This window comes from Melanostigma gelatinosum (assembly GCF_949748355.1).
Source record: "Melanostigma gelatinosum genome assembly, chromosome: 22".
NCBI lineage: Eukaryota > Metazoa > Chordata > Actinopteri > Perciformes > Zoarcidae > Melanostigma > Melanostigma gelatinosum.
The window spans coordinates 2,981,927-3,094,456 of NC_136655.1; the positions used below are offsets into that span (position 1 = coordinate 2,981,927).

Sequence of the window (112,530 nt, forward strand, 5' to 3'; positions counted from 1 at the left end):
CACTTACGAGCGTACTTGGGGTTAGTCACGTTTATTTACGCTGGTGTTTAAACGGGGTTGGTTGGCTGAGCAGATGTGCTTTTACAGCGACACCCTGTTAAATAAACAGAACAACAAAACAAGACCGAGAACAAACGGAACCATAAAAGAAAAGCAGTTACAGGAATGAGGAGGTTACAGATTATTCCACCACACCAGTGTACTCGCGGTAACATCTTTTTTTACTCAACTCTTTTTCAACCAAATAATCCCGAAAAAGCTTTTCTTTCCAGAGCTTTCAAGTCTTTTCGATTATTTCTTAAACTATTTTCAGGTCCAGAATCACTTTTTGGTTTGAGGTTGTTATTGTTTTATGCAACTATTTGTTATTTAATTAAGCTGATACAAAACCTGAATCTTTTTCTTTCTTATCTTTATTCTCAGAAATGTAAAAACGTCTTTCCATTTAACAAAGAATACAAAGTTCTCAAATGTTGGATTTCGTCGCAAAAGCGGACTTTTGCCGAAATTAAATCGTCTAAAACTGCCAAAAATATTTGATTAAAATGAGTAACTAATTGATTTATATCAAAGAAGCCGAACTTCTCAGCCTGAATAAAACAGATGAATCTTACTAGAAATCTGATGCCGGCTTTTGATAAAGACACTTCATTTGGCATCAAAGTGCATTGAGGTTTGATCTCCAAGCATCAGTGGTTTAAGTAAATCCATCCTGCTTTGAGGTTTGATGGACGTAAAACAATCCTCGATTTCAAATGAAAAAAGCTAAATGATGATCATTTTGTATGCATGTATTTTTCTTCGTTCCCCTGACATAAAATAACAGGTTTGAGTATTTCTAACATCTCCCTCACACAACAACACGCTCATCTTTTTAGGAGCGCTCTCGGAGCAAAATTGCTAAAAGAAAATGAAAGGATGGCGGTGGATGTGACAGGCTCCGGTTCATCAAACAAAGTGAAATGGAAAAAGAAAACCCGTCAGCGGCAACGTGAAAACTCTACCGACGAGACGCCGGCGCCGTTAGGACGGCGTTGTGTTTGCGGAACGGCTTCTGGTGGCAAAATAGAAGAAATCGCCCTTCAGCGCGGCTGTTTCGTGTCGCTACATAATTGGCGGTAATGCCGCGTTAAGTCATGCGTGCGGCACGTGGCCCTCTTTGTTGATTCATCTACACCGTTCGCTGTGTGACATTAGCCGACGGAAATTCATAAAGGCGGTGATTCACATTCAGAGTGTATTCGGCGGTGAGATGTGTCGTGCCCCACCAGCTCTCCGTGGTGCAGCTGAATTCATTTAATAGCTTTCTCTCTCTCACACACACACACACACACAAACTCTCACACTTTGTATTGAGTCACTCTGAAAAAGCTGCTACCTTATACTGTTGCTTGGCAACCTCATCATCAAACGTCCGCTTTGCATGATTCCTGCCGTGTTGTTTGTGGATTTTCAGAACAAGTCCTGACAGCGGAGGAGTAAACAGACATTTGTGGTATTAAAAGAGAAGCCTGAACCAGAGCAGACGGGCTCTTTGTGTTTCATATTCAGCTTGATGTGAGGTTTCAGACAACACTGACTGGAGATCAGGTGTCATGTCGTCTGACTGATCGGTCAAAAGCTCGTCTTTGTCTTCGTCAGAAGGAACGGGCCGTCGCTGACATGCAGCTCGGCTGATATTTGCCATTTCGGACAACTTGACATCAGCGATTCTGTGCAGCACACTTTGACACAGCGCACCGTGCAGCCGACGTCTTTTAACATTCAGCGTTTGTCGGCAGATAAACAACAAGAAAGTCCAAAATGACGCGAATGTTTGGCTTCCAGAAACACAGTCTTTAGTCTTTGGCATCATATGAACATATTAAAACAGTAATGAGCGTAATAGTTCACTCTGCATCTTGGAAACAGCAGCTTGTAACACATCTAAAGTGGAAACTTTCCCCCCTCTCGTGTTTCCAAATGGTATTCCCATTGCTAGAAAAACAAATGCACTGTAATTCGTGGATATTCCATGAAAGCAAATCGTATGTAATCCACATAATCATTAACCAGGAAGTGTAAAAACTGCAAAAAAGTCAAGCTGGGCAAGCGGTACGGGACTACGTTGATTTTTTTGTCACGTGACTTGCGTACTTAAGTAACGCCGCTTAGCTATTTTAACCCAAACCACGATCTTTTCAAAAACATAACGAAGTAGTTTTGTTGCCGAAACCTGACCAAGTTATTTCCCGTGAAGACGTAATTTCATCTTGAAAAGACCGCATGCATGCAACGAGCTGAAACCGACACGTGTCGCTGGACTTCCGTAGAAAAACACGAACAAATGAGCAATAACTTTTCGCAAGACAACATCTGAACCGTTGCATGAGGATATGTTGCACAAAGAACATCCATTTTCCTCAGAGACCAACAAATACCGAACACACTGGGATTTTCCACCGGCTACTCTTCCGGGGATAGTGACGGAAAAAACGTCGGCAACTGGGGATAGCTACCGATAGCTACCGGGAAAAACAAAAGCGCTATCCTCTTCCTGTTTGGGTTAAACACAACACAGCACAGTCAAAATGTAAACACATATAAACAATATAGTAATAAATATTCAGTGTATAAGAAGCAATATTGACACCAGTGCAAAATAAAAGTGCGATAAATTTAGCAAATGAATTCAACTGAAATGGAAAGAGAAAATACAACATGAGAAAGAAAGCAAGAGTAATGATATGAAGTGTATCAGAGGTAAAACCGACAGCGTTGTGTTCCTGCACATTTATCAGAGTTACTGATTCCTAATGGAGATTTATTGTGAAATTCTATAGAATCTAAAATAGAGAAACCACTAAATCATGAAGCCGAACGTCAAGGCCGTTCAGCAGAGACCAAGAATGCAATGACCAGAATGCAAAGCAGTCGGAGGGCATGTTGTGGTATGTATGACACAGTTAACTGGAAAAATACTTCTCCTTCCTCCTACGGACCGAACCCACAGCACAGTGGAACAAACTCCGTCTGTCTGTGGGCTAGCAGAGGGACTCTGGGTAATGTAGGAAATCAGTACAATTGAGTCCACCGTTAAAAAAGTCTCTTTAAATACAGTTATTCGATGCTTTCACAGTATCCCGCATCGGCTCAGCGACGAGCTTCAAGGGCTCTGCTGTGGGTGAGTCTGAGAGGAAAGAAAGAGGAAGGGTGGGAGGAGGAGGAGGAGGAGGAGGAGGAGGAGGAGGGGTGAGGGGGAGGAGGAGGAGGAGGAGGGAGAGCGAGGGAGGTCTGGTGGTTGGAAAGGAGAACGATACAGAAAGTGTTGAGACGTCAGTTTGTGGATTCATGTTGTCCTTTTGTCAAAAATGACATCTATTATTATATTATTCCATGAGACTCATGACTCACGTCTGATGTTTTTAATACTTTAAAGGAACATTTTGTGACTGAATGTGCCCGTAAAGAACAGTGTTTTACAAAGTTTTTGTCTTTTTGCTGTCAACATATTTATTGAAAATTCATTTATTTAACTATTTTATTTATTCTGAATGTAAAGCTGCTAACTGAGGCTCAGTCAATTAGTCCACTCATGGGTCGTTTTATTTAGTCGGCTAATATTTCTTCAGTCAAATATTATTCATAATTCATAATTAGTCATTAACATCAACAAATAAAAATAAAGCAACACTTTGGGTCTTGAGCTCTCATCTCCTGGTTACAGGTCCGGTGTTTGTGTGACTCACCCCACCTCTCTCTCACACTTTATACTACGTCACTTCTTCAAAACGCTAAACTTCTTGATGAATCGACAGTATCGCACGAGTGTTAGTCGACTGCAAACTCCTTTGGTCGAGGACAGCCCTACTGCCAACGTGCACTCATGCAAAATGTCGTGTATTTGACTTCTCTGTCAAACGGAGAGCTCTGAAAGTCAATAATCCGATCGATACAGCAGCTGACAAAACAATGTAAACTCGACGTCGAGTGTTGGAGTCTGTGTGATATGCCCAGACGCTCCAGAGCAAGAGAACAAGCGTGCCTTGAGGCCAGGATTACACTTTCTCTTGGTTTTACGGGGCGTTTTCAGCTCAAAGACTTTGCTTGTTGCGGAGCTTTCGTCTTTAAAGGTCTTTAAAGCCCCTTCAGACCTTTGATGCTATTAACCTGACAGTAATTTAACATGCTGGTGTAACGTTTGAGGGATGTAACAATCAGACTTTTTGAATCCTGACACAGAGTATGGATCTGATACCGGTGTTTAATTAAGAAATGTTATGCGTTAAGGTAAAAGTCGCTCATGTCCGGATGACTACGAGCCGTCGTTCTACCGGGTAGATGAAGCTTTCTGCCTCTGAAGAAGGTTGAGAGGACTCCTGAGTGGGCGGGGGGGTGAACCCTGAGCTGCGATTGTTTTCTTGGCTGCTGTTTCGTGAGGAGTGAACTGTCGGGCTCGATACGCCTCGATACAATCGAATACAACGCAGGAGCAAACGCAAAACATTCATCTCCTTTATTGCCAAGGACTGCAACAACAACCAGAATGAAACATGCCACGGTTATCCCTGAAGAGTCGAACATTTAAATATCACGTTGTGTTCACCTCTTATCTGCTCAAACGCAACATTAGATCCACTGAAATGTAACAATCTGTCAAACTGAGCAATCGCAGTGACATGACGTCATGAAAACATTATTTTATCAATCAGCAAAACTAAAATACACAATCGTCATGACATCACCTCATCAGTCCACTCAGGAAGTTAAAGATCGGATCAATGATGACAAAAGAAATAACAGGGTGTAAAACGTGAAAACACAATGAAATTGGTATCAATCGACAACAATTTACACTAAAAACACTTTGTGAGACAGGACACAGCTGGATGAAGGTAATTTCAGAGGGTGTGTGTGTGTGTGTGTGTGTGTGTGTGTGTGTGTGTGTGTGTGTGTGTGTGTGTGTGCGTGTGCAGGTATGAGTGAATGTGGGGGAAGGCGAGGTGTATGGTTAACCACAGACTGAGCTCTCTGTCTCTTTCACACACACACACTCACAAACCAACCAATCACTTGCACTGTAGGCTTGAAATCTAGGTCACAGTAACACACACACACACACACGGTGTTAAAGGCTCGAGAGAGAGAGAGAGAGAGAGAGAGAGAGAGAGAGAGAGAGAGAGAGAGAGACAGAGAGAGAGAGGCAGACAGAGAGAGAGAGAGAGAGAGACAGAGAGAGAGAGAGAGAGAGAGAGAGAGAGAGAGAGAGGCAGACAGAGAGAGAGAGAGAGAGACAGAGAGAGAGAGAGAGAGAGAGAGAGAGATTTCATCAGTGTTTCGGGGCTCGCAGCCTCTCACAAGTTGTTCTTTTTTTTGCGAGATGTTGCACAATGTTCTTTTCTGTCGTCTACACAGCGACTCGATGCCTTTCAGCACAAGTCGCTGTGTGAACTTGTGTCAGTCAGCTGTGGGTTGGACGGGTGAGCAGAGACAAGTTGCTCGTGTACGGATGTTCAGGACACACGTCTCTATGGTGATGACTGGTGTTGTACCTTTCATTTGTACCGACCGGGTCAAGAAGTGTCGCTTAATTTCTCTCAAGAATGTTTCGAACATGTTTCGATACTTGAAATGAAACAAACATGTGCTGCAGAAACAATAGTCATGGAAACAGAACTGCTTCTGGCAGCGAGTACAAATATAGAACAACTGTGCAAATAAGGGATGATATAACTTGAATGCATCCATAAACTATAAATAATTCATAATGTGCTTGTTTAGTGGCTGTGGGCTTTAAGTTGACACATGCCCGGGTGGCTTTGATTCGTTTTGCTGTTATGTGCATTTTTTATTTGGGCATTAAAAAACCTGAGAAAGAACAAAAAAAGCACAAATATTGCACAGAAAAAAAAAAGCTTTCACGCTTCCTTGAGGTGTGAAAGTTGTATGAGAGTAGTATTTATTGTAGAACGTACTGTCGGAGGAAGAAGAGCCGTGCTGTAGGGGGGTTATCGTGTTCCATTACTTGTGTAATCTTGTCACATACTCTTCAATATAACTGATGAAATGAGCTTCATAACCCCTGTGTGATGACAATACACAGTCCTAGTGTAAGTGTTCACCTTTGGGAACAGTATATATGTACACATACATGTATATAAGCTTTCAGCTTTGAACTGCATGTGGAAAATGATGCCCAACATATCGAGAATATGTCCCTTTGATGGACAGGTGCGGTGATTTTCAAAACTTAAAGCCATCAAACGTTCGGAAGCTAAATATGTAAAATAATCACGATATTGACTCGTGATACGTTAACCGAGCCCAACACAGATGTCAGCTGTTGTTTTGTGCTCTTGTGTGTTTAAACTTTCTGCTGTAAGTCAGTAAAGGTGAATGGTGCGTGATGTCCATATACAGTTACGTGTTGGACTCTGTCTCCACCGTCTCTCTCCACACAACATGTCATTAAAAGCAGCATCGACACGTTAGAGTTCAGAGAGGCAGCTCAGATACGAAGCCCCTCGTCTCTTCCACTGAGGAACAAGCAGTAAAACTGTCCGTTTCACAGCACAGTAAGAGCAAGCTGCATAATTCAGGAGCTGCAATGGAAATCTTCCCCATGTGATCCTCCACATTTGGCCTGTATCCACAGGAAGATAAAAACAAAGACTTTTATTTCTAAAAAGGGTCCAAAGTAACGCTCCCAAAGTGCATCACCAGCAGCAGCGTTTTTAGACTTTGACTGATTTTCACCCCTGCAGTCCAAACTTCTCCACACTTCCGACCCTCTGGGAATAATCCGTCTGTATTGCTCATGAATTGCACAGAGAGATGCATGTATCCCCTGCATCAACAGATCGCAATCTGGCATCCAGCAAGGCATGTCTCATAAATGATGCGCCGCCTGAGCTTTTGATAAGCTAATAGACGTCTGAGTGTGATTCAGAGGAGAAGAGACGCGATTCACTATTGATTAATGTTTAGCGGCAGACTGAACGGTGGCCTATCTGGAACATCACACCTCTGTTTATACCACGGAGCACTTTCCTCTCTATTGTTCATTATTCATTACTCATCTGGACGGCCTGTGGGACTCCCTCCCATCTGCTTCAGCTCCATTTCCATACGGCCGGATCGGCCGAGCGAGCCGTACATCTGATATGTGGAGAGAGAGAGAGAGAGAGAGAGAGAGAGAGAGAGAGAGAGAGAGAGAGACAGAGAGAGAGAGCGAGAGAGAGAGAGAGAGAGAGAGAGCGAGACAGAGAGAGAGACAGAGAGAGAGAGAGAGAGAGAGAGACAGAGCCAGAGAGAGAGAGAGAGAGAGAGAGCGCGAGAGAGAGACAGAGACAGAGAGAGACAGAGAGAGACAGAGAGAGACAGAGAGAGACAGCGACAGAGAGAGAGAGAGAGAGAGAGACAGCGCGAGAGAGAGAGAGAGACAGAGCGAGAGACACAGAGAGCGAGAGAGAGAGAGCGAGAGAGAGAGAGAGAGAGAGAGAGAGACAGAGAGTATAAATCCATCTCTCTTCTGCTCCCTTCATCTCTCTTTCAAAAGGTAATGCATTCATTGATGTTATCATTGGGGGAATTGATGAAATGATAAAAACTGGAAATAAATTGCTGCTTTGAGCAGAGACAGCAGAGGACTGGGACACAACAGGACCGGTGTGGGAAGAAGGAAGTGTGTTTCGAGTGGGCGGCAGGGGGGGGGGGGGCAATTTTGAAAGAAAAATAAATGTATAATTAGGAGTTGGCCGAGCAGTCTGCCTACGTGGAAAAGTCACACTGAATGATCTGACACAGGAAATGCTAAAAAAAGACACACACAAGTTCTTTTCTCACTTTGCAATTTCAATGTTTTTGCACCTCCAGCTCAGCTTCTTCACGCAGAAGCAAAGTGAAGGTAAAAAGACACGAAGTGGAACAATGGAACTACTTTTAGGAACTGTAATATTTAATATATTCATGCAAAAAAAAACAATAGAAAACCAGTAATTGGGTTTCAGTGCGCCTGCAGAGTTTGATACTTCTGCTGAATTAACTGGATTTGCACCAGAGCTTCTCAACATGGAGCAGCTGGAGACTAGATAGAGCTGGAACGTCAGCGCTTGATATGATTTGTGATAGAAAACAGATTAAATTTCCTCCCTCCGTGTAAAGTAAAGATATTCTTAGATCCACATGAGGACTTGACAGCTTCCTGAGAGAACAGTTGTGTTTTAAATGGGAGCGCTGGAAAACAGCAGGAAAATGCATTCAATGCTGATTTAGAACACGAGACCCTGAACGCCACAGAAACCCTGAAAGATGTTCTTTGAAAATATGGATTGTAATAACGCGAGCTGGCTCGCCGTCTCCTTAAGGACTCGTTCCCTTTGCTCGGCGAGCACGCCTCAAGTGTGAGGATTGTAAATGTGCTGGAGATCAACAGCCAATCAGCTCTCTCTAAAAGACATCGGAAAACGCAAAACTGTCTGTATTTGTTGCATCAGTGCAGGTGGAGGAATGATTGTTTTTTTTAAAGATACATCAAATCTCACCTGGAGCCCTAAAAACACTGACACTGGATCTGCACACGTGGGTGAAATTGCATTGACATTTCGAACAGGAAGTGACTCCAGGTTACATCTTTTCCTTCGCCCTCCGGTGTCATATTGATCTGTGTGGTTCATGCGGTGTGTCATCAATCAAAGTGTCTCGTATCCGTCATATCAGGAGACGTTGACCGACCCGAACCACAGTTTTAATCAGAGACTGAATTGATCCCAGATGTTGTTATCAGCCTCATCGGAATCCGACGACCCGTAATTAACGACACTTTAACATTTTAATGCTTTTTCATGCTGAATAACTTATTTTAAAGAAACTTCTGAGCACATCGCTGGTTGTTGGACTCTTTGCGGAGAAACTCAGTTTTACAGATCGATGAGTCTAATTAAAGGATCACATGTTCCTCTGCAGGTTGAACAAAACCTCTAAAACAGTATTTCGATAATGTTTTAAACCCATTGAGTCATGAAGCTAAAAGCTACTTCTTTAGAATCAACAACAGATATATTTTATGAGTTTATCCGACTGTGAAAATATAAATCTGCAAAGTAAGCAAAAAAACTACAGCAGGCACATAAATTGTAGTGGAGTAAAAAGTATTTGTGCAGTATATTCCCCTCCATACTTGAGCAAAGTGCAGTACTTCAAGCAATAAATACTTATCGTTAACGTTCACCGTTGGAGTTTGACCCGATCGTCCCACGGTCAGTGAGTGGATTATCACCAACAATAATCTCGTGTGTGTGTGTGTGTGTGTGTGTGTGTGTGTGTGTGTGTGTGTGTGTGTGTGTGTGTGTGTTCAGGCCTTAGGGGCAGGGCTGTCAGTAATGTGAGACCCGGCCCGTGTTGATGGTCGGGGGGGTTGGTCTCTGGAGGGTCGATGAGACTCCTCTTCCTCACTGCGTCAGGGAAATGTAAAACCCTCTCTGGAGTCACAGACGACACGCTGGCACGAATAACAAACGACCGCGAGACGCTTCTGGCCGATCCGAAGCTTTCAATATTAGATATCGGAGCGTCAGCGTCATCGAAGTTCAACTTTCTGTCTGAACGAAACTGAAAGTCTTTTGCCTGACTCAGCACAAATTGAAAATGTGCATCAAAACAAGTGGATGGAAACTCACATCTGCTCACATTACTGGTTTGATCTGACCAACAGTCCAAAACCCCGAAAATATTCAAACCACAATTAGATTAAAAAAAAGATGCAAATCTTCAGAAAGCTGGAACTACAAGATGTCGGCCATTGTTCTCCAATAAAAGAGCTGATGAATCTGACAATCGCCCAATTGTTTCGACTGACAGAACTTTATATTATGAGCCTCTACTATTGGACTACACATATAATCAGAGGTGCTACAATATATACACCTTACAGAAGTACTATATCTATGAATGTGATGATTTAAATACTTTATTACCTTAAAATATGAATAATATATCAAATGAAAGCAGAAAAGCTACATTTACTTTAGTTGTTCACATAAAAATCAACTGAGACTGTTGACAATCCAGATCATAGTAAATATACTGTATTTATGACGTATTGTGCATGATGAGTACTTTCGTTACTTTGTGATAATACTTGTGTAGTTTGTGTTTTACTTGAGTAGAGGACCTGAGTACTTCAAGAAGAGTTATTTATGTATCTCAAACACTTCATTCTTTCTTATTTCTCCGGTTTCCACTCGGTGACGACCGCCCAGATGTTGAACAGAAGACAATCATCACACTCTATTTGTGTGCACATGTGTGTGTTTCTCTGCTCATGAACTGGCCTGTTTGTTTTTGTCACCTGACAAGATTCTAATTAAAAACTCACCCTGCGCCTGAATTACATTTCGACACTTTGTCGTATTTAAATGTTGCGGTTATCTTTCTGCTCTCAAATAAGCCGACTCATTTCCTGTTGTGTCTCCGCTCCGTATCGTCAACTGCTGCACAGGCGTGTCACAGTTTAGGAATGCATCACCTCTGTGCATGCAAAGGTGTGTGTGTGTGTGTGTGTGTGTGTGTGTGTGTGTGTGTGTGTTTAACTGTAAAAACACTGAGTGGTGGGTTTATAGTAATCCATGTGCTGGTATGCAATATGAATGTGCAGAGAAGACGGGGGGGGGGGGGTCGTGTGTGTAAAAAGATGGAGGAGGAGTGTGTGTGTGTGTGTGTGGGGGGGGGGGGCAGCAGCTGGTTGGCTGCTGGGCTGGTTTCCATGGCAACGTGTGCAAAAAAAAACAAAGAGCGGAGCCTCCGTCCCTCAGTCCTGTATCGATGCTCTGTGCAAAAGAATAACGTTTCACAATTACATGCGCAGCACTCTTCTTTGTCTCTTACTAATCCGTCTCATAACTCAAAAACTGATTTTAAAATAAATAAATAAACTAACCGGCATTGTAGATATTAAAATATGGGTTTTAATAATAGATGCAGACTCCCGTCGTCGGTCTAAATGTGCGAGAATAAGATCTCGACTGAATTGATATTCTCCACAGGACTGATGTTCTTGCTGCTCATATTCAGCGAGAGGATTCATTTGGTGCAACGCACGGGGAAACCCACCAGCAGGCAGAAGGCCTCCTGCGGTTCTGCTCACAAACGTATCGTTCAGTAGGTTTGAAACACCACCGACGTCACAGAGGAAGTGACATCAACCCTCAGACCAAGTACCTCCGCCTGCAAAGACAGAGTTTGACTGTTTGCGTTGAAATATCTGATTGTATTATTCAGACGAAGGCCCCGTCTACATGTTCAGATATATGTTGAACTAAACAAAGACATGCGTAGGAAACTCTTTCCCCGTCTTCTCAGAGTCTTCCTTGGCAGGATTCTGTTCCTGGAAAGTCACGAGATCGTCTGAATATTTCGTACAACAAGCGATTAATAAACCTTTTCTTTGGCTTTCATCGTCTTGTGAAGTGACTCTGAGCAGCAGCTCCACCTCGTATGAGTCGACTTTTGTTTTCAACCATAGCAACAGATGTAACATTTGTACAAATAAAGACATAATTAGCCGATGCTTTACGAGTTAACACCGCCAAAAGGAAAATAAGCTCACTGAGCACGCTCAGACTCTTCTTCTCTGGTGATTGAGTTACGGTTGACGTTGATTTAACGCCACCTACAGGCCCGGCTAGCCTGTAGAGCCTTAATGACCCCTTAACAGGTCCTGCTTTAAGAAACTCTGCTGCACAGACCAGCTTTGTTAAAAAAACAAAACACGGACCCAATCTGTTAAAACATCATCAAAGTTGAAATAAATGTACAATGTGATGTTTGCAGTTTAATTGAATCAGGAGTGAGCCTTGGTAACGGTGAGAAACAGTGTGTGGGAGTGAATTATTCATCTAATTGTCAATGTACTCAGTGGAAGATGCAACACTGAAAAGATTAGTGTTCTGAGGTTTTGGATGTTTTCCAACATTACATCCGTTTTGCAGGCTGGTTGGCGTTCTGTGTGGTTAACTGATGGCACACTGAACATGCTGAAGAGAATAAAGGTTTAAAGGTTGAGCCGGCGTTGTGGAGCCTTGAGCTGCCTCATGCGCTGCATGCAGCAGGTTGCTGTTGGCAGGAAACCTGATGGATTGCTTCACATTGCAGAAGAGAGAAGAAAAAGGGAGCCGCCGATCTCTGCAAACTAAAGAAAACACCTGCAGATATTTTTGGAAAGCATCACTATTAAAAAATAACAAGACAGGAGGAGAAAACCAACCGGCTTCATGGAAAATGTGGCACAGAACATTACTAATAGGGTTTCTGGGAAGTCGTTCCTTTCCTGCATTGACTGTTTTGCAGTAGCTGCACACAGTTCCAGGGAAATGAAACGCTGCCAGCGCATCGATTTTTCTCCAGCACTTCTTCATATTGTGCAGCTGCAACACATTCGCTGCCAACGTCATTCACAGGGTTACTCCAATAATCCGGCATATGGCTGAAACCACCAGCAAAAAGAAATTATTTACGATATCTATTCAAAATAATTGAAATCCCAAAAGAAGTTTTCTTTCAGCTCATAGTTGAGGTTGAAATTCAAAGCAGTTTCAAAACATCTCGTACACGACGGGCGCCGAGCCAAGAATAATATTTGGCTCTTGAAGGAACTTCTGTTCTGTTTCGCACAGAGAAACAGAACTCCATGAAACACTGCTGTGTCCACTGCTGGAGTACAGAACAGGACAGGAGAGGACAGACCAGGGGGATGCTGCAAGAGTAGAGGATAAGACATTAGAGAGCAGTGGAGGACAATAAATACGAGTACGTCAGTTCATTAGAGGACAGCAGAGGACAGTGAAATACAAAAAAAAGGACAGGTTAGTAAAGTCCAGTAGAAGACAGGAAAGGACAGTACAGGACATCATAGTAAAGTATAAGACATAAGAGGACAGTGGAGGACATTAAATGAAGTATAAAGAGGACAGTTCATTCAGTAAAGTCCAGTAGAAGACAGGCTAGGACAGTACAGGACATCATAGTAAAGTATAAGACATAAGAGGACAGTGGAGGACATTACATGAAGTATAAAGAGGACAGTTCATTCAGTAAAGTCCAGTAGAAGACAGGAAAGGACAGTACAGGACATCATAGTAAAGTATAAGACATAAGAGGACATTACATGACAGTTCAGTACAGTACAAGACAGTAAATGAAGAGTAAAAGAGAGTAAAAGACTGTGTGAAGTGAAGTAAAGATGGTACAAGGCATGATAGTTAAAGATAGTAAAGGACAGTAAAGACAGAAAAAACAATCTAACAGGACCAACATGGCCGTCTGCTGTTTTGCTGACTGTTTATATTGAGAGCATCATACTTCTTCTTCTGGGGTTTTAACTGTAACTGTCATCATGACGGATTCTTTCTGTCTTTTATGTGCAGAAGTGAAACAAGTACACTCACTTTAAAAACCCGTCAACGTGCTCAACACGTCACAGGAAGTATGATCTCACCAACACCGTACACACACACACACACACACACACACACACACACACACACACACACACACACACACACACACACACACACACACACACACACACACACACACACACACACACACACACACACACACACACTTCCTTTCACTGCTGTAAAATATCGAAATCGAGTTCCATTACTGAGTGAATGACATGATGGATGTGACGTCCAGGCACAAATTTAAAAGAGTATACGGGCGAACGTGATTGGCAGCCGAGCATCTGCTGCGTTATCTGCACTTAAGAGCAGCTAATCTCCTGGTTTCTGATTGGCTGAGGAGGCCGACGGCTCTCTCTGCCTCTGAACAGGACGGATGGATGAATAAACAGATAGATGGAGGGATGTACGGATGAACGGGCCTCTAATGATGCCCAACATAACCGTCGCAGATTGGTGACAAGTCATATTGTAAACATAAGTTTAATAAATGTTACTTTAATTCTGAGCAATGTTTTAATCTGGAACATTTGAACTATTATTCGATTTTCCTCCTGGCTTTCCTAAAAGTCATAACATGAACACTGGCACCTCCTGGTGGAAGGAAGTACTAAATATTACATCTATTATGTATTGAACATTACTTTAAAACTGTAGAGAATTCATGTTTCTAAGACATTCAACTCTAAAATATTTTTCTTTTTTATATTAGAGAAAACTGCCGGAGCAGCTGAGATTATTTCACCTGTTTTTCATTTGTTTTTCTAATTTAAATTCACTTGTTTCAAGTATTTTTTTTAATTAGGTCTAATTTTTTTGCTACCAGTGCAAAAACCTGTCTTGTTTTGTTGTTGTTCAAATATGCAAAAACTAATTTTATTGTTTCTCTTGATTAAAAACAAGCTTTGAAGACTAAATACAAGACTAAAACACATTTTTCAACATGGTTTTCCACATGTTTTGTAGGTATAATGATATAATAATATAAGAGACAGGGTTAGACATGCATAACATTATGCAAAGTAATATAACAGCAGTGCATTAATAAAAATACCTTGTTGAAGCTTAAAATGTGTCATTTCAGTTGAATATATACTTTAATCGATGAATCAAAAATATGTTTTCTGGAGAGAAAAAATGTGTATTTCCCCTCAAAATGGAGTTTTAGAAGAAAAAGATGAGATGTCATGTATGATTCAGCAAGGAACTACTTTCCACTGAAGTTCATCTTCAAATGTCACGTTCACAGACACCAAAACTACCATATGACTCAGCATGCAAAAGCAGAAAAGAATCAATGTTATCACTGGCGGTTGTTTTATTTGTAGAATGAAACTACTTCACAAGACAGACTAACGTCTTGTTGTTCTTACTATTTAAAATAGTACGAACCTACTTTGTGTTGCTTATGTGCACGTTGAACTAAGATCTGCACTTTAAAACACTTTAGCTCTGATTTCCCTTCATCTAAGCTCACTGAATGAGTCCTATAAATCCTACTTATTTGTTGTTTCATGAAGCAGTTTCACTTTACACGTTAGTGCTCAGTGATGCGTTCAATGTCTCCTCGGTTATTGCAGAAGCTGAGTTCAATATGTTCAAAAAACATTGAAACTGAAGTCTTTTAGAAAAATAAATGACACTGAGCTGTAGCACAAGCAGGGATTAGGTATAGAAAATGTGAAATAAGCATCTGAGTACCTATAATATTTTTAGTTATTGTGGATTTTCTGAATATTCTTTACTGTTTTATTACTTATTTAATAATACTTGTTTTGATCTTGTTGTTTTACTATGTCTCTTGTTTGCACTATACTGTATGCTGCTGTAATCCTGTAAATATTCCCACTGCGGGACTAATAAAGATCTTATTTTATCTTAAATATATCTACGTCTACATCTAACAGCAAACACAAACTTAAAGCTCTGCACCTCCTTAAACATGTCCCATCTAATGTTAGCTCATGATGCCCTGGTAAAACATCCCCCTTCCTTTGTTATTTCTCCTTATTCAACACCCTTTTGACCATTTGTTTGAGATAGTCCTCAATATTCCAACCGTCTTTGAAGGCCTCATGGTATCACGGTTAAATGCTCTGTCTCTGCGTCCTCCGGTCTGTCTGCAGAGTGTCCGGATGGAGAGCAGCTTCTGTCGGCCAACACGAAACCTTCACTGCTCTCTCACAGGTTAGTGCGACTTTAACTCATTTAAACTGAGCTATTGTTTAATAAAGCATGCATTTGATACCTTTGATACTGAATTAAGGACATAAAAACAACATAAACGGCTGCACGTGTCTTTGACATTTAGTGGTTTGTAGTGCTCGATATCGTTTTGTTCTATATTGTCTCTTTGTTGAGTTGATTGTTATGTTCTGCAGTATCGCTGAGAGATGACATATTCACTTCCTAATAATTAAGTAAAAGTAAATTAAAATACTCTATTACAAGGTCCTGCAATCAAAATATTACCTGAAGTATGGAGGTATTATCAGCTATGTCCTTATTAAAAAGTAAAAGTACTCGTTGTGCAACAGAGTGACTCCTAAACTCTGCAAAGTAACTACAGCTGTCAAATAAATGTAGTGGAGTAAAATACAGTTAAATACAGTGATGCACAAGTGCAGGTGTCATACCATGAAGTACACCAAAACTGTGCAAAAGTACAGTCAATCTAATTAGTTACATTACAGTTTTGCGAGTAAACGTAATCCAGCATCATTTAAACTACTTTATATACATTCTGGATGTTAAATCAATCAGAATGCATAACATGTTATAACCAGATTAGACGTGTGTGTGCGTGTGTGTGTGTGTGCGTGTGTGTGTGTGTGTAAAAGACTCTGCAAAGTAACTTGTAACGACTGTCAAATACTGTAAATGTAGAAAGAAAGTGTCATATCTGTACTTTAAGTTACATTCCCACACTGCAAATCAAACAGCACATCAGCATCTTTAAGGCATTTCATAAAAACAATGAGATCAGAACACATTTGTGTCTTGTGAAGGAGAAAATACTTTAATCCGATTCAGTCTCCGTACTCTCGTTAAATGGCCTCTTTTCACGGTACGAACGTGGCCTAAATTTGAACTAATTTTAAGACAGTTCATTAACGAGAGGCTGTCGAGGGCCACGTCCTCTGTGTGTGTGTGTGTGTGTGTGTGTGTGTGTGTGTGTGTGTGTGTGTGTGTGTGCGTGCTACGGTCTATCTTTGAACGAGAGACCACTTCAGGGACACTCGGGGCGTCTGGGCTCCCGTCACAGTGGCAGCTACAGTCAAAGGCTTCTGTCACAGACATGGACCTCCTGTCAACAAACACCCTCCTCCTCCTCCTCCTCTTCTTCAAAAAGCTTTGGTGCACACACACACACACACACACACAGCTTTGACGGTACAGAGCGGTCAGGTGTGAGGCTCGTTTTGACTCATGAAAGCTTTGTTGAAAGGTCTCCCGGTGTACTTGACCTTCCTTGTACCTCCACCCGTGTGTTTGAGGATTGCGGTGGCATGTTGAGCACCCATGGGTGGGTTCTGCATTAAAAAGCGAATCCACCTCCCACATAAAAAACTCAGGACGTGATAAAAGTCTTGTTTATTCCCTCTGAAAGAGATCAACAGTCAGCAGACTGTTCAGAATCAAATAAAGACCAGCTCGCTGGAATGAAACGTTCTCATTCATTAAAAAGCCTTTGTTGACGTCCTGGCGTGTGGAAAAGCCCATTAGACTCCACCAGCAGCCGACTCACAGCGGAAGGATCAGAAGCTTGTTTTTTAACAATAACCTCCGTGTTGGCCCCGTCGAAAGCCTCTTACACTTAAAGTCCGGCTACTTCATGAGGAAGAAAGAGGGCACAGATGGTGTAATCCTATTAGCACGTCACCACATCGCAGGGTTTGGTCGCTTTCATATTGTGTTACATCTAATTATGTGAGCTTTGTACTTCGCACTACATGTGCCCGGAAACCTCAACGGTCCAGTTTTAAAACAAGTGTGTTCGACAATGCAGCGGAGGTTTTCTGCAACAGTGTTCAGAGCTCGAAGAGCATCGTATTTATAGTTCCACTTCTTTCTGAAGATGAGATCTTTATTGATCCCGCACCCGCGACAAAGAAAGAGGAGGAGTCAGAGAAGCAAAGGAAAAGACAAGAAACAAGTAAAATACAAATAAAACAACATGCACCACACCTTTTGATCATTAATAAATGTGCATGAAGGATAATTCCACCCATATTACACACATGGTGTGTGACATTGTACTAGAAAATATACAAATATATATATATATATATATATATATATAATCCATAAAAATAATCCATACTAAATATTTAGTAAGCCCTTTTTTTTATTCTGCAGCTTCACTTGTATTCACTTAGTTGCGTTACTAGCGGGACACTTGTATATTTATATTATATATTTATAAATGAAACATCACAACAGAGCAGCTCAGGCTTTACTGAGAGACTTCTGATTGATATGAGATTATGTATCGATGTTCTTTTACACGTTAGTCACCTTAAAGTAAGATGAAGGTTTGAGGTCTAAGTTTAGTGTTTCTAATCGCGCCTCAGCCTCAGTCTATAGATTCTATGACGAACCTGAAAGTACAATCTGTCACCATAAACCACCAGTCGATTGAAAACGACAGGTCTTTTAACACAGGAAGCAACTTTCAATACGAATAAATCAAAGTTAATAATGTTTTATGATGCTGATAAAAGTGTGTTTGCATCAGTAATGTTGTAAAAACAGCCTAAATACAGATAGGGACTGTAAATCAAGTGATATTAAATATATTACAATAATCAGGAGCGATAAGGGAGTCTTTTCCATCAGGTCCATATTTTACTTTACATATTTAACTACCGACTTTTATTCAGTTTGTCAAAATGCCTCAACTTTTGAAACGTTCAGCTCCTCTGCCCACCTTCTCAGAACGTAGCTCTCTGTTGCTTCTGGATGGAGTGTTTGCTGCAGCCCCACCGACGGAGACAGGAAGTGTGGTCACGTCGTCACAACTCGAAAAGCTCCGGAAGTCAAACTCCTGTTACCTCCTGTTCACCAATGCAGCGCTGAACAACAGGTTCAAACGGCACAGGAGGCTGCAGCGCTGCACATTTCAAATGTTTGAATGTGTGTTGGTGGGAGGGGCGTGTGTGTGTGTGTTTATGTCGGTTAGATTTTATAAGCAAAAACAAAGTATTATAATTGAAACCATCCCTGAAAAACTGGCCCGAAAACAGATAAAACACGTGTGCAGCTGTGTCTCAGTTTCACGCTTCATGATTTCATTACAAGTATCTCGGAAGAAAATGACTGAAAGAAAAATAAAACTGCCTGATTGATCAGAAATGAAAGAGATTCTTCAATAGTAGGAACGAAAAGTGAGAAAGCTGCTCTGACAAACACTCATAAAACAAACAAAAAGTTGGATACTTCAGCCAGTCGCCTTCTGTTGCTGTGTTATGTCTGTAGAACATAAAATCAGCAACTACTTCATCTATATATTAACATTTAACTTCTTGTCACGTGTGAATATTTGCTGGTTTTCTTTGTCGTCTGTGTTATTTAATTGGATACTTTGGAGAAACTTTTTTTTTGGACTTCGGTCTCAATTTCCCAAACAATTGAACAAGGCGGGGACACATGTCATCTGGATACCTGCCAACATGTAGCATGAACCTCGTAGGATCAGTATTTACAGGATTTACAGGATTTACAGGACCTGAAGTACGGAACTATGACAGAACTTGAGCTTAAAAGCCCAAATAGGTGTCTCTTAGAGGTTACGCTTATCCACACAGCCAATCAGACCAATCAGCAAGATTAGAGACGCAAATAAGTACATTTGTTCACCACTGGATTTACTTCCACTTTCTGGAAACAAAAACAAAGATGAATCCGCCGACTGTGCTTCTTACGCCTCTCTGTCTACTGACTCAGGGTCAGTGAGGTTTACAGGAAAGAAGGCGCCTCGCCTCCGACCATCACGACAGCAAGTATTGCAGACTCGGGCGCATGCAGTCGCATATTCCTGAACTGCGTTTAGTGTTTCAGCTCTATTAATAGTCACCTCGCAGCCTCCCTCTCCACCACACACACACACACACACACACACACACACACACACACACACACACACACACACACACACACACACACACACACACACACACACACACACACACACACACACACACACACACACACACACACACACACACACACACACACACACACACACACACACACACACAGCTCTCCGACCGGCCTCAAATATCACATCGACCGTCACCAAGTGGAAGACTTTGCCATCAAAGCTGGTGCAGGAGAGGCAACGCGAGCGGTTGCTGTAGTTATATTGGCGGCTGATCTCACAAAGAGATTGTATTTATTAGAGATTATCTTTTTATTTTCATAAAGGTGCTCGAAAAGGTTTCTGCCACCACGTGTGACAGCTGCTGTTTACAAGTCCTGAAGGTATGGGGGGCGGGGGGGGGGGGGGGGTTTGAAACAAGGCTCCTCAAACACTGTGGACGAGACTTGTCTCCGTGTGGGGAGACGTTCGGTTGCTGATTTAGTTCAGATCGCTGAGCGGACTCAGTTTTTGAGGGGAAACTCGCTCAGAGCTTGTGGTTACGGTGTCACGGGTGATGAAACATCTCGCTCTCTCTTTGTCTCTTCCTCTCACAGGTTGTTTAAATCGTCGAGGCCGTGAAACAGCAAACCCTCCTCCTCCTCCTCCTCCTCCTCCTCCTCCTCCTCCTCCTCCCCACCAGACTCTTCTGTCAGTCGGCGTGTGCTGAAGTGGAGGAACGGTGGGCGACACCGAATCTGAGAACTCTCCTCACTTGAGAAGACGCCGTCTTTCCTGGAGGGGTTTTTTGTGGGTATTTGAAAACCTGCAGCCATGTCTCCTTTCCTGCGGATCGGGTTCTCCAAGTTTGAGATGGATCCCGGTCTGGCCTACCTCGAAGAGGTGCTGAACCCGTACTGTGCCGTCTACATGAAGGAGGCCATCGACACAGGTTGGTGGCTGCTCGGGTTCATTTGTGTTAATTAATATAATGTTTACAATATTTACGTGATGCAAACGGGACAAATATCCGTAGTTTCCAAGATAACATCTTCAAATGTCTTCATTCGAGAAGCTGGAACCGAAGAACATTCAGCGGTTTCTGCTTGACAACTGCCTTAAAGGATAAATGATGCCACCAGTCAGACCAATATCTCAGCATGCGTTGACCTTTCATTGATAATCAGTCGTGGTCTAATCAGCGTTGTTTGATTCTAATGTGCTGATAGCTGATTCATAGTAGAATGATCAACACAGCAGCACTGTAGCTGTCTAGAGTTTTTAAATCCGTCACGAAGGCTTCACAAAGGCAAGCGACCGACTGAGCGTGCCGGGGTTTAAGAATTTGCCAATCAACGTCAGGGGCGGGACTAAACACCGTCGTCAAGCTGTGCGCCAAAAAACAAGCGGCTACGCATCGGAGTCGACTTAAAATGCCGTTAGATTCACGACACGTTGGTGTCTGGTGACGAACACACAGAAGTCGGTTCCAGTGGAGTCCATGGGCTCGTTTCCATTCACACATTTTAAAGTGTCGCATTGGAGAAGCTGAATGGAAACGACAAAAGTCGATAAAACGTCCTTAGTTGTGCAGTTGTGCAGTATGAACAAAATAATAAAACTGAGGAAAATCACTGGCAAAGAAAAATGCTCTTTGGCTGCAACCCTAACTTCTTCATCCTGACAAACCAACACATTCGGTTAACGTGTATGATTTTAGAACCGACATGTACACATATTCCATGCATGCCTTTCAAAGATTGACAACACAACATTAATTCCATCCGGCTCATGGAAGCTTCAACGTTCGTCCCCGTGAGCGCCATGTGTTCACCGGCTCTTTCTCAGAAATATACTAATTCCTCTGCCACACAGCAAAACCATGCATTACATGTGCAGCAGAGCAACAACGGTGGCTGCTTGGAATAAACATAGAAATGTAGAAGTAGCATCTTTCATTTTAGAATCAGCTATTTTGACTTTAATATACTGCCCGTCACACAGTTTTAGTACCTGTAGCTGGAAAGTGCATTTATCGGTATAAAGATCTGAGGTTTAGGATGGCAGGCTCCCTGTAGTCGGACCTGTTTAAGAACTCAACATTATCCTTCATTTTGTAAGATCTTCATTGCTACTGTTGATTCACAACTTTGGGAAACTTCCCAGCGTGACCACAGACTCCGAGCCGATGTCTTTGTTCTGCGTCTGGCTATCTTTACCCGCCGGTGAATATGAGTGCAGCAGCGTGGCGCTAAAAGCAGAGCGAGTGAGAGGAAAGAGGAGGGCTCTGATGCGTCTTTTCCTCTGTGAAACCACACGATGGTCCTGCAGAGAGAGGCCCCGTGCACTTCATTCTTACACTGCACTGACGACAACGTCTCGTAGTTTCATTTCACTTTTCACCTGTTTTTCATGCTTGGAAACACTGGAGACTTACAGGAGATGACACTACTCACAGTAACGCAGCTCATGTGTTTACATTGAAACTGCCACGGTATCTATTTCTGAACATGAGCAATATTTACCTGGAAAATTACAAACAACACTCGACTTTCCCATAACCGTACATCACATGAAATGAGCTTCATTGGTTTCACTTTATTTGTGTTTTTAACGGAGCTGTGGCCGCCATTTTTGTAGCTTCTTCTTGGAAGCATGCGTACAATCGGTGCCCTACGATTCTATAGGAGGGTGACGCAGCCTTATGACTCATACGTGATGATTATACTGATTATTATTTCTGTACATTGCTTTTGAGGAAAATCCTTCGAATCCTGCCTTTAAAGTACAGAAAGTAAAAGTATGTATTAAGCAGAATGGCCCATTTCAGATTCAGCTATATGAAATATAACTGCTGGGGATTACTTCATGGCCTGCTGGGTAGCTCAACCTATAATAATGTATCAGAATATGACTTGATTCATATTTTTTTACTATTTGTTCAAACACATTTCACATGTCGGCCAAACGGTGGAATTACGGATTGGATTGATGCCTCCTCCCCATCGACTTACATCAGGAAGGAGACGTTTGTAAATAAGCAGATCATTTAGTTTGACACAAATCAACTTCCCAGTACGGAACACCGGAACAGTCCTGATTGAAACCACCCTGCTCCTTAATTAAGGGATGCCTTTTCATGCAAATGCATCCCTCTGTAGCTGCTCTTATATTTCCACAAGCTTGTTCACAAACTCTTTCCTTGAAGAATATTGCTGGCAATATTTCATATGTTTCTATTTGTCAACAAAGTCCCATAAAAAGACAGAAAACCAATCATGTGTCAGTCTGTCTCTCAATACTTTCTGACTATTGGTTCGTACCGAAGACGTACACCATTTAAAAATGGCTCACAAATATAAAGTTTGATTTTAATAAAAGGGTTAGATTTCCTAAAAAAGCTTCGTCACTGTAGTTTTTATCAAACGTTACTCAAACAGAAGGAAATAGTGCATTTACTGGGGACTAGTTTCAGCGGCGGATTAATCCACATTTGGTGCTGGAGTGAGCAGAGAGGCTCATTAATGTGTTTGTAATGCATGGCACAGAGGAAGAAGAACACTTGTTCCTGGATACATTCATTGTTGGTCTCTTTTGGTTTGATGACAGTAAGAAAAACGTGCCGAGACGTTTTGAGTGAACGTATCTGAATGAAACAAAAAATGTGCCGTTTGTCTGTAGTTACGTGAGTAACTGATATTTCCTTCTTTTGTTTGCCGAACATGAAATCCCCCCCCCCCCCCCCCCCCCTCCTCCGTGGTAATGGAAAAACTCGTTGGACAGCTTGCTGCCGGAGTCAAACAGTGGGCCATTCTTAGTAAACTTCCACATTTAGATTGTAATGAGGCAAACCTGCACGCTGAGTCAAGCTGCTCGAGCTGCAAACGCTGCCAGGAGACTTTCTGTCGATTTTGAGTTTAGTGCGGATTCAGCGGATCAGGAGGAGCTCCAGCTGTGCTGTGTTGGAACACCTGAGCTGGAACTCCTGTGAACGACTGTGAAGTTATCACATCTTCAACATAAGAAAAACACATTTTAATGAAATAGATTTCAGCTGTAAATGACAGCTCTGGACTGTGACTCACTATACGCTTTTCCCCAGACTGGAAGACGCTACTTAAAGTGAAGTAAAAAGTGCATGTGTTGGGGACTATTTGCAGTGCATGTACACATTTTGTACATGCAATTGTACAATTGTGTCAGTTTTTCCATGAAGAAGATTTCATCAACTTCCTTCCTCATTTTTATAGACATACGGTATGTTAAAAATAGTATTTTCTTTTATTTGCTTTTTGTTGTTTTTTCCCCAGAAACGGGCCAAGTGCACAAGCAGAAGAAGCCCACCATGTACCCGCCGTGGAACACCACGTTCGATGCCCACGTGCACCGCGGGCGCATCATGCACGTGATGGTGAAGGACCGGACGGCCGAGCTGAAGTCAGAGTCCACGGTGGCTCTGGACTCGCTGGCAACGCGATGCAAGAAGGAGAACGGAAAGCTGGAGATCTGGGTGAGTGCAGCGGGACGCTTGTGTTGGTGTTGGTGCTGACGGACCAAAAACAAACGTCATAAGAGTAATTATCAGACCTTCAACACGTATGCTTTTAACGTATTTCTTGGATGACACTGCACGAAGTGTGTGAGCATTTGTAAACGGATGTTTTGATCTAGTTTAGCTCATATTCAACACGGTAATTGAGATACAAATGGTTGTTTTGGGGTGAAATATTCCTTTAAAATAGTAAAGAAACGTTGTCCTCAGGGCTTAAGACTCACCATTCGACCATTGTTCCCTCCAGTCTCAGTCTCGACCCTCATTTCTTGTCATCTCTCTATCGTGCACCATCTAATAAGGAAAACAATGCCCCAAATTTGGAGGTGCAGGGCCCCCAGACCCCCTACAGAGGTTGAGTTTCGGGTCCTAAAGTGCTGCTTGTGTTTCTGTTTCTCTTCATGTCAGCTGGAGCTGAAGCCACAGGGACGCCTGCTGATGGAGGCCAAATACTATCTGGAGAAAAGTGGTGAGTGCTTCAAAGCTTCATACCTCCAGCTGCTGCCCTTTGCCATCACTGAGAACAACTGCAGTCTTGCACAGCCGTACACATCTCAACAGAAAGTCTGCTGTAGAGGAAAAGACGCTCGTTTGTATTTCTTTAAACCAATCACAACCTTCTTGGGCGGCGCTAAGCTAAAGATGTAGGAACGCGAGATACGCGGCCAATGGCGGACTTGTATCAAAAGTCGACATCATGAATCAGACGGTGATAACTACGACACACTGCAGCACAAAGGCCTTTGATATTGTCTGTATAGTCCTTCAAAACTCTCGTGTGTTTAAATGAGCTTTAATCCCCTCAGACTAATTATATTTTCTCAAACTATAAACAAGAACGTGGAGTCTCTGCGGGTCCTCGTGTGTGTGTGTGTGTGTGTGTGTGTGTGTGTGTGAGATCCCTTTCCTGACATTAACACCATACCAAGGCCTAAGAAGTCACTCCAAACTAAAAGGAGGAAGCTGTCTCACGTTTCTATTTATAGAGCCAGTAAATAGGAAATCGTTGCTCAGAACAACAGGTGGCACAGCGGCCGGCACACTGCGGCATTCAATCTGTACAGAACACATAATACATCGGATATTGTATGTTCATGTGGGCAGCCAAATATTCACCCACTGCGTTATGATTCAGCAGCCGGCAGACGCCTTTCTAAATAGATATTAAGCTTTTTTACTTTCTATTTCTGGGATCAATCAACCCAGTAATGTTGAAGTCTTTCATATAAAATAATAATAATATAATAATATTAATTAATAAATAATAAATGACAGAATCTGGGAAAAATTAAATCAATAATTATGAGAATCAGCTTTATTGGACGCGTAGGACAACAAATCTACACAAAGATAAACAAAGTAAAACATAGAACTATTATGTGCACAGTAGGACAATCTAAAAGGGTTGAAAAGACATTTCTCATTTCATCTCCGCTTCATGTCATGTCACATGACACAAGGCAAGTTCTTTTATGTTAAACTGCAAAAATAAGATCACAAACGTGGCTTCACCAGAGAAGACTGACTCATACTTGAGAGGTGGTTTAGACAAAGTGAAACTCTGACGTAGGAATCGAAACCAAGGTGTGAAACGTCTTTGTCGCTGAGCTCGTCTTTTCTTCTCTAACTAAAAGCTGCACGATGTGTTTCAGACGCTGCGGGTCAGAGCGAAGGAGACCAAGAGTCCGAACCAGAGAGGGAGGGTCTGTTCGCCCTCCATCAGCGGCGAGGTGCCATCAAACAGGCCAAAGTCCACGTTGTCAAATGCCACGAGTTCAGCGCCACGTTCTTCCCTCAACCGACCTTCTGCTCCGTCTGCAAAGAGTTCGTCTGGTGCGCAGCGAACTCAGACATCAACGACACAAACGGTCCTTTTCTGCATCCTCACATTAGTAATTTTAACCTGTTTCTATTCACCACAGGGGTCTGAACAAGCAGGGCTACCAGTGCAGAGGTGAGTGCGACGTTGTGTTTCCACTGACTGATGTCTTCTGTACCCGTCTGCCTCCTCGTGTCTGACTCGGTCACCTTTGTGTCTTCTAGAGTGCAACGCAGCGATTCACAAAAAATGCATCGACAAAGTCATCGCTAAGTGCACGGGTTCAGCCATCAACAGCAAAGAAACAATGGTGAGTTCCTCACAGACACGGGGTGTTCCACAGAAATGCCCTGATGCGTCATTGCTGTTGGATGTGTACGAGGTTTGTAAACTCGTGGTTATAAACGCTTACTAATCAGGTAGTAAGGGATCGCGGCACCAGACTTCTTGTCTCGTCTCGTTTGCTGCTTTCATCTTCTCACTTCCTCGTCGGCCACATCGTGCCGGCTGAGTTCACGTGCATGAAACCAACAGAGAATACAAAGCCTCATGTCCGTAGTACGCAGAATAGAAAAGGACAAACCTGCCACCCACTGTTTGGATACAGGAAGTGTTTCTGCTGCTGCTTTTGGCTTCGTCTGTGTCCGAGATGAATCTGTCTGATGTGATGTTTGTGCTGTAGATCCACAAGGAGCGCTTCAAGATCGACATGCCCCACAGGTTTAAGGTCCACAACTACAAAAGTCCCACGTTCTGTGAACACTGCGGGACTCTGCTGTGGGGGCTCGCCAAGCAGGGGCTCAAATGTGAGGGTGAGAGGCGGGAGTTTTATGATTGATGTGGTTTTCATGCATCTTGTGTTGAGAAAGTGGTTCTGTGAGGATTGGCCCGACGCCTCGTACACACCTAGTGCGTTGTGTTAACTGATGACACTAGATATACTAATATTAATTACACGTACAGTATGTCACAGTTGTAAGGCAAACCGTAAATGTGCCGGTGATCTACTCATATTACACCAAATCACAAATTTGCCTCACAGGTCTCTACAATGTGTCCGGAACACGACAGCTTCTATCGTTAGAGAAAATGCAACACGAGAAAGAATCTGTCAAAACTGTCAAACGCATCTCAACGTCCGCTGTTAAAAGCAGCGCACGCATGAGAACATGTGGCGGTACAATCGCTGACATGTCCGCCGGAACGATAACGCTGAGTTTCCTGTGCAGAATGCAGCATGAACGTCCATCACAAATGCCAGAAGAAAGTAGCCAACCTCTGCGGGGTCAACCAGAAGCTGATGGCTGAAGCTCTGGCCATCATCGAGAGCAAACAGCAGGTCGGACAAATAAATCCTCTGTTCTTTGATATTTAATATTGCTTTTTGCACCGAAATTTCGGCTTTTGAACGGTTAACGAGATAAACTTCAGTCCTACCTTTTTGCCTTCAGGCCAGAAGCACCAGAGACACGGACACTGAGATCATCGGTCGAGAAGGTCCAGTAGGCGTCGGCCAGCAGGGAGTGGTCCGAGCGCCGTCCGGGTCAGTCGCGGCTGCAACAGCAACACCTGCAAACAAAGGTACACACACGCTGAACTCTCTGTCGTCACTTCTTGAGAGTTTGTTTCTGTATTTATATTAATTTGTTTACCTGCAGAGCCGCAGGGCGTTTCATGGGACGGGCCGGCTGACGGGTCGATCCCCGAGGCGCTGACGGTCGAGGAGCCTCTGTACGCCGTTCCCAAGAAGGATCACCATCCCAAGTTCACCGTCGATGACTTCGTCCTGCACAAGCTGCTCGGGAAGGGCAGCTTCGGCAAGGTACAGGAGAAGAGCTGAGGAAGAAAAGCACAAAAAAGCAGAGAAAATGAAAGATCATTTCACCATTCTTTATGGGAGTTCTTACAGCTATGTCACGTTTTCATAGACAGCATATTGAGGTCGAGACTTGTTCCATTCGTTCGTCATGAAGCTTTCACGCAGCACATTATGACTCGTGCAGTCAACACTTCTTTCTGACGCCAGTTTCCACAGAAAACCACAAGTTGCTTGTTGCTTTGATGTCAGTTGTGGCAAATCGTCATGCGTCACGAGAAGTGGGTGGCAACTGTCGAGCCGCAGCAACATTTCACATGTTCTTGCCGTGTTTCCAGGTGTTTTTGGCCGAGCTGAAGAAGAGCGGGCAGTTTTACGCGGTGAAGGCTCTGAAGAAGGACGTGGTGCTGATGGACGACGACGTGGAGTGCACCATGGTGGAGAGGAGGGTCCTCTCGTTGGCCTGGGAGAACCCTTTCCTCACGCACCTTCACTGCACCTTCCAGACCAAGGTGAGAACCACGGACGCTCTGTGGACCAGGACCTCCTCAGCAGGCCCTGACCCCTCTGCTTTGTGTGCAGGAGAACCTGTTCTTCGTGATGGAGTACCTGAATGGAGGCGATCTCATGTTCCACATCCAGTACTGCCACAAGTTTGACGTGCACAGAACCACGTATGTATCCCGTGACATAGTTAACGTGTTGAATATGTTTCTGCAGTGTCCGAAGGTCACTTTTTGTTGAGGAAAAGATCATCGTTGGGGTTAAAATAACTAGAGTTGCCGTTACCGTAACCATCTGAAACATTTGTTTACAGAAGTGTATGTTTGTTGTTTCTTTCTGCAGCTTCTATGCAGCTGAAATCATCTGTGGGCTCCAGTTCCTGCACTCTAAAGGAATCATTTACAGGTAGAGTCTCAGTGTCAGCCAGAAACTAAACAAAAGCAAAGAGACAGGCCAGACGGAGAGCCGCTCCTGCTGACCTCCTCGTGTTCCTCTGTAGGGATCTGAAGCTGGACAACGTGCTGCTGGACTCCGAGGGTCACATAAAGATAGCAGACTTCGGCATGTGTAAGGAGAACATGCAGGAGGAGTCACGGACCTCCACCTTCTGTGGGACGCCCGACTACATCGCTCCCGAGGTGACAACACACACACACACACACACCTTTATATTCATCCACGAATAGAGATTCATCTTTCAGTTATCAGCTTTAGAGGCATCACGGAAATATACTCATGTGATCCAAACGTTTCCAATAACTCCAGAGCGTTGTTCAAAAGTCACATTTATTCAAACAAATTCACAACATGTTTTTTTATCTCATGAAATATTCTGTTTCAGTCTGGACTTTTTCAACAGCACCAGCACCATAAATACCATTTCCATTAAAAAGCTTGATCTCCGTCCCCTTTACACGACAGACACTCGATGTTTGACGGTATGTTTTAACTGCATCAGATCCTGCTGGGGCAGAAGTACAACAGCTCGGTGGACTGGTGGTCGTTCGGGGTGCTGCTGTACGAGATGCTGATCGGTCAGTCTCCGTTCCACGGCAGCGACGAAGAGCAGCTGTTCCAGTCCATACGGACGGACAACCCCGCGTATCCCCGCTGGCTCACCAAAGACGCCAAGGACATTCTGATTAAGGTGAGACGCTCAGTGGCATCGAGGGAACCAAACTAATTCATCTCTAGAAGCAGAAAGTAGAAAATAAAATGTGACATAGCCTCTTGGCAAACTCTGGCATACTTCAAGCAACGTTTGCTAATGTGCGCTGAAAAATAACCTGATAATAAACTGAAAATAAGAGAAAAACTGAGCTCAAAAGTACAAGTTAACCTTTTTACGACTACAAACTGTAACTTAAGCCATCAAGGAAACACACAACACTTTAACTTCATTAGCAGAAGAAGAAAAAGTACTCGGGCACCGTTGATTTCTGGGAAATGTAGTACAGAAACACACACACCAATGAATATTTAAATATGTTGTTAAAATAAAAATAACTCCGCTGTGCGTCTGTGCTGCAGTTGTTTGTGAGGGAGCCCGAGGAGCGACTGGGAGTGAAGGGAAACATCCGACAGCACAACTTCTTCAGCAGCACCGACTGGACCGCCCTGGAACAACGGAAGGTGGCGCCGCCCTTCAGGCCAACTTTAGTAAGTACACTGTACACAGCTGGTGCACAGCGTGGTCTCACGTTTTCACCCACCGGAGGGCCGGATCTTTTTTATGCTAGCTGCAGATGTTAAAGAGTAGAACCCAATGTCAGCTTCGAGCCACGAGTAGATTCAGCATCTTAACAGGTACATTTAACAATTACTTCAGTCCTTTTGGGAGCAAAAATGCAAAAGAAATGTGTCTTGATCCAGCTTCTCAAATGCCTCTCTTTGTCTTGTGCGATAATAAACTGAGTTTTGGACAGCGGGTCGGATAAAACAACACATCACCTTTGATTTATGGGTTATTATGAAACTATTTTTGGACATTTTACAGACCAAAACGATTGATAGAGACAATAACTGGCTGGTGAATCAATGTAAAAAGTACTTGTTGGTAGTATTGCTACATTCTTTGATGGCTGATGATGAACATGTTTAATTGAATTCATGGTATTACATCAATTCATGGAGGAAAATAAAAGACATTCATCTGTGTGTCATAACAGATTAGGAGACTTAATAGCAGACCACCTCAAGGTGTCACTCAGACAGAAACCAGGACATTCTGATGCAGCATTTCAAAATAAAAGCCCTTCAAAATCTCATTCATGAGCTAACTTCAAATGGTGCATAGTCACAAAATAATTTCACTTCAGGTTGAATCATTATTGTACTTGTATTGGCAGACGTCGCCCAGTGACTGCAGCAACTTCGACAAAGAGTTCATCAACGAGAAGCCTCGGCTGTCGTGTGCCGACCGGACGCTCATCAACAGCGTTGACCAGACGATGTTCAGTAACTTCTCCTTCGTGAACCCGGGGATGACTCGCGTCGCAGCGCGCTGACCGCCGGACCGACAACCTACTACCTTACGGAACGACGCAAGTCACAACCAGCACTCACTGGAACCGGAAGAAATAAGACTTTTGACCGTGAATGTCACAAACCGTATCCGTCAACATGATGAGAACCACTACATTAGGGTTTAAGGCACACAGACACACACACACACACAACTGTGATGGGATCTCTCACTCTCAATTATTTTAAATTTAAATAAACCAAAAACATTTCTGCAAATCAACAATACACCGTGAGTCCATTTTAAGGACTCACATAAAATGTGTTGAACACACATTAGAATAGAATTCCATCTTAAAGTATTTAACCCCTTGAACTTGCCTCTGTAATTATCAGGGTGTTTATCAAGAGAACATGAACTTACTGTGCCTCGTAATACTTTATTAAGTTCATTTCTTCAAGTAAAGAAACCAGATTACATCTATTGTTACCTATTCCACAGCGTAAAAAGTATTTTCAGCCCTTTGTCGTGTAAATAAATGTAATTATGTTGATGTTTTATTGTTCTCTTCTTGTGAATCATGTACAATAAAATATGGGTTTTTTTAGACTGCTGTGTTTCTGATTGAAACAAACTAAAAGGTTAAAGTTCATCACATTTATTAACACAAAAATCCTTTAAATCCATAAAGCAGAACTGCTTAATAATTTGCAACTTTGCCCACAATGCATGCCAAATTTTTCTTAACACCTTGACATGTGCAATGAAGTACATTATTTTGTTGTTAAAATCTGTATCCTCCCCTGAAATATAACGTTAGTACATCTACCACAGAGTATGGCAGTTCCAAAGGACACGGACACATTTCGTTGCTGCACCTTATTCCGTTGCTTTGCTGTCTCACCGTCAGCGGCTCCGGTTCAGTCGGAGTAGAAACGAGTCCCGGTCAGCGGCGTGGAAGTCCCGCTGAGCCGAAACACACCGACAGCTCTGCAGAGTAAACTACGAGCCATGTTTGTTTATACTCGTCGCTTCGCCGTCCCACACTCACTTCCGGGTTGAAGACGACGTCACAAGCACGTAAGCGCGACGGAAGATGAAACCAGGAAGTCAAAAATTCAAACATTTCTATGCAAATACATTGCTTTTCTTTCTCCACTTCATGTCTCGTTCATCACACAACGACTAGTTTGTAATATATAAAATCTTGATTTGTAAAGTAACTAAAGCTGTCAGATAAATGTAGTGAATTATTGGAGTGAAATCCAAAATCCCCTCTCGGATTTGACTCCATTTGTCTGTGTTGTTGACATATGTGTTGATATGTCAACAACCAGAAGTTTCAACCCGGCTTCATCCAAAGTTCAGATTTGTGTTCTGCCAACTAGCACATATTTATTAAGATAATACCTCGTTGCAAAACCATTAATCAGGGATGTGCTGAAGTTCACATCATGGAGAATAAAACAATAACGATAATGATTATTATAGTTTTGCAGTGGTTTACACTTTACTTAAAATAATAACTTTAAAGAGAAAAAGTGACATTACCTGATGTGTTTATCATGTTTTTGCGAATTATCTTATTATTATAATAATAAAGTGTTACGATTTGGAAGACATAAGGAGTTTGGTTACTTTTGTTATGGAAAGTAATGTTTTAGCCATGATGCTGTTACTCAGAGAAGAAAGAAAGAAGAAGTGCGTCAGGACATCAAACTTCTTCAGATTGGGAGGATTTTGGGGATGAACACAGTTTTTATTATTCTTCATTTACAGAAATTCTTAGGTATCTCTTGTTTCTTAATACTTGGCATTGAAACAACTGGATGGCTATCGTGTTATCTTAAAGGAAAAAAAAGGTGCTTCATCTTGTTGCCACATAAATGAGTCCAGAAGGAAGCAGGCCTGTTCATGGTTCAGTCCAGGGAGAAGGATTTTCTCAAGGTTCAAACTATTGAAGGGACACCGACATCCAACACAAATGCAATGTAACTTCTTAACGTCTATAAAACATGGTTCACATCTGATGTATCTTTATTGTTAGCATGTATCCATTATGGTCACTGTAAAGGGCTTAGGGTCCTATGTTCCTTAGCTATACAGTAACAATGCGGTTTAAACAAACAAAACATGAGGTTTCACACTTAAGAGCCAACTAGTCTGTGATGGCTTGAGATTTTCAGGAGGACCCTTCATCAAGTGAACCACAATCTTCACATGTCAACATCAATGCACACTGAACTTTACGTTTCTACAACTTTCAATCTCCTTCAAATAAGTCGTGGGTTATTTTCTTGATACGCGGGAGGCAACACGGTGCAGTTATAGAATGATTTTCTTCATATCACGTAACGACTGTGTGTTTCTAGCTTCAGTTCGGGAGCGCAGAGGTCTTCACCGGCTGCCGGTGGCGCCTGCTGCGCTACTCTGGTTGAGGTTGCGGCTGAGCTGAGGGAAGTGTACTGTGGGTGTTCTGGACGTCGGACCGTAGAGGCCGAGATTTCTGGCTGCCGCCGATTTCCTGGGCTGCTTTACGCTAGGGAACGGGGAAAAGACCGGCTGTTTGGGAGAGACGGTGGACGACAAGGCCGGGGTCGACGGGGAGGAGGACAAATGGGACCTGGACGAGGAGGCGATAGAGGAAAGTGAGGGGGAGGACGTCTTGTAAAAGGTGGCGGACGCGTGAGGAGTGAGAGAGGAGAAGTCGTGAGCTGAAGGGGAGGACGTGAGGCAGGATGTGGAGTTGGGCGTCGGGGTGGAGGAAGGTGTTGGCGAGGACGAGCCGGACGGGCCGAGAGAAGCCGGCGTAGGGACCGGAGACGGGGACGGACTCAGGGTGGAGGGAGTGGAGTTGAAGGAGTGGTGAGGTGGAGGTAAAGCGATGGAGGGAAAGTGTCTGTCAGTTGCAGTGCTTCTTTCTGAACCTGAGGAATCAGACTCTTTGTGTCTGTTTGAGGACGGCGGAGGAGGGAGAAAGAGAGGGACTTGGGGTGCAGGTTTAGACTCCGGTTGTGTATCTGGGTTTGCGTTGTTAGGGGAGGTTAGATTTGACACGTCCTCTAGATCCAGAGCGTGCAGTTGCACCACCACCTCTGCAACTTCTGTTGTCTCATCTGCCACCTGTGGAGCCTCTTCACTCACTGACCCGTCACCAGAGGAAACAGGAGATAGAGACACCAAGGAGTCACTCCCTTCTTTCTGCTCCTCATCATCCCTCTCCTCTTCACCCTCAAATCCTCCTTCCTCCTCCTCATCATCATCATCCCCTTCCCTTTCCTCTGACTCTCCAAACCCCAGCTGTGCTCGGGCCCTGGCTATATTCCTTCGATGAACCCGGACATGAGCTCGCCACGGCGACCCGGCGCCTCCTCCCGAGCTCCCTGGAGATCCAGTGCTGTTGGAGAGCAGCGAGCCACAGCGCTGGCTGGCCGGGGAGCCCCGACTCTGGGACAGGGACGCAGGTCTGGACCCCGGTAGTGTGGATGTGCTAGTGGATGTGGGTTTGGAGCCCCGGGGATCTGCGAGTGGCCTCCGGCCCAGAAGGAGGTGGTTGATTACGGAGCTTGAAGGGTTGAGTTGGGAGGGCAAGACACGAGTGGCGGGACATTTGTCTAAAGGAGAGGTGACAGAAAAAGAATCACATGAAAACAGGCAGAAAACAGTTGTTTCATGATCACTGAATTTCATATTCGAGTGTGTGCAGATGTTTGAATCTGAAAGGGAAAAAAAACATCTCGCCGCAACACTGTTATACAATGTTCACAAGAGGAGAGGAGCAACAAATAGCAGGAAGTAGAGGTTGTTAATTAAATGTTAGTGATAGAAATTCGGCCAGAAACTGCAGCATACAGCTGAAAACAAATGAATAATTTTGCAAAAATCAAGCATAATTGGAGACATCTGTCACTTATGAAGACATCCTCAGCGTTTTGTTAAATGGAATATTATCTGTTAAAGCCAATAACTAGCTTTAGAGGATTATAGGTGCTTTAAAAAGCACACAGCGTGTTGACATTATTATGTCATATAATCATATTAATATCCCGTAACGTGTGAACAACTGTAAGTTTCTGGCATTTAAATTGAAGTTATAAAATAATTGATTCATGCATCTGATGGACTTGTTTTTTGTAAAGTAGTGACAGGTGTCTCCAAATAAATATATCTAGAATATACCAGCTGCAAATAGAACAAAACCATCACCAGTTGACCTGCTGCCATCCTCCTTATACCAGTCAATTACTTTGATTAATTAAGGAATGAATCATTAAAGACGCTCAAATCAGCCCCAGAACACCCAGTTTTCAGAGGACCCTTGTGGTCCGACAGCAGTACCGTCGGTGTGCTGGTCGGTACCGTCGCTGTGTTTGTTGCGATGGTCCTGGAGAACCCCTGGAGTAGTGGCCACTTCAGGTCCAGGTCCTACGAGTCACACATCATCGTCAGAAACAGAGAACTTTCTGCTGCGTGTCCGTCGACACAGAGAGCCTCGTCGGTGTCTGCTTTGTTTTAGCAAAGACTTAAAGTAAAAAGCTTATTTTGTTCTGAAATAAGAAATGTGTAATAATGAGCAATAAATCACTTTACCACCTGCAAAGAAGAAATGTAGTTAATACATTGATGCATCATTTATATATGTGGTGAAACGTTGTTAAAGTTACTACGAGGAACTTTCATTTTGTGTTGGTTCTGGCGGTCCCTGTGGACGAAAGCTGTAGTGTTTCTGAGCACCAGAGTCTCTTTAGAAAAGCTCTCATGTTACTGCAGCAGGGTCTGACAGTCTGCCCCTCTCAGTCCTGGTTCTGGTTCTCCCATGCCTCACTTCCCTCCAGCGGGTCCAGCAATACGTCCTGGGTCTCCAGCAGCGTGGTGTTGGCTCCCAGAGAGGAAAAGCTCTGCTCCTGGGGGAGGAGGAGGAGGAGGAGGAGGAGGAGGAGGAGGAGGAGGAGGAGGAGAGGCGGCTGCTGCCGGAAGCTGAGCTCTTCTCCTCCCTCCGAAGCTCGGACTGCAGGTCCAAGGCTGCAGGAGAATCCGGATCTGGGTCTGTCCACGGATCAGGACTAGACTGGTTCAGAACCAGGTAAAAGTTCCTCATAGTAACTTTAAAATGTAAAATTAAAAACCGTCCATAAGCCGCCCCACTGTGAGAACTGTTCTCTACTGATATTAATGTGAAAACAGAAAGAAGAAACGTCAGTTAAAGTGAAGTTGTGATTGTTTTGACTCTTCTTCCCACCTGTGCGTATGTAGAGTTGCATAGCCTGTTGCTGCTGCCTCCTTTTGATGCGCGTATATTGCTTCTTCAGGGCGTAGATGTCGGTGCTCATCCTCTCCATCATCATGCTGTTGATTGCTGCTTGATGCTCCGCCCTGGCACCTCCTCCTCCTCCTCCTCCTCCAGCTCCCACCGCTCCTGGACTCAGCTCTGCGATGTTCCCCTGCTCTCCTCGCTGGTCTGGAGGAAGAGAGATAGAAGAAACACTGCTGTCATGTTCTTTATCCCAACATTAAACTCTTCATTCCTTATTTTACTTGATTTATTTCATGACCGGGATTTTGGCTTTCAGAGAATCAAAGATTAGAGTCGAGGGCTTTGGTTCAAAAAGGAAAAGACGCAAATCAAACTAAATCCAATGCTCTTTTTAGTTCCCTTTAAGCTCCTTTTCTTACTTATTTGCTCCCCCAGTTTCTCTTTCATCCCATTTAATCAAGATCAGCTGTGACACAAAGCTAAGCACCACATATAGTGGTTAGTTGGGCTCCGTTTGACATTTACTTCACTGAATTTCTGTTAGTTTTCTCTTTAGCTCTACTGGAAAAGGTCAGACGTTATTTCTTTCATCACCTTTTGCGGCAGCTTTTCCTCCTTTTGTGTTGCAACGACTGAATCCAACCCAGCTGGTTTAGTTTGTTTACTGTAATTATACTGTGGTGATGATTTGTTAATAATCAAATGCTACACTTAGCTCTTAAGAATGAGCCATATCTCCACTTCAAACCAGGTCACAACAGTACTTAGATCTACTTATGAGGTTAAATTAAACACTTATTTCTGTCTGAAGTCGTTTCTAAATCTCTCTGGAGATTGACGAGTACTGCTTCAGATCTTAACCAATGTTTTTAACTAAATCCCTCCAGCTGTTTGACTGTTTTTTCCTTCTTTGGAAGAGGAGGAAGCTGGGATTTGTCAAATCGAAAAACAAATCGAGGGCAGAAAATGGAGGATTTGGGGCGGTTTGTCTTGAGCCACTTGGCTGCCATTGAAATCCTGTGCAGCACTTCGTGGGGTCGCACTGACCTTTGAGATGTTTGTGGTACCTCTGCAGCTCCGGGGCCAGTAGGCCACCCAGGGGACCCAGGCAGCCGAGCGCCGTCACCACAGAGTCCTCATCGTCCATGTCGGCGTCGTCATCGCTCTCCCAGCTGCCCAGAGCGCCACTAGAACAAGATAACATCATCACCACTAAAGCATGTTCACATACACATGTAAACTGAGGGGATCTAAAACTACACGATACTAAAACTATCCCTAACTATACATTCAATGTTTCTGAACTTCAAAACATTTTCCTCATGTTTTGTAAACTGCATGAACTACACATTTGAATTACCTCCTACAGTTAACAGGAACGTGCAACATGTCAACCGTCTCTTACTAAATATTCATGATGTATAAAGAACACATTGCCCCATAGTGCCACCAGCTGTCAGAAGCTCCACAGGGTACGTTTAACGGCAGTAAGCTGCTGAAATCACATTAATATACTGTGTTTATTTATCAAGATCTATCAGAAGAGTACAAACCTTCCACTGGATTTGTCTGAGGTAGGGAACGGAGTGATGTTGTAGGTGTACTTCTCTCTCAGCTCAGCCAGTTGAGGGAAAGGAAACACTGCCATGGCGTAAACCTCCTGCAATGTGAGGTGAAGATGCAAGTTTAAAAACATCAGAGGTTTAACAGGCGTGAGCGGTTTAGTTCATCCCGTACCTGCATGAGTTCAGGAGGATCGATGAGGTTGTGCTCCAGCATCTCCTGAGTGAGACAACCCATCGTGCTGTAGAAGTCGTCCGCTGTGTGACAGTACTCGATCCTCCTGGACGGAGACGAGGAAGACGAGCAGCGTTTTAGAAGATGGGAGGATGGAGACAGGAGGAAGAGATGCAAAAATCAGAGAAGAGCATTGATAAGTTCCGGAGTCAACGGTTCTGAGTGGATATTTTTAGTGTCTGAAGGTTCAATTTTCTAAATGTTTGAGCATGAAAATAATACAATTTAAAGCTGATTAACCGCACATTTGGATACACAAAAGTTAATCCCCCACAGAAGTCAAATCACAGTTTGTGTGATGGTCCACTCACTCTCCCAGTCTCTCCCAGATGGCGAGGGCGACCCGAAACAGCACCTCTGAACCCTCGAAGAAAACAGAGTCCCAGATCTTCAGCACGGTGGGCGCCGGCAGGCAGGTGGCGAACATGGTGAGGAACCACTGCATGGTGAACACGTTGGTCAACGGAGGCTCGTAGCTGCCTGAGAGAACACAGACGTCTGTTATTTGTGGTATTAGTTGAGTTATTTGAACACAGTTTGCCTTCATGCATTAATGTGCAAATGATTTATAGACCATGATATTTCTTTCCCACTATAATTTAGCAGTTAAAGCAGCATCAGGCAGCTCTGCTCTCTGATATTTGTAACCAGGCAACATTCCTGTAAACACAAACACAGGTTTGTACCTCCGGCCTCTCTGTTGGCAGCTTTCTGAAGGTGGTGGAGATGCTGGCACACTCTGGGCAGCTTCAGACGCAGCAGGTCTCTGAACACCGCCATGTCCACTGAGAGAAGGAGACAGGTTTCAACAGGAAGTTGATGAGAGATTAAACAGAGCTCAAAACTGCAGGTACTGGGGATGTTTCATTACGTCATTTTTGTTTAGTTTAGTCTGTTGTGTTTACCTGACAATGCTCGCAGGTTGTTGGCAAAATAACTCTCGGGCAGCACTTTGTCAATCAGATAAATCATCACCTGCATATAGAAAAGGAAAAAGTTGAATAGTTGTTGAAAAGGTCAGTCTTTTTCATGCAGCTTAACTTTAACTTCACATTCTACAAATCTGCATTCATCTTCTGTAAGCTGATACTGTTGCTGTGTATTTGTACCTTGAGTGCATCGCTCTCATGTCCCTCTGTAACTTCCAGAATGAGCGCAGCCAGTACGTTGAATCCCTGGCAGTAGCCCACACTTTTATTCCAGCGGGCGTAGGCCAGCAGCACCCTCTTCAGCACCACCCTGTCCTGCTCCCCCTCCTGGCCACTGTAAGAACTGCAGCCCGTCCTGTGCAGGTCCTGGACATCAGAAGGATAAGATACGAACTTTATTAATCCTGAAGGGAATTCTTGAGCCAGAATTCAACAGAAGAACAGCAAAAAAACTAGAATAAACATATGAACAATAAAATATCAATTATATCAGTGTTCAGTATGGATTATTGTATTATAAATCTCTGCATGTACTGGATAAATTAAAGGACAAAGAATGATCGTTTCTTGCATTTAGGAGAGAGACGGTGACGATAAGCAGATAATCAGACAATCAGACTTTTCCCTGTTGATGGAAAACTCTGTTGAACCTCTGAGTCACTGAACAGAAAAGAGCTTCAGTGTTTCCATGATGCAGTCACCTCGTTCTCTGACTCACAGTCAGAAGTAAACATCCCCTACCGGACACTACTCTTCCTCTCATTAGTAGGATGTGCTCGCTCGCACGCACGCACGCACAGTCGTCAAATGTGCAGATGAAGACTGAGATTCGGGTGAGAGTACAGATTCCTACATGTGGACCTATCTATAAAGAATAGTGGATGTATAATGCTAAACTTCAGAAAGATTCTGTGCCGATTGACGGCCTAATTAATGTTCCAGAGGGTTGTTTTCATGCTGACATGACTATAATTCTTCATGAAAACATTGGTACCTTCTCAGGTGAAAGTTATTAAACTGTACACATATTCAATATCATGCATCTGGTTACCTTGACTATTTGGATGCCGAGGGAGTCATCGTCCGGGTTGCTGCGCTCGTTGAAGGCGAAGCGAAGCGTCTTGTCCCAGTCGATGGAGATACTGTGGAGGTACTGGTCTGCTAGCGTTAGCCAAACCTGCACAAAGACAACAGATGCAGCAGGAACCACATTAATACTAAAATAATATCAACAGCTGAACCAAAGAAATGGTTCAAATATCAGGAAGACAGAGAGAGACACAGGGAAAGAAAGAGCGACAGAGAGAAAGAAAGAGAGACAGACAGAGAGACAGACAGAGAGAAAGAAAGAGATTTTTTATATTTAGTTTACGTTACATACTCTCTTCCTCCATTCCTTCGGTATCCCAGTTGGGAGTCTAGCCACCGCTTTAAGGGCGTCGTACCACTGTGGGGAAGAAACACCGTTTTAGTCACATTTTAAATTAACCTGCACACACGTCTGCACTGCAATATTCTATCTTTAAGAGGAAAAGTCAGCATCATCACATTCATCCACACACAACATTAGACCAACAGCTAAAAGCAGTAAAGAAACAAATGAAAGCATGTTTACTTCTCACCTGCTGGAATCCATTCTTCCCCAGCGATGGTTCGATGGTGAACTTCAGCCTCGTGTCAACTCCTACAAACAAACAAGAGACACCCGGTCAGACTGGTCTGGAACCAGATCTGGGTGACTACCATTGAACCAGACAACGTCCTAAAGTTTCTGTGCGGAATAGGAAATATTTCTTATTCATGATCTACGTATATGTTGCATGTAAACATCCTTTAGAGCTAAAATACAAAATAATGAAATCTATGACTCAAAGTTAATTTAAACCGTCTCAAACCTAAATACAACAGCATTCATCTTTATAATTTAAATTGAATTCCTCCTTTTGTTGAAGATGCTAAACATCATTTATTACATCCTGCAGACTCGTGCATAACATGTCGGTAAACTGACATCTGCAACAAATCTAAATCTGAAACAAGGGGTCCAAACAGTGGAAGCTCTGAGTGTTACCGCAATATACCGCCAACCTTTTGTTTTTAACGGTATTATGAGACAAAACGAGGGATTTAAGGCCGTCGTGTTAAATGATTCGACGTTTGAACGGACTCTGGAGCTCTGAGACGCGTCACGGGAGAGTCGCTGTCCATTTCCGCGTGGTGCTGAAATCCTCGTTTCAATCTCCGTCAAATCTCTTTGCACGAACACACACACAGACTTCTTCTTCAGAGAGATATTTAACACAGCAGGATGAACCCTGCAAACAGAAATTAAACTTTGATCTGAAGTTAAGAGGGGAAGGTCCTGACATGTTGCCGCTCTGAGCCAACAGCGGCCATTTCTCTCCCTCCACCTCTTCTCTCTGGACGATCGATCCGTCTCTCAAACGGAAGCCGATCGCACCACAAGTACCAACAATATCGTTTCCACTCCAATAGAAACCCCTCACAAGAAGACAACATGTGTTTTTAACCTGCTCGGTCCTCCTCTGTCGTTATTTCCTGCGCCATTCTGTGCGAACGTCGCTTTATTCTGCGGAGCTTTGGGAGAGGATTAACACGGAAAACCCTCCTATCCTCTGTCACAGATTACACAAAACGTGTACTCACAGAGGCTAGAAACATTAGTGAGGTCCAGAGGCTGCAGTCCGGCATAACAGGTGAGAGTTTAATCTCTCCAGAGGAGAAGTTAATTGAAATTAAACCAGGAGAATGGGGGAGGTAGGAAGGGAGGATGCAGGAAAGGTGAGGAAGTAAGGGGAGAAAGAATGAGGTGATAGAAGGAATGGATGCGAGGGAAGGAAAGAAGGGTCGAATTAATTAATCTAATCTTCAGTCTTTGGGTAGAAACAAGAGAAAACAACGTTAGAAACTATAAAAAATGGGTTAGTCTTAAGCACCTTAAATATCACAAAGCATTAAATATGCAACTTGCCCTCCATTCCCAGAGTCGTTGTCTTTATTTATTTATGGCTTTCACGTCCTCAAAAAGCTCTATCGGGCACTTTGCATGAGTTTGCATCAAAACAAGAAAAGGTGAGCCACCAGACTCAAACAGCCCTGTCTGATGAGTCTATATTTATTTAAATAACATATCGAAAGCGTTCACATTCAGGCAGATGTAGACATCTGGGTGTTTCTGCTGGCGTCATATCTGGTGTTCATCCACAAAGAAGAGAAGTGTGAAACCCGATATCTCACTAATTTGGTCATGTGATGCATTAAAGTATGAAACCAAACCTCATGCTCTCATGATCTGGAGCTCATTTCTTAAATCAATGAGCTCAACAGACGGCTTAGATATAACATCGTGATATCTTCGTTCTCAGGTATTGTTTAAACCCCACAATGCAGTGCTTTCCCCCAGAGACCCATCCTATAAGCGTTACCTGGCTCTAAGGTGCAGAGCAGCCGCGGCGCGCTCCTGGAGATCCCGTTCCGTTTCTTCAAGACGTTGCTGATGATGTTACCGACCCCTCCCGAGCCCTGCTGCCGCTGCTTCGCGCCCGCCCTCGGCCTCCTGCCGGCGGCGGTGAGCCGCTCCTGTCTCATTGGGAATCGAGCCGTGCGACCCGATCAATCATAGTCTTCTCCCGCGTTAATAATCCATCTTCACGCCTCACTTGTCGATACGCATAGCCCCGGTATACGCAGCTGTTCAATGAAACCGATTCCAATCTCTTCCGGTGATCGCGTGTCTGTGCGCTTCCTCTTTTTTTAAATGAAATCAGCGGAGCAGCAAACGTCCAGGAAGCCTCGCGCAAGCGACTCAAAAACATCTACATCAAATATGAGTTATAGAAAAATGCCACAAATAGCAGGAGGACATCCGGTTTGTACAGCCTGTGCTCGGTATACAGTGCTGCTGATGTGCACCTCCTCATCCTGCTCCGGGTGTTTTTTGCGTCACCAGGAGGAGGTGCAAGGATGGAGAGGCCCGTGGGGAGGAGATAAGAGAGGGATGAGGTAATGGTGGAGGAGAGAGGGGATGAGGAAAGAGACCAGCTAAAAATGTAACTACATCAACATGTGTTGAATACATTTTTACTTTTGTTTGGGTAAAAAGCTATCTGAAAATTGAAACTTGGGCCACGGGAACTTGTGAGTTATTTTATCAAATCAGCAAACTAAACTCACCCTCCAAGATTTAGGAGAGATTGATTGATTGATTGATTGATTGATTGATTGATACATTCATACATTCATACATTCATACATTCATACATTCATACAGTATACTTTATATTTACAATATATGTTGTTGTACCTTGCACAGCCTCATGGCACAATACAATTCTGTACATTTTTGGTCATTACCTTACTCTGATGACTTGCACTGAATGGAATCAGCCAGGGTTGCATCGCTGCTGGTAGCCGCCTCAATCAGACTTCAGATAATCATAAGTCATGGTGGAACGGTGTTTGGACTTAATATTCATTATGTGGGAAAAGGCTGACTCACATAAATAAGTAGAGCCGAATAATGCAGTCGCACATAATGCATTGAATTGTTAAAGCTCTAAAAGGTAATATTCTTCATATAAACATATAACATGAATCAAACAAGTACTTTGTATTAAAAGGTTAGTTAGGATGTATTGAAGTGGGGCTTCATGAGGTACTTGTACACAGTTTGGAGAAGTAGACATGAGTACCAGCGTGGGAGCAAAGCACTGCTGTGGATAGATAAACCTATTCTAGACACACAAATCAATATCAGTGTACGCTATATTTACAATATTTTCACCGCTTTACTTTGCCATCAGACAACCCTTTCTGACAAGGAACTAAAGCCTGATTATTTATTTATTTATTTATATATATATATATATATATATATATATATATGAAATATTGCCACAGCCTGGCCATGATCCCACATATAAATGCCTCATCACAATAAACCCATTTGTGATTTTATATTCTACCTCGTTGTGAACCGTCATACTGCTTGTTAACAGAAAAAGAAAACACACATTAGACCTAAATTCCTTTAATTGTGTTTAACTTTGTTGAATCGTTGCTCTTTTTTCTTCGTATCTGGAAAGAGCTCAATAACAATCAACCACAAAAACTTAAACGCTACAAGCACCTGTAAAGACAATCATTATGTAGACTTTGCCTTATTGTTATTTTCCCATACTTCCAACTTGTACTGTCAGGATATTTAATATTAAAGATCACTCATCTCTGACATAACAGGTGAATTGGAACTATTTTACAGGCTGTTTTGGAGCAGAAGGGCCGGGAGATGGAGATATGAAAATGAACATATGATTCCTGCGTAGTCACGTGCTTTGACTCGACTGTATGTCACTCTATTATGTAAATGTGTGGACTATTTTCATACAACATGTGATACGACAGCTTGGACTACGTCGTGCACAAACCTGCAGATCTATAATATCTTGCAAATGCATTCACCCTCGAAGTTAAAGCCTTTTAAATGTTCATAAACCTCTTTTTAAAATCAATTTCACCAACACAGACGCGTGCTGCGATACCATCTACCGGTGTTTTTAGGACTAAAGTGTGTTCTTACGTCGTTTCTGAGAGACAGCCTGAAGGCAGGCCGTGATGATGTCATAGTTCTTCTGCAGTTTGTGGCACAGTCGGTCCCGTCTCCTCAGCTGGCGAAGCAGCTTGGTCGACTGAAGGCCCGTTCGATATTTCACCTCCTGGATGATCGAGTGCAGCTCCTCCGGGGCTAAGAAAAGAAAAGACACAAACACATAAGTATAAATGATGAAATGAGTGTCTGACACACGTTGGAAATCTTAAAACTGAATAATAAATAAGAGGTCTTCTAAATAAAGCTACTTAATATAGTTTGAAATAACATGTGATGTCTGCACTCCGCTATTAGATCATAATATAATTTGTCTGTTTTCCAGGCTGCAGGCAAAGATGAAATGACAGAAACCAGAACACCGCCCCACATAAACACACACTCCCTCCCCTCCACATTAATGAGACTAAATGTAAGAAAATCAGATTGTCAGGTGAAGGTGACACAGATCTGTGGTTAATCAGTAGGGTCACTGGAGTATCAAGTAAAAATACCAAATATTTGCTCATTAAAACTTCCCAAAAAGTTAAGATTTGCTTCTTTTCTTCATTTAACATTACATCTTTGAAGATAAATGAGAAGATGAACGTTGAACAGACCAAAACGTAGTAAATTAATAAATATTCCAGCTACTTTTTCAACATTATTACATAATAAAAACCTTCAAAACACTGTTCAATAAATAAAAACATTTATTATTTAATTTAGATATAACCTCTGTGCTTATTACTTCATATAGAAAAATAAATAAAACTCTGCCCAAACAATCACTTTGCATGGGTCAATTACCGAAGAAAAAAGCTATAGTTGCATTTTTACGTCAATAATGACGATCTTTTTGTCTACATTACCACCTTCCTTGGAGGTTGCCTTTTCATATAACAATGCCCAGGAGGTGGCAGGGTCTGCCTCAAGCACCAAACACTTCCAACATCCCACTGCAGACAAAGCCCCCACATTCAATCCCTGACTAAACACATTAGACTTATGTTTTAGCTGCTCTGTGAGGCCTTATCAGACTGTTTCCTCTTCCTGAGTGGCAGCCCTCTGCAGTGTTTAACTTGACCGAGCCCTCGTGTGTGTGTGTGTGTGTGTGTGTGTGTGTGTGTGTGTGCGCGTGCGTGTGTGTGTGTGTGGAGGGCAAACACTGAGCTCACGGCCCTGGCTGTGTTTACTGTAAGACTGTGGCAGCGTGGCATTCACAGCGGCATGCCTTTCAAGACTCCCGAGGAAACACCGTACAGCACACATCGAGTGAGTAGTAAACAAGCTGTCAACACACCTCACCGGCCTCTGTGTCGGAGTGCGTTTGTGGATGTGAAGCTGTCCATGCTGGGAGGATACCTGTGAACAGTGTGTCCAGAAACCAGGAAGTTTGGCTTCTCAGACACACAATCAAAACATACCTACAGTAGTACCACTATACTAGGGGATGTGTTATGGTTTCAGAATGATGAAGACAATTAGATATAAAACAGGACATGGGCTTTACAGGATGCAAACTACAGGATTTGTAGGCATTCTTTTACCTCAACAAGCTGAAGAAATAGTGCATATGGCAGCTGCAAATATGGAAAAAGGACCCATAGGTTTGGGTAAAGCTAACCCCCGATCAATCCTAAAAAAGATGGGTAAACATATGAATTGAAGAGTAATACTTTACAAATAATCCATGCAAAAATGTAGTTGACCAGTGAGTTAACAGAGTTTGGGTGTTTACTCATTTGAAGATCTAGATGTTTGCATGTTATACAGATTGTATTGTATGTGATTTAACCTAATATGAATAGAATTATTTTAAAAGACTCAAACAGGACATGTCGACGCCCCTGAACACAAAAACCTTGCCCCGCCCACACCTCTCACCTTTCTGGCCCAGGTAGTTCACCTGATGCCTCCTGGTGTGCTTCTCTTGGAGCTCCTGGAGGAAGCTGGACCCGGAGTTACTGCGGCCCAGAAAGGCATCGGATCCGGACGCCTCGGTGGAGCTGTCCCAGCTGTCCAGATTCCTCCGACCGCCTCCACTATAGGTCTCATAAAGCTCCACCAACAGACAGTCCACGATGGAGGAGGACCTCAGAGATTTGACTCCATCTCCCCGGGACTCGGAGTCACTGTCACCGGCCGTGCTGGTCCAGTGAGAGGCAGGCGATGCTCCGTGATCGGTGGCGGGGCTCGTCCACTGGTGAAAGCCGGATAACTCATCCTGGGGGGAGGCGACAGAGTTGACAAAAATACCGCTCTCTTCCTCGGAGTACACGCCAGCGTCGCATATATCAACTTCCAAAAGTTCGCTCCCGTTTAATTTCACCTCAGACGCCATTTTTGTTAACGGTTAATTAGCCAGTTGTAATTTTTCCAGACAACACCGCAGAAGTTGGAAAGTTTTCCTTTGAGGTGTCTCGAGGAGGATAGAGTTACTGGAGCACTCCATTCCTCACCTCAGAAAAGGTAGAAACCCGTTTGACAGCTTTTAGTTTCCTTCCTGAACGTTCCGGACGCGAGTTCCCTGCCACCCCCCTCCGCGATTAAACAATGGGCCAGCCCACTGGCTAAATTTCTCAACGGCTGCCAAACTTTCTTCAGGTCGCGCGACAGGTGCTTGTGGCTCGACCAATCACGGAGGAGACAAAAGTTTAACGCCCAATCAGCTTCCTTGTTCTAGCACTACGCCAGCAGGTCGTTTTGTACGTGTGCAACAGCAACTTTTAACATAATTGAATGTGGAAAATAACATAAATATGACAATGGACTCGCACTTTTAGGCTCCCAGCAGATTGTATTTGACATTTACACGTTGTCTTGTTCATGTATTTCTGCTCTGATCGCCAGTTAAATGTGCTATTTTAGTATTGGTGGTTGTTTAACACGTAAAAAAAAAATATTTTTGTGCTGAAATGGTGGTATTGCAGAAATCATACAAATATTAATGTTTTAATCTTACTATATGACTTTCAAAACCCCAAAATGCAAGTATGACACAATAAAATTGCAGTATTTCAAAAGTTATCTGTTTCTTTGAATGTATTATGTTAATAAGTGATATATATGTACATGCATATGTATATGTATGTATGTATATATATGTATGTATGTATGTGTGTGTGTGTGTGTGTGTGTGTATATATATATATATATATATATATATATATATATATATATATTCTCTGATTTCTAGGTCTTGCTGAAAAGATTTTGATCTATGTTTTATTATTACTTTTGAAAATATGGACAATTCTCTGATATTTACCAAGGCATATTCTTTATGAAAGCTCAATTTGAATTTAATTCGTGGGGTATTTACTTTGGTTTTTACATTTACAAATATATATATATAAATAAGATGCATTCTATACATCTGCAACACGCTAATATCGACCTTTTAAAGCATCACAATAAAAGGTGTTTTATAGCACAAATAGCGAGTGGTGGAACATAACTAAGTACATTTATTCAAGTACTTTACAATTTTCACATACTTGTACCTAACTTGAATATTTCCATTTTATGTTATACGTCTACTCCACTACATTTTGGAAGCATATATTGTACCTTTTACTTGACTACATTCATTTGACAGCTTCAGTGACTTTGCTAAATTAATTATATTAATACAACAAATACATCAACAAATAAATCATGATGTATTATTGTAGATTATGCAACCCAGCAGTGTATAAAATAATTAACTTCACCATTAACAGCTGTAATGTTGTATTACACATTGATGTTTCACTAATAATGTACAACATCGCAGAATAACAACATATACGAGTCTGAAATTACAACTTTTGGTACTGTCAGTATATTTGAATTCTAATACATTTCAGCTTTTACTTCAGTAAAATAAATATCAAATACATAAATAAAATAATAATCAAACACCGTCAATGTTTTTTTCCTCATGTCAAATCTTTAATGTGAAGATGTCGGCCATATTATCTGCACAGAGAAATGTTTTTGTTGCTGCATTCCTTATGATGCAAATTCTGAAAATTGACTTGAATTATCCTTAAATCCTTAAATATAATATTAAATTTGACACAAAGGTGTTACTACTTTTACTTATTATAAACTAGAGCAATGCAGAACTAGAACATACAACAAACAGCATGGAGAAGTTAAAAACAGATCCTAACAGAAGAAAAACAGTTTTTTTTACTCATTAGTCATGCTGGAGGGGGCGTCAGGTCTTTAAAACAGCTGATTAGGGCTTCCGTAGCCAAGAAGCACGTGACCTGGAAACAAGGAAGTGTTGTCTCAAACAGAAACAGGGCCGAGTCTGTCCTGTTTTTTCTTCCTCTCCGCAGAGGACTCAACGTGTGACGCTCTTATAAGAAGCGGAGCTGAAGTAGGAGACGGACAGCTTCAATAGCGTGGCACTCGTTTATTTTAAAATGGGTTCAAATCGCTCGTTTCCGACGATTTTATTGCATTGTCTCCTAATCTGCGTCACTTTGTGGAGCAACCTGAGCAGCGGAGTGTTCGCTAAATCAACCCGGAGACCAAACATCGTTTTGATCCTCACCGACGACCTGGACATCGCCATCGGGGGTCTGGTAAATAAATCCCATTCTGCTCTTAATGTTAATGCATGTGTTGTTTTTAGTAGCAGCGAGTCGTCACTTTGCAGCTCAATTGTAGTGATGCCATTAAAAATGTGTGATTTAATTGATGTAAAATTGACCGTTTTGGTTCCAGTCTTGATTAAGCCGACTGCTCACATTCCTGCTGGTTGGACACATCATTTCAACATTTCCCTGAGTCAGCAGCTTTATCACTTGCTTTAATCTGCTCTCCACACTTGTAAACATTGTTTAATGAGCTGTTACGGATGATGAGTATTGTAAAATATATTATACATATTCATGTTTAAAATATTTAAAAATCAGTTTTTACAGAACCATGTTGCTTATTTTAGCCTCTTATTCCTGTCTGTTTCGCATCTATTGTTTTTCATTGTGATGTTATCAATTCCTGTTTGTACTCTTATACAAACCTTTTTAATTGCTGCCCAACTTAACACACACACACACACACACACCATGTTAGGTAGTGATGCGTTGGTCTTGAAGAGCTGCAGCCTCGTCGCATCTTAATTTAACGACTGTAAGAAACAAAATCAGAGACGGTTTATTGCCAAATACGTTCCACATAGAAGGGATTTGGCTTGGTGACAAATGTAAATTGTAAAAGACGTCAAATAGAAAAATATGAACATTTACAATAAAATACAGAGTACATTAAAACAAGTGTGTTATGAAAGTGTGTAAAAGGGAGCTTGTTGCTTAATTTGAGTGTTTGAGTGCAATGGAGGCCAATAAATTACTTCTTATCACAATTTATCTTTTCCTTCCAGACTCCACTCACCAAGACGAAAAAACTGATTGGTGACGCAGGGATATCGTTCACAAACGCAGTAAGTATCATCATCATCATGTCTCCTCATGAAATGGATGAAAGAAACCCAACACAGACGTGTTTTTCATCCGCCGTCTTCCTGCCTCTAGTTCGTCGCCAGCCCGCTGTGCTGCCCGAGTCGAGCCAGCATCCTGACGGGGAAATACCCCCACAACCACCACGTCATCAACAACACGCTGGAGGGGAACTGCAGCAGCAAAGCCTGGCAGAAGAGCGAGGAGGCCCACACCTTCCCCGCTCTGCTGAGGACCTACACCGGCTACCAGACCTTCTTCGCTGGGAAGTATCTGAACCAGGTAACGGACGATGGGATTGTACAAACCGAAACATGCGTCTTCTGTTTGGAACATTTCCTTCTACTCAGTATCTGAAGTGTAAAATCATTTCCTTTGCACATCAAAGCAGATTGACTTCCTGTTGCTCATTAACTAATAGTTGTCCATTAATAACATTAAACAAACAAAAGAAGAGCTGCTCTGTGCAGCATTCTTTGGAACACCTGCAATAGAAAATTGCCTCTCAGGTGACGGTCAACAGTTAGTCACAAGATCTTCTGTCATGTGTTTTTTTTTTTAAGTCATGGTAAAGTCCAACTGGCAAAGTTGCATCGACCCTTCGTGATCATCAGATGGTCGAATGGGGAACCGGGACAAACTCTTCATCTAAATAGCAAACGGATGACGCTTAACCCCGTTTTCTAACTTCCCCTCTCTCCTTGTATCTCAGAGTTTCTTAACTCTTCCACTTGTGACCCTCTCGTCACAGGTCAGCACACACAGCCAGCTTTAGTCCGGACTGACAACAGAATGAAGAAAGAGTTTGTGGGGCAGATGTAAACACAAAATCCAGGAAGAAGGTGCATTTGAGGGCAGATTTAAACAGTTGGATGTTGGACAATCTGTTATCTGTCAAACAATACAAGTCATATCAACCGTGAAAGTCCAAGTGGCTTCTCTTTGTTCTGCCTTGGAGGGGAAAGAGTGAAAGGGGCGGGGTTATATACTGTTGGGGGCGTAGTCTAATCAGGTGTGGTGGGGCGGAGACTTGTGATCAACGATCAGCTTGATAGGCGGCGCTTCATTTCCCTCCTGACTTTTCATAAAGCACAGACAAAGTAGTGAAATAAACCACTAAATGTGTATTTTGGATGATTTATTTCTGCTCGTCTAAAAGAAGATGCGTTATGGAAACAAAACGGCCCAAAATCTGACAATAGAGCAGTGCATGAACGCTGTTATTGGCTGTAGTGTCCCTTTAACAGAGCTGCTAACATGGCTGTCAGAGTTTTCTATCTTTAATTTGGTTATACATCGTTTCTACCGTTTATCTGTCTCTTGTGTTTTTGTGCTGCTGTAACAGTCTGTCATTAAACTAACACACATTGTGTGTTTCAGTATGGGCACTCAGAGGCTGGTGGAGTGGAGCATGTTCCTCCAGGCTGGAGCTACTGGGTCGGACTGGTAAGACTCAAACGTTTAAAAAAATCTTTTAGCCACGAATTCATCATCTTTGGGTCAGAATTAAGGCCTCTTCGGCTTTTATTTCACCTTTTCTGGTATTAAAATGCTGTTAATACTATTTAAAAAGCAGTATTTAACTCCCTGCATGTTCATTTACATTGTTTCATCGTAGAACATCTCTGTGGGAAGTTCAACAGAGCGTCAAACTGAGTGCAGTCCATGCGGTCATGTGACTGGAAGCTCTGCAGAAGCAGTCAGACTAACAAACCGATCAAATTACAGCTTCTTTACTCTTCTAACCGGTTTACTGGAGTCATGAAACGGAGGTCACGCCCGTAATCCAACTGCAGAGCAGACAAGTTTATCTTCACCGTTACTAAACAAACACCGATGTAAGAAGAACTCGTGACCTGAAGGCTTATCTCACGCACAGTGTTTCACAAACGTGCTTTGTGTTTTCCAGGAGAAGAACTCTAAATACTACAACTACACTCTGTCAGTGAACGGGAAGGCCGAGGATCATGGAGCAGACTACAGCAAAGACTACCTGACAGACGTCCTGGTGAGCAAATCAAACGCCTCACATTTTATATTGCGTCCTATAACAGCTGGTGACTTCAGGTATCGTATGTTCAAATCTTGCAATTTTTGTCTGTTAAGAATTAAATTTCTGGGGGTTGGGAGTTAAAGAGTAAAGTTTAATATACATGAAATAAACTGCTTTTTAAAGCAACTTTTAATATTGGAAGTTCGTTTTTAAGCTTCTGTAGTAACGTTTCTGCTCTCTCTCTCAGGCCAACAGGTCTCTGGACTTCCTCCAGTATAAATCCAACTACCAGCCGTTCTTCATGATGGTTTCCATTCCGGCCCCCCACTCGCCCTGGACTGCAGCCCCTCAGTACCAGAACAGCTTCAACACCACCAAGGCTCCCAGAGACCCCAACTTCAACGTCCACGGGAAGGTAAGGGGACTCCTCTTCCTTTCACTGAAAATATGTAAAAGTTGACCACCGATCGATTGAATGCATCTTTTCTTTCCTGTCGTCTCTCTTCAGGACAAACACTGGTTGATCAGACAAGCTAAAACCCCGATGACCAACTCGTCTGTTCATGTTCTGGACGATGCTTTCAGGAAGCGGTGAGTTTTCTTCTCTCTCTTTCTCCATTTGATTCATCATCACCCTCTTCCTGTCGTCTTTCCTCTCTGTTCTCTTCCTGCGTTCTTAAAAGGGCACCTTCGGTATTTCACTTCATTATTTATCAGCTGTGTCTGCTTGATTTCACTCGGTTTGGTTTCACTGCAGGCTTGTTGTTGCTCGTCTTGGCCTCTAGGTGGCGAACTCTGCTGTCGGTGGACGACCTGGTGGAGAAAATAGTGAAGAGTTTAGAGGTCAGAGCTGAACTGGACAACACGTACATCTTCTTCACCTCCGACAACGGCTACCACACAGGTGTGTGACCGCACAATGAAGCCAATTTCAGATACTTTGTATACTAATATTAGTATCGTACAGCATCAAATTATATATTTTATATCTTTCTATTTAACTAGTATCTGTGTCTCATAAATATAGATGAGAGAAAACTACAATATTTGCCTCTGACGTAGAGCTGAAATACTGTTGAGATTGTACTTGAGTATTTGTATTTGTTACACTGCTGGGTGTTTTTGCTCCAGTTTATTAAAACCTCGTCAACCGATTAAGTTTGGGGGAAAGTTAGAAACAAAGGATCCAGAGATTTGTAGGATTTCTGAACACTCAGATTTTATTAAATTTAAAACGTGTTTCTTTCTGCCGCCGTCTCTTCCAGGTCAGTTCTCTCTCCCTCTGGATAAGCGGCAGCTCTACGAGTTTGACATCAGAGTTCCTCTCATGGTCAGAGGACCAAACATCAAGCCCAACCAGACCAGCCAGGTACACACACACACACACACCTGAGCATGTTTGTGTAGTTCTGCCTCAGCCTGCAGCGCTTGTTGAACTAAACGCATTAAATTCATCTTGTTGTCAGATGCTGGTGGCGAACGTCGACCTCGGTCCGACCATCCTGGACATCGCCGGATACAACGTCAACAAGACGCAGATGGACGGCATGTCCTTCCTGCCCGTTATGGTGAGGTCACTCAATTAGATGAATGTAACGTTTAGGGCGATCTATTGGCAGCTAGATAACACCGATCGTCCTGTTATTATCTAACCACGACACCAGTTGAAGCTCAGCGTTTTTGTCGTTACGATGTCTGTGCGTCACCAGGAGGGGAAGATGAACAGCAGCAGCTGGAGGACGGACATCCTGGTGGAGTATGAAGGGGAAGGAAGCAACGTGTCCAACCCGGCTTGTCCTCTGCTGGGGCCGGGAGTCTCGGTACGAGATTTAACGTTTAATATTCTCCGCAGCAGGTAAAGAAGCAGCTTCATGTATATTCTCTCTTCCGTCTCTAGGAGTGTTTCCCCGACTGTGTGTGCGAGGACTCGTACAACAACACGTACGCCTGTGTGCGAACAGTCGCCCCCTCTGCCAACCTGCAGTACTGCGAGTTCGACGATAATGAGGTTTGTTTTTCTTCCTTCGAAATACGTAACGTTTCCGCATTAAAACGACTAGATTTATGTTTTACATTTTGTAGAGTTGTGTAGTAATCATCCACATTTTTAAACCTGGAGAAACTTGTTGTGGTCGTCGACAAGAAGTTGTCATAAATCAAGTTAAGACATATTTTACAATTCACTTTTGAGTCGTTAACTATATATTTTAACCGGATTTAGGATTTTAGTCATTGGACGTCCGGATCTTAAGATATCAGAAAAACAAGCTGTGGCAGTGAAGTTAACGATGAACACACATTACATTGAGTGCATTTAAAGCCACTAGTGTGTAAATATTATACTTTGGCGCCACCTGGTGGTCAAATGCATCCCTGCTTTCGTGCCTTAAGTTGTGAAGTTTGACGGTAATGTTGTTTGGGGACGTTTGCCTGCTGTAGGTGTTTGTAGAAGTCTACAACGTGACCGCTGACCCCTTCCAGCTGACCAACATCGCTAAGACCATCGACCAGGAAGTCCTGGAGAAGATGAACCACCGGCTGATGATGCTGCAGTCCTGCTCCGGACAGTCGTGTCGGACGCCCGGCGTGTACGATTCGAGGTCTGGATCGTTTCACGGAGTACTAGAAAAATAAAAATATTTATTTATACATTATTAAATACATTTTATTACCTTTTCTATAAATTCATGTCAAATCTCTCTTCTTGGACGTCCAAAGTACTTTAAAAACACAGAATATTGACTCCTCTGTCCTGTTTCCTCAGGTATAAATTTGACCCTCGACAGATGTTTCCGAACCACGGCTGGCGCCTCAGCCGACAGAAGACGAAGTAAGACGAGCAGATGAAGGACGGAGGGAGGAAGAGGAGGGCTGTGTTGTGTTTTTGTATTCGGGCCTTTCTTGCTGTTGCTGCCTTGTTTTCAGGCCTCCTGAGCCGAGTCTCTTCGTAGATGGATTGAGTAAAAAAAGGGACCAGGTGGGACTGGAGGCCTCTCTGGGTGCCGGACCCACTTTTAAAGCTTCCAGATCGGGCTGCTGTTTCGTGAGTTTGTCAGTAGACGTGCAGGGAAATTATGCAGGATGGATTCACACCCGCAAAGCCATTCGTTCCTATTTTCCTGTGAGCGTTGTGTCTGATCGGTCAATTTAAAATCCTGCAAACAAGTGTTTCTCTCTCTGTTCAGAACTTCATATCAATGATCCAATCAGTGGCCACTTCACGGAAGGGTCTTCATGTTTTAGTCTAAATGTTACTCAGCGTGCCTGGTGGACATTTGTTTTCTACATTCAGATGGTCCTCGAGAATTTCAATCTTAATCGAAGAGAAACTTGTTCATCTCAACATTTACTGGGTCACCTGGACAGTTTCTACAGATTCATATTGTCAACCAGGTAGTGTTTCTTCAAATCAAAGAGAAAATATCAAATCATTTTTCCATCACAAGTTACCAATTTTGCACAAAGTGAAAAGCCTAAAAGAAATTTTTTAAAGTTCGTAAATTTACAAAAAATGCTTTTCAAAACACGACAATTTGCTTGTTTTTCTTCAATTAGCAGCAATTTTTTGTAGCATTTTTACTAAATAAATCAAAATTAGGAATGAATTACTTTAATTAAAGGTCGTGATGTCCTGCTTCTGATGCGGGTAATAAATAAATATCTGTCAGCGTGATCAGACTGTAAAATGCACATTTGTAGAGTGATAAAGAACTAAACACGACGACTCTAAAAAAGGAAAAGTTTTTCAGATTAGAAACGGGAGAACCTTAATCGAGCAGCAAGAAGTATTTTAGTAAAAAGCAACTAAAATCTCCGGTCAATCAATAAATCAGATTTAATGGCTCATGTGTGACATTTTAAAAATCTCCCACTTTGTTTCCAGCGTCAGACAAACATTTACATTATTTCAGTGATTTGTCATCTTGTGTTAAAGCACCGGTTTCTTTCTCAAAACTCAACGAATCGTCACTGTTTGTCTTTCCTGAAGCGTTTGTTGGTCCAGAGATGAACTTCCTCATCAGCAGGAGGAAGCCGTCATTTTAGAAAAATATAATGTTTTGCCAAAAAGTCCTTTTTCACATGATCTGTGTTTCAGTCGGCAGTTTTAGATCAGTTCTGTTATAGTTTCTACCACAAATTCTTATTTTGCTTTGAGTTGGATGTGAGAACTTTAAGGCCAAATAACAATTACAAATCTATATTTGATGTATTTTTAAATGTGACCTTTAAGGAAACCACTTGTTTTCTTTGGATCATGTTTATTTTTGCCATAAACATTTATACTGTTTCGTCAACCCTTCTGTCGCTGGTATTTCTCATTTAAAAAGGTCAATATATGAGATTATTATTTTGTGGAGATGCATTCATTAACATCCAACCAAAGATCTGATGACTGAAGTATGAAACGACCGTCTCATCTGCCCGACGTTTGTTGTAAAAGACTGAGTCTTTATTTTTGATTGTGAATTATTTTCTCACTGACGAGCAAAGCAGACAAACTACTGAGTCGACGGTTTAATGGTTATTCTTGTATTAATATATTCATACGGCTCCTCTCCTCGTCTGCTCTGATTCCCGACTGAACTGAATTAATGTGACAACACGGAGATTTCCTCTCGTTTCAATTCACTGATGCACTTTTCAATCTGTCACGACCGTTTCATTTTGGAACCTTTAGTTTTAATAAATGGTTTTCTAGGATAGTTTTCTGTGATTATGTATTTTTGTGTTTTTTTGTGCAAATAAAGAGATTCTCAAAAATAACAGAAGCTGTCCCTCATTTTCTAAGTTGTTTTTGTTGTCTCATTTAAACGGTTTATTTAAAGTTTTTAATTAGCTGCAGAACTTTACGCCTTCGTGATCTTCTTACCTTTATATCTCACCTGTTGGGGACAAGTGTTGGTTTTTTACATACCTGTTTTCACACAAACTCTTCTCCGCTTTAGGAAACAAAGCATCTCCTGATGAACCTGAAATCAAATGCACAGTTTAAGATAAGTTTTGGCACAAAAAGTCATATCGGATGTAAAATGTCAGAAAATAGTTAAAAGAATATCTTCAGATGTCAAAGATAAGAGTCTCACTTATTTCTCATTTTAAAATCTAACAGTCAAATATGGTATTAATACAACACAACCACATTTGTTTTCCAGACAGCTGCGTGTTCTGAGGGTAACTGACACCTGAACCGGTGGTTTAGTTGTTTAAATAAATCATAAGAAGCAGTTTCATATTTAGTTTTAAATAATTGAAGTGTCAAACTTACATAGTTGAGTTTTGCAGTCTGCGTCTCTTCTTCCTGCTGCAGCACGCGGCTGAAGGAGCGAGAATACACCGGAGTATACACGGGAGCATCCGGTGTATGCCTTCAGAATAAAAGCACGGAAGCACACGTTTCCGGTCCATACTTTATGAAAGGCTGACCTTTCCGACCTTTACGTCCAGTGTACTCAGTTTTAAATGTTAGCGCTATGAAACAATGTGGGAAACTCACTTTCATGGATATTTTTACATTAGTGGTGCATATTCATATTCTTGGGGCTTTAAGGGAAGTTTTGTTTTGTCAGATTATATTATGTCCTCAAAAATTGGTACCTTTATTTCCCTCATAACCTCTTCTGAAAATGTGAAAGAATGCAAAACATAAGACGAGACAGTGTGGGCTTTTAATACTGTCAACTAGACTTTTTAGCCACGGTCTTTATGGTTTACGGTCTTTATGCAACAAAATCTGATTTATTTTTGAAATATTGGCATTTGTACAGTTTGTCTGTGGATCCAGTAAATATTTTAGATGTGAAGTCTTGGTTGATTTTGGAAATACAGGCCAGTGACTAACAATTATTTTTATTATCCTTTAATGTGATTGTTTTTTAGTGTGGGAAAATGTCCATCTTAATTAAAGTTGATGTCTTCAAATATGTTGTTTTTTTGTTTGAACCCAAAAGATATTCAATTTAAAATTATATCAAATAAAGAAAAGTAGCAAATTCTCAGACAAGACGCTAAAATAAACTGATTCTTTTGTCATTTTTGCTTAAAAAGGACCTTGTTAAGCCACGTAATCATCAAAATAGTTTCCGATTAATTTTCTTTCCACTGAAATTAAAAGACAATTCTTTCAGCTCTCGTCAAGCATATTAACATAATCCCATTTACAATATCTTCATTCAACTACAACAACAAGAAGAGAATAAAACACATCCATGAAACACACTCGTTTTGCTTTGATTCCACCTTTAATAGAGGCCGTCCGCCTTGTGTGAAGGAAAGGCCACATTTGGTAACGATTCAGAGAGAAAACCACAAGACAGAAATAAAAGCTTCCTCCAGCTAGCTGTTGAGAACTGAAACACGCGAGGGAACTTTAAAAAGGCACCGCTGAGGTCCGAGCTCTCAGACCCGAGCTCTTCAACCAGATCCTGCACTAAAATATGGCTTCCATTGACTTTACTCTACGGCGGACATATTGGTGAATTCATAAAAGAGGATTCTTCGTCATGAATCACAGACGATCAATTCGGATTTTGCAGCTCAGATCTGAAATTTAAACCTTTTTTTTTGTGTAAAACTTTGTGTTTCTGAACTCAGATGCTCGAAGAACTCATGTGAATACAAACCTGATCTCTTCTCTGTATAGTTAACACAAATCAGCATAATCGGAACAAAAAATGGTGTCTTAAATGGCAGAAGAGCTAAACACAGATCTTTGGCATTTAACGTTACAGTTTCTGGATATTCAAACACAGATCACACAAAACAGAAGATCTTAAGAGCCCGAAAGCTGCTCATAGAATCGAAGCAGATATGTCTGTTAACTAAGGAGCCGTTGAGAAAAACAGTCTCACCACCAAGGTCCCTTTAGTGACTGCTCTGGAGCTTTTTGTCCTTAAAAGTGACCCGATGAAGATCATGTAATATGGTCAAAAGCTCCAGACGTAACTCCTGCAATTTAGTGGCTGCAGAGGAATTAATAATTATATAATTCCCGCTGTCCTTTTCGTCCACATAATGCTGCTGGACATGATTTGGTAAATATTTAAGGGTGCATGAAAATAGTTTTGTTTCATCTCATCAAGTTTTGGGGCACCCTTGAGACTCCGTAATATCAGACATAAGTAAAAATAAATATTGTTATCTATGTGATGTGTGCACTGAAAGCTCTGGAAAGAAATCAAGTAAGTATACCTTGAGGATTTACTATTATAAAACCAGCAAATACTCACATTTGATTGGCTGAAACCCGAGAATTTCTGCCTACAAAATGTCCAGAAAAAGCCCATAATGACTCCTCAGAGTCAACAACATATTAAAACTGCTTGTTTTGTGTGAACAACAGGAACAAACTCAACTATATTCAGTTTGTCAACAAACACAACAAAGAAAAGCAGCAAATCCTCACATTTGCTTAAAAAATTATCAAAATAGATGCAGAACATTTGCCTGTTGATTGATTCCGCTCGATGTTTGAGCTCCAGACAAAACTTAATGTATAAAATAAATTAGAGAAAAACAAAACACTAAAACTGTTCTTTTCCCCCAGAGCTTTCAGCCACATTTCATGGCCTTCATCAGCCATTACACTTTGCGCCGATGGTTTAGTTGTTCTCACATGAACGGAGTAAGTCTGGCAAACGTCTTGAAAACAAACTTCAATATTGTGATTGAACCTCTGACTACAAACCAGGTACATCGACTGTTCGTTCATCAGCGCTGCCGGCACAAAAGCTTTTCATTACACATAAAATGATCAACAAGCCGGATTCATATCACCAGCAGATCCGACCGCATTTCAAATCTGTTCTTTTTAATCATTTTCACTCCAAAGAAAGTGTTTCCAAACGCCGTCCGACCCCCATTGTGATCTACGGTGACGCTCGCTTTAAAGCAGCCCAGTAGTTTGTACAGTGAGCATGTATTTATACAACAGGAACACATGCGAGATTCACAGTCTACAGCTAAATCATACGGAAGCTCGTTGAGACAAAATAAAATGAGCTTAAAATCCATTTGTTAAAAAAATAAAAACACAACATTATGAGTGGAGCTTAACGAGATCTTTCAAAATAAGATAATCGAGTATTAGATGTTAAGATAGAGTACAGGGTGTGATGCCGGCAGGAGATCAACAACAACAAAAAAATGAATTAAGAAAACCCGTCTTCCCTGAATTCGAAGTTAAAGTGTCCAAAATGAATTGATACGACTCGTCTGGTGTTTTAACAGCTAAAGTTGTTTATCAGATACACAAACAACAACATGGCTTTAAGGCTCATTCACTGTTTGCATGCAGACTTTCGTATCATTTTAAATTATATTATAGGGAAGCAAAAAAAGGCCAAAATAGTTTGAGCTTTACAAGCGACTGAATACCTAATTCATGTGAATTATTTGAACTATTCAGTCGTTTAATTCAGGTTTAATTCATTCTTGGCAGCTCAAATGTTTAAGTTTCATTCAGTGGTTATTATTGCACTTCCATAAAGTTGAATTACTTGAGAGGGACGGATTTAAAAAGCATGCGCTGACTTTTAGTCCGTGGTACAGGTCATCTACATTTCCCATAATGCAACTCTTCCATTAGACCCTCTCTGCCTCCTAAATGCCCCAAAATGTGAACTCCAGAGTCACAGAATTAAACAATATTATATTTACAAGTATTTCTCCTCACGGCGAGTAAAACTGAAGTCATTTATAAATCTGGTGGAGTTCATCTTTAAATGTCACAATTAGACATTCGGCTGCTTGTAAGATTCAAATCCTTTTGACCATTTCTTTATTTGCTTCCACAGCGTTACGAAACGAGGGTTCAAACCCCTTTAAATAAAACTATCAACTATGTTTTCCCTCCAGTGGGAAAAAGGCCTCCAATATATCTTTTGCTCCAGGCAACACCACGAAAATATCTTTGGTTATAAGAAAAAATAATAATAGTTTGACACAGAAATGAGAGAACAGTTGCAGTGTGTGTCCACTAGGTGGCGGTGTTGTACTTTCATGCATTTTACATCTTTTTTTTTTATTGACTTTTGATCAGTTTTAAAAATCGGATTTGCAGTTTGTCAAAGTGATCGTCTTTGTTTTATCTTGTTCGTCTGTTTCCTCAAATATCTGGATTTCTGCTCATTCAAAAAGCAGAAAAAACTGAATTCTTCTACAAAACTATATTGAAAACGAGCCTCTTTGGTCTCTAAGCCACAAACGATAAGTTGCATTTACGAAAGACAACATTGCATACACTGCACAAAAACCACCTTAACTTTTGCACCTTCTTCTGCACTTGCGGCTGCATAACTTTATATCTGACGTCTTTCTATCCGTTACTTTAAACTACCATCCTTTCCTTCCTTCCTCGTTTCCTTCTTTAATATTTCCCTCTTTTATCCACCGTAAAAAAGCTGAAACCCGGACTGACAAGGAGGTCAAGGCTGCGCGTTTTAACTCGAGATAAGAGCACAAAAACACAGGCGTTACTTAAAATGAATGTCTGCAGACAGACAGACAGGCAGGCGGACGAACGGCTGCAGCCTTTTCTCCCTCCCTTGTTCTCTGCAGCTATCAGCGCTTACAGACCTCCTGTTCGATCAGCTGTGGACTACAGGAGCTTTCATTGACGCAGAAGCAGTTAGTCACGGTGACTTGTGGTTTGAATCCCGTCATTGTCTTTGCCAAGTCTTCTGTATTTCGTCCTTCCTTCTTCCGGTGAACGTCTCTCTTCTACTTCCTCTAAGCTGCTCGGTCAACTTCCAGGAAACCAGTTTGAATCTCACGCCTCCCTCCTCCGACCGCACGATGTCAAAGGTCAGGAGTCAGTTCATCCTCGCTCGTCTCCACAAACTATCTTTACAACCACAAACCTAACTTCTTCCTGTGCTCACAAGCTTCGACTGTCACTCTTAGTCTTTCAGTAGAAACCTTTTCTTTCTGATGTTTTCAGTCACATTAAACTCTTTTTATTTCTCTGGACCTTCGTCAACCACATTCAGTTTCGTCCTCTTTACGTTCCGTGTATTCGCTCAATGTTTTGGTTTATGTAGCTGCAGCTATGAGATGTTTTTAGCTCGATGCTAATGTTGTGTATTTACCTCTAGTAGCAGTCTGGATGAACTATTCTCCATCTCTGTGTCAACAACCACATTGGTGCTCTGCCTCTGTACAAAAAAAACTAAAATGAGACTCTTTTTGTTTTTGTTTCAACAAAACAAACCAATAAAAAGCTTCACCCATATAAATTAAAATATGTACAAACCTTTAAAACAAACAAATTAAATAAACCTCTCACTCAACATATGGCCTCGAGTCTTTCACAAGTTTAAAAGGATAAAAAGAGGAATTCGATAAATTATGTGACAGCAGGACAGAGTGAGAGAAGAAGAGGGGGGTGCAGAGAGGATGGGTTTGGCACAATGAAGTGAATCTTTGGTGAGAGCAGGCAGCACTTTGAAGTCTTTAATCCAGGCTGATTCAAACTCCAGCGTCCACATTTTGTCTTTAGTCGCTTGTCAGTTTCTCCTTTATATCATCCCTTTCTTCCAGGCGCTGGATCCTCTCTTCTCACTCCGCAGTCGCATCCTTCTCTCCGGCAAAATATACACTATTTTTGTCCTCTGAGGAGGTAAAAAACAAAAGAAAAAGAATCACCTCCTCCGTCCCTGTAGGGGGCAGTGTTCCTGTCTCATGGAGGTTAATCCTCTAAGAGGGTCCTCGGACCTCCCTCAGCGCCTCCTCCAGTCTCTGGCGATACGCATCGTAGCGCCTGTGCATCGCCTCCCGCTGCTCGTCCTCCTCCTTGTCGAGGATCCGCAGGAAGTTACGCAGCTCGGGGATGGAGAACGCGTCCCACTGAAACCAGGAGCAAAGAAAGCTTATCGATAAGCAACATTTTAGTTTGTTTTCTCCTGTGGATGCTGCGTGATTGTTGAGTAGGAGTGATATATAAGAAGGCAATGAGACGAAGAGGATGTTTATTTTAGGAAAGATGAACAGAGGATTCTTGCAGAAATGAGCTTCCATAAAAAGGAGTCGGGGAGAAGAAAAGGGAGGAAGAAAAGGAGGCAGAACAAGACTTTAAGTCATGGAAAGAGAAGAGGAGAAGGATGAAGAAAAGGAAGGAAGAGGAGGAGGGAAAGTGAATAACAGGAATACATATTTCACTGTGTAAGAAGACAGAGAGGAGGGAGGTGAAGAGTTACCATGACTTCTCCAATCTGCTGTTCTCTCAGCACGAAGCTCAGCGTGTCGCCGTCGGGTCCCGCCACCAGACGAAGAAACAGCGGCTGCTCGCCATCCGCCAGCTTACACACATACACTGCAGGAGACACACACACACACACACACACACACACACAGATTCATTTAGGCGGTATGTGCAGTTCTTTAAGCCACATGCATGCAGGCACCACTGCGGTCGCTGCAGTTGCATTTGGTGTGTGTGTGTGTGTGTGTGTGTGTGTGTGTGTGTGTGTGTGTGTGTGTGTGGCAGAAGATGAAAGGATGGGCGCGGCACATTAACGACCACAGTAATTTAGAAAAACCGAGAGAGACTGAAGCAGCGTCACAGCAGACAGACCAACAAACACGGGACTTTTAAGGCCGATACCGATACTGATAGTTGTAAATAAAATGTAAATTAGATCAAATAAATGTGATTAAATCAGTTAAATTTGTTAATGAGAGTTGTGATCACGATATGAACGTCTTCCAAGTCTGACGATGTCAATGTATCAAAGTTTCTTTGAATAACCATCAAATAATAATCTGCTTTCTTGCTGAAAGTAAGATAAGATTGATAGCACTCTCATATCTAGCTAAAGCTAGAAGCCTGTTTAGCTTAGCTTAGCATAAACACTGTAAACAGGGGGAACAGCTAGCCAGCTCAACTGCTTATATTAAATAGAAGCTTCACCCCACTATTGTCTGGGAGGTTTATGTATGAAGCTCAGTCTGCACACATCTGTTGTCAGACGTCTTTTATGAGTAGAGTCTCCAGCAACGAGCTAAACAACAGACCAGGAGGCAAAACGTTTCACAGACTTCAAACGATGTAAACAACTATTTAATAACGTTACATGGTCTTGTTTTATAGGATGAGACCCATGAACTCCATCTTTTTCCTTTCTGTGAGACGCTAAAGATCATATTTGAAATCAAGCAACAGCTGCTGATTCATGAAGAGTGTGTGTGTGTCTGTGTGTGTGTGTGTGTGTGTGTGTGTGTGTGTGTGTGTGTGTGTGTGTGTGTGTGTGTGTGTGTGTGTTTATATATATACATGTGAGGGTATTCCTGGTGAGCTGTTGATAGTGGGGAGAGCCCACAGCATCCAGCAACATTAGGGCGAGGCATTCAGAAACACACACACACACACACACACACACACACACACACACACACACACACACAACACTATGTCAGTGCCGAAGCATCTGACACCAAGCTTGCTTGGCATTAGTGGCATGAAACACACTGTCTCCAGCCCTGTCGCTTTCACTGTCTCACACACACACACTCCCACACACACACACACACACTCCCACACACACACACACACACACACACACACACACACACGGCTCCTGTCTTACCCTGCTCCTCCCTGCGATAGCGTTTGAACAAGGCGTATTTGGCCGGGTTGTCTGCGACTGTGAACTTGTTCAGCAGGGCGACGATCACCTGAACACACACATACACACACACACACACACACACACAATAAGTCAAAAACAAAACACTAATGGCACTAATGTGAACTTAGTTAGCTGACGGTTAAACTTTGTTATTTGGCGAAACGTACAGGATTACTACTGTACTTTTTCCCCCCCGACATTGAAACGCTACTTTCTGCCAAAGTTATTGTTAGTTCACGTTACCGATTTCTCATTTGTGCTTTTGTTTGTGCTCCTCTGACTGTTTTGAATCATTATCTAATGACACAATCCTTGTTTACGTTTAATAAACAATATTTTAAGTTATTTCTTCCTCTAGGTTTAACAAAATAAACTTGAAATTGAGTTTTTTGGGTCTGTAAACGACCTGCATACTAATGTACATTGAGCAATAATTTAGAGCTGTGATTAAACATCAAGATAATAACGACGTCAGTTTATTTCAGCGCTGTAACTGGATGCCTTACGTATGGTTTCTATCGTTTAAATGCCGTTCTTTGCCTTAAATAAAGCCGTGTGTGTTGTGTTTGAAAGGGACTAAATATACCTTAAACCATAGTTATGTTAAATTATTTTATTTCTAATTAACAGACACCTGGCAGCCAATCCGCAACTAAATATTCTGAGTCTGATGAACTCAATCAGTTTAAGTTAATCAACATGTCACAAAACATCAGCCGGCGTCTGAAATCAACCCGTCTGTCATCAGACCCGAATCAGGTTGTGCTGACTGGCTCTGTGTGTGTGTGTGTGTGTGTGTGTGTGTGTGTGTGTGTGTGTGTGTGTGTGTGTGTGTGAGCCACCTGTTTGACTGTGTTATTGGAGCTGATGTGGAGGGTGTTGGTGACTCCTCTGGGCAGATAGAAGGCCTCCTCCACCCGGCCTCCACCGGCTCCTCTCTGACCCCCCCGCACCGTCACCGGCCTCCTCAGATCCATCTGGACCTGGATGAAACCAGTATACACACCAGTAGGATTCTGGGAGAGAGAGAGAATAGAGAGGCAGAGAGATAATTTCATTTATTTACTTGCCAATGAGTTCCTTGATCAATAGTTTACTCTTTTTGTTTAATATACGGATAGAAAACGGTGAGATATTCCGGTTATAAACTCCTTAGTTCTGTACGTTGAAGTTTTAAAACGACTCAAACATGACAAAGAGAAGCAAACGGAGGACGTTTTACTTGAATAATTCATCATAAAAATGGCAAAAACATCAGTAAAATCAGAGTCAAGGACGTGCTACATGGTCTCTCCCAGAGGAGACAGTTCACCCAGTGCATCCTGCAGGACAGATGGCCCCAGACGGGGCAAGAGCATCTTAATCTCATTACTCCATATGTGTGTGTGTGTGTGTGTGTGTGTGTGTGTGTGTGTGTGTGTGGGTGCGTGCGTGCGTGCGTGCGTGTGTGTGTGTGTGTAGGTCATGAGCCGGCAAACGAGATCAGAAGCAAAAAAAACACACAAGCTGAAACTAGATAAGGTGACAAAGACTTCAATGACAAAGAAAGGTAAAGACTGAATGTCTGAGAGCTTCACGTCGAGATATTATCGACTCCAACAGGTGTTGAGGAACCGGTTTCAGACTCATAACTTACTTTTTCTTTCTCTTTTTTGACCAACAACCTGCTGATTCAGGATTATTTTTACGACGCCGGCTGGTTTAAGGTTGAAATATCTTCTTCTCTCGTTTTGTACTTCAGTTCAAATTAAGAAAACACTTCTTAGTGTACTATCAATGTCCTCCAGCAGAGACCGGCCCACCGTGGACAGACCCAGATCCTCCAGCAGAGACCGGTCCACCGTGGACAGACCCAGATCCTCCAGCAGAGACCGGTCCACCGTGGACAGACCCAGATCCTCCAGCAGAGACCGGTCCACCGTGGACAGACCCAGATCCTCCAGCAGAGACCGGTCCACCGTGGACAGACCCAGATCCTCCAGCAGAGACCGGTCCACCGTGGACAGACCCAGATCCTCCAACAGAGACCGGTCCACCGTGGACAGACCCAGATCCTCCAGCAGAGACCGGTCCACCGTGGACAGACCCAGACCCTCCAACAGAGACCGGTCCACCGTGGACAGACCCAGATCCTCCAGCAGAGACCGGTCCACCGTGGACAGACCCAGATCCTCCAACAGACACCGGTCCACCGTGGACAGACCCAGATCCTCCAGCAGAGACCGGTCCACCGTGGACAGACCCAGATCCTCCAGCAGAGACCGGTCCACCGTGGACAGACCCAGATCCTCCAGTAGAGACAGGTCCACCGTGGACAGACCCAGATCCTCCAGCAGAGACCGGTCCACCGTGGACAGACCCAGATCCTCCAGCAGAGACCGGTCCACCGTGGACAGACCCAGATCCTCCAGCAGAGACCGGTCCACCGTGGACAGACCTCTCTCATCTCTACTGGATGTAACAGAGCCTTATAGTGCGTCATGGTTGCGAGTACAGTTTCAGACACCTTTCATGCTGCCAAGGGAAACAGTGTGGGGGAGAACAATAGCAGGAATAACATCACGCCACTCTGATGCGAGCGCTGAGGAATGCTGGGAGGTGGAGGACGGCAGCGTGGATGTTGAAACATCAGCGCACCGTTCCTAAAAAGCCTGCAGGACTCTGCATGTTCGCTCATCACTGCTCTTATTCATATCCATCTTTTTTAATGTAGCAAAAGAACAGACTTATTTTAAAGGAGATTCAGCATTATAAGTACTTTTGATACTTTATGTACATTTAGCTGAAAATACTTTATACTGTGGTTCTAGTTCAGTAAAGTATCCGAATACTTCTTCCACCACTGAGTATTAAGTCTTTTTTACAATTAAAACACCAGTATGATTGAACATTAGTCACGATGTTGTGTGACGTCGGCTTCGGCACTTTGGTAAATGTCATACATGATCCAGTTTAGAGAAAAGAGTTCATTGTGCAACGGTTTCTTTAAAGGAGAAACAAGCTCCAAGCTCAGATACATAAAACTCACTGACTCAGCCAGTGTGTGTGTGTGTGTGTGTGTGTGTGTGTGTGTGTGTGTGTGTGCGTGTGTGTGTGTGCGCGCTCCACTCACCAGTGTCATTTTGAGGTGGTCTTTAGTCAGCATGTTGTACTGCTCGATCCTCTGCCTGATGTCCTCCCTGCTGAACTCGGTCCGCAGCGCTCTCTCCTTCTCCACATCCTGACGAAGAGAAACGTGACACGATAAGTCGACCGAGATCACTGAAACACCGCGGTCCCGGTTCAGACAATGGCAGCGCGACACGACGAGTGCACCACTTCAGTTCTTCCGCACCAGTTTGTACAGATTGTAAAGTTCATGTACGACAATTAGAGTGAAGCAGGGCGTCCTGTTCCTCTTCTCCACAACACACACACTGAAGCTGGTCTCAGCAGAGATGTGTTCACAGGTTTCATGGCAATAAGTCATTCGGCATGAAAAAAAAAAGCATGGAAATGACCAAAACTACCGATTAATCGACTAATACACAAAGAAAGTGAGGCCGTATGAAAATATATCAGGGAATATAAAATAAAATACTGTGGTAGCCAGGTTCATTTTCCCGGACTAAAAGTGACACTTTGTGACGTTTATATTTCCTCCTTTTCCCCAAAAACTCCCCAGAGGTTGAGACTCTCGCTGCTGGAGGGCCGGTGTCCCCTTCAGACAAAACATGGAAACCTGCTGCAGGAAACTCAACAACGCAAGTCGGCTGCACAAGAGGCTTCACTGTATGCGACTGGGTTCATGATGGACTAACATCTGTACGCTACGGAGACAAACCTCTGCACGGGAGCTTCAACAACCAGAAATAAGGAGGCAGGATATTATGAGTCACGCCACACACAGCCAACCCTCCTGTTTTATTATTTTACAACACAAAGCTGCAACTGCACACAACACACGCAGGACTATCATTTAGGTCACATGACGAAGCCAAATATGTTCCATAATCGGTTGTAAAGAGCCCGTCCACTGACCTCACAGCCAATTCAAATGTTTTCAGGTGGTCGCTGCATGCAGATGCTTTCAGGAGAAAGAAGTGGCACATTCACACGTTCATCTTGTGTCTGTATGTGAGTCTTCAGACTTTAATTCTCCAGAGCAGTGTGTGTGCTTACATGGGCATAGTGCAGCCCTCGTCTACGTCTATTAAAAACCACACACACACAAACACACACACACATAGTGCACGATCCAGGGAGGCTTTGAAGGCACATCAACCCTTATATGGAAAACACACACTGCTCAAGAGAAAGACAAGGTGCCAATGCAACACATGCAAACACACTCTGAGTTTTTAACATTGTAATGTCTGTGTTTGAGCTGAAGGGACTTCCATATACTCGCAACATTAAACAAGTCCGTCCTCACGTGTTGAAATAAGATTAAAGAGCGTTTGATGATCCCTCTACAGCAGGTGAACTGGACAGATATGCTTATAATGCAACGTCAAAGCTGGATGTTTATTGTAGATTACAAGAAAGAAATCCTTCTTTTCTATAATAGTCTATTGGAAGATTAATATTTGGATCATTAGGTTGCATTCAGCATCTATTAATATCCTGATATTGAGACCGTTTTTGTGTCTATTTGTCTTCATAAGTGCGGAAACAATTGACAGAAAAAGAAATTATCAGTAATTCATTGTGGAAAAATGGCAAACGTTTGCTGGTTCCGGCTTCTTAAATACCATTTGTTTCTTTTCTCCGTCTAAAATAATGGTAAACTGAATATCTTCAGGTTTTGGGAAGTTGTTTGGGCAATATAAGCAATTTAAAAGGCTTCACCTTGGGCTCTGGGAAACTGTATTTTTCACCACATGTTCAAACTATTAATAAAAGAAAAACTGTTAAATCAGCCCTACCAGAATACTACCAGATTTAGTTTGTAGAATTAGTTTTAGTCTGCTAGCAAACATGAGAAAAATGCTACTTGCTACTCTGAAAGCGAGCAAAACACTGACTGAATGCTGTATTCTAATACCGACATAGTGATATATCATTCCAACACTGGTGGGTGTGAACATCAGGACGTCCAGCTCAGAACGGAGCCGGTTCAGAGGAACTGGGAGGGTCATCGTGACCAAATCCAAACAACCACAAGAGAAGCAGAGCACAGCGGAGCTGCAAGACGATGAGGTCACGGTCCTGTTAGAGAGCACATCGAGTCCTCCCACTGAAGCTGGAGGATGGACGCTGGCCGGAGGGGAAGAAGGAAAGAACAAAGACAGTAGCTGGGTTTCAATAACCAAGCATAAAGTAGATTTGCACCAGAAAACAGATACTTATCTCACTTCTATCCATCCATCTTTAAGTTGACCAACACTGAAGCTGAGGTCTGTATCCGACGCTGCCTGCTTTCAACTTTTACAGAACAAGATTCTGAACGTCAGAGAGCAACATCATCTGCATAAAGTCGAATCCCAGAAGATTTAATTCAGAGTCAGGACACTAAAACTATAACCTAATTTAAATGTAGCCATTCATTCATATTTTTCCTCAATTTAGTTTAATTTACAATACATGTGTTGCACAAGACATTGCACAATACTTATTTTCATCGGTTGTCCCTGGGCGATTACCAGATAACAACTTAAACCTCAACCTCACTCATTAAATGTGTCCCTCAAAGCTTAAACACATGTTTCATAAAATGCATTCCTTTTCCTGATGTTAGCAGAGGCCTTCTGTATTTCAGGCGAGGCTCAGTAATGAAGCTTAATGTTGACCTACATCTTACAACCAATGGTGACCGTAAGACAGACTTTGTAAAACTGAATTTGTATTTAATTTCTGGGAGATGGAGAGACACAGAGGAGGATGCTGTCAACTTCATTCAGGGATTTAGCAAACTTTCAGAGGTAAAAACTACAATCAAAGATGATAATCAAGCCTTTAACTGGAACAGATATCAAAATATGTAATGTCTCTTGAGATGCTGTACATCATGAGGCGGCTAATATCAATGAATAAAGGCTCATATGACTGAAGTTGAAGGTAATGTTTGACATTTTTAAAGCTGATTAGGAAGATGTATAAAAGGTTATTTTAAATCAACAAAAAAACTCTAGTTATGACTGCAGATGTATTCCTATTATGGCCCAGCTTTAGAACAGGAATAGACTACGAAAAATACTTTCCGAACTATAAAAACTGACAGTGCTAAACATCTGATTCAATATTTAAGGAATAATTAAGTTTCATGTCTCCGTCCTGCTCTTGTCGCCTGAAGCATTGGATTAAAAAGCAGAAGTGACTCTTCTTTGGTACCACAGCTACCAGGACACACTGGAAAAAAGAGGAAGAGAAAGGGGACGAGACAGAAGAAGAAGAAGACAGATACGGAGATAAAGTTGTATCTTTATCTCTTTGTCAGAGCCTCCATGTTCCCCGACTGTGGTTTCATAAATAAACGTAGTTAACACACACACACACACACACCTGCAGCATTCCTGCCTTTGTTAAACACTGTCACACTCGTCTGCATCCACTATCTTTAAATAGATGACATCACCATGTAGGTGTGTGTGTGTGCAGACAAAACACGCCGAGCTCAGCTAAATAGACCCTAAAGCAGTGGACTGTGTTATGAGTAGACTAAACACAGCGGTTCTTCTGTGCTGACTGAATCTAACCGACGGTATATTTCAAAGGACAAGAAAGACGTTTCTGTGTTTACTGAAGCTCCTCTAGTCCGTGCATGTTTGAAATGACCAAAGCAAAGGTCATTTCACTCAGCAAACCATTAACACGGCAGTTCATACTGGTTATATTATACTGGCCCTCTGTCAGTCTGACATGTTCCTCCAACTATTCAATGAATCTAATGATACAGATTACTACACATTACTGTTATTTCAGTTTATGTAGTTAGCTGTGACTTTTCTACGATTATTTTCCCAGTTTGGTCAATAAAATATCATAAAATATTGAAATATAAAGTCACAGGTGACATCATCTAATGTCTTAGTTTGTCTGCTCAACAGTCCAAAACCCCAAATTGTTTCATCAAAAACTCACTTTGGAGAAGTTGGAAAATAGTTGTCGATTAACTTTCTGTCAATTTTATTACTGGAAACTATATTTCCGGTTAAATTGAATACAGTTGCCTGTAAACTTCTCCTCAAACATTTAATAAAATCTCTGGTGTCATTGTTAATTCAAATGGGATAAACTTTATTGATTCTTTCCACCAGTTAGCAAATTTTTGGTCTCCTCTAAATTCACAGTATGTCCATTTTACTGCCCTCCTCCCCCTCCCTCCCCCTCCCTCCCCCTCCATGTTACTTCCTGTTAAGGTCGGGGGGGAAGTCGAGATCGACCACACCTTTCCTCCCAGAATTCCTGCACTAATGGGCATGCACGTACACAACGCCACATAGATGTAGTGCACAAGTGGAAGTGCTCACACCTTTCCTCAGCTAATGGACGGAGACAAAGTCCTCTTCTTAAGTGGACATTCCCGAGTTAATGGACGCTCGTACAGCAGACAGAGTGCAGCCTTGTTAAAGCCTTTTATAGATCCTCCATCTGTGTTATGCAGCGCCAACTACTATATAAACTAACAGCAACCACCTCCGTCTCTTTTCTAGAAGACAACTTTTCATTGACAGCGGGGTGAATTCCAGGACTTCAAGGCTGAGAGCGATTTGGAGCCGTCTCTGTCTCGTCAGCATTTTCAATAGAAAACAGCTTTTGAAAACTTCTGATCAACACGTCTTGCTCATAAGAATCAATTCAGCGTTAAGGCTTCCCATTAATAACAATGACGGCCTGATCAATATATCAGCAGGACCAATATCGGCCCATGAAAATATTGGTATAAATGGCAGATATTAACATTTTTATGCATTTTAAGGTATTTCATGTACAAAAAAATAGCATTTTTATGCAGAATAACCCATTTCAGAATAATATGATGTCATTGATTTAGCCTGTAGTTTATGATGCATTAATATGTACATTACTTTAGTGTTGCAGCTGCTTAGGGTGGGCTGATCTTTTCTATATGCTGCTGTGTAGCTTGTGAATTTCCCCAAAAGATCAATGAAATCCCATCTTTATCAATAATAATAATTCATAAATAGTTTGCTGATTATTTTTTGTTTTATCAATCTGTGTGAATCTGCAAAGTAACCAAAGATTAAAAGTAAAACGTACAATATGTCCATCTGAATTATAGATTAGTAGCAGAAAGTAGAAGTAAAGTACAGGTACGTCATAATTGTACTTAAGTACAGCACATGAGAAATAGTTTATTTTCCTTCAGAAGAGTAGATGATGCTTTTGTTTCAGAGAAGTGAAACCTGTAGACTAAACCATCTGGACCGCAGAGAGACGAGAAGCTCGACAAGATGATGGGAACCAAAGTGGACCGCTGACATCACCCTGACCGGTCTGCGTGTTTCCACCGTGGTTCAGTAAGTACAACACGGAAACATGGACGGCAAGAGTGTAGGACACGAAGGTATGGTTGAACTCTGTGAGAGGAATCCACGAGGAGACCACGAGGAGGCTGTTTGGGTGGTCCTCCATCAAGACCTTCACCAACAAAGAGGAGGTAAAGAGGAGAAAGATGAGAAGAAGAAGACACAGGCAAATACAACAGAGGTAGGAGGGTTAGAAGGAAGAGAAGGATGAGGAAGGAAAGAACAATAAGAAAAGAAAAGACTGATTACAAGTGAAGAATGAGGACGCGTGAAGGGAGAAGAAGAAACAAACAAGAGGAGGAAATAAACGTCTTTCCCACAACGAAGTGAAGTTTCTATCTTTAGTAGTAATTATATTCTAACATGTTTAGTTCGTGTCCTTAGCGGCCACTCAGCTGCTCGTCATGCAGTTCATTTGGTTGCTCTGGAGATAAATATAACATTAAACATGTCCAAGCACACACTGGAATGCTGACTGAAATGTTCTCATTACACTGAAAAATGGCTTTCGTTAAAAAGACACCGCTTGAAAACAGCTCTCCCTCTGAGACAGATGTTTCAAAACCTCTGCAGATAAAACCAACATCATCCGAGTGACAAGTGAGATTTTACGTAATTTGTGTGATCTGACGCTTTAAACAGATGTTTTATTTATGTTCCATAAAGGTTTTCATTCATTTTACACTGTGTTATGACCTAAATAAAATAATAAATAATAATTATTGTACGACATTAGGGCTGTCTCGACATCAGATTTTCAATACACGATTATTGTGGCCAACAATTCACGATAACAATAATATCACATTTCTTTGAACATTTTAAAAGTACTAAAAATAAATACAATAATACTGATGATAATGTTTTCAGTAAAATACATTTTTCCTTTGTTTATTTGCCTTTTGTCTCTTTTTTTGGCGAATTAATTGAACTCAAAGTAGCTCTGCAGCTCTGCAGTCGTAGTCACACATTACATGCATTCCACAGCAGGGCAGGACGGAGCGAATGGTCACTGCGGCTTATTGTAGGTATCTTCCCACAGTTTTTACCTCAAAGTTCTTCCTCACACTCCGATGAAGGAACCCTGCCAGCTAGTTAAACGTGTTTTTTGTCATTGACATCACAATAGCATTCAAATTGTAACATACACTCATGCACAAACGTAACCCTCAGCACAATGTGTTCAGTGTTTCTAGCGAAACGCTAATTTACAACGCTTGTCCACAAACATTGTTTTGCAATTTCATTTCAGTTGGTCGACAGTTCCGTAGTTGTGCCCCTTTAAGTCAGGATGAAAAATAAGTTCATGTTGGACTATCAGTCGTTCCTGAAGTCAAAAGATTACAACACACACAGTAAAAGGTCGGAATGACAGAGTCTTTCCACACATTTGTTAGCTCAAGAAGAATTGAGCAACAGGCCCAGAGAGGTGTGTGTGTGTGTGTGTGTGTGTGTGTGTGTGTGTGTGTGGGGGGGGTTGAGATTATGAAACCTCATGGAGCAGGAATAGAGGTGTGTGTGTGTGTGTATGTGTGTGTTTGAACACAGTGAGCCAACAGTGAGCCTCACTTCCTGTTCACGAAGCTGAACACCAGTGCATACAGTACAGGCATGTTGGGCTTCAACTAAAGATATGAACCTGTTTTTCTAATTCATCTTTCATCATTTAGTCGATGAAGTGCGGGAAACTATTGTCAAATGTCTTCAAAACAGCTCATCGTTCACGACTTTTAAGAAGCCACAAAAAGACTAAATACAATTTCAACATATTCCAAAGTAGGCAAAAGCAAGCAAACAATGACGGACGATGACAGCGAGCTTCTGAGCGGCCCGCGTGAGTCAGATATGAAGCAACAGAACGAGCAGCCAGTCACCATCAGTCACATCCGACACCTCTATCGCTGAATGAGCCTCAGTCTCCTGCTGCATGAGGGTCACATAGAGCAATGTAGGTTTCTCACACGCAGCAAACGGACATTAATGCATGTGTTCGCACTACTATGACCACTTCTGTAGTCAGCTTCACACAAACAACAATCTTTTCCTCAACCTAACTAAGTAGTTTCTAGATTCTTTGTGGAGAAACTCAGTTTTACTAATCTGTCGATTAAATCAGTCGACTAACAAGTTATTTGGTGGAGGATCGCCCTGATTGCGGCTTTACGCATAATGATCGCGTGTAGACCGACTGACTGACGTGCGTGTCGAATAACCCATCATCCTGTGTGTCATTAGTTTTTCCCTGTGACACTTAAAATGAAGCAACAATCCCAATAAACGCTGCGCTCACGCACATTTCTAGGTCGAAACCTCGACGTTCTGTTGGTTCTGCTGGTTCTGGCTGATCATTATGCTGATGTGTGTGTGTGTGTGTGTGTGTGTGTGTGTAGGTTTGAACATTAGCATTTGGCTCACGGTGGTTGGGTGTCACTGACGTCTGTGTTTTGGCTAGCTTGACGTGGGAATCTGTGTTTTTGTGTGTGTGTTCAGGCTCTGAAGGGATTTTCCACTTTTGCAGAGGTGTCTAGAGTTCCATTATAGTCATTACACACACACACACACACACACACACAGGTATTGTGTCCATTATCAGGCCCCATACAGACACACCTGCCTTTGACGTCCTCATTGTGTCCATTGTATCACAACAACTTGTAGTTATTTTGGTTTTAAAATAAACAAGAATGACTAAAATTAAAGAATAACTTCACACTGAATCCACCTTTTTGAGTCAGTAGATTATATGTAAATCGACTTTATTATACTTTTTGTTCCTTGTAATTTACAGACAGAGATTTACTGCTAAACTAGAAAAGAGTTGTGATGTTTACGCTGGTTAGTTAGCATGTTAGCGTCCAATGGGGACTGTGATTGTTTTCATCAAACTTAATGGCAATCCATTAAATAGATGTGGAGACAGTTTCTATCAGTGAGCTAAAGACGACATCCAGCCAATTCACAGGTCTCTCTCTCTCCAATTAGCACCGTGTTAAATTAAACATCTCCAAAAACAGCAACCTCTGGCCCAAACTACCACAACACCAACGCCCCGGACCGAACACCTCCAGAGACGGAGGCACACGTTGAGTCGACCTGCCTCGTCATTCATCAGCTAGACTCTCGCTTTCTCCTTTCCATCAAACACCAAACCGCCTCAAGCTGCGGTTTGGAGATAATGGTCCGAACGGAGATCACAGCCGGTCTGAACTGCTCCCAGACGAGCCTCTAAGTGAAGACCGGTATGTGAGCGGATGGTTTACAGAGCATGAGACCAACATGCCTCATTACTGATCACATAAACACGGAGAAGGCCCGCTCGCTTTTATACAAGCAGAATTAAATAATTACACGTTTTCAGCAGCAAAACAAACTTAAACTTCTGAACTTCAGCAGTAGGATGACGGAGGACCCACTGCTTCTAACAAGAGGGACATTATCCATATTGTTTTCTGCAGAATAAATAAGGAAAATACAGTTCTTTATGGAGCGTACATAGGTTCCCATCTGGTGCCTTGTAATATGATGATACAGGTGGTCAGTTTCTCCACAGAGAAGTACAGGGAGGGGGGGGAGGAAAGGGAGAGGCTTTTCAGAAACCACTTGACCACCTGTTCAGATAGTTTGGACTCGAGCCGTACAGTAGAGAGTCGGTTAGAGGCAGCTGGTCGATGATTCATCACCACCACTGTCCACAAGCTCCACAAGCTGTGAGCAGACACACGAGACCATCAGGACCGGATTAATAGTAAATATAGACAATTATAACGAATAGTTCATTTCACCGTCGATTTATCAATCGTTCAGTCTGTGCGGGATTCAACGTTAATGTTTGTCACTTGACCGACTCGTGAAAAATTCTACTTTTTACTTGGCTGTAAACAAATTGTTGTATTTATTACTCAATCCTTAAACAACAACAACAAATGTATTTTTTTCAAATGGCTAGTTTCGTCCAAAGATATTTAATTTAAGATGACATGAAACAGAAAAATCAGTGGATCTTCACATTTGAGAAGCTGGAAGAAGTGAATGTTTGGCATTTCTGCTCAATAAAAGGACAAAACATTCAACTTAAAAATTCTCTTCAACAAACTTACTTAATTAAAACTAAAGGGAGAGAAAAACAAGATTTAAAAAAGGATAAAATAATTATGAATTCTACATTTAAAAATCACATTAAATGCATCGTATTAGACATAGAAGACATAGTGGGAGATATTATTATTCCAAAAGAATTATAGGCCAATATACCATTTATTAAATGCATCCTACAGTCATTATAAATGTATTCCCCCCCCCCACACACGGTCCTGACAAACACCTCATACTCTCCATGACGCAGGTGCAGATTTATCTTATTATACAACAGCCCATTGCTGTGTGTATGTGTGTGTGTGTGTGTGTGTGTGTGTGTGTGTTCCCAGGCATAAAAGCACTCCGGTTCTGTTTGAAGAGATAGCGAGAGCCGCACGGCCAAAAACAATTCCACGTATGTTTCCTTTGTAGAAGCAGAGCGCAGCCGAGAGGGGAACGGCAAAAAGAGAATATCGCCCAACACCACACTGGAATAATGAAACGAAACACCCAAAAATACGGAACTGCTTCACCAAGGAAACTTAATTTGTGACAGCAGAAACAAGACTAAAGGTCAATCCATGGTTCCTGTAAAACGTACAGGTGAGGCCGAAGGTATTGGGTCAAACACCAAAGTATTGGACAAATTTGACCTCTTGATTCATCCTCTGGGGAGCATGAATGTCTACAAAATGTCACGGAAAACCATCTAATAGTTGAGATATTTCAGTCGAGATCAAAGTAGAGGACTGACCGACATTCCCCTCCACCTGCATGGTGTTAAAGTTAAGTTGTCTACATTCAGTTTAAAATCACTTGTTTCAAACAGGAGCTCAGATCCACAGTGAACATAAACTCACAATCCCTTCAGAAAGTCGTACCAAAGTATCTAAATTCAGGCTTCACTCAGTATTCTCATGTTGTAACTAGAATACAATCCCCAAGTTAAAAACCCACTGAATTAAACTATGAAATTAAATGAAATCGCTAACAGTGTAATAAATCTTCTGACGCAGCTTTTAGAGTATCGAGGGTCACAATAAAACGACAATGAAAGTCAGACTAATGATGTTCTTCTAGGCGGGTTGAGGTAAAGTTCACCCACAGTTATATTATGAACTGACACCACTGTTACCGAGCAAAAGGTTTCCATTCAACACGGCAGTAAATCTAAAATCCACTTTGAGCAACTGGTTGATCGGGTTTCGTGCGCTACGATCATCAAGGCCCTCATGGACACCACACGCAAACACAACACCAACTCCTGTGTTTACGGTTGGCATGGCAGTGTTGTGAGTCCAAACACTGTAGAGGTTGACTGAAGGAACTTTAAACACAACTGCAATTCACACAAAGACACACTCGGTATAGTCACGTGGCGCTCAAGCTACCAAACAACCTTTTACTGTGGCAGAGCAGGAAGCTATAATCACAGACTCAAGACCAACTCCTGTGAAATCCTCATTGTTTTCCATAAGCAGACGGACTGGGTGCCACAGCTGCATCACGCAACTGTATCCCCCAACATTAAGTATTGTTTAAAGAACATAAGCATGCGTTTGAGACTTAATTTAAAAGACTTTAATCTGCATCAGTGGACGTGGCCTAATAGCCTTGAGTAAGGTTCCAAGGACTGCAACATTATCTTGCAGGTTCATAGATGCCGTATCACTGCTGCCAAGATAAAGCTGCTGCCAAATGTTTGCCAGGTTATAACTCTAACATCTAGAGCGATGAGTATAAACTGTGTCAGGAGGAGTCGGGTTAAACAGAAGTGGTAGCAGCAGAAGAAGAACAATACGTACACAATACGTATAATGCACCACCAGATCCTGCCAATCGATTAGAGCAACAACGGCAAATTCATCGGCAATAAGGTTGGGCGATATGATGGTATATATCGTACGATGGTACCGTTTCCATACTCTCATGTGATCTCGGCTACAACAAGACACGGGCGGCCTCGTTGGCGTTGAGAGAACAGGATGTGGAGCCGAGAACAGCCAGGAAGTGACATAACAATGGTGGAGGAACCGGGATGATGGGAGGAGAGAAGGGGGAGGGAACGAGGGGGCGAGGCTGGACAGACAGAGGAAGGAAATCTAGAGAGGGAGAAAGCTTCGATGAACAATAAATCGGTTAAATCTACCAAATGTGGTTCACATTTATTCTGTAATATTTACAAACTCTTTGTTTGACCTCGTCACGGCGGCACGAACAAATGCAAACAGAGGCAGAAGCAGACATTGTGTCTTTATAAGAGTCCAAGAAGTGCTCGCTTGGCGTGTGACAAACATCGGTCTACAGGTAAAAGACTGTACAAAGTCTGCAGAGGTTTACAACGAGCTGGTTGGTGATAAGATCTGAATCTGTCCACCAGCGTGGCACTCAGTCCGTCTATCAGTGATAAAAACATGAGGTACTTTTCCCACAGCGACAGATAAGGAAGTTCAAATCTGAGCTCAACAGCAGAGTGACCTCACTTTAATGTGTTCAGGGATTACCAAAACAAAAACCCGTCAAGAAGAACAAAGACTGAATTGTGCTTCTTGATAAAGTCAATATGAATAGATATAAACAGAAATGACATAATGGTAAAACACGCCTGCAGAGGGCTGCAGGGTGCGGTCAGGTAGGAAATAGTGCACCATAAATCCATCACCTCTGGTCAGGAAGAACAAACAGCCTCCATTATTACACTATGACGTAAGCTGGCAAACAGCCACAGCTTCAGCTCTTTGACTGGTGTCCCGTACAAAGCGGGCACTGGAGCAGGACTGGAGAACTTCCTCTGATGGGTCAACATTACTGCTGTCGTGTAATACTGCTGCTGGAACCGTCAGCTGATTTAAATTCAGCATTTAAGCACCGTTTATGGAAAGCACTTATTAGCAATATTATGCAAAAAGTCAAAAATGCTGTGTGTGAGACATTAAAAAACACCGAAGTTTCCCAGATGTAAGGTGCCAAAACAGTTATTTGTCACATATGAGGAGGTGCTTTTGGGTTACCTTTTGGTAAAAAGTTAAAATAACAAAAGAAAATTCTCTCTACGTCTCCATGCTGTTGAACGTATACCGTCTTAAACTTGTATTTACTCGCGTTGGACTTCCTGAACCAAGAACGAATGTTGAATTCTTACACCAGGCTGCAGGACATTCTTGATAAACAAACTTCCTCCCTGAATCAAAATATCTTTGCACAGAGATTACACTTTGCTGAGAGTCTAAACTTCTCTTCTTGGCATCAGTACGTAGAATTCAATGTTTCTCAATGTGCCCCTGGTTTATGAGAATGTGTAACCAGTTCCTGTTAAGGCCAGCTCTAGATACCCGACTCCACGAATATATATTAACTTCTTCATGGTCAGCTGACACTCGTAAGTGAAGACAACTGCTGACATACTGACGTCCGTCCATTACAGGCACAACACAAGCACTGTCAGAGCAAACTGCATGAAATGTTCTGTAGCAGGCGGCTGTGTGACGCGCAGACAACCACAGCTGCAAATGGACAACACACCAACTGGGGATGTAGACATGGTACTACTGTAAAACCAAGTCGGGGTCCATTCGATTAATATTGTTTGGGTAAAAATGAACTAAACTTGCGGCAATAATGTGTGCGTTTGTTTACTTTATCGGAGCGCCACGTTTCATTACTCTACGTCTCCCATAGGTGTAACATTGAGGATGTGTGTGTTTGTCTCTCCATGCATTAGTCATAAAAACAACAGTGGCGACCTGCCAAGTGTGTATTGTCTACCTCTGTGCACGCTGCAGGACACCCGGAACAAGACCGTGCATGAACGGAGGCGCGTTCATTTATGTGATAACGTCAAGAACTGAAGCCCATTTCAAATAAGTGATCTGTCAATAAAATGCATTGCTGTTAAAAAAAACAACTAAAAACCATGAAGATGAGCTCCAAACATCATGGCTGAAAGATGATGAATAAAACCACGTAAAGCCTTCAGTCTGCCCGGATGATTTGAATTGAAGATGAGCTGCTGTAGCTGTCCTCTGTGTGTGTGTGTGTGTGTGTGTGTGTGTGTGTGTGTGTCCTGGGGGTTGGGTGGGATTACCCATTTTTTTCATGAGACACACAGACCCACTGGTCAGCGTGACATTTCCCCGACAGAAACACCATTCACACACTGAAAAGGTGGACGAGTGGGCGAGAGGGGGCATGTGTGTGCGTGTGTGGGGGATATAGAGATAAATCCTCTTCTCGCCAGACTGTTCCATCTCATTTCCCTGGTTGACCATCTAGAACCAGTTTATCAGCCGCCAGTCTGTCTGTCTCTCTGCCTGTCTGTTTGTCCTCCGTCTCTCTGTTTACACTCGAGCTTATTAAACTTCACTTTCTCATACAGTTTAGACTCAAGCCTGGCACCTTAATGAGAGATGTCTCCTCTCTCCTGGGAGACACTGTGATTAAAATCCAACTGAACTCACATCGAGTCATTCGTCTTTGTAAACATAACGTCAACGTGTTGCCACAGAGCTAGTGTTACACCGTAGGGAACAAAAAGACAAAGTAATGAAACCAGCCTACATGTCACGTACAATAAATCTGCATATCGTATTCTATCCACCAGAAAGTACTAACAAGTTTATTTCCAACTGTAAAAACTCTAATCTTGGTCACAATTCTTTAACAATGACTGCAATGTGCATAAGTACAACTCAGTGGCATGAATACACAGAGACTCTCACAATAACCTTCTATTTTCCCCCGATAATAAACCAGTAAATTCATCCAGCAGTCCCACACATCGCTCCCAAAGGACCGGCTCTTCTCCAGTTGTAATTACTGACGGCATGTGGGGAAACCACCATACAGGAGCCACGGCCCCATTCCAGGTCTGGAGCCACAGTTTAAGAAACCACGGGTCACAACCTCTCATGCAGCAGTGTATGGGCCACATTGTGCATACACACACACACACAGACACACACACACACACACTAACACACACTGCCATGAGGACCTGTGTTCAGAGCCTGTTATGGAAAAGTGAAGGGTCATGCATTGCTGCAGAGCAATCCATGTCACACACACACACACACATTAAGTGGGCAGAGAAGAAGAATAGCTTACTTCTGTTACAGTATGCTGAAAGCATGGAACAAACCAGCTGTGTTTGCAAGCCTGTCTGGGACACTGTGAGCATGTGTGTGTGTGTGTGTGTGTGTGTGAGTGCATGCACAAGTGGATCAGTGTTAGTGCGAGCCACTTGAAGGCTGTAGCAGGCCAGTGTTTAGTCCAAGACCTGAGGAGCGGCTTCATTTTTGGAGTTCCAGACATGTTTAAAAGCTGAATGTCTTTGCTTTTAACTCCAGTGACCCGTCTCGACCTACGTCTCCCAGTCTGCAAGCAAGGAAGGACTTGGTTGGAATGCACAATTATATTTTGGGTTATTTAAATTCTGGGATGAGGCCAAAGTGGGTCACAAGGTTGGGGGTGTGGTGGACTCATGCAGTCCCTGGAGGTGATAACCACTGATCAACGCCTCCTACTTCTGTATTGTAAGATGTTTTTGTTGTTTATTCAGCACTACATGAATCAACCCTTCATATGCAAGCCCTTTACATTTTAAATTTGCAATCTGCAACTCGACACTTATTGTCAAACCCGAAGTAGGCTAAACCTGACAAACTGTCAAAAGAGGATTAAGACACAGACTGGTTGTTATGCAAATATTACAATATAACAAGTCTGTCGATTTAATGTCTCCTAGTTGAAAGGAAAGGCAATATTGAAAAGGTAAAACATAAAAGAATACCACTAAACACACTACGACACAACAGGTGAAGCAACTCTAAAAGTGTTATTTTAATTTAAATAGACGCGGTTTTTTAAAACAGGTGTATGCCGGAGTCTAGTATGACTAGTATGACTACAGGAGTGCACATCGGCTTCAGTTCAGTTTATATTTCATTTGCCAGTAAACGAGAGAATATTAATTTGACACATTTTCACAGGAAGTTGTGGGACAAGCAGGCTTAAAGCTTAAAGCTGGTCTGCAGCTCGCGGACTTTAACAGAAGCGTTGCAGAACGTCACGTCTACCTTGTTCACCGTCACTTTTCCCGAGGGCTTTCTGAAGAAAGAGGTCCTGGCCGTGAAAAAGTACTCTTCGGAGTCCTCCTCCAAGCTGCTGTAGCCACTGCTCATCGTGCTATTCCACGTCATTTGCGGAGAAAAACACCCTCGAGAAACTCATCTAAATGTTCCCATGTTTTTTGCAAGAAAACGCAACTGTCACTACGAGAAAGGGGGTCCGACAAACTTTAAATATCTCAATTTAAACCTAATTTAGAAGAAAAACCCCCCACGCGGAACTCCAGTAACACCGACGCCTTACTGTTGAATGTATGGTCCAAGTTTTCTGAGTGTGACAGCGAGGCTACAGTAAGGCCCCGCCCACCACACACAGCCAGCCAATCAGCTGTATGACACTTAGTGACGCCCCACCCACTATACACAGCCAGCCAATCAGCTGTATGACACTTAGTGACGCCCCTGCCCACTATAAACAGCCAGCCAATCAGCTGTGTGACACTTAGTGTCGCCCCGCCCAATGCAACTCAACAGCCAATCAGCGCTTTGATAGCAGGTTTGAGTGGTTTATGTTGAAGATTATCACAAACATTTGAATAAATAATTGCCAGAAATGTCAAAAAACATCTTGTTTTAATTGTATTGAGTATTTATATTTATTTTGCCATTCATTTTTTAGCTTTCACAAGAGTATGCTACTATTTAGTGCCTGTTTTCTCAACCTTAATTGTTCTTTTTCTGTAAACTTTATACTCTTTGTATTCCCTAATAAACACTGAGTGGGAAAAAACAAAGGGGATTAGGGGTTTTAGTTGTTTTTATGTTGTTTTTATTATGCAAATTAAAAGTTTCTCAACTCTAGGGTGAAATATTCTTTTCTGGACAGTCTTGACATTTTGTTCATCCAAAGTAATTTCCCTCATCAATAAATTGTCAGAAAAGTAAAGGACTTCTCGAGACTTCTTGTAAAATATAAACTGCGCCACTTTCCAGCCTGTAAATCTGGGTAGCTCCTTCATTAAGAGCTCCCTTCTATTGTTTTGTCTCATTAAAAACACACAAAACCCAATAAAAACAGACCAGAAAGAACCAAATCATTCATTGGCTTGTAAATACTAGTTTGGGAAAACAATCCAAACACTTAACAGTATAAATCATGGCGATGGATTGAGATCTATCCATAACTGCTGGCATGTCAACAACAAAATAAAGGTTGTGTGATACGACTGAAAGCTTTTCCCTTTGATTGATTATAAAGTATCCGGTTTTATCTGCGTCTCAGTACGTTTCTTTAAACGCTGAAACACAGAGAGCAGATTCAAGCGTGCAGTTTTTCTGGACTTTGTTCAAAGTCAAGATGAGAGGCGTGGAGTCTCCCTCAAACCTCAGGAAACTCACAACAAAGCTTGAAAAACCACTGACAGGAATAAAGTTACCCACATCCCCAAAAATATATAAGGTCAAAGGACAGTTACAGAACAGCCAAAATGTAAAATTCAGAGTCTTACCTCGATCAGCAGGCAACAAACGAACGCTAACTTTCTGAGCTTCTTCCTCTGCAACATGCTTTTCCTGCCTCTGCTTGCATCAAGTAAACTAAAAGTACCGACACTAAAGGCTTCGAACTGCTGGACTGACACATTTTGGGTGTAATGTGTTTAATTGCGAAGGCCAATGGGTGGAACAGGACTCGTGCACAGCCGCCTCTTCAGACATTTTAACATCTCCAGGAGGTCGTAATGCTGGTGGGAGATGATGTTTGAATGATACTATGTTGTTAAAAGCAAGGCTATCAACCTCTTTCTCTGGGATGTTTTTCGGGGTTGTGCAAATGTTTTCTCTGGACAATAGCAGGCTGAGGATACAATCAGCCAAACCCAAATGAGAAGCCTCGATGTGGTGAGGTTTGGTTTTACCATAAGTCATGGTTTTGGTGCAAGCTAGCCTTTTGTAGCGAGGTATACTGAGCAAAATAGTTGTGTTTCCCCCAAAATCTTATTCCCTAGTTGTCTTGTCAACATCACACCCAACTCCCCCCATTTTTACATGAAGCTAAAAAATGTTCCACCACTTTGCTCCAGGCTGAAATATCTTAACAACTATTGGAAAGATTGTCATGAAACTTGGTTTCCCTCAGGATGAATTGTAATAACTTTGATGTTTAAGTGATTTTTCATTTAATACGTGTTAAACTTATGACATCTCCAACCGCCTCAGCTGCAATTTGTGTATATGTTAGCATGCTAACACGCTAAACCAAGATGGTGAACATGGTAAACATTATACCTGCTAAACAGTGGTGTGTTATGGCATTGAATTTCTTAGCATGTTAGCATGTTGAACTTAGCATGTTAGCATGTTGAATTTAGCATTTAGCTGAAGAACAGCCTCACAGAGCTGTTAGCATGACTGTAAGCTGTTGTTGTGATGTTGTATGTCATGCATGTTGCACAAAACAAAACGTACAAAAGGCAAGTATCTGTATGTTCAATCAGTCTGCCAGCTCTCCTTTTCTTTTTACTCACATTAATATCAACTGAAGCTGCTTTGACTTACAGTATTAACACACTGCAGCTACGTTTTCAGTGGATTTTTGAAAATGTGTTTCCAATAAGGTTTAACATGAATGTTTGCAAGTAACTCACTCATAGCACCCAAAGCGCCTGTATGCTGCCCTCATACAGCATCATAAAACATAAATAAGAAATAAAAAGCATATGAAACTTTATAACACAGCATGTTCAGCGGAGGTCGCCTGCTGACTTTATGTGCTCGTAAAACTCTTGTTTTCAGCTGGTGTGTTTTATGCCTTTAATATCGCCACTACACGGGCCAACAACTGTAAGCTTTTACGAGCACAGAGACGATTAAACGTGTAAGTGTCGGTGCACCTTCTGTTTTCAGCTACTTCCAGGACCGTGTTTCCTTCTGCATGCAGGGTGAAAGATTTCTAACATCATTTGATCATATAATCGCCCACCCAGCTGCAAATAAAAGGGCCAAAATAATCACCAAAGCAGGTTCAGCTGCAGGGTGAAAATCTACGGTACATCTGCACGAAATCAAGCCTAACCCACATAGAACAACGAGTCCACAAGCTGGGAGACTTTTAGACAGAAAGGCTCTAATTTAAAACCAGTTGGGTCAGAAGAGGGACCCAAAATAAACACGGCACATCTGGGGGAAGCCAAACCACCGTCGTGTCCTTTACAATACTGTGGAGATTCATCCAAAACACACACAGTACGCAGATAAGCAGCCACCAGAAACTGTGTCATGTGATACAGAAGGGAGTCAGAGACACAAATACACTCTTAAAAAGCTTTAGGTGAACACATATACTCGTGTTTTTACACTTGCCATGTTAACCAAATCAGTTTTTGTGTGTGTGTATATATATATGGTGATTGGGTAGGAGCGTGTGAAATCAGCCCTGCAGGTTTGCAGGTTTCACTCTCACTACACACATACACACACATTAAAAAATGACTTATTATTTTATCTGGACACAATCCTTTTGCAAAATAAATATGAGGAAAAATAGAAAAACCCAAAAATAATCATGAATCAAATATCAATCCTAAATTCTGCTCACTAATATCGCTCATCCTCGCTAAAATGACTTTGTGTGCTCTGTCATGAGACGACATCCTGAGAAACTTTTCTCTCATTGAACAGAAACAACAAGCAGTAAAGTAACGTGAGTGAAGAGCCACACGGCAGGAATGAGATGCTGAATGCTGATGCTGAATGCTGAGCTCCAGCTCTGTGACAATGATCAAGATGAACGTGAAAGCAGAGAGAGACGTGAGGAATGCGGTCCGGTGGTTTCGGTGAGACGGACGACCTGCAGCTCTGCAGTCGTAGTCACACATTACATGCATTCCACAGCAGGGCAGGACGGAGCGAATGGTCACTGCGGACTTATTGTAGGTATCTTCCCACAGTTTTTACCTCAAAGTTCTTCCTCACACTCCGATGAAGGAACCCTGCCAGCTAGTTAAACGTGTTTTTTGTCATTGACATCACAATAGCATCACAATAGCACATAACCCTCAACACAATGTGTTCAGTGTTTCTAGCGAAACGCTAATTTACAACGCTTGTCCACAAACATTGTGTTGCAATTTCATTTCAGTTGGTCGACAGTTCCGTAGTTAAGTCAGGATGAAAAATAAAGATTACGTTTTCTTCATTCACTTAAACAAATAAAACACTTGATGGTGATTTAACTGGATCCCAAAACTCTGGATTTTGGTCTGAATAACTCAGGAACTTGCAGGTAGTTTGTTCATGTGTCTACCGCCTTGATTTAATACCGATATATATATAAAATCATGACTTCATCTGGCGCACCATCTAAAAGTACTGAACTATAGTTTCATGAAAAGGTTTTAGTTTCCTGTGATGTCTATTTTTACTCCACATGATGAGATCAAGTGTGTTTCTGCAGCTGAAGGTCTGATTAAACATGAATCCAGTTTCAAAGCAGGAACCGGCTCTCACACATACACATGCGACCTGGGTGACGAGACATTGTGGGATAAAGCGACATCAAAGCATCAAAACCAGGTGTAAAGATGAAGGAACGCTGAACATCCGAATCGAAGCCATTGAAGTCATGTTGATGTTTTTCTATTCATCAGCATTTATCTCTGAAGTTTAAAGTTATTAGTTCGTGAGGAATGTTTCTTTTCTCATGCTCGCTGTCGTAACACATGATTCACTTTCTTTACATTTAATGTACAATCATGGCTGCACATATAAACTAAGATATATATAAGTTGTTGTGGTGTTGGAAGGGCGGTGGGCGGATGAGTATGCAGGATGAGAAGCCACGCGATGTGAGAGGTTAGGTGAGAAGTGAAAGGTCAAACTTTGAGGAATGTGTCATATTTAGAAAACCAAGAAAGACGGCGAGAGGGGTGTTAACAGTTCTCCCCTCAGGCTGCCATGACCTCAGTCGAGATGCTGTTACCTTGTGAAGGTGTGGGTGTGTGTGTGTCTCTTCTTCTGCAGGTGTGTGTGAGTCTGTTCTCTAATTTAAAGGCAGTGGGCGTAGAGACAGCGGTGTGTGTTTAAACGCTGCTTTAGACGTGAGGAACCAGCAGCGAGGGAAGTTTCACAGCTCCACCAGTTAGCTTTTTGTGGATGTTGTGTTTTCCCTAAAATGTGAATTCAAAATTTTAGGAAAGTGCTTTACAGCAAACGTACAACACGGGTGACATGAGTCACTTCGGCCACATTCAGGGCCAGAAACACAAACGCAAGTGAAAGTCTGCAGGAGTTTAAAATAGTTTGCCCTTTTAAGCAAAGTTTGGAATATTTATGAACGATCTGACTGCGGCCTGCAAGCACTCAGACTAATACTATAGAGGAGAGGATACAGCCAAAGCCTGGAGGTGTGAACGTCACAGGCGTGCATTGAAATGCTAAGCAGGAGCAAATTAAGGAGACAGGAAACAGCAGGAGTGGATGTCATGCAGCACAGAGGTAGTCATATAACACCTGTGAGGATGAGGGTGTGTGCCCTTTGTTTTGGTGTTAAATATCCAACGTGAGCTCCCCCCCAGTATGTCATCCTGACAGACAAAACACAGAGTGTCTGGTGATCAAAGAGCAGAGGAATGCCGGCTGAGGTTCACACGCAACCTCTCGGTGTATCACATAATCACAGGCAGAGCAGCGAGAGCACGGATGCAGGCTTCAATTCAAACACTGCAGCCCTGTGGGGCTACGCTGCAGCTGGGGGAGCAGAGTTACACAGCTATTGATGGGTAATGTGGGAGTGGCAGGGAGGGACGAGCAGCACGAAAGGAGCCAAAAGGACTTTTAGCTCCTAGTTTAGGTTCAGACTGTTTATCACAAGTTGAATTAGTTTAACTTTGGTTCAAGCTTTCTAGTCTGGTTGTAGACTTTCTCGTGAGTATCTAACTTTTTGCAGGTGCCATTGATTTGAATGAATATCACAATCACAGACGTGTTTTGCATTTCTTCAGTGAGGCTTTCTGAGATACAGCAGCCAGCTTTACATAGAGACAGAGAGGAGGAAGCTACACCGGTGTAGGCGTGTAAAAACTGCATGACTGCTGATAACGGCCGCTGTGATAAGCTGGATAAGATAAACAATACAGAGGCCGACTGTGTGCTCACATCAACCGCCTGCATGCACAGGACAGTCCAAGTCTGCAGGGACTGTGGTAAAAAAAAAAGAGGGTTTCAAGGCCCAAAAATGACGACATCCAGCCCGAACAGGAAGGTGCTGGAGGTTAAATTCAACTGATGTGCTTCTGTCCCCCTGAAAGTGCACATTATAGCAAGTATTTTCAGACTGATGGGAGTTCTACGAGCACGAGGTCACGATAAAGAAATAATATTTTTGCTGAATTAAATTACTTGAAATCCAACAGGATGAAGGGAAGCAGCTGGCCTGAACTCAACTCACAGTTGAGAGGAACTGTTCTGCAGCAGCAGCAGCACAATAACATCATTGTTGGAGATAAAGAGTCTCCAACAATTGAATTCAATTCTGAGAGATGCATTGGCGTGATAACCCTTCCAACACAAGCTCTCTCCCTCCCTCTCGCCTTCGCTCCTCAGTTTGCTTAGTTTTTAGTGTTAACCTTCATCTAAATAAATAGTGAGCACAGACACATGAGCTCCAGCTTTAACTTTTAGGATTTTTATCATCACAATACAGCGATTGTCTCTGTTTTCTTTGTCTCCCTCCTCTGTCTGTTGATCTGAGGTCCGTCAAGCGCAAATTCAGCCGACGGCGGCATATCTGCGTATTTTATTCGTGCTGCGGCCTCTGCTCTGTTTAAGCTACGTCAACGGTGAATGCGTGTCATTTACAGCGAGCTTTCACCCCGACCGGTCGGTATCTGAGGCTGAGATCGTCCGCCTGGATAAGGACAAGAGCAAACAAGCACACACTGTATACACACACACACACACACACACACACACACACACACACACACACACACACACACACACACACACACACACACACACACACACACACACGAGTCCTCTTTAGGGTCCCACCCTGATACTGATCTGTGTTTTCCTTTGAACCTCCCACAAACTCAGCAGAAACATGACTTCAGGATTTACTTTCTGCAGAGTTACATTTACGTCCTGATACAAGAGCACTGAATTAAACTGGGTTTTATGTTGCGATGACTTTTCATAAATGATGCCACAGACATGCAGACAAACACACTCTTTCCTGTGTCGGGCCTTTAAATTCACGACGCGTTGACATTTTCCACCACTTCAAAATTAAGGTTTTGGGAAAAAATAAAGCTCCCAGTGGGGAAATGTGAAAACACCCGTCTCATGTTGTGTGGATGAAGAAATGTGTGCTTTAAAAATGCTGACACACCCTCTTAGCATAGACAGCAAGTGATGGAAATCCACCGCACCACTGAAATAGTGAAGAACGTAGTAGAACTAGTTTCATAAGATCTCCACCCCAAAAAAAATGAGGAATGAGGAACCACAAGTGTTTCGGGTTGTGCTGGAGCACCTCAGCTACAACCAGGTAAAACCCGAAGGGTGGGTTCAAGAGGGACACCTTAGAATATAAAAGGTTCTCAGTAGAATCCCATGAGTGGGTTCTAGGTGAGACAAAATAGTTCTCTGTAACAACCCAACAGTGGGTTCTGGATGAAACCATAGGAATTGAAGGGGGTTCTTTGTAGAGAACCCTTAGATGATGGACAGGTTCTAGATAGATCACCCAGAGAGGGTATTGGGTGGAACCGTTAAACCACGGAAGGGTTCTCTGTAGAACCTCTCACAGGGGGTTCTGGTGGAACCTTTCACGGATGGTTCTAGGTTCAACCCTGTGAAAGAGTTCCAGGTGCTCTCTTTAAAAAAATGTTCTACCAGGTATCAAAAAAAGAGTTCAAACCGAAGAACCATATATGGTTCTATTAGCAGCTTTATCTCGAAGAGGGTAGAACTTTTAACCCGTACCTTTGCAGAGGAGAACTGTGTTCTCTCGATAACTTTTACCCCCAGAATCACCTCAAACATGGACAGATGTCTGAGACCTGATCCGGCTTTTAAGCCTTCTTCTTGACCCCAGCACCTGTTGCTGTCGTTCACCTGTATGTAACGTTTACGTGGTCACATGACGACACCGACATAAAATGACCGCTGTAAGCCTTCGCTGTTAAAACGTCCACTCAGAGACTCCTCGGAGGCGTCGCAGGGCTCAGCTGGCTGCGACTCGGCTGTAAAACGCGTTAGCTGCATGTTGGGACACGTCGGGAGCCGAAAAATGAAGGGAATCAATGGGGCTCGTCTGCTGGAGGGTCTCTAAACCGTCGGCTGGTGTCCTGTTTCTGCAACAGGCAGCTGATGATGGGGGAGCTTTTGTCTGTGACACCATGTGACCGAGGAGTTAATCCTTCACAATCCACAAAGATTACAGTGGTATTCTGGCTGCTATAACGCATCCCTCTGTTTCTGTTTCAGTCTCTTTGTCAGTGTAGGGCTTGTGTTTAGCAGGTAAAACCTCCACGCTGGTTGTGATGCTTCAACATAATAGACGGCTGATTAGAGGACGGGAGGAAGATTAAGAGAGATACACAAGGAGGAAGAGGAAGAGAGGGAAGATAAGCAGATGGTGATGATGTTCGTTTACAGGAAGGACGCTATCGAAGCAGATGTTTGATACGGAGGAGAAGATTCAGCGATATCCAGAAATTCAGACGCAGGATTGTTTAAAAAAGTCTCTAAAGGACAGCGAGCAGCAACATGGGAGACCGGGCTAAAAATGACCAAAAATAAATAAATGTATCGAAACTTATTCTCATCTTTTAAGAGCCAAAATGTCAGAGGTTTAAATATCGAGTCAAGGCTATAATTTTGAGAAAAAGTGAGTATTTTTCTTGCGTTTAAATAATATTGAATCAAAGACATGAATAAAAAAATATCTGCAACCTCAGACAAATAATATTTTATCGTAGTTTCGATAGTTTTCAGTCTTTATGCTAAGCTAAGCTAACCGTCATATTCGACGTACACATGAGAGTAGTATCAATCTTTTTCATCTTTAAACATATAATGTTAAAAACCGTAAAGTTTCTGCACTGAACTTGAACTTTTTATTACTTTTTAGCAGAGGCAATAACAAAGGGAGTGTGTGTGTGTGTGTGTGTGTGTGTGTGTGTGTGTGTGTGTGTGTGTGTGTGTGTGTGTGTGTGTGTGTGTGTGAGTGTGTGTGTGTGTGAGTGTGAGTGTGTGTTGTCAGGTTGTGTGAAGGTGAACCATCTAGAATCACATGATTTGTGTGCTTTGTTCTAACCCCCACGTGATTCAGTGGCTGCAGTTGTGGGTTTTAGCCTGACTCAGGGTACTGTTTGTATTCATGTGTGTGTGTGTGTTTGTATTCATGTGTGTGTGTGTGTGTTTGTATTCATGTGTGTGTGTGTGTTTGTTTTTGTGCCACAGCATTCGATATGTTTCCTTCTGACTCAGTGACATAGAACATCTGTTTAGATACAAAACAAATACAAATGAACAAACACAGGAACAAGATGATGAGAGGAGATGACTCTCCCTCTCAGTAAATCATGAGTCTCAAGAAAACCTCCCAGAACTTTCACAGAACCGACAAACTGTTCTTAAAAACCAGCACAACATGTTTTCAGATGTTCATTATCAGCCGATAGAGGAGAGTCTAAACAGTGCAAACATTAACTTCATATGCAGCTTCATTTAGCATTACCACGTTTCACTTTTAGATGAAACTAAAGCCACTGGAATACAACACGTCCTTCAATATATCACAAAACATTCACCGCCTGTCGGTTTGTTCTGTGCAAATAGCATCTGAAGTTCATGTTTCTCTCAAGCACAACTGACAGCAGCGTTGTCCTGGAAGCGCTCTGTGAGGGAGCAGCCATTGCTTCTTTATTGAAAGTCAGGCTCAAATGACTGCGTCCATATTGATGTTTGTATCCAGATGATTTCAGTTGTACGTCCACTACTAATGCTTTTTGTTGCCACTGACACTCAGATTGTTATCATAAGTGCCTGAGAACATTATGGATTTATTTACCTTTATTTTCATATAAAACACAACATTCTGATGATAGAAAGCCCTCATTTCTCCCTCAACTCCTTAAAACACCAAAACCATCTTAGAAACAGCCGTATCAGTCCGACCCTCCTCCCGATGACCGGTGACAGAACAGAGCTGCGTGAAAAGTCTAATTTCTTAAAGACCCCAAGAGACACAAGAGAGAGAGAGAAATAAATAAAACAGTGCACAAAGAAGAGAAGACCTTTCCCACACTGGAGTCTGTTTTCTCAACTTTTACGACAGTTTTCCTTCCAGCTGGTTCTTCTTGTGAGTGTGTATTTGTGAGTGTGTATCTGTGAGTGTGTATTTGTGAGTGTGTATTTGTGAGTGTGTATTTGTGAGTGTGTATTTGCTGCAGTGTTACCCCGCCCTGGCTCTCACCCAGCTGTTAATGAGAAACCATAAAACCGTCTGAGGGAAAACACGTCAACATTCCTTCTTTATTCAAATTGACTCTTCTAACTTTTAAAACATGTCTCTCTCTGCTCTCACGGAAACACGGATTCTTTCCTGTTCTTCTGGCCCTCTAACTACCGTCTGTCCGTCTGTCTGTCTGTAAATCAGATTCGATGACATATTATTTAAATTAAGGACTTAGAGCGCTGCAGGAATTAGGCCTAGAGTCACGAAATGCATCATTTCTGCATTAAAAATGTATCATTTGTGAAGAATATCTTGCTGAACAAGACTTGTAAGTGTCACAAATGTTTGTTTGCCACAGAGATTATTTTCTGCAATAATCCAAAATCCAATGATTATCTTTTTGTGGAGGGAACCAGTGTGATGCTGACTTCCTGTTGGCTACAAACATACGTCATCCCTGCATCTCTCTGTGGTGCACCACAGTCTGGGAATCACTCTCTTAAAAAACACCTTCAAATAAAACAATATAAAAGCCGACGAGGTCGTTAACCTGACGTCACGTGAGCCGGTGGTGTTAATGAGTGATTGAAAGCAAAGAGAAGACATTCCTCTCTTTCTGTATTTACTCTCCATCCCTCTGTCCTCTTTGTTTCCTCTCCTCTCGCTCTGACTGTGTTTATCTTTCCCAGCAGACAGGAAGTGACCCGTTATTCTCTGTCAATCATTCACCGCCTCCCCTTCAGTCCGACCAATCACATGGCAGGAGGATGCCCAGCGCATCACTGGGAAATTAATATTTAATAACTCGTGAATCACTCCAAACGTATTGTCAATATACATCGTTTGTGTTTCAGACCAGCTGATTGCTGATCATATTCAGTACTTGTAGTTAAATGAAGAGTCTCAGCTGTTTGTCTCTGTACACCAGAAAACCCCAAATCATGAGCTAGATTCACCTTAATTCGATACGTTTAAACTCGAATGCATTAGCCCACTTAAACTATGATGTCATGTGTAAATCTGTAGGATAATAATAATAGTTTCTGTTCATTGTCTTGTCGGTTCCACCACGTTTACCACTCACTTCCCTTCACTCGTATTAATAGAGTAAATTCCTTCGTGCTTTGGTAACTGACACTGGTGTGTGTGTGTGTGTGTGTGTGTGTGTGTGTGTGTGTGTGTGTGTGTGTGAGTACCAAAGATGTACTCACCTCCATCCTACATGTCAATACACTCACTAGTTGTAACAGAACTACCATAGTATTTAGCATACCAGAGAAAGGTTCAGTATGTCCCAATAAGTATAGTAGTCCAAGGCAGTATGCCAATAATACCAGGATGTTCTACTTCTACTACGGTCCTGTTTTCTCAGCATGTTTTTCTGGCCATTCAGACCCACAATCCTTTACGCAGCAGATACACGAGCAAGGAGTGAAGTGAATGGATGCAGCATGTGACGGTACGTATACTTTGTAAGGGCAGCTGCAGTGTGTACTCAAAGTAAAAACACAAAGTACGTCATTCATAACGCAGCTTCTTCTGGTGATTCACAGACTCATTCAACCCAATAGAACATTATGTATTTCGTGTGTGCGTGTGTGTGTGTGTGCGTGTGTGTGTGTGCGTGTGTGTGTGCGCTGGTTTGAAACATGCTGAGCTCATCCTCCTCCTCCCTCTAACAGACTTCACCGGCGTTCACTGACAAAACGTATGACGACTCAAACTGTTTACGAGATCGTGTTACACGTCACGTGACACAAACACACAACGTTACAGAGACACAGTTGTACAATATCACAGTACACTCTGACCTGCTACACACCCAGCTGTCTTTTTAGGAATTAAACACACACACACACACACACACACAAGCCAGTCTTGTTGAGTGATGCATTATGGGTGTGTGCACTGACTTGGTATTATATTCAGTGCCGAACAATGACAGCAGAGAACAACTGACTAAACTGCACAATTAACACAAACAGTGAACGCAATGACGAGAGATTTCTCGTGAATATACATTGTATTTTTAGAAACTTTTATACGATGCTCCGTCTGTATTTTGCATTTTATTAGTTAATAATCTTCTCTTTTGACAGATTCAGTGTGTTCTCCTCCCGGTCGTTTGGTCATATTGTTCTGTTCGCTGTTAAACTCGTTGGAGGTGTAAAAACAAACCACAGACTTGGCTACATCGCCCTCCTGTGGTGATTGACGGTGCTGCACCAATACTTCACCCTCTGAGTTCTGCTAAATAATACTAACATTCTCTATCATACAGTCGATAGCATTCAGTGTATTGTAAATGGACTCGACCTGAAGTAGAATAAAGGGAAACCTGGTACTTTATGTGGGAGATACAGGATGCACACACACACACACACACACACACTCACGTGTACTCACGTGTGGCGGTGTGTTGTTGTTGATCTGGTCCTGACTGGCGGTTGAAGCTGCAGGATGACAGTCCAGTGACACTCGGTCCCGACAGGCAGCGTGACACGCGTACCTACAGCCTGCAGGGACAAGAAATGAGGTCATGAATAAAAGGAAAGACAGGAAAAGGTTCATCACGTGTGTGCGTGTGTGTGTGTGTGTGTGTGTGTGTGTGTGTGTGTGTGTGTGTGTGTGTGTGTAACGTATATGCAAATAATCCTCTGATATCGACAAGAGTCAGTTGAGGTCAGAGTTTCATTTGCAAATGAAATCCAACAACATGCAAAATATGAAGGAAGGAAATGTTTCAAAATGATGTCCCTCAGGATTTGACCTTTATAACGTGAAAGAGGCAAAGATTGAGAATTTAAAAAAGTACCAAATAACTACAAATACAGAAAGTAAATAATAATTAAAAAGCCGAAAATCTAATTATTTTGTATGAAAGTAAAATACTTTTCATTTGTCAAGTCTTTAATTCTCACAAAAGTGTGTAAACCATGCGGTTAATTACATATAAACTATTATGAAGTTATTATATCCTGATACATATCTATACATATGAACATATAAACAAGGCTTTTAAACAAACAAAGAATACACAGCACAATAAACTGGTCATGGAAAAGTTGCAGATGATGTTGAGAAACAGAATGAACACTTCTCACAGAAGGTATGCAGCACTTTTAGTATTTCTACATCGTAGTATTACTGAAGTAAAAGATCAGAATACTTCTTTCACCGCTGTTGTTATTCATAAAACAAACGAGGGATTGTTGAATATGAAAATGTATCTGTAGTTGCAGCCCGAACGAACATCAAAGCACAATCATTTTGTCCATGGTGGCCACCCTTAGTTCTTTAAATATAACTTGTATGAGGGTATCAGACCTGCACACACGCATACACACACACACACACACACACACACACACACACACACACACACACACACACACACACACACACACACACACACACACACACACACACACACACACACACACACTGGCGGTCCCTACCTGGGGTCCTCTTTTTCACATGCTGTCCGACTTTATCCGACAGTTTGCACATGGCTGCTCCCATCTCCCATCTTCATCTTACACAGCTCAACATCCTCCCACACACACACACACACACACTCACTCACAGGAGTAAATCACACATACACACTCTCTCTCTCTCACTGCAGACTTGTTTCAGTGTCTCTCGGCCCGACATTCAGCCTCCGTCTATTAGACTTCAGATGCTGATTTGCGTGCAGCCGGCTCTCTCTCTCTCTCTCTCTCTCTCTCTCCCTCTCTCTCTCTCTCTGTGTTGTTGTGCTGAGTGGGAGATTTAACAGTCAAATGGAGGCCACAGTGTGATGGACATGCAGACGGGGAGGGTGCTGCTGGATGTAGGACTGCTGACTCAGTCATCCACAGCCTCCCTCTCCCTCTCCCTCTCTCTCTCTCTCTCTCATGTAGCTTGTTATGACGACCGTGTCTCCCCAGTTTCCTGCTGCAACTCTCCCTCCATTCATCCGTTCACCCTCTCATCCTTCTGACAATGAACTTGAATCCACAGAGGAAGAGTCTTTCTACATCCCTCCATCCAGCACATTGTGCACGCTGCGGCTTTAACTATCGGATTGATTGTTCATGTTCCCCAGAGGATGAATCCTACTTTCATGACTGTGGCCATCAAACACTCTCTCTCTCTCTCTCTCTCTCTCTCTCTCTCTCTCTCTCTCTCTCTCTCTCTCTCTCTCTCTCTCTCTCTCTCTCTCTCTCTCTCTCTCTCTCTCTCTCTCTCTCTCTCTCTCTCTCTCTCTCTCTCTCTCTCTCTCTCTCTCTCTCTCTCTCTCTCTCTGGGATAAAAGCTTTTCCCAGATGCAGACAATCGATCAGACTCAATCAGACGTCAGACACACAAACTCTTTAATGCTCCACTGAAGCAAGACTTATGTTACATCGTTTATCTAAATATGAATATATGAATGAATTCAATGGTGAACAGAAACTCATGTCATGTTGACAGCAAACGCTTTTACGTTTTGTATTGACTTCATGTAAAAGTATTCCCTTTAAGACAGGTCATTTTATGTGGCCCGCGAATCTTTTTTTTAAAAGACTTGATAATAAAAATATCCCCATAGAAAGTCAAAATGATGAGATACTGAAACAGTCATAGAAGCAGCTCTTTGGCTGGTTACTGTACATTTGACATGGAAATGTATTGTGAGCACATTGAAGACTACTTTAAACTGTGAATGCAGAGAGTTATTGAACAATATGTTACGAGTAGTGACATTTACAACCGGCCATTCATTATCATGAATAACAAACTAAAACATTGTGATTTTCAGGCGAATGTCCTCATAATTTTAGATTTAAGTTTGTTCATTAGTTATTTTATGAAACTACTGTATAATTCTGGTGAAAAGCAACAATTGCCTCTGTAGCAGCAGTCTGTAAAGCCCCACACAGAGGGCTCTTATTGTGAAGGAACACACACTGGACAGTTATTTTTCTCGTATGTGTGAAAACTTTTTCTTTTTTTTTTAGCAAAGTCTTTCTAATCACGTCTGTGTGTTCAGAGAGACGCACGATGAACCCTCAGCTTCTCTAACACTCACCTGCTGAAACACAGCACACGCTTAAAATAGCACATCTTCCATCCATAATGTTGCTTTCTTTATTTATTGGTATTATTTATGTATTTATTCATTCGCTATTTATCAAAAAACATGAATGTTTAACTTTAAAGCCAGAGGAACAGTTTGAAATCTGTTCGGCAGTAAACATCAGCAGCAAATGCTTTTACAGTATAGAAGACAAAGACAGGTGTGTGTGTGTGTGTGTGTGTGTGTGTGTGTGTGTGTGTGTGTGTGTGTGTGTGTGTGTGTGTGTGTGTGTGAGGACAGGTGTTTGCTGAATACAGTGGCCATCTGTTCTTTTCTGTTTCTTTATAATGTTCTTTCTCTCTTTTGTTCTACATGTTAGGACGTGTGTTCAGGTGTTTTATCATGTCATCAAACTTCAGAATGAAAAGAGTTTTTTTACACACACACACACACGCACACACACACACACACACACACACACACACACACACACACACACACACACACACACACACACACACACACACACACACACACAGGCAGTTAGACACATTTAAATAGCTGCAGACACAATGCATGTGACACTGCAGGTTTCCAGTTTTTTCTCATTTACATCAAATATAAAAACGAAGAAGAAAAATAGGAAACAATCAGATTGTGGTGAAGGTCTAAACTCACCGGAGCTCCTCCACAGCAGACTGACCTCCAGGCGTCCACAGCGTCGCATCACTTTTGGAATACGATAGAAAAATCCCGACACTCTCCTCAAAGTTTTGCCAAAGTTTTTGGCAAAACCCATTGCTCACACACACCCACACACACCCACACACACATACAGACGTACACACACTTCTTAATGTGTTTTAGAATCCAGATGTTTGATTTAAATCCAGAGATAACTCAATGTAGATCTCAAATCATCCTTCACTGTCACCCAGGATGTGTCTCTGTCTCTGCTCAGGTCTGAACTGGTCCCTCCCCTCACACACACACACACACACACACACACACACACACACACACACACACACACAAAATATGACCACCCACTCTACTGTCGTCCCTTGTTTGTTCAGTCGCTGTGACAGTTTGGTGCTACAAGAGACAAGTTACACTCATCTGTGGCAGCTGATGACACACATACACACACACACATACACACACACACACACACACACACACACACACACAGTATTTTGCACAATGGTTCAAAATGAGCCTCCGTAATAAACTACGCTACGATGTGAAACCTCTTTGTCTCTTCCTCTGCTTGTATCATGAGCACAGAATTAAAAAATAACTGGGTCAAACCTTTACCTTTATTGTATCGCAATATTTTATGAAGCAATATTTTATCAAAACATGGACGCCAGGTATCAATCTTTTAAAATATAAACTACTGATATTACAAATACAAATCGACCTTTTGGCAACAGCTGCTGTTCTAGTCCACTAGATGGTGCTGAGGTTCTTCTGGTGCCGTCCTATTTAAAGTCATTGCTGCAATAAAACGAGAACAGATGGAAGCCAACAAACCAGGGAGTTAAACTCCGTCTACCGGCCCGAGACTCACGCACACACACACACACACACACACACACACACACACACACACACACACACACACACACACACACACACACACACACACACACACACACACACACACACACACACACACACACACACACACACACACACACACACACACACACACACACACACACACACACACACACACACACACACACACACACACACACAGTGTTTCTGCTGCAACATTAAAACCTCATCAGACAAAGCAGTCCTGATCTGTGTGGCAGGTTTCTGTTACTTCATCTTGATGAGAAGGAGACAAGGAGACGAAAGGACGAGAGACCTGCAGATGAGAGAGAGAGAGAGAGAGAGAGAGAGAGACAGAGAGACAGAGAGACAGAGAGAGAGAGAGAGAGACAGAGAGACAGAGAGACAGAGAGAGAGAGAGAGAGAGAGAGAGAGAGAGAGAGAGAGAGAGAGAGACTCATCTGACCCACTTCGTTCCTGAACACATTAATTCACTGGGATGAACGACGAGCTTTTCCCCAGCAACAGTCTCCATATCACCGGTGGAATGTAACTATATACATTTACTCAAGTATACATTTAAGGTACTTGTACTTCACCTGATTAAATTACACTTTCTACTTCAATTCAGAGAGAAGTTTTGTACTTTTTAACCCACTACAATCACCTGAAAGCTTACTTTACAAATGAATCTTCAAAATAAAAAATGCAACAAAACCTCTGTACTACAGTGTAGTATGAAAATACGAGATTTAATTGTGTTTTAATCCCGAGGAGACTGTAAATATATGAATTGATTAAACATAGAGTCATTCGATATGATCAGTAGCTCGGGCTGATTTTAGTTTATCAAAGATTCAGTTTTGACGTACGAGTCAGCAGGTAAGTCATAAAACACGTTGGAGGTCTGTTTGTCAACCAGCGACCACTGACAACAACCCGAAAGAGTTCACATCTTTATCATCTCCAAAACAAATGAATATGAATTATATTTTAATGCGAGATGAAAGTCAACTTATTGGGTGTAGTTCTGGTGTGAGATCTGGAAAGTTTGGACATGTTAAAAACATAGGTGTCTTGGTGGTTTAATTTACAGGGAAAATAGAAAATGTTTCTTCACATTCAGAGGTTTTAATAACCACAAGTAAGTCATCCAAATACATGTTTGTTTATGCATCAGTCAGGCGTTTTATTGTGTTTTTATTGTTATTTATTAACTCACTCAAATTAGAGAATTTCACCAACAAAGTCATAAAACTATGTCCAGTAAAAAAAACAGAATTGACTGCATTAATTAAATCAACCATCAATATCAAGTCCACATGATCAGCGGATCAGTTCAACCTGCTTGCAGCATTAAAAATTAATCTTCAACTGAAATCACTGAGCTGCTGTTGCTCAACTGACTCAGTGACTGTTTTCTGTGTTAATCAGTGAACCAGTGACCGGCGGTCCTCTGCAGAGAGCTACAGGACGTCAGAGTCTCACCTCTAGAAGTTTGTCCTCTCATCAAGTATTATTTTAGTCCATTCGAGAAGGTTGTTGACGTTCAGTCGCAGTAATGGGCCTTTAACGGGCTTCCTGAGTGGCAATCGACTGTATATTAAATGAGCCCACTCACTTAATATACACATAAAGTCCATCAGCTGCTGGTACAGCTGACGGGAAACACAGAGCTCGTCGTGCAGGAATATCTGTCTGTAAACAAAATGAGGTTAAAGGGACAAAGGTGGAGTAAGAAGAGTTTGTTTGTGTCCGCGTCAGCTTTGCTTTAACGTTTTATATTTTATACGTGACTTGTTGCCACGGACGGATAATAAGACAATGAAGCCCAAGAGAAAGGACCAAACACCTCTCCTACATAAAGGAGGGACACGCAGAGACGTTATAGTTGTTTTTCCCCTTTTTGCAGTCGTTTTGTGTCTTTGTAGTTGTTTTGTGTCCATTAATAGTTGTTTGTATATCTTTGTCGTTCTTTTGTCTCTCTTTGTAGTTGTTTTGTGTCTCTTTGTAGTTGTTTTGTGTCTCTTTGTAGTTGTTTTGTGTCCATTAATAGTTGTTTGTATATCTTTGTCGTTCTTTTGTCTCTCTTTGTAGTTGTTTTGTGTCTCTTTGTAGTTGTTTTGTGTCTCTTTGTAGTTGTTTTGTGTCTTTTAGTTGTTGTTTTGTGTCTCTTTGCAGTTGTTTTGTGTCTTTTAGTCGTTGTTTTGTGTCTCTTTGTAGTTGTTTTGTGTCTCTTTGTAGTTGTTTTGTTTCTCTTTGCAGTTGTTTTGTGTCTTTTAGTAGTTGTTTTGTGTCTCTTTGCAGTTATTTTGTGTCTCTTTGTAGTTGTTTTGTGTCTCTTTGTAGTTGTTTTGTGTCTCTTTGTAGTTGTTTTGTGTCTCTTTGTAGTTGTTGTGTCTTTTAGTCGTTGTTGTGTGTCTCTTTGCAGTTGTTTTGTGTATCTTTGTAGTTGTTTTTGTCTCTTTGTTGTTTTTGTGATAAAATGAATAAAATGGGGTAAATAGGACAAAAAGGTTCAGTACATCTTTCACTCAGAGCGGTTACAGGCATCGTGAATGAGATTCTTCTTTATGTTTAAAGCTTCATGACAGAACAAACATGTAAAGAGAAACACTAACACACGCACCTCAACACAGGAGGGAAGAGAGTGTTTCTCTGCGTTTCCTCTTTGCATTGTTTGTCAGACAGAAGTGGACCAGATGAAGGTCCAGCTTGTTCTCGAACATCGAGGCTCGTTTTAGACCTGAACCGGTCCGTCTGCATTCACGACAGCATTCCAGGTGCTGAGCTGCGTTTCAGAGCCCTGCCCACTAATGTCATCCACAAATATGTGTTCTCACTGCATGTCATGGTGCTAACGAATTATGCATCTATGCCACTTTGAAAACAATTGTTCAAAGTATGTGACGTCAGCCAATCTAAATGTGAGACAGCAGCAAAGCGAGGGGACTTCTCTGCCTCGATCAACCCCAAAACATTCAATTATACTTCCATAAAAGTTTCATATTTATATCAGATTTTCCAGAAATCTTTTTTTGACTATCTGATGGTTGTGCCTTTAATGGACAAACAATTAGGGAAGAAACTAACAATTATTTCCATCATAGATTCCTTTCCAGGATATTTTATAGTTTGATTTATTTGGTCTGTAAAATGTGAGGAATGCCAAACACAATTCCCTGAAACCAAATATTTATAAAACTGCTTGTTTTCACCAACAGTCCAAAACCAAAAGAGTTTACTGTGTATACTACAATCCTATTGTCTCAGCACTAAATAAGATACTTTTGACGAGTTAAAGAATAAAAAAGCAGCCGAGGATCAAGCGGTCGAAGCACTTTTCCTAAAGCTGACACCCAACTGAGGGGGGATCCTCATGCCCCCCAACACCCATCACCTCCAGACTCACCTGAACAGGTGACCCCATGGTGGAAGATGTAGTGGCAGCACACGTCACACCAGGTGTCCTCGCCTCCAGGCAGGAAGGTGTGTCCCTCCCCGGACTCCCGTCTCACCCTGGGGTCCTTCTCTCCGGGGGTGAAGATGGTCCTCACATCGGGCGGTCTGAACCCTCTTTTCTTGGCCCTCGGTGGCCCCGCACCGTGACCGTCCATCCCGTTTCTCCCCTCGTGGCTCGGTGAACTCACCGGCGGTTTCACCTCCCCGTGCGCTCTCTCGCTCCAAGCCGCCTCCAGGCTCTCCAGAGAGGCCGGCGGAGGAGTCAAGTGCGGCCGGACAGCCTTTACTATCGCCGGGCCCTTGCCGGCCTTGGAGATCCGCAACTTGGCACCGGGCTGCGACCAAGCGGTCTCCGGTGCCTCGTCCATCGTACCCGGGGATCTGTTGACATGAACAGTCCGCACGGTTAACGGAGACTCATCCGTGACCGAGGAGCGCATGGGGACATATTTCCGACCCTGGTGCACGACGTTGAACATCATGTGCACTCCTCAAACTCCTCCGCTGCGTTTACAGAGTCGGGTGCGGCGCATTGAAGAGTGACCGACAGGTGAGGCGTCACTGATGAGCCGCGTGTCCTCCTCGCGCTGGTGTCTGTCGGTAGAGCAGGTTTGAGGCAGTCCGAGGTGCGCAGGGGAACGGGTTGGATCTCATTTCATTTGGAGACACCAATCAGCAGCCAGCCAGTTGACCGTTTAAAAAAATACGATTTTATAGATTTTATAGTCAGGACGCGAAATAATTTGCAAGTCGATTAAAATAAGTCAGTGAATTAAAGAGACTTCTTTAATTCGGCGTAAATTGCAACAAAATCATCTAAACTGAGATTTAATTAAAGCAAACTGCTGTTAGGGATTTCATTTATATTCCGAATTATTAAAATAATTAATATAAGAACTTGTCGCCTGGTGAAGCATTGAGAAAGTAATTAGAAAACTAAAAAGTAGAAAAATGAAATACATTTGAATTCAAATATATGCACCGGTCACAGAAAGGTCATTTTAACAATTCAATTCATACATGGCAAAGATTTACCTTTCAAGCCTTGTACATATACATTATATATATACATACACATATACACACACATCTATACATACACACACCTTGTGACATGAATACATTGCGATAAAATGTCCTCAATTGTAATTGTAAACCATCAATGCGGCTTATAATTCCAAAGTATATTTCTTTCTGCTGCATCGATAAACGTTTTAATAAACAGAGAACATTTTAAAAAACAACACATGACTACGTCAGTAAGAACCACTTGGTGTGAAGATTTTATTACAAAGAATACCGTTTATTTTTTTCATTTACACATTTATTTGTAGCAAAATTGAACACACACACACAGTGCATCTTTCATAAACTCTGAAAGCAAACATTAAAATTAATTTTCATGAAAAAGTGCAAATGCTAAAAAAACAAACAAAAAAAAAACACATTGTTTTTATGCACCAAATCCCAGCACAAATAATGCTGATTTAAAATGACGATAGATATCTTATATTTTCCTGAAACACGATTATTATGTTTCCTTTAAATTAAATCGCATATAAAAGTTGATATCAGCGAGACAGAAACAGTTTTGTCTTTGGCTCAGAGTCTTAAGAGGAAACGGCACAACACAAACCTGAACACCATCATGCATGTGATGCGAGGCTGCAGGTGCGTTGCTGCTCGTCAGCGTTTCACGTGCATGTAAACTGAAACGGTGGCAGAAAACTAAAATGCGTCTCGAGTCTTTGAAGGAACTCAAACGACTTCCTGCTCACTCGTCGTCCTCGTCGTCACTGTAGAAGGCTTCCGCCTGTCAGAGAGGGACATGTGATGATTAGAAAAAGGCTTATGGGTGAACTGAAGTGTTCAGGAAGATATTAACGGTGTGTTGTTCACGTACGTATCCGCCCTGCTGCTGAACCCAGGGGGAGTAATAATGCTGCAGGTATCTGGCGCCGTGGTCCAGCAGTCGGTTCCTGGGCAGCGAGTTCACCTCCGACAGACGACTGGTGACCTGCAGACAAACATGTTAGTCAATACCCCCCAAAAAATACCTGTTTTTACTTTGGTTGTATTTATTAATAAGACCATAAAGGTTGCTCTCACCTCACAGGCGACGGCGATCTGGGTTTCGGGCGATGCTTTGGGCCCCGGAGAGTCTGGGTGGCGGCTCTTGAGGCCCATCCTCAAGAGAAGAGTCGACATCAGCAGCTTAAAGAAAGCGTAGTCCTGGAAAAGCTCCGTGGCGATAGCGGCGTCTTTCAGCTCCTGGTGAGGACCACAAACGGTTTCTTCGTGTTTAGAGTCTTTTCATTGGTGGATAAAACAGCCGTCACCATTTCACACACTAAGGTATTATGTTTATGAGCCATCTGTGAGCTCTAGACCGTCCCGATACGGTGGACGACGGGCACAAAAACAACAATATGCACGACTTCCAAACCTTTACCGTGAAAGAGTTCCCTATGAATCCTCCAGAGAGGTAGAATTATATTAACTATATACGTTTCTTACCTTCTCGTTGAGCCGGTCTCCAGCGTCTCTCAGCAGCAGGCCGATCATTTTCTCCACATTCTCATCTTCATCTGGAAGAACACAACGACGATCAACGGTTTAAAGGAAATCCAAACCAACAGATACAGTTTCATATTTCCTGATGCTCAAACATCACCTACATTTTGTTTAGTGGCACGTTTAAGGAAGGAGGTTAACACAGTGGTGATGAAAGTATTGCAATATTTATATACAGTTGCAGTATCTGTGCTGCTTAAAGCTCTGCAGCTCTGGAGACATGTTTGTGGATGAAGTCTTCACTAAAAGGAGCGTCGTGTTTATTCTGAGAGGAAACCAAAGCTCACCTTCTGGCGAGTCGGGCTCTATTTCTGGAGGAAGGAACTGGATTTCATCAGCGATCTTCGTCAGTTTATTTGCCGCCTCTTTCAACGCATCCTCCTCTTCTTCTTCTTCTTCTTCTATAATACAAACACGAATGAAACGGTTTAGAGAACGGAAAGAAAGCACAGCAACAAGTCCCAGCCTGTATCCTACGAATACAAACACGCCGTCGGCTGGTTATCAACTTGGAGCTGAAGTTCAAAAACACAAGGTGACGTAGACGAGCAGGTGATGAAGAATGTGTCGTCTGTTTCGGTAGATGACAGAATTAAATATATTTGGGCTGCAACTGATAATTATTTTCATTGTCGATGTAATCTGTTGATAATTGTCACACTTAATCTGATTCATAAGTTCATTTAGATGCCTGCCGTTTGCTCGATAAAGTAACTTTATAACATCTTTTAATTTGACTGTTTTATGCATAAAAATAGCTACAAATCCATCATTTGAACATCCCAAATATCATTGATTAAATATGAACCAGAGCTCTGGACTTTACAGTGACTTCAGTCATTAAAGTCGTCATTTTATATAATTTTACAGACAAAACGATGGTGCCAATCATCAAAAATAAAAGCAATGATCCTCACCACACACAGGACCACATCTGTTTTCACAGTCAGACTCAGTCTCATTCATTCGTCTCGGTTCTTTGTCTTCGCTCTGAGGTTTGATACAGCTGAAAATGTTTAGTCTCCATCTCTTCATCCTCCTCTTCTTCTTCTCTTTCGCCGTCTTCTGAGGCGAGGACGACTTGTTTGCGTCGAGGCCACCGGATATTAAGACGTCCTGTGAAGGAGACTCCTTCTGAGGAGACTTCCTCTGAGGTCCTCTCCTCTTGGCGTAGGCCATGAGGAGCCTGAGCTCCACCGTGTCCTCCATGCTGTCGGAGTCTGAGGTAGGTTTAGCGTCTGTGGTGCCATCCAGGCTGGAGAAGGGGTCGTGGATTTTCACGTGTCCGTTCGCCATGTTGGTTTACTGTTGATTAAAAATGGAAAAAAATCCTTCAAATATAAGATTAAACTCAAAATGAGGGATTTTGTGCTAAACAAGTGTTCATCATAAACATGTTCTTCTATCAGTTGTTGCTTCTTTAATTTTATTATTTTGCATTATAGACTGTAAGAGAACAGTGAATACTGCCACGAGGTGACGTCTTTAAAATGCATTATGGATCATGACGAACTATCAAAACCTCATAAATATTAATGTCAGCAAATCCTCACATTTAAGAAATCTGGAACGAGTGAAAGTTTAGCCTTTTAAGCCTTAAAAATTACAAAATACTCAATTAGTTAAATAGTTACCACATAATTTCCCATTGAGTGTTTATTTCTGCTGACCCTGATGTCTGTATTCTACACACGCCAAGAGCTGTGTAATAAACATTTGTTCATACTCTATAGTAGTGTAGTATAACTCTTATTATTCATGTAATATTCGTCATTTGAATCTGTATTTGAAGTCATTTTACTTACCATTAACCTACAGGCCACTGTTTTACCCCCCCTACTGGTGGTTAGTGGACATTACACTCATGAAACTTTCCAGTCATGTCGAGGCATGCACTCGTTTATTAACTTGTTAATAAATTGTTTTTACTTAAAACACACAACTAACACACAGTCAGTAACTTAAACAATAAGTTAATTAACTGTCACACGGCATGTTTGATGAATAAAATACACTTTTAACAGATGTTTAGACGTTAAGTTTGTTACAACTGTATCGAGTCAAGAATGCGGAAGTAAACTTTAATAATAAAGGAATAATATTTGAAAAGCATAAAAGTATATGAGTACTTACGGTCCAATTGAGTAAAAAGAGGCACAAATATGCTCCAAGTGACACCTTCCTCCTCCACTAGCTGCAGGTTATTACTCCTCCTTCCGCTGAGTTACTCTTTTAAAGGCTTACGGTCCAAGTCTTACGCAATGACGTCAGAGACTTACGAAGTCTTACGTAATGGCGTCAGAGAACTGTCACGTGGCAGAAAACTAGTTTGTGTGCTTTGTGTCCTCACAACTTCAGGTGTTTTTCTACTGAAAATCAGAAAATAGATACATTTATAAAAAACGTATTATCATATATTTATATTTTAAAACATATAAATATATTATATTGTGCGATCAAGTGTTGTTTCTAACCAAACACAAAAGTGAAACTGACAGTGAAACAGCAAATAAAAAAAGTGTTTCAACTTTATTTATAATAAAATGATAAGATTACGCAAATGTTAATGTATATATACATACATACACACATTTATTTATTTTTTATTCTTCCCTTAAACATTTTTAAAAGTCCACAAAATGCATCCCAAAGTAAAAAGGTGTTTTTGTTTTTGTGACAGAAACTTCCAGAACCTCTTTGTGTTGGTTAACAGTTGTTTTGAATGGTGTGTCAGTGGTATAATAACCTTCTTTAACATCAAAATACTTTCACTTTGGCAGTAGTGTTTTGACAAGAGAAAAGAGGAACTGTTACAGACAAACTAAAATAACAAAGAGGAAGTTTACATTCATTTAAATGAACTACATGTTGTGAATCTACGACGTCTTCAATGTCTGAAATCCTCACAAACGTGTGAAAATTTAACCGGCACTTGTTGTTGACGATGAACGGGACGACGTATAATTCTTCCTCTTTCCAAGAAGTGATCTGTTTCTATATACTCACTGACTGCTGCGGCGGCTGACTCATGAACAAATAAAAACAACCTGAGCCAGCAGCAGCAGTTTAACATGACTCATCAGTCGTCATCAGTCACGTTAAAGATGACTCTGGCCATAACAAAATAAGATCTTGAGTGTGAGTTTAATATTTTTGGTTTGGTCATTAAAATGTATGTTTATTTTGATTGATTTATTTTGGTTCCCACATAAATTAAAACAAAAACATATTTCTGCCTCATGAATTTTCTACTTTGTCACTTTTTCTTGTCTTTTCTCATATGAATTACTGAATCATTTTATTTCCTCGGGCAGCAGAATGTCATTGAAATAAAACAGGACAATAGTTTAAACTGGTGATGAAAGGCTGCAAGACGTTGCATCTTTTTAAGGGGTCACAGGTAGAAAAGATTGGGAACTACGGATCTAGAAAACACTACGGGAGCTAATTTTAAACAGTAAAAACAAGATAAAAAGATGAAAAGTAATGATGAGAAAATAGCATTTTAGTTTATAGGTCTAAACTACGAGACAAAAAGTCAAAGTTATGAGACAAAAAGTCAAAGTTATGAGACAAAAAGTCAATGTTATGAGACACAATGTCAAAGTTATGAGACAAAAAGTCAAATTTATGAGACAAAGAGTCAAAGTTATGAAACAAAAACTCAAAGTTATGACACAAAAAGTCAACATTAGGAGACAAAAACTCAAAGTTAAGAAACTAAAAGTGAAAGCTAGGAGACAAAAAGTCAAAGTTATGAGACAAACAGCCAAAATTATAAGATGAAAAGTCAAAATGTATGTTTTTATCATGACTAAATTTGTATCCATATATGTTTTGGGCATAAACCCAGTAAACTGGTGTTATAATCTAAATACTGAAATAAATCAGCTGATGAGTTCTTCTTAACTCGTGTTATAGACTTATTATATTTGCAGAAGTATTAAGAGTTTACAGCCTGTTAAACAGTTGATAAAGTCTGACACTTGAAGCCATGTTCAGATCGTTTTTAAAGAATTAACTTGAATCTACATTTTCTTGAAGCCAACTGGGACAAGAACTCCTTGAAGTGCTCAGAAGAAGACGAACCAGCAGATCATTTGATCCTTCCACAGGTTGGTTTGTCCTATTTTTACCATTTCAGGGAATTCCCATCTGAGAGGCGCTGAGCTTGTGTTTGACTTAACAGCCACCTGAGAAAACCGTCAGAGTCGCGTCACATTCAGCAAGTTATTGAACACAAAGTTCATTTCCTGTTTCCGTATACAAACAGCAGCATACAGTGAACACACGTTTCAGGACGCCGGTGAATGACGGTTTTATAATCAGGTTTGAGTTCACGACAACGAGCAGTGAAATATTTAACGTGTGGAGGAAGATGTAAAGATGTAAAAGAGATTAAATCTTTTTATTCCTGGCAGTAGTCTCATGTTTGACCTCTTGACCCTGTATTAACAATGATTCACTGGTATGAATAATATAATAATATAAAACCTCTTGATTTGTAATCTGTTCTGATGTTTAAGGCATCTTTTTTAAACCTAAAAATAATCCTTTAAAAACAAGAAAATCATGGATATTTAGAAGTTGTGTTCAAGGTTTTTAGTTTCTACTCTACTTCTTTATTTTACCTGAATTATTTCTATGGCACAGTGTTTTCATGACTTAAAGAGAAGAGTCTAATCCATCAATATTACTTTTAATTTAACTTAATAAGGTTTACAGAAATACCTTATCTCCACCCGTCTGGTGCTAAAAGTGGAGTAAAACAAACACAAAGTAATTCACAGGTCTGATATGAATCCAGCAGATTTAAATCTATTTAATTAAAGACCGTTAGAGGTGTTAGTTGAGTCATCTCTTTGTATTTTTAGATATATTCATAGTCTGTGCACAGTCTCAATGATAACGTATGTTTGTTAGTGTTTGCTAAACAAATAAATAATATACAATATTAAAAGAGATGTCTAGTGGAGTGTTTCATGGTTTTGTCATGATTCATATCTTGTTTCCTTGCATAAGTATTTTGGATAATTTTAGCCGTGCAAAAATGAAAATATCTTAACAACTATTTGATGAATTGACATGCATTTTTGCACAGACATTCATGGTCCCCAGAGGATTACTGATTTTGGGGATCCTCTCACTTTTCCTCTACCGCCACCAAGAGGCTGAAGTTATGCTAACATGCTAAACAAGGATGTTGTAGCATCAGCATGCTAGCGTTAGCATTTAGCTCGAAGTGTAGCCTAGCACGGTTGTAGAGCCTGATACCGTGTTCATATATTTGAGATCATTTTGATATACTTCATATATTTTATGTATTATTGTTGTAGTTGGGAGTCAGTGTTCAGATATGAGGAATTAAGAACATTGTTAACTACACGATGAGGCATCTTTGCATCTGGATGTTTAAATTAAAAAGTGACTTCATCATGTTGGCAGTTGGTTCCCAGTTTAGATAAACGTTTTTGGCTGAAGAGGAAACACAGTTAAGCAAAATGTCCACAACAGGAAATAATGTCAGAGGCAAAACTACAGCATCACATCTTCTTTTAACAAATTAACAAAATAAAACAACAAACTTCAAGTAATCCCATCATCATCAGAAATATAAGAAACACAAAAGCAAAAGAAAACCACATGTCCAACCAAAGAGGAAACTCAGGTAGAAATAAAACTATAATAATTAAATAGTTTAAAACAACTGCAATGCCATTTTTTATGCCATATTACCAGAAAATAATCCCAAGAAGGAGGTAAGAGAATGCCATGCATAAACAAACGCTGATGAGAGACGCAATCTAATACAGTTTCTACTCCATGGAGCGATAAGAGGCGTGTGAGCGGGCCGAGCTTATAGTGGCTTCATAGACAGGTCGTCTCCATTCACAGAGAGTTCAGTTTGAGGATTTCATTTAATCGTCTCCAGACACTCAGAGGAAGCTCTCGGTGTTGGAGAGACAGCGGCAGCCATCGTAGCAGCAAACAATCGTGAAAAGACAAATAAAATCGTATCTGAGAGGCTTGAACGTGTGGATTTAGTCGAGGGAATTTCCTCAGAAGTGAAGCAGAACATCTGAGATATATTAAAGTAAAAGCTGTAAGAAAAGATGGTCGTGTGAGTAACACTTTAAGTAGTTCGTATACTGCCAAGAAAAAACATTTATTTAAAAGAAAATGGGCCTTTGATTGGCTTAAAAGTGTCAATTTAAAAATGACTTTTTTAAGTTCGACCAGCGTTATTATTATTTTCTTTTATTTCACAGGTTGAAAAGGAAGTAAATTAACCTTCATGTTTAAAATCGGTGGAGTGAACCTTTAACTGATAATGTTTACAAATCCATTCACTAAATATCTTCTGGAGCTTTCAGCCACATCAAGGAAGAAAACCAAATGTTTCTGAAAGCTCTGGAAGAAATCTAGTGAGTGGATCTTAAACTGGGAAAGATGCGGCTTCACTGTGTGACGGCTATATTTTT

At 42.0% G+C, this 112,530-nt stretch overlaps 6 protein-coding genes across 8 annotated transcripts in view; 2 read left to right on the plus strand and 4 right to left on the minus strand.

Annotated features, from left to right (window-relative positions):
* Positions 1–19,761: 19,761 nt before the first annotated feature.
* On the plus strand, positions 19,762–31,283 carry prkcq (protein kinase C, theta). Of its 2 annotated transcripts, XM_079294174.1 has the most exons (18): positions 19,762–19,922; positions 20,136–20,470; positions 23,829–24,028; positions 24,479–24,539; positions 25,723–25,903; positions 25,993–26,024; positions 26,114–26,199; positions 26,572–26,701; positions 27,119–27,228; positions 27,341–27,470; positions 27,548–27,711; positions 28,044–28,217; positions 28,288–28,379; positions 28,552–28,614; positions 28,709–28,847; positions 29,168–29,356; positions 29,740–29,868; positions 30,558–31,283. In XM_079294174.1, the coding sequence occupies exons 2-18, from the start codon at positions 20,353–20,355 to the stop codon at positions 30,714–30,716; spliced, it is 2,157 nt and encodes a 718-aa protein (XP_079150300.1). In that variant the 5' UTR covers positions 19,762–19,922; positions 20,136–20,352; the 3' UTR covers positions 30,717–31,283. The 2 variants fall into 2 exon arrangements, with proteins under 2 accessions (XP_079150300.1, XP_079150301.1); XM_079294175.1 differs by lacking the exon at positions 19,762–19,922 and having other exon boundaries at positions 19,996–20,470.
* A 1,128-nt stretch (positions 31,284–32,411) lies between these two features.
* Positions 32,412–46,602, minus strand: tbc1d30 (TBC1 domain family, member 30; the record flags this gene model as incomplete). The annotated part of the gene is made up of 15 exons (XM_079294351.1): positions 32,412–34,287; positions 35,012–35,098; positions 35,913–36,131; positions 36,975–37,114; positions 37,481–37,587; positions 37,665–37,770; positions 38,036–38,204; positions 38,411–38,509; positions 38,630–38,699; positions 38,834–39,019; positions 39,705–39,830; positions 40,035–40,100; positions 40,276–40,337; positions 44,253–44,417; positions 46,146–46,602. The coding sequence occupies 15 exons, from the start codon at positions 46,600–46,602 to the stop codon at positions 33,071–33,073; spliced, it is 3,276 nt and encodes a 1,091-aa protein (XP_079150477.1). The 3' UTR covers positions 32,412–33,070.
* Positions 46,603–48,575: 1,973 nt separating this feature from the next.
* gnsa (glucosamine (N-acetyl)-6-sulfatase a) lies at positions 48,576–56,460 on the plus strand. The gene is made up of 14 exons (XM_079294101.1): positions 48,576–48,838; positions 49,639–49,698; positions 49,790–49,996; positions 51,095–51,160; positions 51,624–51,722; positions 51,955–52,122; positions 52,216–52,298; positions 52,493–52,611; positions 52,973–53,076; positions 53,174–53,275; positions 53,417–53,527; positions 53,605–53,715; positions 54,147–54,307; positions 54,472–56,460. The coding sequence occupies exons 1-14, from the start codon at positions 48,677–48,679 to the stop codon at positions 54,539–54,541; spliced, it is 1,623 nt and encodes a 540-aa protein (XP_079150227.1). The 5' UTR covers positions 48,576–48,676; the 3' UTR covers positions 54,542–56,460.
* A 1,474-nt stretch (positions 56,461–57,934) lies between these two features.
* On the minus strand, positions 57,935–83,231 carry rassf3 (Ras association domain family member 3). Its single transcript, XM_079294516.1, has 6 exons — positions 82,950–83,231; positions 67,443–67,550; positions 65,173–65,346; positions 64,289–64,376; positions 62,900–63,015; positions 57,935–62,549 (listed from the first exon to the last, which is right to left on the minus strand). Exons 1-6 carry the CDS (start codon positions 83,070–83,072, stop codon positions 62,400–62,402), a joined length of 759 nt encoding a protein of 252 aa, XP_079150642.1. The 5' UTR covers positions 83,073–83,231; the 3' UTR covers positions 57,935–62,399.
* Positions 83,232–104,740: 21,509 nt separating this feature from the next.
* Positions 104,741–108,259, minus strand: LOC306795730 (uncharacterized protein). Of its 2 annotated transcripts, none has more exons than XM_079294328.1 (7): positions 108,182–108,259; positions 106,966–107,353; positions 106,336–106,446; positions 105,992–106,062; positions 105,584–105,745; positions 105,378–105,491; positions 104,741–105,287 (listed from the first exon to the last, which is right to left on the minus strand). In XM_079294328.1, exons 2-7 carry the CDS (start codon positions 107,342–107,344, stop codon positions 105,249–105,251), a joined length of 876 nt encoding a protein of 291 aa, XP_079150454.1. In that variant the 5' UTR covers positions 107,345–107,353; positions 108,182–108,259; the 3' UTR covers positions 104,741–105,248. The 2 variants fall into 2 exon arrangements, with proteins under 2 accessions (XP_079150454.1, XP_079150453.1); XM_079294327.1 differs by having other exon boundaries at positions 106,336–106,449.
* Positions 108,260–111,584: 3,325 nt separating this feature from the next.
* The window catches only part of dgki (diacylglycerol kinase, iota), a 41,182-nt gene continuing 40,236 nt past the window's right edge, over positions 111,585–112,530 (minus strand). Inside the window, exon 33 of the mRNA XM_079294517.1 lies at positions 111,585–112,530. This exon is cut by the window's right edge and continues 1,647 nt beyond it. The gene's annotated coding sequence lies outside the window, so the exon portion shown is untranslated.

What these genes read in the sequence shown, in the direction of transcription:
- prkcq (XM_079294174.1), top strand. Translation starts at nt 20,353, where the DNA reads ATGTCTCCTTTCCTGCGGATCGGGTTCTCCAAGTTTGAGATGGATCCC. An exon ending in GAAGGAGGCCATCGACACAG is followed by an intron (nt 20,471 to 23,828) that starts GTTGGTGGCTGC and finishes TTTTTTCCCCAG; the next exon opens with AAACGGGCCAAGTGCACAAG. An exon ending in GCAGGGCTACCAGTGCAGAG is followed by an intron (nt 26,025 to 26,113) that starts GTGAGTGCGACG and finishes TGTGTCTTCTAG; the next exon opens with AGTGCAACGCAGCGATTCAC.
- gnsa (XM_079294101.1), top strand. Translation starts at nt 48,677, where the DNA reads ATGGGTTCAAATCGCTCGTTTCCGACGATTTTATTGCATTGTCTCCTA. An exon ending in AGCCCAACCAGACCAGCCAG is followed by an intron (nt 53,077 to 53,173) that starts GTACACACACAC and finishes TCTTGTTGTCAG; the next exon opens with ATGCTGGTGGCGAACGTCGA. An exon ending in GCGAGTTCGACGATAATGAG is followed by an intron (nt 53,716 to 54,146) that starts GTTTGTTTTTCT and finishes TGCCTGCTGTAG; the next exon opens with GTGTTTGTAGAAGTCTACAA.
- rassf3 (XM_079294516.1), bottom strand. Translation starts at nt 83,072, where the DNA reads ATGACGTGGAATAGCACGATGAGCAGTGGCTACAGCAGCTTGGAGGAG. An exon ending in ACCACCTCAAAATGACACTG is followed by an intron (nt 65,347 to 67,442) that starts GTGAGTGGAGCG and finishes TCTCTCTCCCAG; the next exon opens with AATCCTACTGGTGTGTATAC. An exon ending in AGCAGATTGGAGAAGTCATG is followed by an intron (nt 62,550 to 62,899) that starts GTAACTCTTCAC and finishes TCCTGGTTTCAG; the next exon opens with TGGGACGCGTTCTCCATCCC.
- LOC306795730 (XM_079294327.1), bottom strand. Translation starts at nt 107,344, where the DNA reads ATGGCGAACGGACACGTGAAAATCCACGACCCCTTCTCCAGCCTGGAT. An exon ending in CAGATGTGGTCCTGTGTGTG is followed by an intron (nt 106,450 to 106,965) that starts GTGAGGATCATT and finishes TTTGTATTATAG; the next exon opens with AAGAAGAAGAAGAAGAAGAG. An exon ending in AGATCGCCGTCGCCTGTGAG is followed by an intron (nt 105,492 to 105,583) that starts GTGAGAGCAACC and finishes GTTTGTCTGCAG; the next exon opens with GTCACCAGTCGTCTGTCGGA.